This window comes from Candoia aspera, chromosome 2 (assembly GCF_035149785.1).
Source record: "Candoia aspera isolate rCanAsp1 chromosome 2, rCanAsp1.hap2, whole genome shotgun sequence".
Taxonomy (NCBI): Eukaryota; Metazoa; Chordata; class Lepidosauria; order Squamata; family Boidae; genus Candoia; species Candoia aspera.
The window spans coordinates 19,398,957-19,506,056 of NC_086154.1; the positions used below are offsets into that span (position 1 = coordinate 19,398,957).

Below are 107,100 nucleotides of genomic sequence, written 5' to 3' on the forward strand. Positions count from 1 at the left end.
TAGCACTGTTCATGAATAGCAGTAAACCATATCTAAAAAAAGAGCCTAGCTCACAAGTTGCCACACAGCAGAGGCCTCTGCCGCTTCATCCCACACTCCTTTGCCTGTCAGCTGGACTAGTTGTTGGACATAGGTTTAACGTAAGTTGAGAAATAGCCCAATGGACAGGTCACAGGTGTGGCGGAGGAGTTTGAAGAGTTTTGTCTTGCTTTAGCCTTTGCCCCAGCATGTACGTGCTCTGTCAGTCAAGTGTGGGGTGAATCGGGAAGGAGTTACTGATAAATGCTGCAAGGTGAAGTATTGGCAGCAAGTGGCTGGGGCTGGTAGCACCTGGAAATAATCCAGAGGGTACACCAAAAAGCACTGGCATAAGTAAAGTGGCATCTTCCCAAATAATAAATTCAAGTAGAAAGTACACCCACACAAAACTCCAAAGCAGCAAAAAACCTATGAAGTGTATTCGGAACAGAACCAGATGCAAAGATGCAAATTTGGCTCTTTTCCCAATTTAAATCAATTGACGCTCTTGTCCTTTTTTTAAAAAAAAGACAGGTCTAGTGTTCTTTCAAAAGACCACTGTACTCATGCTTAAAAACACATCTAGGGTCCTTTCAGAAGAGTGGTAAACCCATTTCTAAAAGTCTCCATAATGCCTGGTCAGGCATGTCCAGTCTCTCTGACAGCCCAGGTTAAAATGCCAATGAAGGGCAGTGCCAGTGACTGGAATGGCATACCTGTAGCACCACAAGTGGCCAGTACGAGGTGGGCAAATGCCAGCCCCTGACAACACCAGTGTGTCAGAAGAAGGGGGAAACGCGACTAAAACTGTAAAAGGATGGATTTAAACTGCCTTTGGGGTAGGTTGGCAATAAGACAAAGGTGATGTCATGAGACCATGTCCTCCTGTAGCAAGAGTTACTGACAAATCTTTATGCCATGGTTAGCAGGACATGAGGATGACCCAGGTGTTTTTTACAGTCTGCTAGAATTTCAGTGAAATATTGTATGTGCATTTTTCCCTTAATGGTCAAGTGGTAGGTAGGAATAGGTAGGTAGGAATAGGTAGGAGTGACAAGAATGACTGCATTGGAATAGTTATGTTTTTTGTGCTTAGGATTATCTGTCTGTCTGTCTGTCTCTCTATCATCTGTCTGTCTATCATCTGTCTGTCTATCACATATCTGTGTGTATAGACAATAAGAACATTGCACCTCTGCAATTTGGCCGTTTGCCTTGCAACTTTAGCAATACAATTTTCAGTGATACTGAGGACAGTAAAAAAGACATTCAGAAAAATAATGCAGGCCATAAATTGCTCATATATAGTTTAGGAAAGCAGCAGATTCTACATACTGTGAAGAAGAAGCACCTTACAATCAATTCTGGAACTTGTGAAATAATTGGGATATATTTTTCTAAAGGTCTGGTGTGATTCTAGTTCCATTCTCCCTTCATACATGGCAGAACAGCTGGCTGAGAGAATTGGATCCCTGCCAGCATTTTAATAGTTTGCCACAGCAGAGGCATCTGGTGGAAGTCACAGTGACATTAGGTATGTCATGATATCATCATGCAAATAAAACAAATTATTTGCATCAGTTGTTTTATGGTGCAAATTATGTATAATGTATGTAAGCTGCATCATTTGCACAATGTGGTCATGACTTGCAAGGTGTTATTCCCCACCTCCACCCCCCCAGATGACCATTTTTCACAGCAAGGAAAGAAGCAAAGTTTGGCAGGAAAGCACTTAAGTGCATTATCTGAGTGCAAGTGAGGAAAGAGAGGAATTATGTTTGTACAATCCAGGATAAAAGCCTTAATTCATTACTTGTCAAAATATGGCTACCTCTGCCCATCTTTCCAACCATCCAGACCCTAATCTGAATTGGATCACAAACAATTCTCAGTTGTTCACCCTCAGTTTTCCTCCATAGCTAAACCATGTGTCATACAACCTAATTAAAGCTTCTGAATCTACAAACTGAAAGAATTATTAGAGAATATTTGTATTATTATATATTGGAGAATATTTGTAGCTCAGGGATGAACTGTGGAGTCCTTGGTGCTCTCTGAGCTTGGTTGTTTTCTTGCAGACGTTTCATTGCCAGACTAGGCAACATCTTCAGCGCACTGAAAATGTTGCCTAGTCTGGTAATGGAATGTCTGCAAGAAAACTGAAAGAATTATAGCATAGCATATGTTATAATTTAAAGTATAGTAAGTTTCTGATGAGAAAATGCTTGTTAGGAAGTAAAATTTTGTTAATTATTTTCCTCTTGTTGCCTTAAAGGGCTCTTATAGTAAAAAGGAGAGTATAAATATATTCAGTATAAATGAATAATCAAATTCTAAAGGCATTAGGCTAAGGTTAGTGGAAATTCCCCTTCTTGCTGTTATCTGCTTATGAGATAGATAGCCAACTGATTGCAGGCAGCTCATTTCAACTTCAGATAAGACCTGATTAAAAAAAGCTAGTCTTTTATGAATCCTGCCTGCTGAGGTTTGAGGCAGTAGTTAATGTTGGCAGAGTGCCAGAAAGCCTTTGGCCCAGGAGAGATCAGAAAAGTCACACGCCAGGCATTTCTATAAAAATAATTTTATTTACAGAAAGCGAACATATTTACAGGCTCTTAGTGAGAGCTGCTTAACTCTCTACATGCCTACACAGAAGGGAAACTGAAACTAAAACAACTTCAGGCAAGTTCCTCCCTTAGGCAATGCAACCATTAACACGACAAAAAAATTCAACCTCTTCACCTGGCCAAAATGATTATAGTAACCTTAATCTGTAGTAGAAAACATATTAACAGTTAAGCTGTATTTCATTGCCTTAGCCCTCGTCTTACCCTGTATATTGTGAGTTAGATTCTTGCCACCACATTCTGGCACTAATAGTATTTGTCCCCAGTAGCTGATAATGGCAGCTGCCTCCTAATTCTCTTTTTCGACCCACAGCAGTTTTGACAACAGCTAAAGTCAGGGCTAATGCTTCTGGGGGCATGTCTCTCCCCTGTGCCTGGAATTCTGTCACCCTGTAGCAGAAGTGGAAAACAGAGCATTGGTATACCACAACTAGGAGTTAACATTTTCTGTATCTCTTTGCAACCAGCCTGTCGTTGTCTGGATTTTTGTGGTTCAGACCTGGTATGCCTAACTGAGCATCATATTGTGACAGCAGATTTAGCTCATGTGATTCTGCATCTGCCTTGGTTAGATAATCTCTGATCCTTTCAGTTTGCTAGAGAGATCTCACACTGCTGATATCCTATTCAAAACGTTAGTTCGCATTTATTTCATGCAGGGAAAAATGTTAAAGTCTGACATGTATCAGTGGAGTTCTAATGTAACTCTGGAGTTGGGGTCAGATGCAGCAGACTGGGATTCCAGCCCCTTAGTATTTGTGTTTATTTAAGTAGGTGATTCTTTTCTTACTCCTACAGCATTTTGGCATGTCAAATTGCATATGCTGAAAAATCCTGCTTTGACGGAATTAATTTTAAAAAATCACATACAAAAAAACCTGGCAGTATAAGAACAGATGTAAGTTGTAACCCCTGAAGCACTACATTGCTCGGTAGCTAGCCTGTTACACATTAATGCTGCTTAATACTGTAGAGTGCTTGTTATCATACAGAACATTCTTATTTCAAAATTCTAAGAAAATATTCCATCACTCTTTGGATTTAGAAGCCCATAGTACTTAATTATGGTGATTTATTTTTCAAATTAAATATACCTCTCCTATGAATTGTTGTATTCCTACATAGAAAATGGAATGGTATAGTTCTCTATTAGCGCATAAGCTCTATTTTCACACCCCCAACTTTTCTAATTCAGGTAACATGGCTCAGAAAAATCTTTGCAATTTTACAGAGCTGCTGTTACCCAAGGCATTTAACTGGCTGCATTCAGACTTTGCATTAAGCCATAATATGGTTTGTTTTTGATTTAGTGTACTTATGAATCCATCAATTGTGGTTTATAAACGACATTTATGGCTTAGCACAATGGGTTACCCAGCCGTTGTATCTTATCAAACAAACTTATTAAACAAATCATGACTCATTATGATGCACGAACATAGTATGCTTAAAATGTTTAACCAAAGTATGACATAGTGAGAATTCAGTCAGTACAGGATTGCTTCACAGATTCAGAAGCCGGTCATCTTTGCTATATTGTAGCTGCAGTGCAAACATCTCAGATTCAGTTCTTCACGTTGCATGTTGATTTGCTGAGAGAGTTTCCTATCAATTGCTGAGAAAGATTCTTATGTAAAACTGCTATAGACTAGGGTAGACAATAAACGGATTAAATGAATTGGTCCCATTATAAGGCAACTTCAAATGTTATTTAGACAAAGATGGATCCTTATTATTTATAGCATCCTTTAGGTTAGAGAGCAATACCATGAGGAGAGCTCTCTGGGCATCAACCAAGGCAAACCTCTCAGGTGGGGCCCCTTAATGGGGGCAGTTGAGGGCACATTTGATGAGGACATCATTTGTGGTTATTTTCTTCTTTTGTGATCTTGATTCCATCGAATGATTTGTTGATTATTTGATAAGGGTTTATCTAATTGTTCTTTTTTATTATGATGAAGGTAACTTATAAACAGTGTATGCCTATTTTGAATTGGATTAACAGAAGGACTGTATTTTCTAATCATTGCATTAATGTTTCTGCTGCAAATATTGAGAGGGGGGATCCCATTGGAGATCTCTGATCAGCTTGCAGATCCGGCGTTCAAATGGAAAGGATGTGGTGGAGCATAAAACAATGAGTTCTCTAAGTTTGGGCGTTTTGCTTTTTGTGTTTTCAGTTAAGCTGTGTGATTTGTGGGGAAGAGCATTACAATTGTCTCTTTAGCTAGTTTTATGTCAATCATTGTAAAGAGAGCAGTGACATCAAAAGGTATCACGATTTGCTCCTTTAGGTATTTTGCTACGGTTCAAGACCAGGAATATAAAAAGAGAGAACTTCATTAGAGAGAAGTTTACACCATTCAAATTTGAGACCACCAGAAGAAGTACCAGAGTTCTCACTTAAGAGGACAGAGAGAAAGGCCTAGATTTTTGTAATACTAAGCAGCTTTGTAGATTTTGCATATACCAGGAAGTTACACTTGAAAAGAAGGGCTGAGGCAATATAGGAGACTGTTCTTTCTCTGGTATATAGAATGACTCATACTGGGCCCAGATAGATCCCCTATGACATAGGTCAGGAAGGACTGTATGAATAGATGCCCATGGAATTATAGTGAGATTGATACACAAAATGTAGATAAAACAACATAAGAGAAGAATTTAGTCTGAATTTGCAAAACAGAAACATTTTCAATAGCCCTACCACCACACTTTGTGCTAAGTCAAGGTTGGCCTCCTTTTCAGATGGCAAACAGGCTCCAGGAACTTGCATAATTATAAAGGCACTAAAATAGATTTTTAAAAAATTTAATGGCTGAAATTTCTTGAGAGGTTTTGGTGGGGAGGCTTAGCAGTGCTGTTGGTGCCTTTTATACGCATTGTTTTGCTAATTCCTGCACTAAATCATAAAGTAGCTTGCTTGGCTTTTGTTACTATCAGGTGTGAACCCAACCATGGTATCCATAAATCTTGACTGATAGCTTGCGTGAGGACCCTGAAGACCTCGGCGCTTCATGTAGCTCTAAATTTGTTATAGGCCCCCCAGATCATCTCTGCTCAAAGTAGCTGAAATATTTTTCAACTGTAATATAATCTCTAAAACAGGCTTAACATTTTTTGAGCCTTCCAAAAATTATAAGTGTGCCCCCAATCATCAAAAAGTTGCACACCTATGGTTTGTGGCTTAGCATTATGTATGAAGTGGTTCACTATGGCTTGTCAACAAATCACATTTAAATGTAATTATACGTGACAAGTGAACACAGTGTATTTAGATAGACAGCAAATTGCTTTTAAAATACATTATTTATGAAGAATTCAAGACACTACACAGACAGCAACTTTTAACAACTAAAGCTGTTTACCAAAACATTTACTTAATTGAAACCAAAATGGAAGAAGTGCTATGATAAAGCCTTTTTCCCACCTGAAAAGAAAGAAAGAAAATCTACTGCTTATGTTCCACCTTGTTGACCCTACTGCCTCTTCAGCTCTATGTGCAGGAGTCAGATGGGAGTCTTTGCATACCCTGGGAGTACACCATAATCATGAACAGGAAAATGCAGGTCCAGTAAAATATAACTCTGATTTTTAGTTGTCAGTTGGCAAGTGCTTTCCAGGCATCAATCAATGGCATAATAAATACTCCCTTAGAATAATCATTTCTGGAGCAGGTTGATTAAATTCATCTGCCAACAGAGTATTCCTTGAAACTGACAGCTGCAAAGTGAATATGGAGGGTTTATCATTCAGGAGCTGAATGGCTTTGATCAACTAGGAGGAAAGGCTCTCAGCTCAGTGCTCTGCAGAATAGTACCCATTAACAGGATGCACTGATAATGTTGACTGAGAATAGACTTATTATTTTACTTTCTCTTTTCCCCCCTCTTTATACTAATTTTATTTTAAAACTATAGGAAACATTGCAACTAGATCACTAATTTTAAAAAAGGGAGAAATGGAAATGCATTAGTTTAATTTTTGTACATCATTGTGGGATTTATGTGGATAATTAGAATAAAATAACCATAGGGAGGTTCACTTGACACTGTTAAGAGAGTTTGGATTTATAAGTTATATTTATAACATGACTTATCTATATCATAATGAATTAAATCATGTTCATTTCTTGTTAAGTGCTGGGAAACCATGGGGAAAGAGCCAGGCATTTGTTCCTTTCTAGAATCATAATTCACAATGGATTTGGCATTTAAGAAAGTTGTATTAGAACAAAATTTGAAACAAAAAGTATACCACAAAGGACATGACTCTATGGCCTTGTCAGAATATTAGCAACTTCAGGGCACAAGATTGTTATATTTCTTTTATGTATTTTTTCCTATCCTTCCTCCAAGATTTCAGAAGAGCATAGGTATTTTAGATTCACAACATTTGGCTAGGTTCACACATCCTGTTAAGCTACAATGTGGCTTGTTTAGTTTTGAATTAGTGTGATGTGTGAATCCAGGCAACTGTGGAATAGTCAACAAACCATGGTTTAAAGTCTGTAATAGTTTGTAGTATGATGTACAAATCCAGCCTGAAACATACTAATAGTTGTTTGAAAACCAGCAACCTTGTCACTGATTTTGGATCTGAATCTAAATCTCCATAATCTGGCTAATCTTGTTTATACTGCCCTCCCACTCAGTAGAAAATATTGCAACCTTTCATTGTAATGTTTCTATTTGTTAGGCAAAGAAACCAAAATCTGTATGTAATGCCTGTCTTCTAACCAGCACTTGGAAATGTTTGTGTAGATCTGGATTTAGCTAGATTTCAGATAGGCCAATCAACTTCCTTAACTTTCAAAGAAAACTGGGATATCAAGGTCTGACACTTCCCCCCCTCTCCTGTTTATCATCTACAGAAACAGCTGGATAAGGTCATGCCCTGGTTCAGGGTTTGGTAGCATCAGTATGTTGATGATACCCAGCTTTATATCTCTACCGCGGGGGTGTGCAGATGAAGGTGCTGACATAGTGTCTGGAGGCTATTTTGGTCTGGATGGGGAGGAGCAGACTGGCTCAATCCTGACAAGACTGAGTGGCTGTGGCTGTTTGGCCCCCCTGGATCAGAGTCGCTGTTTGAGGAAGATGGGTGGTAACAAAATTCAAAATATAAATAAAAAATCAATTTCCACTGTTGCTTTTGGAGTCATGCTTCTGCATTCCAAACTTGTGTGCAACTTGGGGGTCTTCCTGGACTCACAGCTACTGCTCGAAGAGCAGGTGGTAGCTGTGGCCAGGAGGGCCTTTCTATAGCTACATCTTGTGCACCAATTTGTTTGTTTGTTTATGGATTTAATTTATATGGCCAATCAATTTGTACTACTATGAGTGGCTAATATTATATTAAAATAACAATCAGGAGAGAGAGAGAGAGAGAGAGAGAGAGAGAGAAACCCCTAAAAATTGCACTTAAGGCCACCAGTACATCTGCCTAATCACCCCTTAAAGACAGTCTCATATAATGCTCTGGCCTAATTCCCAAGGGAAAAGAAAGTTCTTCAGCACTTTTAAAAAGTCCAGTAGGGTTAGTATCATTAGGATCTCAGGGAGTATGCTGTTCCACAGGAAAATTAGCACAACAGAGAAGGCACATTTCCTGGTCCCATCAGATGACATTCTTTAATAAAAGGGACCTGAAGCATGCCTACCCTCTTGGATCTTGTGGGATAGGCCAAAACAATAGGAGATAGATGGTCTTACAAATAACCCAGCCCTGTGCCATGAAGGGCTTTATTGGTGGTAATTAGTATCTTGAATTGTTCAATACCCAGAAGTCTACCAGAAGACAGTGCAGCTTGCAAAGTAAAAGTGGTATATGGGCGCACCCCAGTGCACACATAACTACTTACACTGCTGCATTCTGGACCAGTTGCAGTTTGAGTGGTCTTAAAGGGCAGCTGCACGTAGAGCATGTTGCAGTAGTTCAAATGGGAGGGGACAAAGGCATGAGTAACTGTCAATAGAGTCTCACAATCCAGGGATGGCTGCAATGGTGCACAAGATGAATTTATGCAAAAGCCTGCCTAGTCATGGCTGTCTCCTGCTAGATAAACAGGAGCCAAGAGTCCAGGAGGACTTTGAAATGGCGTACCAGTTATATTTGGGAGACTGTTACCCCATCTAGTACTAATGATGAAAAGTCAACATATCTGGGAGGCTCTAGAACACATAGATACTTGGTCTTGCTAAAGATAAGCCTAACCCTATTCTTCCCCATCCAGTCTCCCATAGCCTCCACACTGAGAAAGAATCTTGAGATCATTATCTGGTTGCCCAAGAATGGAGATGTACGGTGGGGTATCATCAGCATAGTGAAGATACCTGACCCATGCCAGCAGATGACCTCATCCAGTAGCTTTATGAAGCTGTTAAATGGCAGTGTGGAGAGAATAGAACACTGATGAACCCCTCAAAGCAGGAGCTTAGAACTAGACCCCTCCCTCCCATCTACACCAGCTGGAAACAGCCCTGGAGAAAGGAGGAGAACCATCACAACACCATTCCTCTCACCAGGGCTGCAACTAGGGTCTGTGTAACCCGGGGCAAACACGGATTCCACATCCATTTTGGTGCGCCCCCCCCCCAGCGTGGCGCCCAGGGCACATGCTCCACTTGCCCCCCCCCCAGTTGCGGCCCTGCCTCTCACTCCCAACCCCCGAGCCAGCCCAGAAGAATACCTTGATAGATGGTATTGAAAGCTGTTGAGAGATCAAGGAAGGCAAGGATGGATGCACCTCTATCATCCTGGTCCCACCAGAGATCATCCTCACATGTGGTCAGTACTGTCTCAGTATTATAACCAGGTCTGAAGTATAGATGAAAGGGGTCAAATAATCTGCTTCCTCCAGAGCTTTCTGAAGCTGTAGTCCAACTACCTTCTCAACAAACATCCTAAAAAGGGAAGGTTGTAGACAGGACAAAAATTGTCCAGTACTGTTGGGTCCCGCAATACAGTAGTTTCTAAGGAGCAGACAGACTACTGCCTCCATAAATGCAAGCAGGACCACTCCTAAATTAATTTATCACTACCTGGATCCAACCGCACATCTCCCAGGAGACCTTGGTAACCAGGAGGAACATACAGGTAGTCCTTATTTAACAACCACAATTGGGACCAGCAACTCAAGTCATTAAGCAAAGCAGTTGCTTAATGAAACCGCAACTGTGCTTATGGTCTTACTTCCGCTTTGCTTTGCTTTACATACCCATGAAGGTTGTAAATGCGAGGATCGGACATAAAGTTGGCAATAAGATGATTATTTGATATGATCCGTGTGGGCTTCTTAAACGGTTTAAATGCTCTGAAAGGGAACAATCTCATCATTTTTCACATCCTGGAGCATAACAGTTAATTGACTTGGGAAAAAAATAAAGTTCACTATGGATATGCAATCAGCTAATCAAAAGATTGCCCATCGGATCAATTACATTAGTTTGATGCCTGCAGTTTGTTGAAAATGTACGAATTGGTACAAGGCTTGATCATTTATGGTGTTTATGAGCTATCTTGTTAAGCAGGATTTTCTGTGTGTGTATGTGTGGCCTTCTTACCAACAGAAGCTAGTTACTGTAGATATGTATCCTGTGTTATAGGAACGTAGTGATTTCAAAAATTCCAATGAATTGCAGCTGCTTAGAGAAAAGCATCATACTTGTAGCCTTGTTCCTGTTGTCTGCTTATCTTAAACACTTATAAAACAATCAGTTCATGAAAAAGGTACTATAAATATCTAGTAGTTTTTCCAAAAGGAAAGACTGAGGAAAGTTTTAGTCTTGTATTCACCATACCACACTCCAATGCTGTAGCCCAGTAGCATGCTATTATACAGGGGAGAAGAGAGCTGAGACATAGAACTTAGGGAGGGTACACCTATCTTGCATAGGCCAAACATGAACACATGGCTTCTTGGTTGCTAACCTGAATGTCTAATCTTTGCAGGTTCCAGCAGAATCCCATCCCCAAGCTACTGCAAATACTGTAGGCTGTGCATTTTGCAGGGTGCTAACCACGTCTGTGCTTTTTTTAAGGAAACCCCTTCAAAGCACATATTCTCCAAACATGACAACAGGCATGCCTTCCCAGGATCGGCTACATATTTTGAGCATGTGAGTATCCTACGGGAGCGAGAAGGGGAGATTCCAAATCTCTTGTTCCTCTCCTCTTACGCAGCCAAAGAGGAAGCAATGAAGTTAGACGAAGGAGTGCTCAGTTATTTTTTAAAAAAATTCTCATGTCACTAACCCTCCTTCAGCAGCTTCTTGAGTTCTCTCAGGAACTCCTATCCCTAGTTAGATGCCTTTGTAAAGCCAGTAGCTGAGCCATGTACCTAAGCCTCTTAATTGCTTGTAGCTTCAATTATATCTGGTGTATGCCTGAAACACTCCACCATTTGGGGCAGAAATCAGTAGCTTTGGGGCCAGGATGCTAGCAGAGCCCAGTCTGTGTGTTTTCCTCTGGGTTGGTTGAAGAGTTATTTTTCTTTAGTCTGGTGTCTTTTTTTTTTTATCGTGTATATGTATATGCATATGCATTATTCCTTGTTAGCCACCTAGAGTTATTTGATTAAGATGGGCAGGCATATATATTTGAAAAATATGTATAATATAGAAGAGACAGCTAGGGAGGAGGAAAGTCAGGACTGGATTCTCCTACACTATACTAAGCAAGTGTTCTGTAGGTCTGGTCCAGCATCAACTACAATAAAGAGAATGGGCTATACTTTTATTTTATTTGGGGAGGGTCCCTTCAAGGAAGTCTTGCCTCTTGGAGACTGCCTGGACAAGGACCTGCAGTTTTCTTGGCCAGGTTTTTCAGAAGTGGTTTGCCATTGCCTTCTTCCTAGGGCTGAGTGGGAGTGACTGGCCGAAGGTCACCCAGCTGGCTTTGTGCCTAAGGTGGGACTAGAACTCAGGGTCTCCCGGTTTCTAGCCTGATGCCTTAACCGCTACACCATATTGGCTCTGAGATAGGCACGTAGTATATCTTTAAAAACAAAAATAAATGGGGCAGTGGTTTAGTGGCGAGTGGTGGGACTCCCCCCACTCGCCACCCCATGGAGTTGCTTAAAATTAGCAGCATAATTTCTGGCAATTTTGAGGTGGAAAACACACAAAGGAAAATGTATTAGATAAATCCTCAAATAGGCTTAACAGTTTTTAAAAAGCAATCACCTGTCCAACCCCTGGGGAGCAGGAGGGAGGGAACCTGCCAAAAATCCTGATTTGCCCACATACATGATACAACCCCACACACTTTGCATTGCACCATTGCCTTGTCCACTGAGGCCTTTACCCTCACATATAGCCTGTGATCTCCAAAATGTACCTCTACATTTAACAGGTTTTATGGGGGACCCAGTGTGCTCATAAATACTTCCCTTGGTGTGTGCAACCCAACCTCCCTGCTCCACTGTACTTTTAAATGATTCTACATTGTTGTAATTACAAAAACTAAAAAGGAGCAGATGCTGAAGAAGCTGAAGTAGAGCAGTTCTATGAGGATCTGCAGCACCTACTGGACAACACGCCTAAAAGAGACATTTTCATCACAGGAGACTGGAATGCTAAGGTGGGCAGTCAAATGACACCTGGAATTACAGGTAAGCATGGCCTGGGAGAACAAAACGAAGCAGGACATAGGCTGATAGAATTTTGCCAAGACAACTCACTCTGCATAACAAACACTCTCTTCCAACAACCTAAGAGACGGCTTTATACATGGACTTCACCAGATGGACAACACCGAAATCAGATTGACTACATCCTTTGCAGACAAAGGTGACGGACATCTATACAGTCGGTAAAAACAAGACCTGAAGCTGACTGTAGTTCTGATCACGAACTTCTTCTTGCACAATTTAGGATCAGACTAAAGAGATTAGGGAAGACCCACAGATCAGCTAGATATGAGCTCACTAATATTCCTAAGGAATATGCAGTGGAGGTGAAGAATCGATTTAAGGAACTGGACTTAGTAGATAGGGTCCCGGAAGAACTATGGACAGAAGTTTGCAACATTGTTCAGGAGGCGGCAACAAAATACATCCCAAGGAAAGAGAAAACCAAGAAGGCAAAATGGCTGTCTGCTGAGACACTAGAAGTAGCCCAAGAAAGAAGGAAAGCAAAAGGCAACAGCGATAGGGGGAGATATGCCCAGTTAAATGCAAAATTCCAGAGGTTAGCCAGAAGAGATAAGGAATTATTTTTAAACAAGCAATGCGTGGAAGTGGAAGAAGACAATAGAATAGGAAGGACAAGAGACCTCTTCCAGAACATTAGAAACATCGGAGGTAAATTCCAGGCCAAAATGGGTATGATCAAAAACAAAGATGGCAAGGACCTAACAGAAGAAGAAGAGATCAAGAAGAGGTAGCTAGAATATACAGAAGACCTGTATAGGAAGGATAACAATATTGGGGATAGCTTTGATGGCGTGGTCAGTGAGCTAGAGCCAGACATCCTGAAGAGTGAGGTTGAATGGGCCTTAAGAAGCATTGCTAATAACAAGGCAGCAGGAGATGACGGCATCCCAGCTGAACTGTTCAAAATCTTGCAAGATGATGCTGTCAAGGTAATGCATGCTATATGCAGCAAATTTGGAAAACACAAGAATGGCCATCAGATTGGAAAAATTCAACTTATATCCCCATACTAAAAAAGGGAAACACTAAAGAATGTTCAAACTATCGAACAGTGGCACTCATTCCACATGCCAGTAAGGTAATGCTCAAGATCCTGCAAGGTAGACTTCAGCAATTCATGGAGTGAGAATTGCCAGATGTACAAGCTGGGTTTAGAAAAGGCAGAGGAACTAGGGACCAAATTGCCAATATCTGCTGGATAATGGAAAAAGCCAAGGAGTTTCAGAAAAACATCTATTTCTGTTTTATTGACTATTCTAAAGCCTTTGACTGTGTGGACCATAACAAATTGTGGCAAGTTCTTAGTGGTATGGGGATACCAAGTCATCTTGTCTGCCTCCTGAGGAATCCGTATAATGACCAAGTAGCTACAGTAAGAACAGGCCATGGAACAACGGACTGGTTTAAGATTGGGAAAGGAGTATGGCAGGGCTGTATACTCTCACCCTACCTATTCAACTTGTACGTAGAACACATCATGCGACATGCTGGGCTTGAGGAATCCAAGGCTGGAGTTAAAATCGCTGGAAGAAACATTAACAATCTCGGATATGCAGATGATACCACTTTGATGGCTGAAAGTGAAGAGGAACTGAGGAGCCTTATGATGAAGGTGAAAGAAGGAAGTGCAAAAGCTGGACTGCAGCTAAACCTCAAAAAAACCAAGATTATGGCAACCAGCTTGATTGATAACTGGCAAATAGAGGAAGAAAATGTAGAAGCAGTGTGTAATGATTGCCCCAGCCCAAATACTCAGACTCACAAGAGGCTGCTATATGAAATCTGATTTATTAAGGAACTAAAGGCAAATACAGAGAAAGCTGAGAATGAGCAAAAGCGCGCCAAATACAAACTTAAACCCTTGGTGCAAACGTATCCCGCCTCCCTCACAACAGCCCCGCCCGTCACAGGTGCTAGCAATCGTCAGAGCTGCTAGCCTGGGAAAGTAACCTTGAACGCAGTAGATAATGCAAATACATTCCAGAGTAAAGCCAAAAGATAAAGACTCCCATCCTCCCGAGAAAGATGAAACACGCATCCAGCTAATGACATGCGAAACGTTACGATGTATCAAAGACATTGAAACGGCGAACATGACATACCGCCCCCCTAAAAAAACCCCTAGGGACCCGGCTTAGTGGGATAAGCAGAGTGGAAACGGGCCACTAGGAGAGGGGAAGCCACATCTGGTGCAGCCACCCACTCCGGATGAGGGAAATGCTTCCAACGAACTAAGTATTGTAGAGTATTACGAAGGCGTCTAGAGTCCAAAATTTCTTTAACTTCAAAGTGTTGCTGACCGTCAATCATGATGGGGGTTGGAGGTGGAGGTTGGCGATGCCAGCGGTTAGAACGAATAGTCGGTTTGAGCAAACTGCAATGAAAAACAGGGTGTAAGCGTTTGAGGTTATGAGGCAAGTCAAGTTTAAAAGTCACAGGGTTAATTTGAGCGGTAATTGGGAAAGGACCCACAAATTTAGGAGCCAGTTTCTTGGAAGGTTGTGAGGACTTTATGAACTTGGTGGACAGGTAAACCGAGTCCCCGACTTGAAATGCTGGCTGAGGGGCACGCTTCCGATCAGCATACTGTTTATAATCCAATTGTGCATCCTCTAGTGCCTTTTGAATCATCGGCCAGGAGTCTGCCAGTTGCGTTGCCCAATCACCCGGAGTGGTTGATCCACCTGGAGGTTGCGGTAGATCCAGGATAGGTACAAAGTCTTTGCCTAGGGCAACACGAAATGGGGTTTGGCCGGTGCTTTGATGAACCGCATTGTTGTAAGCCACTTCAGCAAAAGGGAGGAGGTCTACCCAGTTGTCCTGCTGGTAATTTACAAAAGCTCAAAGGTACTGCTCCAGAGTAGAATTTAACGCCTCTGTGGCCCCGTCCGTCTGGGGATGCCACGCCGTGGACAGGGCTTGCTTCGTTCCTAACAATTTGAGGAACGCCCGCCAAAATTGTGAGGTAAATTGTGTGCCCCTGTCCGAAATCAAGCGGGAGGGACATCCGTGTAGCCTGTACACGTGTACCAGAAATAGGCGGGCCAATTGACGTGCCGACGGAATGGACACGCAAGGGATGAAGTGGGCTTGTTTTGAGAAATAGTCTTTGACCACCCAAATGACAGTTTTGCGTTGACTGGGTGGTAATTCAACAATAAAGTCCATGGAAATTTCATCCCAGGGGCAAGAAGGGGCAGCCACCGGCTGCAGCAGTCCCTGAGGCTTCCCCACCTTGCGCTTTGACATCGCACAAACAGTGCAGGATGCAATATAGTCTTTGACATCTTTGTGTAATGTGGGCCACCAGAACTGCCTCCTAACAAGGTGTAAGGTTTTTACAAACCCGAAGTGACCCGCTAGTTTGTCATCGTGGGAACGTAGTAACACCTCTTTTCTTAGGCTTTCAGGGACGTAGATGTGGTTAGATTTCCAAGCGAAGCCTCGGTCAAAAGTAACATTGTCTTTATTCACAAGCAACCAAGTATCCGTTTTCAGCTCTTTTAGAAACTTTTGTTGCAACTGGGAAGGAATTGACAAAGCGCTCAGCTGGGCGGCGTCTGCAGCGGGTGGCTGCTGTGCGCGCGTTTGGCTACGCGTCACAGCCTGCATGCCCAATTGGGGCGCCGTCCACAGGGTGCTAACCACTTCTGGTGCCGCCCCAGAGTCCTGAGGTTGCCTTGACAACGCATCAGCCAGGAAATTCTTTTTCCTCGGAATAAACTTCAATTGAAAATTGAACCGATTAAAAAATTGAGCCCAACGGACTTGTTTCAGGCTCAGTTTTCGAGGGGTGCTAAGAGCCTCCAAATTTTTATGGTCAGTCCACACCTCAAAGGGATGATTCGCCCCCTTTAACAGATGCCGCCAAGCTTCTAACGCAGCTTTTACTGCGAATGCCTCTTTCTCCCATACATGCCACCGTCGCTCAGTCTCGGAGAATTTGCGGGATAGGTAGGCACATGGCTTGAGGCATCCTGTCCCGTCTTGTTGCATCAACAATGCCCCAATAGAATAATCGGAGGCATCAGCCTGAACCACAAAAGGCTTTGAGGGATCAGGATGTTGCAAAATGGGCTCTTTGATAAAAGCTGCCTTGAGCTGCTCAAACGCCGTTTGACAAGCAGGCGTCCAGCGCAACAGCGCCCCTGGATTCTTTACTCTTCGAGTGTCTCCCAAACCCTTGGTTCGGAGCAATTCGGTTAGTGGCAAGGCAATTTCAGCGAATCCCCTTATGAATAATCTGTAGTAGTTACTGAACCCCAGGAAACTTTGAAGTTGCCTGCGGGTGCGGGGACTTTCCCAGTCCATGATAGCCTGCACCTTAGCAGGGTCCATCTCAATGCCTTTATCTGAAATTCTATACCCCAAATAGTCAATTTGTGTCTGGTGAAATGCACATTTAGATAGTTTGGCATACAATTCTGCTGATCTGAGTTTACTCAGCACCCTTTTCACCAGAGAGACATGCTCTTCCATGGTTTCAGTATAAATCAATACATCATCCAAATACACCAATACCCCTTTAAACAGATGCTCATGCAGTACTTCATTGATCAATTGCATAAATACCCCAGGGGCCCCGGCCAAACCAAAAGGTAACACCTTATACTGGAATGCACCCAATGGGCAATTGAAGGCAGTTTTCCACTCATCGCCCTCCTTGATTCGTACACGATAGTAGGTTTCTCTTAAATCGAGTTTAGAGAAGATTTTTCCCTTAGCCAGATGTGACAACATGTCCTTGATCAATGGCAGGGGATATTTATTGGAAACTGAGACGGCATTTAATCCGCGGAAATCGGTACAAAGTCTCAATGTCCCATCCTTCTTTGGGCGAAAGAGAACCGGCACCCCCACCGGTGAATTCGCTGGCTCAATGAATCCGCGCGCCAAATTTTTGTCCACAAAGTCTCTCAACAGAGTCAGTTCCTTTTGTGTCATGGAATAAATCTTTGGCTTGGGCAATTGGGTGTTGGGCACCAGTTCAATGGCACAATCCGTTTTACGATGAGGGGGCAATTGATCTGCTTCCTTTTCGCCAAACACATCAGCAAACATCCGTTACTCCGGCGGCAAGCCTTCCAGAGGAGGGGCCGGGAAATGCGGAGTCGCAGCTGCCGCAACCCCCACCATCTCCTCTGGGGCACCCTTCCCTTCTGTCGCTTGGTAAAACCCATCCCTAAACGTGATAGTCCGGTAGACCCAGTTAATTTGGGGATTTTGCTGAACCAACCAGGGCACCCCCAACACCACCAGGGGACCCCCTACTGGAGCCACGACAAAAGACAAACCTTCCTGATGGCTGCCCAGTTGTAAGGCTACCCGCCCTGTGAAATGGGTGACCGGTTTACCCCCTGCCATGGACCCATCCAGCTGTGTAAAGGCGATGGGTCGCTGTAAAGGGAAAGTAGGTAGCTCCAGAGCTGCTACCACATCGGGGTGCATTAGACACCGGGAACACCCCGAATCAATCATGGCCCATACTTCTACAGTCTTGGATCGGGAGCCCAACTTCAACTTCACCGTGAGAATGCGGTAACTGCCACTCACCGATGAAGGCTCGCGCCCTTCTTCCACCACCTGCCCTGCGGCGCCCTTTAAAGCAGGTGGCTGGCGTTTCCCGCCGGCTGCAGTAGTTCGGGCTCACCCTCATCCTCGTAGAACATCACGTCATCTCCCTCGCTTTCAGCCACCGCGGCTTTCTGCTTCCTCGGCAGGGCAGGGGACTTCGTCGGCGGCTTGCCGAGCCGTTCCTCTCCCTTTGCCTTCGGGCACACCGCCACTCGATGCCCCTCCTTACCACATCTCAGACACAGGCCTTTCGCATACCGCTTCTCTCACTCCTCATCCCAGGGTCGTTGTCCTGGTCGCCCCCCGGTGCTCGGTGGGCGGCTGGGCTTCACCTCCCGCCCCGATTTGGCGGTCTTTCGATGGGCGAAGATCTCATGGGCATGCTCAGCCCTTCCCGCCAGCTGGATCCATTCGTACAGCGTATATGGGTCGTCCCTCCCCAAGGACCAGCGCAGCACCTCTGTGTTCAGGCCGTCCTTGAATAACTCGATGATGGTGGCTTGGGACCAGTCATCCACCTTCCCAGCCAGCGCTTTAAACTCTAGCGCATAATCAGCCACGGATCTTGACCCCTGCTTAAGTTCTTTCAGAGCCCGCTTTGCCCTCTCTTTCGCCTCAAGTGAAACCTCAAAGTGTTGCCTCAATGCCCAGAGAAACTCGTTGAATTTCTCCAGCTCAGGCGCTTCCGACTGGCACATCTGGACATACCAGTCTGCCGCCCTCCCTTTCAGTTTGGTGGCAATGGTGATGATCTTTGCCTTTTCCGATTGAAAAAGCGACCCCCATTCTTCCATGTAGGCTTTAGCATTCGTCAGAAAAAATGAGAGTTTGGTCGGGTCCCCATCAAACTTGACAGGGAAGTCTCTCATCCCGCCCCCCGCTGGGCTGCGCCCCGCCACCGGGGCTACAGGGGTTTGTGCTTCCCGGGCTCGCGGCGGCGCAGGGCCCTGGGGCGGCCGCACCGGCGATGCTGCTATTTCCATCTGGACCATCTGGTCCCCCTCGCGCATCCGCGCCGGCCGTCGCCGCTCCGGGGACTGCCCATGGGACGAAGGGGTTGAATGCCGTTGGCTTGATCCTTCCCGGGTTTCTCTCAACGAGGTCACATCTAGACTCAGCTGCTTCAGTATAGTTTCTAACGAGTCCATTTTTGACTCCAGCACTCGGATACGATCCGGGGTGGGGGAGCCCTCCGTTGGCTGCACCTGAACCACGGTGGGGGATAATGGGTATCTCTGCCTCCAGGATGGGCCCCCCGCCACCGTGACATCCCCTTGGGTCTCATCCCAGGTGACCAGCTCACCCGGAGAAGTTACGGTAGTCTCCGGGGCAGTTTTCATGCCCCCAGCTTCACCCTCCGACTCGGAGCTCGCCTCTTCTAGGATGGCTGACAGCTCCCCCCCTTGGGACGGTCGGTCGGGTTGCCTCACGGTCGAGTCCGGTTCCCCTTCTTCCATTATCACGATGTCAGGTTCGGTCATCGCTGGCGCTCTCCCTCACAGGGTTAGACAACTTGCCTTTTCCTGGACAGGGGCCAGCGGAGTTGGGATCTTAGATTCTCAGCTTTATGTAATGATTGCCCCAGCCCAAATACTCAGACTCACAAGAGGCTGCTATATGAAATCTGATTTATTAAGGAACTAAAGGCAAATACAGAGAAAGCTGAGAATGAGCAAAAGCGCGCCAAATACAAACTTAAACCCTTGGTGCAAACGTATCCCGCCTCCCTCACAACAGCCCCGCCCGTCACAGGTGCTAGCAATCGTCAGAGCTGCTAGCCTGGGAAAGTAACCTTGAACGCAGTAGATAATGCAAATACATTCCAGAGTAAAGCCAAAAGATAAAGACTCCCATCCTCCCGAGAAAGATGAAACACGCATCCAGCTAATGACATGCGAAACGTTACGATGTATCAAAGACATTGAAACGGCGAACATGACACAGTGAAAGACTTCGTATTTCTAGGTGTGAAGATTACTGTAGATGCTGACTGCAGTCAGGAAATCAGAAGACGCTTAATCCTTGGGAGAGGAGCGATGACCAATCTCGATAAAATAGTTAAGAGCAGAGACATCACACTGACAACAAAGGTCCGCATAGTGTAATGATTGCCTACTCTAATAGACTCAGACTCACAAGCAGGAACTTAATGATATCTGATTTATTAAAGAATAGTATGCAAATACAGAGAAAGCTGAGAATGAGCAAAAGCGCGCCAAATACAAACTAAAAACCCTCGGCTCAAACATAATCCCTCCCCTCGCCCTGCTGTTGCAAACTCCCCCCCCCCCCCAGGTGCTGGTAACCGTTTCTGCTGATGTCCTGGGAAAGGAACCTTGAACACACGAGATAACCCAAACACATTCCAGTCCAGCTGCTAACATATAACAATCCCACGAGATGGAATCCTCCTCCCCTCCCAGACAAAACACGCATCAGCCAAATGACATGCGAAACATTACGATGTACCGGCAACATTGGAACGGTGAACATGACATACTGCCCCCGCAAAAACATTAAGGAGCAGGTTTGAGAGGATAAGCCAGATGAAAGCATCGAACTAAAAGAGGAGATTGTACATCACGGGCAGACACCCACTCAGGGTGGGGGAAGTGCTTCCACCGAATAAGGTACTGCAGGGTGCCACGTAGTCGGTGAGAATCAAGGACCTCCTTCACCTCAAAATGTTGCTGTCCGTCAATCATGATCGGAGCAGGAGGTGGGGGTTGTGGATGCCAATGATCTGAGTGGTTGACAGGCTTGAGTAAGCTGCAATGAAAAACAGGATGTAAATGTTTCAGATTGTGTGGCAAATCCAGTTTAAACGTGACAGGGTTAACAACTCCCACGATGGGAAAAGGTCCAACAAACTTAGGAGCCAACTTCTTTGAGGGCTGAGGGGACTTAATGAACTTAGTGGAAAGGTAGACCCTATCCCCAACTTTAAAAGCAGGTTGAAGGGCTCGTTGCTTATCAGCGTGCAGTTTATAGGCAGATTGGGCATCAGCCAATGCTTGCTGAATCACTGGCCAGGAATCTGCCAGTTGAGCCGCCCAATCAGAAGCAGAGCAGGGCTGTGTGGGGGGTTGAGGCAACTCAGGAATGGGAACAAAATCCCGGCCAAAAACAGTTTGGAAAGGGGTGTGCCCTGTGCTCTGATGGATGGCGTTGTTATAAGCCACCTCAGCAAAAGGTAGCAGATCAACCCAATTATCCTGCTGATAGTTGACAAATGCCCTCAAAAATTGCTCCAGGGTCGAATTAAGAGCCTCCGTAGATCCGTCAGTCTCCGGATGCGACGCAGCGGACGCCTGCTTGGTGCCCACCAGCTTCAAAAATGCCTTCCAAAATTGAGAAGTGAACTGTGTCCCGCAGTCCGTGATCAAGTGGGAGGGGCTCCCGTGAATCCGGTAGATGTGGATTAGAAAAAGGCAGGCCAATTGCTGAGCAGACGGAATAGAAGCACATGGAATGAAATGGGCTTGCTTAGAAAAGTAGTCCTTTACCACCCAAATCACAGTCTTTCTCTGACTAGGAGGCAAATCCACAATGAAGTCCATGGAAACCTCCTCCCAAGGACGGGAGGGGCTGGCCACCGGCTGCAGCAGCCCTTGCGGTTTACCCCCCTTCCGTTTTGACATGGCACAGACAGGACAAGAAGCAACATAACTTTTTACATCATGTCTCAATGTGGGCCACCAAAATTGGCGGCATACCAGATGCAAGGTTTTGACAAACCCGAAATGACCAGCCACTTTATCATCATGAGACCTAATCAAAATTTCCCTTTGCAAACTGTCAGGGACGTAGAGGCGGTTTTGCTTCCAAGCTAAGCCACTGTCAAATGTAACATTGTCTCTATTCGCTTGCAACCAAGTGTCAGATTTCAGCTCTAGCAGAAACTGTTGTTGCAATTGCGAGGGAATTGGCGTCCTTCCCCCAGCCGGTGAAACTGAAGCTGGGGGCAGCTGCGCACGAGTCTGACTGCGTGTGACAGCTTGCAACCCCAATTGGGGTGCTGTCCACACTGTACCCACGTCAGGTGCCTGGACCGAATCCTGGGGTAGACGGGAAAGCGCATCAGCTAGGAAGTTTTTCTTGCCCGGAATGAATTTTAACTTAAAGTCAAAGCGACTGAAAAATTGAGCCCAGCGGATCTGCTTAGGACTGAGCTTACGGGGCATGCTGAGCGCTTCCAAATTTTTATGGTCAGTCCAAACCTCAAAAGGACATTTAGCCCCCTCTAAGAGGTGGCGTCATGCCTCCAAAGCAGCCTTAACTGCAAAAGCTTCTTTCTCCCAAACATGCCACTGCCTTTCCGTCTCCGAACATTTTCGGGACAGATACGCACATGGCTTTAGGTGGTCATCAGCATCCGCTTGCAGCAAGAGCGCTCCAGTTGAGAAATCAGAAGCATCCACTTGAACCACAAAGGGTTTAGTGGGATCAGGGTGTTGAAGAATGGGTTCAGCAGTGAACAGGCTTTTAAGTTTGTCGAAAGCCAACTGGCATTCAGGTGTCCAATTAAGCAATGCCCCTGGGTTCTTTACCATACGTGTGTCCCCCAACCCCTTCGTACGTAACAAGTCAGTGAGAGGCAATTCAATTTCTGCAAACCCCTGGATAAATTGGTGGTAATAGTTGGAAAACCCAAGAAAACTTTGGAGCTGCCTGCGGGTACGCAGGTGCTCCTACCCCAAAATAGCTTGAATCTTCACAGGATCCATTTCAATGCCCTTGTCAGAGATCCTGTACCCCAGGTAGTCAAGCTGAGTCTGATGAAATTCACACTTAGAAAGCTTAGCATAGAGCTCAGCCTTTCTCAGTTTGCTAAGCACCTGTTTCACCAAGCGCTCATGTTCCTCCTCCGTTTCAGTATAAATCAAAACATCATCCAAATAGACCAGTACACCCTTGAACAAATGTTCATGTAACACTTCATTTATCAATTGCATGAACAGCCCTGGTGCCCCCGCCAACCCAAAAGGCAAAACTTTATACTGAAAAGAACCCAGTGGACAATTGAAAGCAGTCTTCCATTCATCCCCCTCCTGTATGCGGATATGGAAATAGGCTTCCCGCAAATCCAGCTTAGAGAAGATTTTCCCCTTAGCCAGATGTGCTAACATGTCTTTTATTAATGGCAGAGGATATTTGTTTAATATCGAGACTGCATTTAATCCACGGTAATCTGTACAAAGTCTCAGTGTCCCATCCTTCTTCGCTCGAAACAAGACGGGGGCACCCACTGGCGAATTTGCTGGTTCAATAAAACCCCTGGCCAAGTTTTTATCCACAAACTCCCTCAATGCCACCAGTTCCTTTTGCGTCATGGCATAGATTTTTGGTTTGGGCAGTTGAGCGTCGGGGACCAACTCTATCGCACAGTCAGACTTTCAATGGGGTGGAAGTTGGTCCGCTTCTTTCTCACCAAACACATCTGCAAAGCTTTGGTATTGCTCCGGCAAGCCCTCCAGTGGTGTGACAGCAAAATGCGGGGTTGCTGCCGCCACCCTCCCCACTGCAGCCTCCGGAGCGTCGTTCTCCCCAGGGGCTTGATAGAAACCATCCCCAAAAGTCAAAGACCTGTGCACCCAATTTATATATGGGTTTTGGACCAATCAAGGAATCTCCAGAATGACTAGGGGATGACCCACAGGCGCCACCACAAACTGCAGCCCCTCACGGTGGCTGCCCATTTGCAACACCATGCCCGTGAAATGGGTGACTGGTTTCCCCCCCGCCGTAGAACCATCCAGCTGGGTGAAAATCATGGGACGTTGCAGTGGAAAGCTGGGTAACTCCAAAGCAGCCACCATGTCAGGGTGCATCAAGCAATGCGAACACCCTGAATCGATCAATGCCCAAACTTCAACGGTTCTTGTGCGGGAGCCTAACTTCACTTTAACGGTCAGTGTGGGATAGTTGGCACTCACCGAAATATGTTCGTGCCCATCCTCCACCACCTGCCCACAGGCGCTCTTTAGAGCAGGTGGCTGGCGTTTCCCGCCGGCTGGTGTAGATCGAGCTCCCCCTTGCCCCCGAAGTAAGGAACCTCCTCCACTTCAGTTTCAGCCATGGCTGCCTTCATTTTCCTGGGTAGGGAGGGAGATTTCCCCGTCGGCTTCCCCGAATGATCATCGGTCTTGCCCTTCGGGCATGCCGCTGCTCGGTGACCTTCCTTCCCACATTGGAGGCATTGCCCTTTTGCATAGCGGCGCTCCCTCTCCTCCTCCCAGGCACGTTGACCGGACTTTCCAGTGGGCGCAGCAGTGCGGGAACCCTTGCTGAGCCCGGACTATCTCATCACCTTCCTGTGAGTGAAGGTTTCATGGGCATGCTCAGCCTTCCCTGCCAGCTGTATCCATTCATACAGGGTATCTGGGTCGTCCCTGCCGAGCGACCACCTCAGGACCTCCGTATTCAGACCATCCTTAAAAAGTTCTATTAATGTAGATTGGGACCAATTCTCAACCTTCCCAGCCAGAGCCTTAAATTCCAGAGCGTAGTCTGCCACCGATTGTGGCCCCTGGCAAAGCTCCCTCAGCACCCGTTTTGCTCTTTCTTTAGCTAACGGGTCTTCGAAGTGTAGTTTCAACGCCCACAGGAATTCTTCGAACTCCTCCAGCTCAGGGGCATCCGATTGACATAACTGTACATACCAATCGGCAGCCCGCCCCTTGAGCTTAGTGGCAATGGCATTAATATTGGCTCTTTCTGAACGAAAATACGGTTCCCATTCATCCATATAACTGCTTGCATTGGTGAGGAAGAACGATAGCTTAGTTGGATCTCCATCAAATTTCACAGTAAAGTCCTTAACCCCCACTCCAGGCGGTCCCTTCTCCACAGCTGGGTGGTCGGGCTTCCTTTTAGCTCCCAGGGATCTCCGCTCTCAAGGAGGGGACCTTGAAATTCTCACCCTCGGCGCCCTTGCTTCCTCTCTGCGCCGGGTCCTACTCCTTTCCTCTGGGGAAGGTGGGGGCAAAGAAGGAGTCGAATGCCTGTTACTAGACTCCTCTCTCCTCCTCTCCCGGGGACCCCAGTCCATGGACATTTTTTGAAACATAAATTCTAGTGACTCCAATTTGGCCTCCACCAGTTTTATACAGTCAGGGGTTTGGGAATCCTCCTTTCCCTCCTGCCTCACCACGGTTGGGGACATCGGGTATTGCTGCTTTCAAGACGTTTTGGACGTCCCTGGTAGGGATCCCTGTGTTTCATCCCAGGTGATCAGCTCGCCTGGCAACTCACCGGTCGGTTCAGGGGCTCTTTTACCTCCAACCTCCTCTTCTCCTAGGCTGGAGATCAACCCCTCTCAAACTTCCGAGAGCTCTCGAGGAGGGACTCTCTCTGTTCTTATCACCGTGGAGTTGGGTTCCCCCTCGCTCGATTCCTCGCTTTCCGTGGTTTGGGGATTTGGTTTGCTCATCGCTAGCACTTCTCCCTCACAAAATAAATCTGGAAAGGGGCTAACGGAAAATTTTTTGAGATTCTCAGCTTTACGTAAAAAAAAAAGCCGCTCCGGGGACTGCCCATGGGACGAAGGGGTTGAATGCCGTTGGCTTGATCCTTCCCGGGTTTCTCTCAACGAGGTCACATCTAGACTCAGCTGCTTCAGTATAGTTTCTAACGAGTCCATTTTTGACTCCAGCACTCGGATACGATCCGGGGTGGGGGAGCCCTCCGTTGGCTGCACCTGAACCACGGTGGGGGATAATGGGTATCTCTGCCTCCAGGATGGGCCCCCCGCCACCGTGACATCCCCTTGGGTCTCATCCCAGGTGACCAGCTCACCCGGAGAAGTTACGGTAGTCTCCGGGGCAGTTTTCATGCCCCCAGCTTCACCCTCCGACTCGGAGCTCGCCTCTTCTAGGATGGCTGACAGCTCCCCCCCTTGGGACGGTCGGTCGGGTTGCCTCACGGTCGAGTCCGGTTCCCCTTCTTCCATTATCACGATGTCAGGTTCGGTCATCGCTGGCGCTCTCCCTCACAGGGTTAGACAACTTGCCTTTTCCTGGACAGGGGCCAGCGGAGTTGGGATCTTAGATTCTCAGCTTTATGTAATGATTGCCCCAGCCCAAATACTCAGACTCACAAGAGGCTGCTATATGAAATCTGATTTATTAAGGAACTAAAGGCAAATACAGAGAAAGCTGAGAATGAGCAAAAGCGCGCCAAATACAAACTTAAACCCTTGGTGCAAACGTATCCCGCCTCCCTCACAACAGCCCCGCCCGTCACAGGTGCTAGCAATCGTCAGAGCTGCTAGCCTGGGAAAGTAACCTTGAACGCAGTAGATAATGCAAATACATTCCAGAGTAAAGCCAAAAGATAAAGACTCCCATCCTCCCGAGAAAGATGAAACACGCATCCAGCTAATGACATGCGAAACGTTACGATGTATCAAAGACATTGAAACGGCGAACATGACACAGTGAAAGACTTCGTATTTCTAGGTGTGAAGATTACTGTAGATGCTGACTGCAGTCAGGAAATCAGAAGACGCTTAATCCTTGGGAGAGGAGCGATGACCAATCTCGATAAAATAGTTAAGAGCAGAGACATCACACTGACAACAAAGGTCCGCATAGTGTAATGATTGCCTACTCTAATAGACTCAGACTCACAAGCAGGAACTTAATGATATCTGATTTATTAAAGAATAGTATGCAAATACAGAGAAAGCTGAGAATGAGCAAAAGCGCGCCAAATACAAACTAAAAACCCTCGGCTCAAACATAATCCCTCCCCTCGCCCTGCTGTTGCAAACTCCCCCCCCCCCCCAGGTGCTGGTAACCGTTTCTGCTGATGTCCTGGGAAAGGAACCTTGAACACACGAGATAACCCAAACACATTCCAGTCCAGCTGCTAACATATAACAATCCCACGAGATGGAATCCTCCTCCCCTCCCAGACAAAACACGCATCAGCCAAATGACATGCGAAACATTACGATGTACCGGCAACATTGGAACGGTGAACATGACATACTGCCCCCGCAAAAACATTAAGGAGCAGGTTTGAGAGGATAAGCCAGATGAAAGCATCGAACTAAAAGAGGAGATTGTACATCACGGGCAGACACCCACTCAGGGTGGGGGAAGTGCTTCCACCGAATAAGGTACTGCAGGGTGCCACGTAGTCGGTGAGAATCAAGGACCTCCTTCACCTCAAAATGTTGCTGTCCGTCAATCATGATCGGAGCAGGAGGTGGGGGTTGTGGATGCCAATGATCTGAGTGGTTGACAGGCTTGAGTAAGCTGCAATGAAAAACAGGATGTAAATGTTTCAGATTGTGTGGCAAATCCAGTTTAAACGTGACAGGGTTAACAACTCCCACGATGGGAAAAGGTCCAACAAACTTAGGAGCCAACTTCTTTGAGGGCTGAGGGGACTTAATGAACTTAGTGGAAAGGTAGACCCTATCCCCAACTTTAAAAGCAGGTTGAAGGGCTCGTTGCTTATCAGCGTGCAGTTTATAGGCAGATTGGGCATCAGCCAATGCTTGCTGAATCACTGGCCAGGAATCTGCCAGTTGAGCCGCCCAATCAGAAGCAGAGCAGGGCTGTGTGGGGGGTTGAGGCAACTCAGGAATGGGAACAAAATCCCGGCCAAAAACAGTTTGGAAAGGGGTGTGCCCTGTGCTCTGATGGATGGCGTTGTTATAAGCCACCTCAGCAAAAGGTAGCAGATCAACCCAATTATCCTGCTGATAGTTGACAAATGCCCTCAAAAATTGCTCCAGGGTCGAATTAAGAGCCTCCGTAGATCCGTCAGTCTCCGGATGCGACGCAGCGGACGCCTGCTTGGTGCCCACCAGCTTCAAAAATGCCTTCCAAAATTGAGAAGTGAACTGTGTCCCGCAGTCCGTGATCAAGTGGGAGGGGCTCCCGTGAATCCGGTAGATGTGGATTAGAAAAAGGCAGGCCAATTGCTGAGCAGACGGAATAGAAGCACATGGAATGAAATGGGCTTGCTTAGAAAAGTAGTCCTTTACCACCCAAATCACAGTCTTTCTCTGACTAGGAGGCAAATCCACAATGAAGTCCATGGAAACCTCCTCCCAAGGACGGGAGGGGCTGGCCACCGGCTGCAGCAGCCCTTGCGGTTTACCCCCCTTCCGTTTTGACATGGCACAGACAGGACAAGAAGCAACATAACTTTTTACATCATGTCTCAATGTGGGCCACCAAAATTGGCGGCATACCAGATGCAAGGTTTTGACAAACCCGAAATGACCAGCCACTTTATCATCATGAGACCTAATCAAAATTTCCCTTTGCAAACTGTCAGGGACGTAGAGGCGGTTTTGCTTCCAAGCTAAGCCACTGTCAAATGTAACATTGTCTCTATTCGCTTGCAACCAAGTGTCAGATTTCAGCTCTAGCAGAAACTGTTGTTGCAATTGCGAGGGAATTGGCGTCCTTCCCCCAGCCGGTGAAACTGAAGCTGGGGGCAGCTGCGCACGAGTCTGACTGCGTGTGACAGCTTGCAACCCCAATTGGGGTGCTGTCCACACTGTACCCACGTCAGGTGCCTGGACCGAATCCTGGGGTAGACGGGAAAGCGCATCAGCTAGGAAGTTTTTCTTGCCCGGAATGAATTTTAACTTAAAGTCAAAGCGACTGAAAAATTGAGCCCAGCGGATCTGCTTAGGACTGAGCTTACGGGGCATGCTGAGCGCTTCCAAATTTTTATGGTCAGTCCAAACCTCAAAAGGACATTTAGCCCCCTCTAAGAGGTGGCGTCATGCCTCCAAAGCAGCCTTAACTGCAAAAGCTTCTTTCTCCCAAACATGCCACTGCCTTTCCGTCTCCGAACATTTTCGGGACAGATACGCACATGGCTTTAGGTGGTCATCAGCATCCGCTTGCAGCAAGAGCGCTCCAGTTGAGAAATCAGAAGCATCCACTTGAACCACAAAGGGTTTAGTGGGATCAGGGTGTTGAAGAATGGGTTCAGCAGTGAACAGGCTTTTAAGTTTGTCGAAAGCCAACTGGCATTCAGGTGTCCAATTAAGCAATGCCCCTGGGTTCTTTACCATACGTGTGTCCCCCAACCCCTTCGTACGTAACAAGTCAGTGAGAGGCAATTCAATTTCTGCAAACCCCTGGATAAATTGGTGGTAATAGTTGGAAAACCCAAGAAAACTTTGGAGCTGCCTGCGGGTACGCAGGTGCTCCTACCCCAAAATAGCTTGAATCTTCACAGGATCCATTTCAATGCCCTTGTCAGAGATCCTGTACCCCAGGTAGTCAAGCTGAGTCTGATGAAATTCACACTTAGAAAGCTTAGCATAGAGCTCAGCCTTTCTCAGTTTGCTAAGCACCTGTTTCACCAAGCGCTCATGTTCCTCCTCCGTTTCAGTATAAATCAAAACATCATCCAAATAGACCAGTACACCCTTGAACAAATGTTCATGTAACACTTCATTTATCAATTGCATGAACAGCCCTGGTGCCCCCGCCAACCCAAAAGGCAAAACTTTATACTGAAAAGAACCCAGTGGACAATTGAAAGCAGTCTTCCATTCATCCCCCTCCTGTATGCGGATATGGAAATAGGCTTCCCGCAAATCCAGCTTAGAGAAGATTTTCCCCTTAGCCAGATGTGCTAACATGTCTTTTATTAATGGCAGAGGATATTTGTTTAATATCGAGACTGCATTTAATCCACGGTAATCTGTACAAAGTCTCAGTGTCCCATCCTTCTTCGCTCGAAACAAGACGGGGGCACCCACTGGCGAATTTGCTGGTTCAATAAAACCCCTGGCCAAGTTTTTATCCACAAACTCCCTCAATGCCACCAGTTCCTTTTGCGTCATGGCATAGATTTTTGGTTTGGGCAGTTGAGCGTCGGGGACCAACTCTATCGCACAGTCAGACTTTCAATGGGGTGGAAGTTGGTCCGCTTCTTTCTCACCAAACACATCTGCAAAGCTTTGGTATTGCTCCGGCAAGCCCTCCAGTGGTGTGACAGCAAAATGCGGGGTTGCTGCCGCCACCCTCCCCACTGCAGCCTCCGGAGCGTCGTTCTCCCCAGGGGCTTGATAGAAACCATCCCCAAAAGTCAAAGACCTGTGCACCCAATTTATATATGGGTTTTGGACCAATCAAGGAATCTCCAGAATGACTAGGGGATGACCCACAGGCGCCACCACAAACTGCAGCCCCTCACGGTGGCTGCCCATTTGCAACACCATGCCCGTGAAATGGGTGACTGGTTTCCCCCCCGCCGTAGAACCATCCAGCTGGGTGAAAATCATGGGACGTTGCAGTGGAAAGCTGGGTAACTCCAAAGCAGCCACCATGTCAGGGTGCATCAAGCAATGCGAACACCCTGAATCGATCAATGCCCAAACTTCAACGGTTCTTGTGCGGGAGCCTAACTTCACTTTAACGGTCAGTGTGGGATAGTTGGCACTCACCGAAATATGTTCGTGCCCATCCTCCACCACCTGCCCACAGGCGCTCTTTAGAGCAGGTGGCTGGCGTTTCCCGCCGGCTGGTGTAGATCGAGCTCCCCCTTGCCCCCGAAGTAAGGAACCTCCTCCACTTCAGTTTCAGCCATGGCTGCCTTCATTTTCCTGGGTAGGGAGGGAGATTTCCCCGTCGGCTTCCCCGAATGATCATCGGTCTTGCCCTTCGGGCATGCCGCTGCTCGGTGACCTTCCTTCCCACATTGGAGGCATTGCCCTTTTGCATAGCGGCGCTCCCTCTCCTCCTCCCAGGCACGTTGACCGGACTTTCCAGTGGGCGCAGCAGTGCGGGAACCCTTGCTGAGCCCGGACTATCTCATCACCTTCCTGTGAGTGAAGGTTTCATGGGCATGCTCAGCCTTCCCTGCCAGCTGTATCCATTCATACAGGGTATCTGGGTCGTCCCTGCCGAGCGACCACCTCAGGACCTCCGTATTCAGACCATCCTTAAAAAGTTCTATTAATGTAGATTGGGACCAATTCTCAACCTTCCCAGCCAGAGCCTTAAATTCCAGAGCGTAGTCTGCCACCGATTGTGGCCCCTGGCAAAGCTCCCTCAGCACCCGTTTTGCTCTTTCTTTAGCTAACGGGTCTTCGAAGTGTAGTTTCAACGCCCACAGGAATTCTTCGAACTCCTCCAGCTCAGGGGCATCCGATTGACATAACTGTACATACCAATCGGCAGCCCGCCCCTTGAGCTTAGTGGCAATGGCATTAATATTGGCTCTTTCTGAACGAAAATACGGTTCCCATTCATCCATATAACTGCTTGCATTGGTGAGGAAGAACGATAGCTTAGTTGGATCTCCATCAAATTTCACAGTAAAGTCCTTAACCCCCACTCCAGGCGGTCCCTTCTCCACAGCTGGGTGGTCGGGCTTCCTTTTAGCTCCCAGGGATCTCCGCTCTCAAGGAGGGGACCTTGAAATTCTCACCCTCGGCGCCCTTGCTTCCTCTCTGCGCCGGGTCCTACTCCTTTCCTCTGGGGAAGGTGGGGGCAAAGAAGGAGTCGAATGCCTGTTACTAGACTCCTCTCTCCTCCTCTCCCGGGGACCCCAGTCCATGGACATTTTTTGAAACATAAATTCTAGTGACTCCAATTTGGCCTCCACCAGTTTTATACAGTCAGGGGTTTGGGAATCCTCCTTTCCCTCCTGCCTCACCACGGTTGGGGACATCGGGTATTGCTGCTTTCAAGACGTTTTGGACGTCCCTGGTAGGGATCCCTGTGTTTCATCCCAGGTGATCAGCTCGCCTGGCAACTCACCGGTCGGTTCAGGGGCTCTTTTACCTCCAACCTCCTCTTCTCCTAGGCTGGAGATCAACCCCTCTCAAACTTCCGAGAGCTCTCGAGGAGGGACTCTCTCTGTTCTTATCACCGTGGAGTTGGGTTCCCCCTCGCTCGATTCCTCGCTTTCCGTGGTTTGGGGATTTGGTTTGCTCATCGCTAGCACTTCTCCCTCACAAAATAAATCTGGAAAGGGGCTAACGGAAAATTTTTTGAGATTCTCAGCTTTACGTAATGATTGCCTACTCTAATAGACTCAGACTCACAAGCAGGAACTTAATGATATCTGATTTATTAAAGAATAGTATGCAAATACAGAGAAAGCTGAGAATGAGCAAAAGGGCGCCAAATACAAACTAAAAACCCTTGGCTCAAACGTAATCCCTCCCCTCGCCCTGCCGTTGCAAACTCCCCCCCCAGGTGCTGGTAACCGTTTCTGCTGATGTCCTGGGAAAGGAACCTTGAACACACGAAATAACCCAAACACATTCCAATCCAGCTGCTAACATATAACAATCCCATGAGATGGAATCCTCCTCCCCTCCCAGACGAGACATGCATCAGCCAAATGACATGCGAAACATTACGATGTACCGGCAACATTGGAACGGTGAACATGACACAGTTAAAGCAATGGTGTTCCCCGTAGTAACATATGGCTGCGAGAGCTGGACCATAAGGAAGGCTGAGAGAAGGAAGATTGATGCTTTTGAACTGTGGTGTTGGAGGAAAATTCTAAGAGTGCCTTGGACTGCCAGAAGATCAAACCAGTCCATCCTCCAGGAAATAAAGCCAGATTGCTCACTTGAGGGAATGATATTCAAGGCAAAACTGAAATACTTTGGCCACATAATGAGAAGACAGGACACCCTGGAGAAGATGCTGATGCTAGGGAGAGTGGAGGGCAAAAGGAAGAGGGGCCGACCAAGGGCAAGGTGGATGGATGATGTTCTAGAGGTGACGGACTCGTCCCTGGGGGAGCTGGGGGAGTTGACGACCGACAGGAAGCTCTGGCGTGGGCTCGTCCATGAAGTCACAAAGAGTCGGAAGCGACTAAACAAATAAACAACAACAAAAGGGAGCAAAGCATTTGTCCTTAGATTTCTATTTGTTTCCAAAAATTGCATGTTTTCAGAAATAAAAATAATTAATTGGCTGCAAACCAGTGGTTTGTTTACAAAAGTTCCCTCCTGCAAGGAAAAAAAAACCAGTCTGAGGTTGATTGTGAGCATCCTGGGGGGAGGGATCAGAGAGACCGATCAGGAGTAATTCTCCCACAATCACTGACCATACTCATTGTGGCAGCCATTTTGTGACTGAGCCATCTCCTCTGGCTGCCTTCCATTCCTTTTCTACTTCTATCTGGCCACGCAGCTTCAGTGGGGAGAGGACACCTTGCTGGAGTCATTCTTCCCAGTAGCTGTAATTATGGCAGCAACACTTCTCAGGTGCCTAGAAGAGAGGGGTGCTAGGAGGCCTCCAAAAAGATTTCCTCTGCCTGCCACTATTGCCGTTGATAATTCTGTCCCCGGGCCAACAAAGGGAATCGGAGCCAGGACTCGTTCTACAGAGGCTGCCTTGAGATGCCCATCCCTGTCCAAGTGCCATCATGAGCAAGTTACAAGTTTGTTGAATTCACTATTAGGCTCAGGGAAAGGAGCTATTGTCCAACTTTGCGGGAACAAGTTGAGCCAGTCTAGTTCACCAGGTGGGTTCTCTTTTCAATGGCCCCCACAACCTTTAGAAGGTTCCATTGGTCTTCATCTTTGGTCAATTGTGTACTTTTTTGCTCTTGGATTAAACCGTTTGGCCAGCTGGTTCCTTTGCAGCGCAAGTCCTAACGGATTCTGTTTTACGGCAGGGCTTAGGGAGGAGGAGAATAGACGGGAGCCTTCCCAATACCCAGACCTTGATGGACTGGATCCCCTTGAAGGAGGAGCTAGAACGCGAGAGGCCCCTTCTCTCAAGTTACCAGTATGACTTCCACTCCAAAGGGAAGATTCCCCAGGTCTTAATCCGTCATCATCAACTGCAAGAGCAACCCATCCAACGCACGCCCAGCACCACCTATCAGCACACCTACCAGAGCTACTGCTTGCACGGACCCAACCTAAGGATGCTCAAAGAGCAGCAGGTGGCGAAGGAGCCCAACCTGAAAGAGCCCAACTCTGCTGTTCCTGCCTCCAGTGAGCCTCATGCTCTTCCCTCCAGTGACCCTCCAGCTCCAGCTGCTGACTCCAGCAAGGCCACTGCCACAGAGACCAGACCAGCTGCAGAAGCCGTCGCTCCAGCCCCCGTTTCTGGGCGTTCTGTGATTCTCCTGCCACCCCGACTGACAGTTTCCGACTGTTTGCACTGGCATAACTGTTGATCACGCCTCCGATAGTTCCTCTTTATTTGACTGAGAAAAATGAAATGCTCCTTTGTAAATGCTAAAAATGAGAGAAAATAAAATCTTGCTGGACTGCAGAGTATTTGCCATAGTGGAGAACGTTACGTCGCTCACAGTCCAATTGTCGGGTTCTGCCAAGGCAGGGTATCTGCTACGAATGGCAACAGAAAGGATCCTGTAGGTTTTATGTGCCTTTCTAACAAAATTATCCAAGGAAGGGGGCATTTTTTTCAGGAAAATCTTTCCATTAACGTCCCTTTAGAGATGTGTTCAGCTTGTTCAAGGTTATTTGTAGCAGATAACATCACTATCTTGTACTTCAAAATAAGTTGTCGAAATAAGGCAGTTAGTGGAGGGGAACTGGGTAAGGAAAGAGGAAGGATTATTAGGTATGTTTGTCACCTTGAGTTATTTATAAAAATAATCAAGGCAATAAATAAATAAATAAATAAATAAAGGTAAAGTAGCAAGCATGAAGCACGAGCATCAAAATTTGTGAAAGACAAAGCTACGGCTCCTTTCGATTCGTCATGAGTGACTTCAATAATGTGTTTATCTTTTCATATGACAACTGAATAGACGAGTAATAACCACAGTTGTCAGACCGGATTTTAACTCAGCAGCCGCTTGGTTAGAAAATGTCACATGTCCATAAACTTTGGTATGTATGAATGGACTACAGGACACCATTATTTTGAGGTATCTGGATTTTTCTCTCCTAACATTAGAGCTTGAAATTCGAAATTAAGTGGGTATTACGAAGCAAAACCTTCTGACATGATAGAAAGATACCCAATCCCAAGATCCACATTTATGGCATATTATTAACAGGTAATTTTGATATAGGTCTAATGATTGCTGGTAATAAGTTCATATGCTTGTTGTGTATGAATTGTGTATAGCCAACATTGTGCGATATTTTGAATTTGGTGTTTGGGTCCAAATCCAAATATCCTTAAAGAAGTGAAACCCAACATGTATAAAACAACATCAGTTTCAAGGCTGGCTTCAAGCCTGAGGTGGGGCTTGGTAGGCTGCTTTCTAATGCTTCCTGGTGGCCACATTTGCATTCCCAATCATAGGTTTCCTAAAATGCCGTTCTTGGAAGTTGTTACACGGTGCTGTGCATCTCTGCACTTTCAGCATGAAGATCTGAAGGGGGATTTTAAGGCCTTTGTCCTCTTGGACCTAGATACAAAACAAACATATCTCAATGACATCTCTTTTCTACTGTGTGCCTGTGACATTGCCTTTATCTCACTCCCAGCCTGCGTGTGAAGAAGGCTTTGGCTGTCCTTATTCTGACACCCTTAAGGGCAGCCTCAAAATTATCTTGGATTGAAATCAAGGGATTTCAGTAACTTGAAACCAAGGCAACGGAGGCAAGATTAATATCGGCAACAGAGATAGCAAATTTCACAACAGTAGTTTTCTGCCGATTCACGAAGATTGAGCACTTCATCTCAGTTAAGGGGAAGACCGTGACTTCAACACATTTAGAACTCGGTGATTTGGAATTCTGCTGATGTGGGATTTTAGGTTGAGGGATGTCTTCATTTGAACATCCTCCCCGTGGACTGTGCCCCACTTCTGACCTTGCTGAAGGCTCAAAAGTTAGAACTGGAGAAAGAACACATTGAGATGGGATCTGTGTACTTCTTCCAACTCTACAATCACATATACTCACCTGAACACATAAATAGGATTTTTGGCTAATTGCTTCATCTTTTGATGAGGACAGGCTGGTTCTTGGATAAAGATGAGCATAAACCTGAGTTGCAGACCAACCGGAGCAGTTATGAAGTATCGTGGGAGCTGCAATCCATCATCTAGAGGTCATAACTTGCCCCCCTCTGGTCTAGAGAAAGCAGCTGGGGATTTAATATTGTTAAAAAAGCATATAGGTATAGGTAGGTAATATCTAATCCAACATTGAATGAGGATATAACCCAACACTGAATGAGACAGAATGCCAGGAAAAAAAAATCCAGATTTTATTGGCGTGAGGTGCTACACCACCTCCTAGGCACTGAACTAGAGGGCACCTTATGTGCTACATGAGACACAGAGTTAGGAACATACCACACAGGGTGTAATGGCTACACCCGGAGTCCTAGAGTCAACTCAGCTATGCAGCAAGAGAGGTATCAGCACAAGGACAGCAATCACAACTTGAAGCAGAAATACTGGAGTCTCCTGCTCCCTTTACTCTCCCCCAGAACCAGCTGAAGAAACCCTGCCACCTTTCATAAATAAGGAACCATCTATGCAGCCAAACAGGCATGGCTAGAATCTGGGTGAAGCTGAGTCGCAAATGATGCGATTGCTTAACTGCAAACTGATCTCCCAAACTCAACTGGGGGTTATCGGGTCATCTCTCAAGCTTTTTCTTGGAAGATTAATAGTGGAATGCGAAATGTGAGTGTTACTAATGCAGCAACATTCATGTACATGACAATTTGCAGAGTAGCTGAGCCAAAGAAAAAGAAGGGAAGGAAGAGATCTTCAACAAAGCAAGAATTGTAGTATTGTTGTGGTCTATTGGCTTTATATTCTATTGCAGTGGAATACAAATAAATAACCAAAGGGAAGAGAGTTGAATTGAGAGTTTGCTTATGAGAAAGCAATCACACGGCCACTTCAATCAGAGTTCACCGAGGCCAGCCCACATTCCCAGCCCTGTTCCTTTGGAAAGTGATGTGGACTGAATAAATCACAGCTGCATATCAAAAAGATCAGCTCCATCAAACCTACTTTGCCTCAGCAGTCGGAGCAGCTTGAATGCTTGACCCTTGCCTTGCCTATGGAACAGACTGCTCTAGTCTCTGAGCTACTTTATGCTTTGCAGAGGTGAAATGAGTTATTTGCAGAGGAGCAGAAGGAAAAGTCACTGTGGCAGGCCTCCATGTTGGAAATAAAGCTCTGCTTGCTGCTCCCTCCTATGCCAATTCAGTCATCAACAGGCACTTGAGTCCTCTTGGTGTATGCTAGCAGAAAACCTTCCATAATAAAATTTGATCAGACCTCTTCCTGTAGGCGTAGGGCCTCCACTGCACTGCTGGGGCCCTGAGCCACCCCTCCGATCACAAACAGCAGGTTGGGAGCCTCCAAGCTAGAACAAGAACAGCGCCCAGTAGGCATGGAAGGCAAAGGCTCCCATTTCTTCTTGGCCAGATTAAATCCTTCCACAGATTCCAGAGGACTTGACTGGTTCCCTAGAAGAAAGAGGAAGATGTGTGAGCTGAACAGCAGTTGCCTTACCCGACTGAGATTCTGTTGGCATCTCTCTCTAACTGCAATGCCGCATACCAAAGGCATCGAGATGGCACACGGTTAATTACAAGAGAACTGTACAATTGAACTCTACCAAGCCAAACACCTCCCAGGATCTATGGCCTGGCCTGGCTTGCTGCTGAAACAAAGGATTTGACAGGATGTGTGATGCTTCTGAAAGTGAGAGACTTCTGAAAGCTAGAAACCTGGAGCCAAAATTAGAGCCAGAAACGGTGCAGATAGATCTTGGCACACTTCCTCACAGTAGATCACATTGCCAACACCATTGGCACTGCCTGCTGCAATTCTGCATGAAAGCCAGCGAGACAGTGCCAAAGGATTCAGACGGCATATTTTCTAAGAGTCCCCAGCTTCCATTTAAAAGCAGATCTTTCTCGATTTATTTATTTTATATACAGAGTGTTTATATTTTATATTTACATGTTAAGCCATCTAATAGACTTTTTTTTTACAGATCAAGGAAGCTGGACAAAAATATAAAGTTTGGTGTTATTTTTAGCGAGGGCAGAGGTCACCTAAAGCAATTCTATGACGCTAAGTTTCCACATTCTACAGTAGACATTTACACTGTGGAAATGACAGACAAAACTCATCTATGCTTCCTTCAATCTACCTAAGAAGAGAAGAGGGGAGGACTGCAACACAGGATTGCAGCAGGGAATGAGCTACAGATTCAGGGCCAAAGGAAGACACAGAGGTATCCATCACACCACAGCCAGACGAAGTACAGTACCATTGGCAAACTCTACAACAGAAGCTATGGTACTGGTCTGACAAAGGTGCAGCTGTAACTCAACTGCACTCAGGTGAAGACATCAAGAGGGGAGCAGAGGTGACAGGTGGAGGCACTGTCCATTTCAGAGGAAAGATAAGCAAGAACTGATCGTTGCTTGGGCTCATCATACGATCTGTTTGCCCAAAATATTAAATGCTCTTCTCCTCACCAACTCTAAAACAGGATAGATGATACCACAGAAGATGGTAAAAAGACACAAAGTAAGCTCTGCCACCACCTCAATCCTTTTTCTGTTGGAGAGAAAGGGAAAGCAGACTAACAGAGAGAGTAGTCACATTAACTCAAATTGATTTGAATTTAACTTAATATAAATGTAAGTTAAATTACATCAATTTTAGTGATCGTCCTGGTCTCACCTACAGTTTTGAAATACGGGCCCCAGCATACCTTCATGTGTGAAGTGTGGCCTTCAGACTGAAAAAAGGACTGCCCCTCCCCTTCTCCCAAATAAAGCAGATAAAGCTTTAAGAGGTTCAGGAAAATCATTCGTAATCCAATCAGACTTACCCTTTTGCAAGAGGTATAAGCCCATGTAGCATACTCCTGAAAATATTCCAAATATTATATTCCGTAAAACAACAAATACCATAAGGCATGCTTGCAAGGTTGGTAGCAGGCAGAAGATGTTATCTATCTCACTAATTCTATTTATTACCTGAAAGGGGGCTAAAGTGTAGTAAAATACTCAGACTTTGTTTATCCCTATTTATTTATTTTAGTCCTGAAATAGTATATAAATCAGTGTTTCTCAACCTTGGTCCCCAGATGCGTGGACTTCAACTTTTCTGGGAGTTGAAGTCCAGGAATCGTAAAGTTCCCAAGGTTGAGAAACGCTGATATAGATCCATGTCTTATGTTCCTCATGAATGTTCTGGTGAACTCCCACATGAGCCAGCCCTACCACTGCTACTGCCTGCTATTCTGACAGCTCCCTTGGCCTAGCACTAGACAAGATGCTTGAGCTCAATTCATTGAATGTGCCAGGACCTAATATGGGACTTTTTGTCTGTACAGCATGTCTTTCACCACTAACAGGAGCCCTTACCAGGCAACATTCAGCCAGGCACATATTCCAAATCTGTTTTATCTCACTGCTTAAGTAATTCAGAAAAATGCTGCTCACAGAACACCAGGAGAGACAAGACTCTCTTACTTGTATCAAATGCAGTAAGGTTGTGGTGAAAGGTCCCCTGTGCAAGCACTGCGTCATGCCTGAGCCTTTGGGGGGACGCCGCTTTCACAACGTTTTCTTGGCAGACTCTAGCGGGGTGGTTTGCCATTGCCTTCCCCAGTCGTCACCTTCCCCAGCAAGCTTGGAAGGATGGAGGGCTGAGTCGACCTGAGCCGGCTACCTGAGAATCCAGCTTCTGCTGGGATTGAACTCTGGTTATGGGGAGAGTTTTGGTTGCAATACTGCCGCCTGCCACTCTGCGCCACACGAGGCTCACACGCAGCAAGGTTAATGGATACTAAATCCATATGAAGACTAGGACTAAGATGGCATGGCTATGTCTTTGCTGCATCATATCATTGTGATAGTCGGCATTAGCAGAGTCAAAATAATGGTTTTACTCCCAATCTGCTTGTTCTTCCCTGAAACCACCTACTGCCTCAGCCCCTTGCTTGTAAGGGTTGAGTCTGAGTCAGACTCGGAAAACGAAACCTATGCAGAGTCAGGAAGGGAAAACAAAACTTATCGGGAAGCTTTTGGGGAATAGAAACCAGGAGTGACTCAGCAGAGCGGGAAGATTTGGAACGGCTGATTGGGCAGAATCCAGAGGAAGGTTTGAATCCTCCAATCAATGCTCGAGAGAGGACAGCAGAGAAGCGCACCAGGCAGAAGGCAGCCCGATTAGCTACAAACGGCGTGAAAAGGATGGGATAAAAAGGCACCAGCACAAGAGCAAGTTGCCGGAGACAACCGATCCCTCGAGCTGCTAGTGTCTGCGGAAGAGTCCTTGCCAGGAAACGGAGCCTTGCCTGTAGCTGATACAGAATCAGTGCCAGCTTCTCCTGCCTCTGAGGATCCTCCTTCCTCATACTCTGATTCAGCCAAGTTGTGCCTTGCTCCCAGCTCCGAGCCTCATCTTGCTGCTTTAGCCAGATCCATCCCTGCCTCCAGACCTCCGCTGTGTCTTGCCGCCCCAGCCAAGTTCCGTCCTGCCTCCAGCTCCAAGCCTCTGTCACTCCAGCCAGATCTAGCCCTGCCTCCAGATCCCAGCCGTGTCTTGTCGGTCCGTCCAAGTCCAGCCTTGTTCCCAGCTCTAAGCGGCTTCTTGCTGCTCCTGCTGTGCCTAGCTGTGCCTCCAGTTTCAAGTCTCACCGCGCCGCTCCAGCCCCGCTTCGTCTTGCCTCTAGTTCTGAGTTGAGTCCTGCTGATCCAGCCGCACTGAGTCTTGCCTCCAGTTCTGAGTCTTGTCTTGTCGCTCCAGCCACATCTAGACTTGTCTCCAGTTCCGAGCCTCGTCCTGCTGCTCCAGTCATGCCTAGTCTCGCCTCCAGTTCCGAGCTTTGTCTGGTCGCTCCAACCGTGCCTAGCCTTGCCTCCAGCTCCGAGTCTTGCCTCGTTGCTCCAGCCGCGCCAAGCCTTGCTGCTTCTGCCAAACTTATTCTCGCCTCCAGTCCAGAGCCTTGTCCTGCTGCATTGCCAAGAACTGGTTCTGCCTTCGATCCTGCAGACTTACCTTATTGCCTTTCACTGCCTGGGTGGACTTGATTATTTAACTTACTAAGGACTTTCTTCTGATGTAAACCGTTGTTGAAAATAAAGAATTCTTTTTGTAATTCTGTCCGGCCGCCTCTTAGTCTGAACAGGACATGCTAGCTATTTGCCCATCCCATCAAATTTCTTTATAGTTTCTCCCAGGGAAAAAGCTGTCATGAAGAATGGACTGCAGAAAGTAAGTGGTGGGCAGGAGAAAGGATGAAGCATCTGTTCTTCCTATTCCAAGGCCTGGCCCCACATCCACGTTGAGTAACAACATCCTTTCTCGTCCTTCCAAATGAGTTTGTATCGAGATTTTGTACCACATTTGCCGAGTGACCTAGTTTTCACCTAACTGATTCTGGCGTAGTGTTCACCGACAGAGCTGAAAACAATTCTTTTTTCCCCCTGCTTTGAATCCACATAAAAACACCGCCAAGCCGTTTCAGGACAACTGTTTATACAATTCTCGTGATTACTGGAGAAGAGCACTTGCAAATCCCCTGAACATCAAAGAAACTGTGTGAGGAACGACTGCATTAGCCTCTGTGTTCATAGGTATACTACTCCGCTGCTTGTCAGGCAGCAGGGCCAACAACAGAAGGAGCTCTTGGTTATTATCTTGTGTGACAAACCCAGCACTTTTCATCTCTCGTAGAACATGTCCCTGAACAAAAAAGTCCAGATGTATCGAAAACAAAATTTGCACCACCACACATCCAAGTGTGACTTGCCCCTATGACTCAACCTCAACTTCATGTTAGCTATGTAGAGGAATCAACTGGAATATACACAGACCACATCTGGACATTCTCCTTGCTTGATGCAAGGGAGACCCTCCAACCATTTCCAGAATATATGTCCTCATGCCACCACTTCTATGTCAAGGTCAGCCTACTGCTCAGGCAGCCCAAACATTTTATTTTATTTTTTATTTATTTAATTTGTCCCTGCCCATCTCTTCCCATCAGGAGACTCTGGGCGGTTTACAATAAAATAATTGATTAAAACAACAAATATACAATATAAATACAATATATAAATATAGAATTGCTCTTAATAAATAAATATAAAAATAAGAGTAAAAGAGTAAATAAGTACAAGTGGCAGAAGAATCTGATACAGCCCGTATGTGGGAGGAGTGGTTTAAGATACCAGCCATCCCCATGTAGAACTATTCCACTCTCTGCCCCAAGTGAGGTGGCAGAGCCAAGTCTTCAGGCTCCTCCAGAAGGCCAGGAGTGATGGGGCCAACCTTACCTCAGGGGGCAGCGTGTTCCACAGGGTGGGAGCTACCGCAGAGAAGGCCCGCTTCCTGGACCCCGCCAAACGAAGTTCTCTTACAGACGGGGTTTGTAACATGCCCTCTCTGCATGATCGGGTGAAACGGGCTGATGTGATTGGGGTGAGGTGGTCCCTCAGGTAAGGGCTTTAAAGGTGATAACCGACACCTTGAATTGGACCTGGAAGCAAACTGGTACCCAATGCAGCTCGCGCAGCAGCGGTGTTACGTGCCCTTCTAGGGGCACCAAAAACAGCCCACGCAGCTGCATTCTGGACCAGCTGAAGCTTCCAGATACTTTTCAAGGGTAGCCCCATGTAGAACGCATTGCAATAGTCTATATGAGAGATAACAATATGTCTTCCTGTCCTTCCTTCTGGAAGTATTTTCTCTCTCATTCAGGCTCAAGTTGCTCCAGACAGGCAACATGGGACACATTGCCCTACATCATTCCAATAATGATCAGTTAGTCTGAATTTTGCTCTTAGGGCATTATCTAACCATTCCCACTGAAATACATTTGCTCAATGAAATCTTCATTTATTCAAGGAATTAGCTAAGAGTCAAGATTATGGATTTGCTACACTGTGCAGTTCCAAGGGTCTTCTCCCTGCAAGCTCCTTTGATAAGGTAGTCTTAAAGATACTTTTAGTTGATCTTCTCTGACTTAAGTCCATAGAACAGTGTTTCTCAACCTTGGCAACTTTAAGCTGTGTGGACTTCAACTCCCAGAATTCCTGGCTGGCTGGGGAATTCTGGGAGTTGAAGTCCACACAGCTTAAAGTTGCCAAGGTTGAGAAACACTGCCACAGAAGCTCAGTTAAAAGTCTTAAAGATTTGGTTCCTGTTAAGTTTCAACCAGGTCTTTATTTTTAGAAGCAACTTCTTAAATTCTTTCTGCATAACTCCTTGATAAATATGCTCAGTTGGAGACTGGAGCTGATTTTATTCTTCTGCTTTGCTGGAGTCAGTCTTATTCACGTGCACAATAACTGGGAATTTTAAGAGTGTTAAAGAAGCACATGTATGAATCAAACTGGGTTCCTGCACAGGTAAGGTGACAATTATTGTTATTATACTTTTGTTATTAATATTATCATCACTGTGTTGAGATAATTATACAAAATATATAATCCAGAGGGTATGGCAGGGCTTTAAAAGCAGATGCTCATTTCTCACAGCTTAGTGATGTAACTTCTTTGGGAAGATACCGCACTGGTCTGATGAATGAGTAAAACCAGCTCTTCCAAAATAAACAGATGTGAAAAATACAGAATCACCTGAGTGTCACCAATTGTTCCATCTATCTTCTATCCTTTTTACCTAGACTAGCTCTGGTTCTTCAAATCCTTTCCTTCAAATTCCCTGAGACCCTTGAAACAGAGACATCAAATACTGAAATAGAGAGAGCGTCGAAGTGTAAAGCATGTGTTCCGCCACTAAAAGGGCACTTTCATTTTTTTACTTGCTGCAGAGACACCATTTGCTATGCCTAAGCTGTTATTCAGGCACCCAGCACAATAGCACATAAAAATTAAGAGACGTTGTTGTGACTAGAATAGAAAACAAGAGAGAGAAAAACAGCCAAATATCAAAGGGCTTTTTAAAAAAATAAAGGTTTTCAAAATTAGGTAAGAATCTCTTAAGACTAATAAAAAGTGAGTGATATACCTGAATGAAATAGGTAGGGTTTATTTATTTTAAGGAGCTACAATCCAGCCCAGAGATCTCAGCACTCAAACTGAAAGTCTAAAACAGTGTTTCTCAGTCTAAAACAGTGTTTCTCAACCTTGGCAACTTGAAGATGTGTGGACTTCAACTCCCAGAATTCCCCAGCCAGCTTGCTGGAGAATTCTGGAAGCTGAAGTCTATGCATCTTCAAGCTGCCAAGGTTGAGAAACACTGGTCTAAAATATTCCCCAGCTCAGAATAGTAACAGAAACCATCTCACATGTTGAACCAGGATTCCTAGATCTGCAACACTTACCAAGGCCACCAGCTATTACCACACGTCCACCAAGGTGGCCAGCTACGAAGTCAGCTCTTTTGTCTCTCATGCGGATGGCACGGCTCAGCCGACTCCAAGACCCTAATTGGAAAATTGGAGAGAGAGAGAGAATTTAGCTTGATCTAAAGGGAGAGAAGGTCAATAAAGGCTGTTTAGCTTTGACAGGTAGAAGCACCTAGATCTCCTTTTTCCTAAGCCTGGAAGCTAATCAGGGTTGGATCTGGTTAGTTCTTGAATGGGTCACCACCACAGAGGCAATGGGAAACCACTTGCATGTTTTGCCAATAGAATTTCATGGGCGGGTCACTGAAGGCACCAAGAATTGAACTTGACTTGCAGACAGCTACTTTTAAAAGGCATTTAGCATCACTAAGAAGCTTGAATTCAAGGATGGAATTTGACAGGATGGGGACTGCATGTTCTAATCTGGGTGTGTGAATCAATCAGCACAGTCAGGATAAGACAAATGATGGATTACTCAGTCATTATCTCTTTATCCTGCCTATTAATAAGCGGTAATAATAATCTTAGGATTCACAACTCTTCCATTTGACTTACACACACATATCTCTAGTTTACCTTCCTCTAAGTCAAACATCTCCACGGTGTTGACAAAGTGGGGCCGGGAGTAGAAGTTATGGGGGCCAGGCTGCTGCAGTCCTCCCAAGCTGAAGAAGCAACCATCAGCCATGGCACAGCTGGCAAAGGCACGCCGACTGGGCACACTGGGATAGCGTGTCCAGCTTCTCACTTCCAGATCAAATGCTTCGAAGGCTGTGACGGGCAGCTTGCCTTGTCTTCCTCCTACGGAACACAGAGACAGCATGACTGCAGGTCACTCATTCTACCTGCTTTGAATTATAGCAAAGTGTAGCAAACTGAAGAATCATACAATTTCTTCTGAATTCCAAAACCAGGTCGATCCAAAGATAAACACCTTTAATGGAGGCAGGCAAGTTAAGATCTTGTGAAAAATAAGACAAAAGCCACTAAACTCAGTTCAGCTTCAGAATGTTTTACGTGACCAGAAGATTCGCCTGACTGTATGCCCCACAGTTAATGAACATGTAAACACTACCAAAACTCTCATCTGTAATGGAAAAGTTCTCCGTTCCATAAAGAACCCCAATGCCTATGAATGACCCACGAAAATCAAGTAACAGTGCAGGGGTAAAACATTCCAGAGATTCCTTGCTGAAAGGTAATATGACCTACAGGTAGTCCTCAACTTATGACCACAATAGGGACTGCAAAATTCATCGTTAAGCAGTGCAGTCATTAAGCAAGGCATCACATGACTGCACCCAATGTGATGACATTTTTCGCAGCGGTCCTTAAGTGAATCACTGCAGTAATTAAGTGAATCATGTTCCCCCACTGATTTTGTTTGTCGAAAGCCAGCTGGGAAGGTTGCAAATGGTGATCATGTGACCCTGGGACATTGCAACTGTTGTAAATACATGTTGGTTGCCAAGTGCCCAGATTTTGATCACATGACTGTGGGGACGCTGCAATAGTCGTAAATGCGAGGATCAGTCATAAGTCACTTTTTCCAGCACCGTTGTAACTTTGAACAGTTGCTAAACGAATGGTAGTATTTCAAGGACTATCTGTATTAATTTAGGATATTGAAAACAACGACAGCCATGTTGGTTCATGAAAGAAAAAAAAATTGCAACTAAAATGATACAAAAGTATGTACAAGCTTTTGAGTTCTCCAGAACTCTTTCATCAGGCATGGTGTTACAAAAAGCAGAGGGTGGGGAAGAAGCAAGGAAGTCTCCCTTGCTTTTTTTTTTCCCTTCTCCTGCTTCTTGTAATACTTTCTGCTCTGAAAAGTTCCGGAGAATTGGAAAGCCTGCACTCTTGTGTCTCTCTGGTTGGTCTTAATAAAGGCATTACCTTATTATGGGTGCTGGATTTCTATCTCAGGATAACAAACTTTGGATCAAGCACCTATAAAACCATACTTGGGCATTTCTTGACATGTAATTGGAAGGTGGAGAGTGGATACCGTCATATCTCCACCAGCCCTGTGACTGGGAACCTTCTGTACCAGAGTCTGTAATTCAGTAATCCAACTAATCGACAGCCAGGTGTTGTTTGTTTGTTTGTTTATATTTATTTATTCGATTTCTATAGCCGCCCATCTCAGCAAGTGACTCTGGTTGCTGGCCTAATCCTTACCCATCACGTAGATCTTGTTCCCATGCAAGAAAGTGGAGGCTCCATAGCAGGGTGTGGGCATGGATGGTAAAGTCTGCCAATGATCCTTAGTTGGCTCATACATTCGCAAGAGAGCTTGTGGAGACGTGTCTGCGCCCATCCCGCCTAAAGCATAAACCACTCCATCTAGAGAAAGGAGAGATTGGCACATGTAAAAAGGTCAAGTGATGGAAATAAAAAAGCATCTTGAGGTGCCAGGTTTTTGCTTTTACTGTTTTATGGTGTTCTGGTTTTGTACCACTGTCGTGAGCCACACAGAGTTGCAGTCTCTTAAGACTGATGGCCACGGAAGCCTTTTATGTCAATCAATCAATCTTGCTTCCTCTCTATCCCCAACCCCCATGTTAAGGAGAATAATTGGTGGGGGTTTTCCTGCTAGCTGGTAATGTTTGCTTGGACAGCAGTAAAATGAAACCAGTCCTCCTATCCCCATGCTTAACACGTCTTGTTCAATGTATGTAAAGACAACTGGCCAGCATTTTGCCTGTGGCAGGATAGGGTTGCCACTAGAGGAATTTAACTCAGCCATGAGGTAGAATTCCACATATATTCTCTTCTATTGGTAGAATTCTGTTTAATAAAAAGGCTTTAAAAATAGGCACTGTTGGCTAGAATTGTGTTTTTAACACTAACCAAGGCAAGACACAGCCTTAAAAAAGGTGCAGGGGAAATGTCATTGCTCATCCCTTTCTAAACCAAGTTCAAGGGCTGGTTAACCCATACAAAAACCTAAAAAATTTGAGACCAAGGTATCTAAAGTAGTGTCTTGTACCAGCTTGCCGTTGCTCTTAGATCTGGAGGGAGAACCATCTTGTGGTCTCACAAACAGATAAAGAAGCTTAAGTGGTGCCATGAGGTAGTACCTTTCTGAAGCATCACCCTTGCTAAGAGAAAGGCACCTGGGGAAAATTGATTGACATGTTGGCACGTAAGATCCATTTAATAACTGTAGCAAATCTAGTTGGGAAATTAGATCCATAACCTCCTTGGGTTTTGCTGGTTGCCAAAAACGCAGCTCTTCCATGTCAGTATGTGGGGATCTGTTAGACACTGAGCTGTCTTTGTAGAATCCCTGTAGTGGTTTTCTCGTATTTCTGGCAATATAAAGTTATCCAGCTGACACAGACCAGGGCCAGAGCATCCTGCAGTGATACACCAGAAAAGGGATGAGTTATTTGTTTTAACCAACTGAGGAAGACAAGTCCATAACGCTTTCATGTCCTCCATTTTCTTTTGCCAAATTAATTGCTTGCAGCGTTGCTTCTGGATAAGTAGATCTTGTGCTGTAATTTTGCTATCATTTGCCTTATATGAATTGTAGCTAGCTAGTAATCTTTTCCTGGCTACTATACAGTCTGCTTGGAACCATGGTTTTGACGGACATGCAGGATGCTTGTAAGTCTTTGTGTTGTTTTTATTCTTACTGAAGTTATGATGGATGTTATCTGCTCTAAAGTAGCTCTTTGCAAAGGGTAGGATACACATTTTTTAAAAATGAAAAAATAACATCTGAAAAATAAACAGTTAATGATACATGAAGGAAAGACTCAAGAGTCTTTTAGGCCTAATGCATGTTGTGGTTCCACCAAAATTACTGAAGAAACTTAAAGCAGAGAAGTTGACAGGAGAAGCTATTCCTTCACAATGATAGGCAGATGCTACAGCATGGCATTGCAGCACCTTTACATAATCACTTTTTACCATATTTATAGGCAGATGCTACAGCATGGTATCATTATTCTAACTCTCTCACTGTAAGCCTCAAAATTTAGCTTCCTCATCCCGGTGCCTTCCTGTTCTGCTGGACCAGCTCTCAAAATCCTTAGCAAGCATAGCCATGGAGTAGAAAACCCACACGTGATTGATCAAAATGATTGGTGTGCTGTTGAATTCAGATGGAAATGAAATTCTGGATCTTTTTGAGATTAGGTGGGAAGGGATCAACATCTTTGCATGTAGAATTATAGGTGCTAGATTATAGATTGTCAAAATGAGCCCTTTCAGATGTTTCTCTAGCATTCAAAGGGCAGTCTCTAAATAGATGCTGAGTAGAAAAACATGGGATCCCCCCTGTGCATGAATTAGAATACTAATTGCTAGAATTAAATATTACCTTACTGGCTTGGATGTCTGCATAATTAAAAGCCCAAGCGATCCTTTTAAAGCACAAGGTGCACAGTTCATTGCGGCAATTTAATAGGGGAGTCAAAACATATAATCCTTTGGTCATCAGCCCATATTTTATCTTCTATCAAAACAACGCCTGGCTTGCCTTTCTTATAGTCTACGTTGCTGTAGGGCAGCATAAAGCTTTAGCACCTCCTCAACTTTAGGTTGCTTTTCTTAATGCAATTCGTATTTTTGAGCCCTCAATAGGAAAACTATTTCAATTTCTTGGTCTATTGGTCCGCTTTTTCTGATTCAAACCCCATCATTAGTCCCAACCTGGAGAGATATCGGACTATAATTTTCATCACTCAGAAAATATAATGGCTATGCTATCTTGAGATGATGAAAGTTGTAGCCCAACACAGCTGGAAACAAGCTGGAAAGACTGCTATGGGTACATTTTTCTCTCTTTAGGTTGGATATCTGGATAACTGCAGACACATTTAGATTCCAACTGCCATCAGGCCCAACCAGCTTGTCAGTAATATGGGCTAAATTCTAGAGGGCCACAGATTACATGCACAACATGTCCAGTTTTTTCCTCTCCCGTAGAGCATGATTTGGCTGCTCCAATTCCATAATCTAGGTAATTGTAAAGGAAATGGTGTCCTCTTTCTTTCCTCTTTGAACTGCACTTTTATGTGATTTTTATTAAATGATAAACATAGTCTCTTCCTTAGGCAAACAGTCATCTTGTTATCTGCGGGGGTTTACTGGACTTCTCATAACTCACATTCAACTCTTTGATAGAACAGTAGTAAAGGTAAAGGTTTCCCTTGACGTAAAGTCCAGTCGAATCCGACTCTAGGGGGCGGTGCTCATCTCCGTTTCTAAGCCTTGGAGCTGGCGTTGTCATAGACACTTCCGGGTCATGTGGCCAGCATGACGACTCGGAACGCCGTTACCTTCCCGCCGAAGCGGTACCTATTGATCTACTCACATTTTGCATGTTTTCGAACTGCTAGGTGAGCAGGAGCTGGGATTAACAACGGGAGCTCACCCCGCCGCGCTTTGGACATGCTGGGAAGCCAGAAATAAGATGCTCTCAGAATTCTAACATGGTCATCCAAAGGAATCTATAATCCAAATCAGCTATTGTTCATAAATACTATTCCCAGTTATCAACAACCATTCCTTCAAAACGAGCTGACAAATCAACATCTGAAAATAATGTCCTCCAGATCTTTGGGACTCCAGTTCCCATCAGCCTTAGCTAAATGTCAGAACTGATAGCAGATGTAGCCCAACACATCTAAAGATTGCCAGAATAAGATACAGAAGCAGTATCGTCCTCCATGATTGGCACAATCTGTTGAGAATAATGGGCCCAATAGTCTGCCCTTCCAGAAGACAACCTGTTGAGGAAGGCTTGCTTCGTTCCCTGTACAGCATGATGTCCTACTCTTCCCACAACCGCTTTAAGACCCCCAGCCCCAAGCTAGCCATGCTCTGGTAGACCCTAGCAACTGCCTCACGTGGTACCTGGTCCTTCTAACAAATGTAACATATGAACAACACTGGGATACCAGGCTATCACAACTAATTATATTCGCCACGTAGTATCCCTGGAGACACCATGGCAACCCAACCATGCTGCCAAGTTCTGCCTCCAGCACAGCCTGCCCACTGCTCTGCACACAGTAAGGGCGGGGGGGGGGGGGACAGCAAGGAAAAGGCTTCCACTCCGAATCTGAGATGAGGGCCGCAAAACTATTAGCTAACCAGGTCCCGAATTTCTTGCAGACACTGATTTATTTGTATCCTTTGTTAGCCCCCTTTTCGTTAAAAGCATTCTTGCAACTATTGTAAATCCATTGGCACGGGCTGGTCAAGTTGCCAAATATGACATCAAGAAGGTACAACAGGCTTCCTGTCTCAACAGTCACCTCTAGTTCCAGGCCTGGATGGAAACCCACGACTGTTATCTCAGACAACGGCTCACAAGCTCCTCTTTGCTCCACCAGGACAGCAGGGGCACATCAAGAAAAGTAGAATCCCTCAGGCACATATTCAAAGAAAATTCCCCATTTCTTGCCCAGATTAAAAATCAGATAATGATGCAGAGGCATAAGCAGCCAATCTTATTTTAGAGAGTTATGACAGAGATGTTTAAAAAGATGAAGTGCCCTGGGGGAAATCTCTGCAGCCAATTTCTGGGGATGATATGCTGCAATTAAATTCTGAGTAATTAAATCAAATAGATGAAATGAATCAGTTATATAACTGTTCATTTGAACCAGCCATTCAGGCAGCTTCATTCTCTTCTTGTTAAAGGCATGACAATAGGATCTATTGATACACACTATCTGGGCATAATATAAAAAGTACTGAATGGGGTGAAAAGAATCGATGACTCTGCTCAACTAGGACTGCCACAAATCAATGGCAGACGACCCACTTTGCATGCAGAAGAATGTACGTATGTATGTATGTATGTATTTATTTATTTAAACCATTTATATTGCTGCCCATCTCAGCAGCAGTGACTCCAGATGATCCACAGAGGATTAAAACATAATACAACCAAGAGAACTTTAAATCAATATCAATACTAGTAATATGTAAGTCCAGGCCTGAACAATCCAGTATCAATATGTAAAGACCAATCAAACAAATCCACCAACAGGGCTGGTTTAAACCCATGGTCCCAATGCTGGGGCGAACAGCCAGGTCTGTAAGGCCTTACGAAAAGCCAGGAGGGTCAGGGCTCTCCAGATCTCTGGGGCGGATGCTGTTCCATAGAGAAGGTGCTGCAACAGAGAAGACACAGCTCCTTGGTCCCACAAGATGACATAGTCCAAGTCTCAAAAAGACTGTGAATTAACTTAGCCAAACTTGCTTTGAGGGACAGGCTAAAGTGCCCCTCCTACATGATGGTTGAAGAGATCATAGCCATCTGGATTTTATGAGCTGGGGTAGTTAAGAAATGGTTTTAATGGGATTTTGTTGGAATTCTATCGTGTATTTATTTGAATTTTTATTGTATATTTATTCTGTGTTGTAAACCGCCCAGAGTCCCTCCAGTCGGAGGAGATGGGTGGTGACAAATTTGATAGATAGATAGATAGATAGATAGATAGATAGATAGATATCTAAAGTCAACTAAGGGAAGCTTAGTTTCCCCTGTAAAAGAAACAAAAACTGATTTCATGATGAATATTAACACTTCATTGTGTTCTTTTCTTCTCCCTCATCTTCTACACACAAGCTTGGAAGAAAGCTAACAGTTTTCTGTAGTGGTGTTTGTACACAGACGTAGCCCATGCCGGTTATTGAATTATCTCATTTTTTGTCTTTTAACCACAAACTACACCAAAAAAAGGATTCAGAACAATCTAGGGTGTGGGGAGGGGGGTTAAATGAATAGGATTCCCCTTGGTACCTTCCATTTCCTGCTTACAAGCACCTCAGACCACGTGGCTCACCCTGACAGAAACAAAATGATGACCTAAGATGGGCCTTGGCCTGATCCAGAAAGGCAATTCTAACGTCCTTATATTCTATTGCTCCCATCCATACACATACTATTTGCTAAAACATAAAAGGGTGAGGAGTATGATTGTGTAGACACTGGTTGTCTCATTTAGATGTAATCTAACAGACCCTTTAGCAAAATCCTGCAGGAACAATGTAGGATAAACATTCAGGATGCTGCCTCTTTTCCAACAGAAGAACATACTGCTCCTGAGAGCATCAAGCTCCTCAGAAGAGGCTGGTCGTGCCAGAAAAGCTTGGTTTTGTTTTTGCTTAGCAACCATCTTTTCCATGAAGTACAGAATAGCCATATTGTCTGTACCCAGTTTACGAAGTTACAATTTCTATCACCACTGCCTGCTTTACTCTGAAACTGGGAAACATGACCCAGCTCAGACAGTATCACAGAGGGGATGGATGAAACTCCTGCTTAACAAGGCTACTCCTGTTTTAAAATGTTAAATCTGTGACATGAGAGACCACCCAGCTTGGCTAGCCTTTCCAAAGGTGGTGCTATACAAAAATATTGTGCTACCACCCCCATTGTCCTCTACCACAAAGGGAATTATGCTGTCTTAAGCTGATGGACATTAAAGTCCTACATGCTGGGAGAACACGATGTTTGGGAAAGCTGTGTTTGGGAGTTGTGAGGTGATAAATATCAGCCTCCTCCCATCTTTTCTAAGTCTGGAGCTTAGAAAAGATGGGAAGGCAAACAAAGGTCTGCCTTGTTAAACTTCCTAAGCTTGGCACCCTCCAGATGTGTGGACTTTAATTAGGGCTGCCATATCTGGGCTCCATATCTCTTTGCTGCCATCTAGTGATAATTGAATTTCAGAGAGCCTCCAAAGCACAGTGCAGGTTGTAATGTCTGAACCACCCTTGAGATTCTTTGAGGGCCTCAGAAAGGCAGTGAAGCTGCTGCTTCTCATCTCCTGTTCTCCATCAACAAGCTTCAATCTATGAACTTGTGCTGAGAAAAGAGATGCAGTGAAAGATGGAAGAATCCTGTTGATAACAATACTCAATGACCACCAAACTTGCAATCTCCTGGTTTCTTTGTAGTTACTCTTTATCTGCCACAACCAAAGGCCCCAAAGCAGGGTATATGGTTTTTAACCTCCTACAAGGTTAACAACCTGAGAGATAGTGACTTATCCAGTGTTGGAATTATCAGGGGGTCAACTCAGCATTGTCTCCTAAGAATAAAAAGGGGGTTTCTCTAGTAAATGCATCTCTGTTGTGCTTGTGGGATGTCACATGGGTCACCTGATTTCCACTTCCTCCTCCTTCTTGGGCTTGGGGATTAACAATCTCCATTTACCTTTTGGCAGACCTGCAAGCAGGAGGTGCTGCAGAATGCAGCTCTCGTCCTTTCATCTTGCTTGCATGCAGCCATTTCTATTTCCATAGAAAATGTCTACAAAGAACCAGTGATGAGTAAGTGCTTTCTCCTACAAAGCTACTTGTATCCAGATCTATTGAATAAATGTAAGCTACCTTTTTTTTTTCTTTTCATCTAACTACTATGTGAAGACTGAACTCTTTCCTGAACACAATTAAGCTTAATGTGCAAGTTTCTTTTTTGGTTCACACTTCTACTTTACAAGATAGTTGTTAGCTGCTTGGAGTTCTTTTATTAACCTTTAAAAACTCCATCATTCAGAATCATCAAGTAAGCTTCACAGCTAGTAGAAATTTGAAAGCTGGTCTCCTCCACCATAGTCCAACACCCTAACTGCTACATGCTGGTTCTCCATTACTTATGCATTATTGATTTGCCCCTAATTGTAAAGGTTAATTGGTTGCTCTTTTCCCTATTCTTGAAGAACTCAGACAGCTTTTTCAAACCTAGTGCTCTCCATTAGAACTCTCAAAGTCCTAATTCTGGAGGGTACCAGATCAGAGAAGGCTGGTTTAAGCTTTTAAAAAGACGGCATGTTCTTTTGTTTGAATGTCATACCTAGCGTGCACATAATTGGCACATGGCTCAGCTGGCTCTGCTCTAGATGGTAGAATAAAGACATTCAGTTAAGGCTGCCTCAGACTATTTTGATCTGCTTTGAACAAAAGCATGGAAAAAAGGATGGAAGAGGCATCTTCTGCCAGATAACACCACCCAAATCAAGCAGTGAGGAAATGTTATCAGTCTCCATAAATCCCTATTTTGGTACATTTTCCCACTTCTCTTCTACAATAATGTATCGTAGGGTGCTTGCAATGATTAAAGGGGGATTCCAATTATAAATTTCACATTCCACTTAGATTCATGAAAATATTTCTAGCTCCCTGGAATGCAGAGGGGAACCTGAAAAAATTCTACTAAAAACCTGTGTCCTTCCAGGATTGGAGGCTTGCTTCACGATGCAGTGCCGCATTGTCAACTAAATTCCACACTTTTTGTAGATGCTTATGCACAGCATTCATACCAAATGGGCAGAGCTTGCATCACAATGGTATTATACTGCTTTCACCATAGATTATTCCATGATGCTTTTTAGATCTGCCTTCACTGTTTTATTTTACTATTTTATGAGCCCTGAAAAACTGGCTCTTCAGTCAGGTCTTCAGGGACCCTGCACTTCATCATACTTTCCATCTTTTATCTTTATTTGATTGTAAGTTCTTTGTTTGCTTGTTGTGAGCCATCAAGAGTTATTGAGAGTCGGGCAGCATACAAGTTTAATACATTATAGTTGTTATTATTATTTATAGTTATTATTATAAATTATGAACGTTATTAGTCTACAGCAGTGTTTCTCAACCTTGGTGAGTTTAAGATGGGTGGACTTCAACTCCCAGAATTCCCCAGCCAGCTGGCTGGGGAATTCTGGGAGTTGAAGTCCACCCATCTTAAATTCGCCAAGGTTGAGAAACACTGGTCTAAGGCCATAAGAAAGTTGCTACTACTGCCTAAAAACTGGGCTACAGCCATAAGGCTTCTACTTTCAACACAATTGACTCTCTTAAGTTTTCCATCTTTAAGAGCCAGAAGAAGATGGTTCTCATCCACTGTCTTCCTTGTTGTTCCTTGTTTATATTCTCTTGCAGACTTTCACCAAAATGACTTCAGTCTGCAGGATAAGAGTACAAACTCCACCTCCAGATAAGGATGAAGATGATGATAAGCAATGCAATCCAGAAGTTGATTTTTTTAATTAATATGTTGTACTAGATACCAGATTAATAATTTCTGTTTTGTTAATTTAGAATTAGATTATGTTGCCATTTAAATATTACTATCTATTGATAAGAAATATTATATGATAAACAGAGATTACAATTTTAAGAAATTTTGTTCATTCATGGTTCCATGACATCAAATTCTACATTTCACAACAGTTCCAGCAGTTAGAATACAAGCAATTAGAACCATGACTAAATTTGAGATTAAGCTAAATTCATCACCTAATTGGGTAAAAGGTGGGAATTTCAAAAATTTACAACATCCTGTTAGAAGACAAACTTTCTGGGTGAGTTGAAAACAGTACCAGAATTAGATGGAAAAGCTGCTATACAGTACATATGATCTGATGGTTATCTGACCAACATAGAAAACCACTGAAAACAAAATTGCCCCAAATTAGGGAAAACTCAGTGGATTTTATAGCTGGTATTTAACACAAAGCAAACTCAACATGATAAATTCTAGCCTAAGCTCCAAGTGTTGGAGAAAATAAAAAGAAATAGGTTCCTATTATATATAGTAGTCCCGTGAAGCTGTTCAGTTTGGGGGATGGAAATTTTTATTAAAACAGGACAAATCACAATTTGAACCAAATTACAACTCAGACCTTCAGCAAAGGATTGTTACCTTGTCGTGGTGCTGGAGCTTGAGCACCTCAGTGATGCCATGAGCTAAACCGTGAAGGGCCACCCAAGACGGGAAGGTCATGACAGAGAGGTCAGACTAAATGCGATCCCTGAGGAAGGTAATGGCAACCCACCTCAGTATTCTTGCCGTGAAAACTAAATGGATCAGTACAACCAGAGATATGTCGGTATACCATCGGAAGATGAGACCCCCAGGTCGGAAGATGGTGAAAATGCTACTGGGGAGGAACAGAGGATGAGTTCAACTAGCCCCAGACGTGATGACGCAGCTAGCTCAAAGCCGAACGGACGGCTAGCAGCCGACGGTGCTGGTGGTGAACGGCGAATCCGATGTTCTAAGGATCAACACACCATTGGAACCTGGAATGTAAGATCTATGAGCCAGGGCAAATTGTATGTGGTCATTGGTGAGATTTCAAGGTTAAAGATAGACATTTTGGGCGTCAGTGAACTGAAATGGACTGGAATGGGCCACTTCACATCAAATGACCACCAGATCTACTACTGTGGACAAGAGGACCACAGGAGAAATGGAGTAGCCTTCATAATTAATAGTAAAGTGGCTAAAGCAGTGCTTGGATACAACCCAAAAAATGATAGAATGATCTCAATTCGAACTCAGGGCAAGCCATCTAACATCACAGTGATCCAAATATACGCCCCAACCACAGATGCTGAAGAAGCTGAAGTAGAGCAGTTCTATGAGGATCTGCAGCACCTACTGGACAACACGCCTAAAAGAGACATAATTTTCATTACAGGAGACTGGAATGCTAAGGTGGGCAATCAAATGACACCTGGAATTACTGGTAAGCATGGCCTGGGAGAACAAAATGAAGCAGGACATAGGCTGATAGAATTTTGCCAAGACAACTCACTCTGCATAACAAACACTCTCTTCCAACAACCTAAGAGACGGCTTTATACATGGACTTCACCAGATGGACAACACCGAAATCGGATTGACTACATCCTTTGCAGACAAAGGTGGCGGACATCTATATAGTTGGTAAAAACAAGACCTGGAGCTGACTGTAGTTCCGATCATGAACTTCTTCTTGCACAATTTAGGATCAGACTAAAGAGATTAGGGAAGACCCACAGATCAGCTAGATATGAGCTCACTAATATTCCTAAGGAATATGCAGTGGAGGTGAAGAATAGATTTAAGGGATTGGACTTAGTAGATAGGGTCCTGGAAGAACTATGGACAGAAGTTTGCAACATTGTTCAGGAGGCGGCAACAAAATACATCCCGAAGAAAGAGAAAACCAAGAAGGCAAAATGGCTGTCTGCTGAGACACTAGAAGTAGCCCAAGAAAGAAGGAAAGCAAAAGGCAACAGTGATAGGGGGAGATATGCCCAATTAAATGCAAAATTCCAGAGGTTAGCCAGAAGAGATAAGGAATTATTTTTAAACAAGCAATGCGTGGAAGTGGAAGAAGACAATAGAATAGGAAGGACAAGAGACTTCTTCCAGAACATTAGAAACATCGGAGGTAAATTCCAGGCCAAAATGGGTATGATCAAAAACAAAGATGGCAAGGACCTAACAGAAGAAGAAGAGATCAAGAAAAGGTGGCAAGAATATACAGAAGACCTGTATAGGAAGGATAACAATATCGGGGATAGCTTTGACAGTGTGGTCAGTGAGCTAGAGCCAGACATCCTGAAGAGTGAGGTTGAATGGGCCTTAAGAAGCATTGCTAATAACAAGGCAGCAGGAGACGACGGCATCCCAGCTGAACTGTTCAAAATCTTGCAAGATGATGCTGTCAAGGTAATGCATGCTATATGCCAGCAAATTTGGAAAACACAAGAATGGCCATCAGATTGGAAAAAATCAACTTATATCCCCATACCAAAAAAGGGGAACACTAAAGAATGTTCAAACTATCGAACAGTGGCACTCGTTTCACATGCCAGTAAGGTAATGCTCAAGATCCTGCAAGGTAGACTTCAGCAATTCATGGAGCGAGAATTGCCATGTGTACAAGCTGGGTTTAGAAAAGGCAGAGGAACTAGGGACCAAATTGCCAATATCCGCTGGATAATGGAAAAAGCCAGGGAGTTTCAGAAAAACATCTATTTCTGTTTTATTGACTATTCTAAAGCCTTTGACTGTGTGGACCATAACAAATTGTGGCAAGTTCTTAGCGGTATGGGGATACCAACTCATCTTGTCTGCCTCCTGAGGAGTCCATATAACGACCAAGTAGCAACAGTAAGAACAGACCACGGAACAATGGACTGGTTTAAGATTGGGAAAGGAGTACGGCAGGGCTGTATACTCTCACCCTACCTATTCAACTTGTACGTAGAACACATCATGCGACATGCTGGGCTTGAGGAATCCAAGGCTGGAGTTAAAATCGTTGGAAGAAACATTAACAATCTCAGATATGCAGATGATACCACTTTGATGGCTGAAAGTGAAGAGGAACTGAGGAGCCTTATGATGAAGGTGAAAGAAGAAAGTGCAAAAGCTGGCTTGCAGCTAAACCTCAAAAAAACCAAGATTATGGCAACCAGCTTGATTGATAACTGGCAAATAGAGGAAGAAAATGTAGAAGCAGTGAAAGACTTTGTATTTCTAGGTGCGAAGATTACTGCAGATGCTGACTGCAGTCAGGAAATCAGAAGACGCTTAATCTTTGGGAGAAGAGCAATGACCAATCTCGATAAAATAGTTAAGAGCAGAGACATCACACTGACAACAAAGGTCCGCATAGTTAAAGCAATGGTGTTCCCCGTAGTAACATATGGCTGCGAGAGCTGGACCATAAGGAAGGCTGAGAGAAGGAAGATCGATGCTTTTGAACTGTGGTGTTGGAGGAAAATTCTGAGAGTGCCTTGGACTGCAAGAAGATCAAACCAGTCCATACTCCAGGAAATAAAGCCAGACTGCTCACTTGAGGGAATGATGTTAAAGGCAAAACTGAAATACTTTGGCCACCTAATGAGAAGACAGGACACCCTGGAGAAGATACTGATGCTAGGGAGAGTGGAGGGCAAAAGAAAGAGGGGCCGACCAAGGGCAAGGTGGATGGATGATATTCTAGAGGTGACGGACTCGTCCCTGGGGGAGCTGGGGGTGTTGACAACCGACAGGAAGCTCTGGCTTGGGCTGGTCCATGAAGTCACCAAGAGTTGGAAGCGACTAAACAAATAAACAACAACAACAACAACTCAGACAATTACACTGGATCCTAAGTTGGCCTTACTAAGTTTTTTTTGATAATCAGCAACACACTGAAGCCTAAAGAACTGATAGTTTTCTTACTGGTTGCAGCCCAGCAGGCAGTGGCAAGATCTTGGAAAACAGAAAAGAATTTGAAAATGTCTGTATGGTAGCAAATATGCTGGAAAATTGCTCTAATGAAAAATATTTACGAAAAAGAGACAACCACATTATGATAACACAATTTTTACTTTATCTTGCTTATTAGGCACAATAAAAGCATAATGATGGTTTACCACCCAGTTCCAGGTTCCCAGATAATGTAATTAAATAAGATTATATGCATTTTGCTTTACTGTATATATACTCCACAACTGTTAATAGCTAATACATTTAAATTTTTAAAATATTAACTATTTGGGAAAAAATATTTGCATTAATATTTGATGAAGCAAAATAAAACGTTATTTTTAAACCCAAGCCCAACTTCACGAATTTGAGTGAATTGTAGATTCCATTTGAATGGAAGAGAGTATGTTCCGAAGCCAATTTGAACATTTTAAATCTGATAATCTCTGCTGATTGCATGGAATGCCACCAACCAATGTTTGAATGTATTAAATGAATGTATTTGTTGTATTAAATAAATATAATCTGCTGGAAACGCTGGTAACATTCACACTGAAATTCTTCCTGCTCAAATTATTACCTTTGTGAATATCACACGGGGCTTTTGGATTGTCTCCAACTGACCTGAAACTCCAACAGGAAAAAGAGGAGGAACGGAATGAAATGGAACGGAAAAATGTGGAACTAAAGGAACTAAGGGATGCAGTGGCGCTGCGGGTTAAACCGCTGAGCTGTCAATCGGAAGGTCGGCGGTTCGAAACCGCGCGGCGGGGTGAGCTCCCGCTGTTAATCCCAGCTCCTGCTCACCTAGCAGTTCGAAAACATGCAAATGTGAGTAGATCAATAGGTACCGCTTCGGCGGGAAGGTAACGGCGTTCCGTGTCGTCATGCTGGCCACATGACCCAGAAGTGTCTATGGACAACGCCGGCTCTAAGGCTTAGAAACGGAGATGAGCACCGCCCCCTAGAGTCGGACACGACTGGACTTTACGTCAAGGGAAACCTTTACCTTTACTAAAGGACTGTAGCCAATTTCTGGGGGGGCACAGAGTGAAACGTAAGGAAGAGTTTACAAATGGAAAACAGTTAAGTCTTAGAAATTCCAAGTATGTTTCATTTTTTATAAATAATGTGCTCTCCTGCAGAAGGCAAGATCAGCCAAGGGCATACTATAGAGGGGCACTTATAAGCCATGTGACACATTCCATGGGCCATCTATAATCACATCGGCCTTTTGTGGAATTTCTCACTTTATTGCAGCTCCAAAGGGCTCCAGATTTTATCAGAGATTTTATTTTAAACCTTCCCTCTGCCACCATGCACAGCCCATTTCCCACTCTAAGTCACCCCTCCCAAAGAGGTGCTTGATCGTTAAGGGGAAAGGGGAAAATGGATTCCCTTGTGAGGTGAACAAAATCTTTGAGGGAACAACGAAAAAGCCCTCCCTGGCTCCACTTCTGCAGCTGAACCAGCAGCCTCCTGTGGCTGCTTTAAATTAAAAACAAAGATGTGGGCAGACTGGGGTACAGATTTCTAATGAAAAATGCCTCTTTGTGGCCAATCAGTTTGGTGCCTGCCAAAAGCACCTTTGGCATTACTTATTTGTAGTGACAAATACAAAAAGACAGAAACAGGATTGGCTAGGCTTTTTTTTTTTTGGCCTGGAGACAAGGAATGCTATACCAGGTGAGCAACAGCACACAGAAACCATGCTGGCTGGGTATTATGGAAGTTGTGGTCCCATCTTTCTGCAAGAGGTCTGGCTGAGAAAGGACGTTTTAGTGTTTCATTAAAAGCAGTTGTAGATCCAGTGCTGGTGCCCCAGGGTTTCATAGCTAAGACAGGAACTATGCTGACATGCCAGCCTTGCACACCCTGTGGCTGAGAGTATAGTTGCCATTACGAGTTTATTTCATCCATTTTCTCACCCCGTTTTCTTTTTGAGGCAGCTGGTACTTAAAACACACACACAAATGGAAGCAAAACATGACACATTTCCCATTACAAAGTAAAACCCACGATATTTCTTCAAACGCAGCAGGATCCGCTTTTCTGATAGAAGACACCAGGTGGTTGAAATGCCGGATTCCTTTGTGGCAGCCTAACTTTGCCTGAAAAGGCACCCTGACCATGTTAAGGGTACTTAATTAAGATACCTCTTCTGTATCATTTGGGTCCAGCCTTGTGGCTCTGTGACACCCCCCCCCCCCAAGACTTGGGTCACCCCCCAGCAACCTCCTAAAGTTTTATTACATTATAATTTGTAAGTTGACATGAAGGAAAAACTGCTAAATACATGACTTAAGGATAATTTGAAGCTTAACTTTAAATAAATGTAAATGCGACTGGAAGGAAAACCAATAGTCATGTCTTTGCCCTACCTGTTATTTTTTGGGATGTTCCCCCAAACCAAGCAAGCCTTTAAAAGCCAACTGTGGCCTATGGCCTGGGGAAAAATCTGCTATATTCCATGGGTGTGTAACCAGCACTGGAGCTCTACGCAACCCCTCCAACTTCTTTCTATGCTGCCCCCCCAACTCACTTCTCAGCTGCCACCCAATCTGAATTCAAAAATTAAAACTTGTGGTTGTAATCTCACATGACACTTTCCAGAAAACCCATGAGCACCCATCAATTCGCAAAAGACCGTGCACCCCAGCTAGCATACATTCTCCTACGGTGCAACTAAATTAGTTCTAATAATATATAAGAGCCAGATTATCAGCAAGGGGGTGGTGGTGGGGACAGGACTTGTTTTGCAAAAATGATAAACAGCAGAATCAGCATGGGGAAAACTGAGCATTCAGTGGGGAGGAAAATTGGCAACCTGGAACAGAATGGGATGTCTGCAAGGGGATATGCTTGGCTGTAACTTTGACTTGTCAAGGCAGAGCAACCAGCTTCACCAATGTCTGGAGCTCCAGTTGGGGAAATTTCCCACCATGAGGCCACCCAGCTGGAATAATTGGCCACCTACCTTTCTCAAGGGCTGAGATGCCCATTGAAGCCTGAGCCAGGTCTGCTCTTTTCTCCCATCTGCCTTCATCCGTGTGGTAGACTTCAACGGAGGCCAGGGATCTCTGTGTGGAGTCAACCCCACCAATCACCAGCACTTCCTTGCCAAGCATCACGGCTGCCGCCCCTGCCCGTGGGGTGGGCATAGAAGGTAACACTATCCACTTGTGGGAAACAACATCCAACATTTCCATGGTGTCCAGTGGCTGGCCCTGCTGGCTGCACCCCCCCACCACAAAGAGGTGTCCATCCTGATAGGTTGGGCTGCAGTACACCCGACAGGTAGGCAGTGGGGGGAACGTCTCCCAGAAGAAAGACTTGGTATTGGCTGCTTCCATTCTGCCCAAGGGCCTGGCATCTCAGGAGACTGGCATGGCAATTATCCCTGCAATGAGCTGGTGCCTCAGCATGGCAGCCTTCTGCGTTGGGTCCCCAAGACTGGGAAAGATTCCCCTGAAGCTTATTTCCTACACCATTGGAACTCCACATCCACAAAGACTCAGGAGGTTGGGAGGAAGATCTGACTGCGGGGAGAGGCCAGGGTCCCCCAAGGAAGCAGGCAAGGATTGCCGTGATGGCCAAGAGATGGTGTCTCCACAGGAAAAGGAACCATTCCTCCCCAGAATGGCTAGGAATAACTTGAAGGAAGGGCTAGCCCAAACACTCAGGGTGGTCTATAATGCTGGAGGTCGGCCTCTAACCTCAAGCAGTCAGCCACGCTCAGAAAGAAGGACAGGTTCAGCAGGCTCTTCTGAATGAAGTTGGCACTTCTGTGTCTCTCTATCGATGTCACGTTCTGCTGCAGAGAGAGAATGCACAGTGTGAGAAGGAAGCCAGTTTGAGAAATCTGATCATCACGAAAACCACTCACACTGGATTATAGGATAGCTCCCAAATAAAATCCCTCACGTTTCCATCTGTCCTTCACACTTAAGCAACAATCCCAGACCAAGCAGGCAGAAAAGGCTTCAGCAGCCTAGCTTTCAGTTTGGATTTCACAATAGCACTTCCACTCATCCCATGGGCTCCACTTGGCCTTCCACTGGTCTTCTCCTAGAAAAAATGTACCTCCCCATCTTTCCTCAGAATGAGTGGCCCAGCAAGAGCCTTCCTAAAAAGCCACATTTAAGATTATGAGGGCCAGGACTTGGACCAAGGAAATCCAGGGTCATCATCACTCAGCCAGGGACTCACTGGGTAACCCTAAGACAATGTTTCTTAACCTTGAGTAGTTTAAAATGTGTGGATTTCAATTCCCAGAATTCCCCAGCCAGCATGGCTGGCTGGGAAATTCTGGGAGTAGAAGTCCACATATCTTAAAGTTCTCAAGGCTGAGAAACACTGCTCTAGGCCAATTACTCTCCCGCCACTCAATCTATCTCACAGTTTATGACAAAGCTAAGTGAAATGTGAGCATCCTAATCTATGTTTGTGAAAGCAGAATCAGGATCAAATAGTTATTCTGGATTATTTAACATGCACCCACTTGCTGTCTTAGGGTCCTATGGTGCAATAAAAACTAAAACCAAAGCAAAAATGATATTGGGATATAACAGCCTTTTATTTATTACTAGTCTAAATTCCCAGTGACCTTATTCCCAGCAGCAGCAGCAGCAGCAGCAGCAGCAGCAGCCATCCTCCTACCCCAGGGAAAAGCAACCATGATGTCCTCATGACAACACGAGCCAACCTTAAGAAGGTCCTTGTCAAATGTATAACCAGACACTCCAAGAGGACAAAACACGGCCATGTGATACATTCATATTTTGGTGGAAGGACAACATGTACGGAAAAAGGCACACTTAAGTAAATGTGAAAGGTGGCTGCTGCCATTTGGACAGCTTCAAAGCAATTTCCTGCAAAATTACAACGGTGAGATGGGTCACAGAAGATGAGAGAATTAGGAAGCAGTGGAAAAAAAAGGAGGAAGCCAGCCAGGCTAAAAAACCCTTGCTCCCTTTCCTTTATCCTATCTGCTATAGCCTTAACTCAGGAATGTGACTGCGAATGGATAATTGGGTTTCAATGGACCTCTCTCCTGATTCTAATGTCAATTGTGAAATTATTCTATTCATTTAAGGTGACACATGTCCCAAGTATGCCTGGTCTTAAAAACATAGAAATCAGACAGGAGACAACTGACCATGGGCAATTGCTGAGGGCCTTCTCTTTCATTTACATTCAAGTCCATTGGTCTTGCAACAAAGACACGTCTTTAGCCTCAAAATTAAGGAAAAGAAAAAGTCTCATCTCCAGACAACTCATAAATAACTATACAGTGATAATCAATGCCTTTCTGTGCTTTCCAGCCACCTCCGATATAGCTTTCATCAAGCTGCACTGATTGAGAGTGGACATATCATTCTTCTGAAGAGTCTGAAATTGCTTCTGAAACAGTATGAAAAACAATGATCCCTATGCGGTAAAACCGAAAAGATGCCTTAGATGCAATTTAAAAGCAGGACTGTTTGATACATGTGTGAATTACACACACACACACAGATCTCTATCTACCCTTTAAAATCTTCAGCTGAGGGACTCTTGAAGAGACATTTGCTGGTCCAAGAAATGAAAGAGGTGGCTACCAAAGAGTGTCTTCTGGTGGTGGGGTATAAGAAAGTTCTTGCCAGCTTGGAATCAACTTTACAGCATTGCCCTTTTTGGCCCCAGGCAGAGACTTATTTACCCCAAGGTTGGGAGTACCACTGGAACTCTGGGGACTGCTTTTACGCTGTTGTGGATTTCACATGTACTTACCTGTCACACTCTTCCCATTCAGGGTAAGCAAGTTTATGTAAAGCACAGACAAGGAGTAAGAAATAATAAGCCAAATAAATTAAAGGCAGGAGAGAAGAGAAGAGGAAACATACCTAACTTAAACCAGTATTATTCCCTATACCAGTGCTTCTCAATCTCAGCAGCTTTAAGATGTGTGAACTGGCTGGGGGATTCTGGGAATTGGGAGTCCACACACCTTAACATTTGCTGAGGTTGACAAACACTGCCCTAAACCTCTCCATACATACAGTATCTTTCTATTTTTGCAAGACATCCTGGCCTCCAGTTTGTCCATTCACCACTTCAGACCGTGGTTTTGTTCTTTAAGCTTCTCACCTGGGTCTTTTTGAGGAATTCATCAATTCCATCCCACCATGATCTTCTTGGTTTTTTCCTTCCTCTCCACCGACTCTTTCTTTACCTATCTGCTATGCAATCCCATCCTCATTTGTTCTGTCTGACCAGCCCTCGCCCCCCACACCTCAGTCTACTGCTTTCACACTGGTCACTTGTCTATTCAAGCCACCTTCATTCATCACCTATAATTTATGATCAATTCTTGTTTTACTTCACACACTTCCTCCGTATTGCATTCCCACTTACATCCAACCCACCTTTACGTTTCATACCCAATTCTCTGTATAATGTACAGCAGCACACTCTTACACACAACCATTTTTATTTCTTTTGGCAAAACATTGGTTCTTCAAAAAATGCCACAGACCCCCCACACCACTTCTCTCTTTCTCTCTCTCTCTAACACACTGTGACATTTCTCCATTGTCCCATTCTACCAAGATACACAAATTCATCTACTTCCACTGGTTAGTGACCATTTGTGTAAAACTTACTATTTTAATTCCTCACTCTTCTGGTAAACTCCTGGAGAACGTAACTAAAGGGCATTGCTAATATACCTAAAAGTAAAAAAATAATCATTTAAAAATAGTGAACATAGTGAATTATTGCGTCTTAGTCCTGCTCGGAAGAAAGAAGAAATCAATTAAATGAAAATCTGAGTGCTCCCAAGAGCTGCATTTTTGTGTATAGTTGTCAACTTTGCATGCCACTGATTCTGGACCTTCTGACCCCCAGACGATAGCCAGCAATCGTGATTATATCATCTAAAAGTTTTCCTTGCTGATTTCAGGAAATCAAGGGGCTGCTAAAGTACAGGACAAGCAAAGTCATTTGGCGAGCTTATCTGTCCACCCCAAGGGACAGTAACTTCCCTTTGGTTGCAAATATTAATGACATTCAACTCTTTGATGACAGAATACCATGAAGTAAGGGAAGGGAGTAGAGACACAGCAGCTCTGTGTAGGAAGCCGGGTGTTCAGCCAGCTTGCTACCTTTTTTCACGCGCAATTCCAAGGTCTCAGCAATGGAGACCTGATCCCTAATTGTCCCCTCCAAGCTCCATCTGCAGCTTTTAATTTGTGGCTGGCCCCCTGAGTATCATAAATTCCCTCATTTTAAATCTCACCATCTATGAGGACTCCATGACTCATTTATTTTCAACTCACAAAATTAGGCACTTTAGTAGCTTAATAACAGACAGCTGCAGAATTTAGTAACACAGACATAAATACTGATTATGTGTCCCCCCATTCAGAAATAGTTGTTGCCTAAGGGGACTTTCCAGTGTGCTCTCCTCTCAGAAGAAGGGGGGAAAAAGGCATTTTTGCTTTTGTTATCTTCTGCACCTATGGGAACTAGGAAGTACCGAGTTCGGAGGCTTATAAAAAAATTTAAAAATACAAGTCAAATCTATGGGCAAGGTAATTCTCTTGTGGCATAAGAACTATATAGTTCCTAATAGCATCACTGACTGGGCTTTGGTCCCAAAGGTTCTGTGGATGCAATCTGTAATAAACTAGAGCTCGACGTGAGATGTGGCAGATGCTAAAAAAATTAAAGGAATTCTTGTATCAGTAAGACTCTTAGGAAAAGAATATTGATTCATCAGCTAACCTATACACAGTCAAAGGCATTTTCTGCATGCCCTGTGTTTGACTACAGAAGCAAAGAGCATAGCTGCTCTATCCGTCTTTTCAGTAGCATGATTCTGCTACCATAAGGACTAGAAACTAATTGTTAAATAAAAACTCAGCAGGGCAGAATGAGGTACCATTCAAGGCCTTAAAAGCAACAACTTCATGATTAACAAACTGACAAGGGAGGGGCTGTTGTCATTAGGAATAAGGCGGACTATTTATTTATTTATTTGATTTTTATCCCACCTTTATTATTTTTATAACTAACTCAAGGTGGGGAACATGCCTAATACTCCTTCCTCCTCTTCCTATTTTCCCCACAACAACCACCCTGTGAGGTGAGTTGGGCTGAGAGAGAGGGACTGGGCCTGAGGTCAGCCAAGCTGACATACTTGCAATCTGTCACATGTAACCTGCACCCGCATAGCCACCCTGTCTTTCCCTCCCTTCTCCCCCACCTCATCCCAATTTAAATCCTTTGTTAGCTACTTCATGCGCCTGAATTTGTTAGTCTGAAAAGATGCTACCAGACTCCACCTGATTTTGGGGCACCACAGACTAACACAACTTTCCTCCTAAAATACCTCTACGGTATCTCTGAAGAGCTCCAAACTTGCAATAGGGAGCAAACAAGGAGTTGGCAGAGGAGTTAAGGGACTATCCCTAAGAAATTTTTCCTCTGAATCAAGAGCTGGTACCCAGCTAACCTCAGAAGGAAACACACAGAGAAATGACAAACCTTGCTACCTTGGTGAAGCTGAACAAACAGCAACCTCCAATTGTGACCAAGAATAGCTGGTTCCTGTCCAAGAATACTCAGTCACATATTTATGACAGGCCTTGAAGAAAAATCAAAGAATTGGAGCAGCGAGTAGCCACACCTCAGCTGATGAAAGAAGAAGACAGATCGAGTCCAAGAAAGGAGCTACCACAAAAAGTTATACTGGAAGCCACTCTTCATAAGGAAGATGGTAAACAGGGAGCAAACTTAGTGGACAAGAGTGACAATCAAAAGAAAGAGACATAGAAGAGTTCAGCATCACTGAGAACTCAGTTCTCAGGCCTTGATCCTTCAGGGGAAGAGGGAAAGACATTGTGGAAGAGGAGACAAGGCAATGGAAGAGATGTAACTGCAAGAAGGTGAAGAGAATTATTCTGGTAGTTGGTGACTCACTATCGAAGCAAGGGTGTGCCCACTACAGGTAGTCCCCACCTAGCGACCACAATTGGGACCAGAATTTCAGTCGCTAAGCGAATCTGACCTGATATTACGACCTTTCTTGCGGTGGTCATTAAGCGAATCACTGGGGTGTTAAGCGAATCACACAGTTCCCCATTGATTTTGCTTGCCAGAGCTGGCTGGGAAGGTCACAAATGGTGATCATGTGATTACAGGATGCTGCAAAGGTCATAAAATGCGAACCAACTGCCAAGGGCCCAAATCATGATCACGTGACTGTGGGGACGCTGCAATGGCTATAAGTGTGAGGACCAGTTGTAAGTAGGTTTTTTCAGCACCGTCGTAAGTTTGAACCATCACTAAATGAATGGTAGTTAACTGAGGACTACCTGTAGCCACAATACCTCATGAAGTAGGCTTCTCTATTGGGAGTAAAGTTCAGAGATGTGACAAAACTACTTCCAAGACTGATCAAGACCATTGAGAATAGACCCCTGAGATAAGTTGGTTGCATCTCACAAGGACAGGTAAAATGTGTTTCTTCGAAGCAGGGAGAGTTTGAAAACTCTGAAGAACGTCAGAAAAGAACTTGTACACTGTAGAAAGACGCAGGAGTGCTGCTCTAATGGGCCTATTAAAGCACTCAATAAAAATCAGGGAAAAAAGGGGCTCATAAAATTCATGGCTTTCATTGTCCATACACTAATGTTCAGAGTACTGGAAAAACATTAGACAAGCCTCATTAGGAAAGCAAACACCATTTAACAGATAGGAGGAGGACCTGGTGATGGCAGTTGAAAGATACAGTATGTTCAAAAAGAACTGAAGTGGCAGAAAAAGGGGATCTGCACTGTATGTTAAAACTATTCACTCCTGCTCTACTGGTGCAGGAGGCAGCAATGTCAAGAGCATCTGGATTAAAAGAAGTGCAGGAAGTAACAGTAATACTGTGTGGTTGGGGTATGAGGGATCAGCTGGGCTGTCACAAAGTCCTGGACCCCAATTCATCGTTATTTTATTAATAACGTAGAAGAAGAGAATGTTTATGAAATCTGTGCGCGACACAAAACTGGGTAGAATAGCTGAGAACAGAAATACAATTAAAAGAGTCCCCTTTTCGGGAGAGATGGGCAGTGATAGAAATCAGATAGATAGATAGATAGATAGATAGATAGATAGATAGATAGATAGATAGATAGATAGATAGATCTTCGTAGTCTAAAACAGCGCTTAAATTTTTTTCTCTCAGGACCCTTTCCCACTTTTAAAAATTATGGAGAACCCCAAAAGAACTTTTGTTTGTATGGGTTATATTTATTGATATTTACCGTATTAAAAATTAAGATTGATGCATCTGCTGCCGCTATTACTTCTTACGACTGTTGGATGGGATTTTAATATTGTATTATTTTTCAACGTAGGCTGGCAAATCATTTTGATTTTGTGGACCCCTGAGAGGGTCTTGGGGGACCCCCAGGAGTCCTAAGATCACACTTTAAGAAACACTGGCCTAGAGAAATGAGCTGAAAGTAGCAAAGTGAAATAGAGACAAAAGCAAAGTTGTTCCCTTAGGAAACAAGAATCAAATGCAGAGCTATGGTATGAGGGCTTGGGAAACAGGGTCATCCACTGGGGCAGTCAAAAAAGTCAAGGTGCTGGTCATAACCAAGCAATTGAAGCCTGCCCCTTTTTTTACATGACACATGAAACACGTGGTTACAGCCACCATCTTGATTTTTTTGACATCCCTCTTGCAGATGCCCCCATTGATAACGGTACTCATGAAAAGGATTGTTGACTATTAGTTGACTACAAATAAAGTATGCCATCAGTGTAAAGTACCTCTAAGAAGGCAAATGTAAATTTTAGGTTAGGGTTAGTTTTCAAATAAGGAGCACTAATAATTCTACTTTATTCTATAATGGTCAGACCTTACAAAGAGTACTGTATCCAATTCTGGGCACTACGGTTTTAAGAAAGATTCAGGAAAACGAACAAGTTCCTAGAATGGCAGTGAGGATCAGCAGTCTAGAAACTAGGTCCTATGAAGAGATACAGAAGGAACTGACCACATTTAGCACCAAGAAGACTTAGCATAGATATGACTACACTCTTGAAGTGCCAGAACGGATGATATAAAAAAGAAAGTCAAAACATCTTCTCTATTGTTCCAGGGCATAGGGCACAAAATAATGGAATAATACAAGAATGCAGTTTTGGATTGCACATTAGAAAAAACTTCCCAACAGAAAGATAATTTTGACAGTGCAATAAATATCTCCGAGAGGGTGGGCTTCCCTTCCTTGGATTTGTTCAAGCAGAAACTGGACAATTTCTTGCCAGAAATACTTTTAATTTGGATTTCTGAACTACACAGAGGTTTAGACTCAGTATGGCCTAAATGATCCCTCCAATTCTATGATTCAATAATATTTATAGGGAATCCGCTCATGTCCCCAAATCATTTCCTTTATGTTTTTTCCCATGCGCTTTTTATAGTAACACCTCATCATTTTTAGCAGATGTTAATAGAAGTGCAGACTTTAGTTTAAAAGGGACCACAGTGCACAGGTCTCCAGGCGATCTGCATAAATCGCAAAGGTTCTTGATTTCTAATTATTCAGTAACAGCTAAAAAAGGAAATCTTGATGGAATCGGAAACAGATTATGTATTCTTTCTTCCATTTTAATATTCCAAATGAATATGTACAGAATTCTTTCATGGTAAACATGCACATCTGGCTTCAGCTGGTAGATTTCAAGATTTTTATGAGGGAAAGATAGTTTCCATAAGGCTGAATTTAGCTCTCCTAGGCCTCTCCTCCCCTATTATAAATACATTCCATAGGTAATAGATTATAGGTCACTGAGAGATGTAAAAAATAATTATGAGAAGGTGTATCTTGCCTCTAAATACCAGTTTCTAAGGAACAACAGTGGGAGAAAATTATTGCCATTCTGTCCAGCTTCTAGACATCCGAGAAACAAGTAACTGGCTGGCCATTTCAGGAAAAGGATGGTTGGTGAAAGTTGTATTATTTGCACATCCTCTGAAATAACAAATTGAATTATCATGTGCTGATAAACCGATAGAAATTGATTAAAAATGAGTTTAACAGAACAACATAAATTGCTTCAGGGCACCTCAGAGAACGTTTAATAAGATCTGGTTACAATTGCCTTGGTATTGGAGTTGCAATCCTGGAGTCGAAACATGAACTCATGTGTTTTGGTCTTGTGCTATTACTGTCACATTTGGTGCCAATATCAACAGGATTGTTAATATGGCTTCAGTGTGACTGCTGCATGCTAAAAGCACTTCTGTTGACTCTTCACTATATATTGACTACATTTTATTTGGAATCTATCAGATCAAGAACTGTGGACTTTTCAAGCATAAGGGTTGGCTAAAAGAGCTATACCACTGGAAAGAGACATCTACACCTGATTTATAGCAAGGATTACTGATATTTATAATGGGTAGTCCTTGCTTAACGAATGCCCTGTTTAGCAACTGTTCGAAGTTACAATGACACTGAAAAAGTAACTTTATGACCAGTCTGCACGCTTAAGACTGTCACGTCATCCGTGTAGTCACGTGATCTGAGATTCGGGCACTTCACAGCTGGATTCTGAAACTGGCAGTAAAATCACAAGTTGTGGTCACATGATGTCTCACTCAACAACTGTGGGGTGATTCACTTAATAATCATGGCAGAAGTGAGGTTGTAAGTCCATCATGGTCATGTGACGTCTTTCTTAATGACTGCATTGCTTAGTGATGGAGTTGTTGGTTCCAATTGTAGTCGTTAAGTGAGCACTACCTGTGTTTGTCAAAATTTCAATTAGTTTTTTTCAACATGGGGCAAGGAAGACTTTCAAGCACTAAGATCACAGTTGCTGAAATTATTTTGTTTATATCATAATATTTCAGGCTGTATTCGCTGTATTTATAAATACTTGTAAAATATATGTTTTTCTCCAGACCTAAAAATAGGAAGCTTCTAAACGAGAGAGACTCATCTGGATACCTTGCTGGAAATAATGTGATTTCCAGATTCCCCTGAGCAAGACTACTACAGAGTGAACTGATGTAATCCTATTAAGAAAAATCAGTAGCCATAGTATTTTTTGAAGTGTCATTGGGTAATGGATGCCTGAAAGGCCAGTTCTGAGTCATTATGTTGCACGTACGAGCTATCTAGTTAGAAGACAGGTCAGATAGATATTTTTAAGTGAATCCCCTGGGTACGAACATTCTAACTCCTGCTGAAACAACCAAGCTGGAGAAAGAATTTCAGATGGGGACGATATTCACAAATACTCCCCATCATTTCTCATCCCCATCATTTCTCATCACTTTCACTCTGTCCAAAAAAGAATGGAGAGTCTTCAAGGAATTTGCAAAAATATACGTCCTGTTCCTTTCAGCGATGATCTTTTGGCAGCTTTCCACCTTGAAACTGAGGTAGTTCTCTCTATGGAGCAGCTTTATCCCAGTGAGTTCAGTACAGGTAGTCCTCGCTTACTGACCACCTTGTTTAGCAACCATTCGAAGTTACAACGGCACTGAAAAAGTACCTTTACTACTGGTCCTTGCATTTACGACCTGCGTGTCTCATGATTCACATGATTGCCATTTGTGTGCTTTGCAACTGGCTTGCAACAAGCAGAGTCAACGGAGAAGGTGGCAGTAAAATTGGAAGCCGCAGTCACGTGATGTTTTACTTAGCAACCGTGGTGCTTAGTGACAGAGTTGCTGGTCCCAATTGTGGATGTTAAGTAAGGACTACCTATGACAACTATGGAAATGAAAGGAATCAACTGCCCGGTAGCTCTGGCTACCCACGCAGTTCAGTGGAAGCAACTAAAAATTAAAAAAACTTTTTTTTAGCAGTACTTTCACAAAGCAATATGCATAGGCCAGCTAGGTTTAATTCTGTTGCTGCCACCTTTACCGTCTTATACCTCTACAAACGGCTTCAGAGTTCAGCCTTAAGCCATCAGAAAATTCCTTTTTTATTAAGTTGAGTTCAATAAGCCCGAATTCATTTGAAGGATCATGCTTACAGCACGTAAAAGAAAGTTAGAGAGTCGCTTCTGTTCTATATTCTGAAAGGAACGTGCCTGCTTTGCTACCACATGCGATAATTCTGCAAATTAAGTTGGGTGAAGGTATTGACTTGGTGTAATATTCTATTTTCAAGGCGAGGGTAGCAAATAATTTGGAATATTAGAGCAAGAACTACGAAAACAAAAGGTTAGGAGAAAGTGGGATGAGAAGCAAGAGAAAGGCACTGGAAAGAGCTATGGATCACTACTGTACAGGTAGTCCTCACTTAGTGACCACAATTGGGACCAGAATTTTGGTTGCTAAGTGAATCGGTCACTAAGTGAATCTGACCTGATTTTATGACCTTTCCGCGGTGGTTTTTAAGCGAACCACGTGGTTGTTAAGCGAATCATGCAGTTCCTCCATTGATTTTGCTTCCCAAAAACCAGCCAGGAAGGTCGAAAGTGGCAATCACGTGACCACAGGAGGCTGCGACAGTCATAAACGTGAACTGATTGCCAAGCACCCAAATCACAATCACATGACTGTGGGGACGCTGTGATGGTCGTAAGTGTGGTCACAACTCAGTTTTTTCTGCGCCATCGTAAGTCCGAACCATCACTAAACAAATGGTTGTTAAGTAAGGACTACCTGTAAAAGGAAGGCAAGCCTATCCTCAAGACCTTTCCAAAAAGGAAGATACACACAAAAATTCTGCACAATGCCCAGCTTCCCCACTTTGTCAAGCTAGGGAAACCAATCCTGAGTTTTCCTGCCCTGTCTAATAAATGTGTGCATGTGGCACACATGCAGTGTATGCATAGACGTGTTGGTTTGTACATACCTATCAGAGATTACCTTCCCCGCAAAAAGGGCAGGGCAAAGCAATGAGACTAACTTGACTCGTAGCAATTATCAATTGAATTAGTTGAATTAGACAACAAATTATAAAACCAACTGAGCCCTGCATATACCGACCATTCTCTTCTCTCACAATACACACACGTGCATGACTCACACTTACACATTCTCCTCCTTCCTTCCAACAAAAACAGTAGAGCAGTTAAATAAAAAAGAGAAAGCCAAGTTAGGAGAGGTTGCATTTACCAGGCAAACCATCTCAAACAATAGCTAACCCTCAAAGATGTCCAGGCTTTGTAGAAGGAAAGAATCTTCTCATTCTTTTCAACAATTTCTATTCTTATTAGGTGACGCCGGGTGGAACAAACCCCACCCACCATTTCGCAGTTAAAAACACCTTCCTCCTGCGCATCTATTCTGTGGACCTTGGGACCTGGCCTACCAGCGTGAAAGGATGCTGAAGCCTGCCACAACTTTTGCCTATTCCTCACACCTCTGAAGCAATCACAGGTAGTCCTCGCTTAAGAACCATTCATTTAGTGACGTTTCAGACTTACAATGGTGCTGGGAAAAAACAGACTGGTCATCACACTCAGATCGTCGTAGCATCCCCACTGTCATGTGATCACAATTTGGGTGCCTGGAAACTGGTTCACATTTATGACTGTCATAGTGTCCCATGGTCAGGTGATCACCATTTTTGACCTTCCCAGCAAAATCAGTGGGGAAACCGCGTGATTCCCTTAACAACCACAGGGTTTGCTTAATACCTGCGGTGATTCACTTAACGCCACCGCAAAAAAGGTTGTAAAAGTGGATTGGATTTGCTTAATGACCACTTCGCTTAGCAACCAAAATTCCATCCCAGTTGTGGCCATTAAGCAAGGACTACCTGCATGCCAGATACCAAGCATCAGTCATTCTTCATAACCATAAGAGTGAGAAACTTAAAACCAAGATACTCAGAACACAGATAGGCGATTCCAAACGTGTGCAGTAAAGACAAAGAATCATAGATGCCTGAAAAAAGAAGAGGAAATCTGGAGAACGTTTCAGCACCAGATTTAGCAAGAAAGCAGAAAAAAAGGAAAAAGCACCAGCAGCCCTTTTGAGAAGCCGGATTTATCAGGTTTCACCTCTTCCCCAACCATAAGCCTTCTATCAGACTGCAGGGGAAGTGATTAATATTGTTATAATATTAAACACTGACATCTAAATATTACTGATTTCTTTTTCCCACTTTTCTACCTTGTATGGTGTTTTTCTACATTAAAGCACAAGCAGGGACTGTTCCTTACATTCACACACATATACACGTTGCATTAGGAACCTTTCAGATGAAACGCAAAATAAAAGCATTTTAAAAATTCCATTTTTCACTGCCCTCGCCAATTAGCCCACCCTGTGCCTCTCTCCTGCAGCTAAATTCATTGTCTGGCTTGATATCCCCCCGAATTCCCAAAGGTGAGGCAGGAAACAGACGTGCAGAGGAAAATCACTGTACAAAGAAGAGGTTTAGCAACTGTCACCTGCCTGTCACCCCTCTGAAAATCTCTCCTCCCTCATTTACTCCTGCTCTTATTTATCTATGGGGAGCTTCCTTAAATACGAAAGAGGAAGAGCCATTGGAAGGAGGAACCGAGCCCTAGGAAATGAAGCTTAGCTGCAGAGCTCTTCCCGACATAATACACTCTGCTGAACTCACTCTTCTTGAGCCTGGCCCTGGCCCAGCTTCAGCCAAGTTTTAAGTCAGCCAAGCACTGCCAAGTAGGCACGGCCTCTGCCCCTGGGCGGTGTTTTAAAGACAAGTAAGGTACAATCAGAAATCAAATCCACAGGCAAAACACGGGAGGATACATAAAGAGGACCATCCTACTTTCGGGATACTTTCAGGATACTGTGCGGTGCTTCTAAAGTTCTCTGATTTGCTCACTATTCTTAATTTGGAAGTTCATCAACGTGAAGAACTACATCTTATCTTAAATGTATTACTTGGAAGGAAGCTCCAATGATTTCAAGGAAATGTGTCCACACAGAGATGACATCAAGGGTGCTTGCTTAGAAATAGGACATGTTTTAAAAGATCCAGATATTATTCAGGCTTCATTCCCTTCCCATCTGCTCTGCCATTCACCTCCTGCACCTTGTTGCTTTTGGTAACATGCCAACCATCTTCAATTAACTAGTCTTCTACCATAACATAACTGACCTTTAGTATGGAGCCATCACATCAAACAGCCCTTAATCTTTATCAAAAATCCTGAGGTCTCACCCTTGCCTAGAACACTATGGACTTTCTCCAAAAAGTTGTTAAATATGTGTTTATTTTGGTTACATGTGCTTGGTCAGAATCAGCCATTCCTCTCTTTCTTTCATTACTTTCTAGGGGCAGGTTCTGGACCTTGAAACATATTCAGAGTCTTCTTCTACCTGATGCTGGATGAGGATTACGAGGGCATCAAGGTAGGGAAGGTTGGGCCAAGTCAGTCTCTGGATCTAAAACAATCTACCAGGGAGAGGAGCCATGTCTTCATCTCAGCGGTGCTCCTTTTGAGATTCTTTCTCCAACACGTATCTGTCATAAACACAAATAAATGTTTGGGGGAACTGAAACCAATCAGCTTCCAGAGAAACAGCTCTGCCTTGCCACCCTTCTCCCAAATCTTCACTCTATGCTTCCCAAGATGTTAAGAATCCACAAGTCAAAGCTTAGAAATCTCTACAAAGAGCTGGGATTCAAGCAGTGCTAGTAACCATCCATTTCTACACTACTTAGAAGGCATGCTATCAGTTCTAGATCTCACATCTTCTCTGAAGAACCAGTATTGCAATTTTCCAGTCCTCACTGTCACCTTGTTTGGCTCAAGTGACAGATTCCTGTTGTCCACTGTCACAGAGCTCTGATTTAATATTTTCCAACCAAGAGTGCTGGATGGCTGAATATATCACAGGCATAAAGCTAATGAGAAACTGCAAGTAAGTAAGTCTACCAGCCTGATGCCCCTACTAAGCTTCTGAGCTTACCTTGCGGGGTGGGGGTGGGGAGGCTAGAAAAATTTAGCCACTTAATACAGTGTAATTATTTATTCCCATCAAATTGCTTATTAGAAGAAGGTAAGCCCATTCATCGGCTCAGACAAAGAGAGGTCTGGAGGAACTCACCCTTGGAAAAAAGGCTTAGAGATTTGGGGCAGATTTAATTTGGGGGTGTAAAGAGGTAAGGAAGGGGGTGTGGTATATGTGGATAGGAAAATGGTTATTCTCCCTTTTTCTAAATGTGAGAACCTGGGTCCAGCAATTTTTTTAGGATGGGACATTTAGAAAAAATAAATATATTTCATGTAAGTAGAAAAAGGCCATCGATGGGTACTCATCATGATGGCTGAGTTCCAAAACTAAATTTGTAGGAGTATGTCTGAAAAAAACAATCCTGGGAATCTCACAGCTTCTTGGGTCCTACTGGAGCAGCTTCTTGGGTCCTATTGGAGCTTTCTGTCTGATCCAAGAGGCTTTCTCCTCCTGGGGGGGAACAAGCCAGCAGTGCATAGTCATGTCAAAAACAAAAAAACAAAAAAAAACCTCTCCCTGCTGGGGAAGAGCTTTCTGGTCTTCACTAACTGCTTGGAGCAGAGGCCCAGGTCCAAAGTGGGGGCCGTGGGGGTACTAGAGCAGCGGCCTACGATCTTCCTAATGAAAATGGAGAAAAAAAGGACCCCGCCCTTGATGTTTTAGGTGCCACAAAGAAAATGTGGGGCAGCAACTGTTTTGCCTAGGGGAAGGGGCAAAAACATGGGGAAGAAATTAGTTTCTCCCTGGCTTCAATCAAAAAGGCAGCTGACTTTGCTAAAAATTACCAATTTTTCTCCAGTCTTTTTCTCTCTATAATGTTTCTGAGTAGTAGGAATTACTTTCTAATAAAAATACACAGGGTAAATTCATTTGTACTACTAGGACTGTTAGGGAGGTGGGGAATGGAACACGAAGGAGAAAAACACTCTGCACAGGCTTAGAGTTACTCTTTGCAAGACACTGAAAGCAAGCAATGAGGATGAACCCCGGCTCAAAACGCTCTCCGAAACACTTATTTCTGAATGCATGCCTTGGGGAAGGGGATAGCCGCGAAAGGAAGGAATTAAACAAAGCGGAAGGATCACAACACACGGCGTCGATTCCCGGATCCTTCCTGAGATTTATCGGATATTTATATTTCTAGCAAGCGAGGAGTTTGGAAAGCCTCGCTTTACGAGGGCCGGGAGAGCGTTTCTTTTTCGGCAGCCGGTGCAACCCAGCACTCCCGCTCCAGATGGCCGCAGAGGGAGGCGCGGAGCTCGCGGCGCGCTGCGCAGCCCCCCGCCCGCCTGCCGAGAGCTGCGCCCCTGCCCCTCTCGGATCGCCCCAGGACCCGGCGAGCGTGGAAGACGCCGCCCCTCCTCCGGCTCCCCGCGGCCTCGCCCGCTCCTCCCTCCTTCCCGTCGGGAGAAACTTTGGCGCTAAGGAGCGGCCCCCTCCCCCAGGGCTCCGCCGCGCCGTCGGAAGGACAGGAGAGTCCGGGGACCCGAGTTCCCCAGCAACCTCCAGAGGAGCGCCCGATCCCCTCGCCCGGGCGGCGTGGCGCGCGACGCTCACCTCTCCGGTCTGCACGGTCCCCCACCCCGGGCAAAGTCAGCGTCTCGGTGCGGCGGGAGGCGCCCCGTTCTGCCCGGGAGCTTCTGGCTTTCCTGTTCCAATCCCGCTTCTCCTCCGCTCTCGGCGAGTCTCTCAGAATCACAGAGCGGCAGGGGAGGAATAAAAACCGCACAAACACACACACACGCACGCACACAAATCGGTGCTTAACTCTTCCTCCTCCAGGCGCAGCGCGCTCGGGACAGCGACTGGGTTGCAAAGTCGGAGGCCCCGAGAATGGCCTGCGCGCGGCTCCCTGCCCACCCCGTTTTAGCAAACCGGGGGGCCGCTGCGGATCTGCTCTAGTGGCCGCTTTCCGGAAAGTTCGGACTTGGTCAAGGCTTGAATGTTTCATTCCTGGTGCAACTAAGTCATTTCTGCGTTTTTAGCGGGGGAGGGGGGATACTGACGCCCAATGAATAGAGCAACCCTAAACTCCGAATTCGGGAGCAGCCAGGCAATCCAGGTAGGTGAGATAATCTGTGCTATTGGTTAGGAGAGTTCAGTTCACCTAAGACGTTAAGCCACGCGGTGGCATGTCGTTTGCTTTTTAGTCTGTTGTGTGAACTTGGCGGTTATGATTTCTAAACCATGGTTTATGGCTTGGTGTGAAGTGCCAACTCAGCTATGAATGATTTATTCACAGAGTTTAATTATGGCTCAGCAGATAAATGTTAGGATAATTAAAACACATTGAAATACTTTGAAAATAAAATAAATACTTTGAAAATAATTGCAGGCACATATTGAGTCTAGAACGGGTTTTATTAGATGTTTGGTCTGGGTCCCTGGCTTTTTGGCTTGGCTTTTGAGGGTGCAAATTTCAGCAAAGAGAGGGGAAGGGTCCATGAGAGGGGGGGTCCAAAAAGTCAAGAAGGCAGTGTCAACCCTCAATTGAAGCAACACACCAAAAATGGGCAGGGTTTCAGTTATGGTTGTGGCCGCCGTCTTGACGTTTTTGACTCCCTCCCCCATGGACACTCCTGCAAAGGGGGCCTTCGTTCTCAATAGGCATGTGGTTCAAGAACAGGCAGGCAAGTTGTTCAGGGCCCAATGCAGTGCCATCTGCCAAGGGCTGGCTACCTTCCTGATTGAGAATGCCACCCCTGGCCAGGTGCAGGACCATGGCTCAGAGGAATGTCCTCAAGCCAGAATGATGCCCTCCAGATCTCCCAACTGTAAGCCAGCACACCTCTGTTCCCCCCCATCCGCAAAGAAACAATTTTGGAGGATGGCAATTCTGTTTCCATTAATGGCATTTGGTACCAGTGGCTGTAAGGTTCCCATGCCTCCTTGGAAATGACCCTCTCCAATGGAAAAATGCAGTTTTCTGAAGACCTGTTTACTTCACTCAAATCATTTTAAACTATTAAGCATTCTTCTTCCCATGGTAGTACCTGATACGATGGCAGATGCATGTAAAACACACCCATTATCCTGCTTCAAGTATTCCACCGCAGAGCTGAACAGGGTCTGCATACAGTACAATATAAGCTTGCTTTGGGTTTCCTTAAATGTCCGTTTGATTCATGCAGGCGATGGGAAGACCAGACCAGACAAGCCAGAATTCGCTCTAGGGCAAGGGAATCGATGACTTTTCTTTGGGGATAATAAATAGGCTTTGTTGATACTGTACAGCGGCGTTTCTCAGCCTTGGCAACTTTAAGATGTGTGGACTTCAACACCCAGCATGCTGGCTGGGGAATTCTGGGAGTTGAAGTCCACATATCTTAAAGCTGCCAAGGTGGAGAAACACTGCTGTACAGTATTCACTGGACAAATGCTACTACTGTGTGCCAATTTCCCCAGAGAGAACATTTCACAGAATTTTAAAACTTGCATGTTTAGCATATAGCATCAACGTTTTACTTGGGCCAACACTCCCAATCTATTTATTCTCTGGACATCTTAGACTACAGCCCTCGTCGTCTCCTCCTGCTAGGGAACTTGGGCTACAAATGCAGCAGCTGTTGGCTCAGGATAGTGGGCAACATATTGCTGAACATCTGGAGAAGGCCAGGAGTGAAGTTGATTGAAGCTGTATCTGCATACTTTCAGTCAGAAAATGGACTCCCACACCACTACATAATTCTACATGTTCCGACAATTGATTTTTATCTAAGGCACCATCTAAAATTCATCTCCACGTGCGTGCATACACACAGAAGGAATCCACATCCTACCCAAAGCAGAGAGGCAGATTTGAGACGCAGCAGCTTATTTTGTTTGCTTCCAGAACTGTCGGGGGTTAATCATTTGTCTTGTGCCCATAATGCTAGATCTAATTTTATAGCCATAATACTCAGCTATGAGTAATTCATTCACTCTGCTAGATGCTTCTAACCTGAATTTAAGCTGCAGACCTCTTGGCTACAACATCTGACCCAATTTTGAGGCTTTACCATTTCTCTCCCTCATTTTCCACCATGTTATTGTATTTTATAGTAAGATTACAATAAACAAACAAAATGCAAAAAATACAAGAGGTAAACAATGATACACTATAGTTAATAAACTACAAAAAAAAACCCCACCCTAAACCAAGTTCCTGAGAACTTTTACACTCTTTGAATGCCCTGAATAAAATGATTACCTGACTATAGTATTGGAAGATCTAACATATTTTCTATGTCTCGTCAGGGCAATTATTGTGATTGCGGTGGTGCAGTCTTTTCAACAATCCTGGTGCCATGTGTGGCCAGAACTAGAGTTTATATTAATTTTATTTTTTATATTTTTATATTTTAATTCTAGATGAGGCAAAAGGTCTCCAGCAGCAAATGCTGGATGGTGGTGTTATTTAGCTTTATTTTTTCTTGAGGACTAGTCTCATATGGACTAGGCAGCTCCTCAAGAGTGGTGGTGAATGCTAGCATGCTATCAAACAATCAAGCTGGCACTTCAATCAGGTTCTATATGTGGAATGGGAGAGAGGCTTCATCCTGCCTTTCCCCTCAGCCAGTCAACCATCTTGGGACCAATTCTGATGGATAGCAAAGCATGTCTCCTTAGTGCACCAACCTCTCCAATTACCTTCACACAAATTCCTGTTCTCCCTCAAATTCTGCCTCTTCACGCACCATATATAGTTGGTTGGGACAACCCATCACTAGGCATATGTTTTTGTCTGTCCTGATCCTGCTTAGCCATCACAGAGGAAGACAATCAATCAAGTATTAAAAAGTCCATTACTTTCTAGCTTTCCAGCTCTCCAGTGGCGGACTGGCTCCATCTGTCACAACTTGACCGGTTGGCAGAGATGAGCAACTGGCTGGGAACTAAATCACACTGGAGATGCACACTGAATTCAAAGCTATCACTGACCACCGTACCTGAAGGGTAGCGAATGAAGCCATTCCGAGCACCCTTTGTCCGAGCAGGAAGTACTCCGTATTAGCTGCATCAGGCGAAGAAAACCTGCAGCTTGGCCACAAAAGGGAATACATGGAAACACAACACCCACCTCAGCAAAACACTTTATTTCTAGGCTCTTTCCTCTATTTTTTGAACAGAAACATGAAATACCACAACAAATCTTACAAACATAATAGTAATAGAGAACAAAAATAATGCTCTTTCAACAGTGTCCAAATAAGCTAAGACATCCTTTACTCAGACAGTGCAAAGTTCAAGTACCTGGTCAAAAGTCTTTAAAAAATCAGAAGGACAGCCCCCTGCAGGTCTCTGGAAGAAAAAACTTCCAATTACAACCTTGAAAACATTCTCTAGTTAATCCTTAATTTATCCTCTCCACAGTGGCCATAATCCCCTATTCCTTTTAATAGGTGTATTGTTTATGCCTGAAAAGTAATTAAAATAGGTTACACAGCAGCCCATTTCACTACCAATGAAATGCAGATGGCTGGCCTCATCTGGAAAAATTGTTTCTTTTATTCCACAGCATTGCAAAGTCGAGCATCACTCCTGGGGCTTGCAATCCATGCAGACTTCTTTGCCACCTTGGAAAAGCAGATAGCTTGCTGCCGCCTTTTCTTCTCCAACTTCCCAGCCGACAGCTCGACTCTAGCCCCACAGCGGCAGGAGCATTTAAAATCAAAGCAGCCTTTAAAAAGGACGGTGGGGAAGCCAACTCTTACTGTACCTTTGGTGAATGTAAAACAGTGGCTGAAAGATGCAAGGGACTAATAGAGTTCTCATTCACAGAACTCGAGTACTGTATCCCACAGCGGGGATTCCAGAACCAGGGAGTGGGATTTCTTTCCGATTACTCAACCTTTCAGCAACGTCAAATCTTGGCACAGGCCTTCATATCGGGCAGTTGGAAGTTTAGAAACAGCAGCACCACAAAGCCTGCAATCTCCTTGTGCTCGAGAGCTGGAGGAGCAGCAGCAGCAGCAGGCCCAGGCAGGGCCGGTTTCTATGGCAGGTGCAAAACGGGAGGCGCCGGGTGCCTTAATCCCTCGGTATCGATGGCAACTGAATCTGTAATTAAAGAGGAGGGACTTCGGGGAGAGCCGCTGCCACTCACTTCTCAAGAGGCAGAAGAGGGGAGAGGAGGGGGCCGGGTGGGAACAGCCGCTGAAGGGCTCAGATGGGGAGGGTCTCCAGAGAGGGGACTCTTGTTTTGCAAAGGCGAGAGAGCCCCCTTACCTTAGGCCTCCGCCCACAATCCGCAGAGGGCAGGGAGCTCTGCTTTTAAACCACTTCCAACCCTCCAGAGTAGCCCAGCTGAGAACCTTTTGCTACCAGCTCTTGGGACTGATCCTAAGCTGAAATCAGGAAGCATCTGGGAGCAGCCTGTCCAACCAACCCGTTTTATTAAAAGGCAGCAGCTTTCAGCAGCCCCAGCTCCCTTTGTCAGAGGCCACCAAAGACTAACGCAGCTCTCCTCCTGCAATGCCTAAGCTGGCTTGTTTTAGGTGACATCTCAGGTGTCTTACCAAGAAGTTAAAATATGAATGTACTAAATCAATTATGAATGAAAACCCAGCCACTGGATCCTGCCAAAGAGATGGGTGCTAAAAATGGATAGTTGAGTGCTTGAGGCCGATTGTCAAGGAAGGGAGAGGAAACAGTGAAATAAAAATGCTCCAGTCGATCAGTTACTAAGCATCACGAATTGATCTCCAACAATCTCAGTCTGTAAGGCAGATGCTTATAGTCCCTTAGTAGAGCTGAGGTCTGGGTCAAAGGGGCCTGATTCACAAGACTCTGTAAATGTAAGCAAACTTCAGCCTCTGGAAAAGCAGGTTTGGGTGAAGTTATGGGATGTCCACCAAATTCCACTTTATTCTGTAATAAACCTCTTTGTTTATAAAATTGATCAATATAGCCCACTATATTTTTTAACTGCACCTGGGGTATGGAGGGCCAGATGAGAAATACTCCTAATCTTCAACATTTGTCACTGGTCATGGTACAGTATTGCCAGCTAGCTTGGTACTCACCTCATATTCACCATACTGGCACTGAAGCAGCGTACAAATGACACAGTAGACGTGCATACAGCAATGATGTGAAAATGCACTACAGCATCCTAGAACAAACTCTGCAAAGATCCACCCAAGCTGTATTTTCCAACTGGATGAGTAGGGAATTTGAGGCCAGGCCTCTGAAGACTGAGTCTGCACCAAATTCCTTAGTGCTTCTCCATTTGCATTTTTTTTTCCTCCAAAGGTACATTGCACTCCCTGTCTACACAGATGCCACTATCAAGCACATATCTGAAGACCGCCATGTGGTTAAGTTCTCTAAGTTTAAAAAGAGTCTCCTATCTCTGCCTCATTCTCAATTTGATTGCTCTCCACAGACTTGATATGAACAGAAAAAATGTACAGAAATGTATTTAATAGCTGCTCCTGAGACTCTGGAATAGAGAGCGACTTACATCCCCTCAGCCTCACATATCAAACCACGGATCCATTTAATTCTGCATCCAGCTATGGCTGAACAAACATTTTTGGGAAATACACAAATGAAACGGGAAAGCAACCATCTTCTTACGCTGTACTTACTCCAGTATTTGGTATTCAGAAATATACAGTTATGTATATACAGTTATGAACAGAGGGCCGACTTTGCTAAAATGAATAATAGCTGGTGCTTAAAACTGTCTTTATATTTAGGCCTTTTTGAAAGATGCGAAAAGCTTTCTAACTACCTGGAATTCAAGGGACAAGAGAAATTATGTAACACAATAAAGGTGCAGGTTACACAGTCTGTGCAAATCGATGAGATTATTCGACTTTGTCAGCAGGACAACAGAACATTGAGCTATAGATACTGCAAAAAGGTGCTTTTAACAATTTGATTTTTAAAAATTGTAACAATTCAGGATCTTCCTACTTTCTGCTACATTGGACCAGGTGTTCCCCAAGAACGAAATACCACTTAAAAAGGCCAGGAACAGACAAGGAGAGTCAATTTGCAAAAAAAAAAAACCAGCTTGCTTTTTGCTGAGCTCCAGCAAAAGACTCCCTCTGCCTCCCACTGCCGGGGAGTCAAAGCTATTCTCTCAAGCGATGCCTAAAACTCTGGGCTCATATCCAAAGCAACAAACCAAATCTTGCTCTCTTGCTTTGGGGAGAAGGATCCTGTGAGCAAAACTATTCTCCACATAGCAACAACGGAGTGAACTGGCAGAAGAATCAGGGGAGGGGGGCTGGTTTTAAGGGAAAAAACGGCCTTTTGCCATATAATAGGGAACCGGAAGGGGCTGGTTGTCAAGCATATCCTAGGGCACCTTTCTCCAGCCAGTAAAATTAGTCTCCATTTCCTTCAAAAGAGCTGGGTTCTTTCTGTGTGCAGGTCAGTGCTGACAGACAGCAAAAGCCACTTAGATCAAATACTGGGAATCCGGCAGAGTCATAGATAAGTGTGGAAGTGATGCAATGGAAAACTGAATAAACTCACAAAAATCTGCGGCTTATTGAACTGTGTTTGGCTGCCCTAGAAGCAAATGTTAAATCTTCACAGCCTATCCCACAAGGGCTTACTTAGCACAGGCTGTATGTTTCAGGGTTAGAAGCCATCAGAGACAGGGCACCAACAAGAACAGTTGGAAATGATTTTAATGTTTGCAAAGAAAGGCTGGTAACAGAATAGTCATTTCTCCTCTGCATTACGGCTGAGCCCAGTGCAGTCTGCAAGTTGGTTATGCGCTTCTTGGAGATCACTCATCTGTAGGGCAAGAAAATCCCCCCACTAAGTGCTAAATAAATATTATAAATAAAAGGCCACCGCCTCTGCTTAGATGCTCTGATTCAGGCAGCAACCGAGGAAATGGGCAGCATGCTTCCTTGCTTGGAGGGCCCACTGTCTTCAGGGAGCTTCCTCACCAGGAAGTTAAAACAAGAATACTGACTGCATTGGGATGCATACAAGCAACAGCCGCTGGGAGTTCTCCCTTGGCAAGTAGCACAAAGGGCCTTGGGACCACTCACCAGCCCCACTAGGTGCAGGCCCCAACTCTGGACAAGTAGTTCTCATAGTTCTCTTCACAGCGTCTTACGCAGTGGCAGAAATAGCTCACATCAGCAATAGCCTCCAGGAGGTCTGTTTGAACCAGGCAGATGTCATAGAGCTCCGAAGTAGGAGTTGTCCGGGGACAGTCACTTCCTTGCCCTAAGAAGACCTGCTGGGCCAAGAAAAGAAAGGTTCTTCACAGAGGTCAAAATCCTTTAATGCACAAAGCAGAGGGGCCCAGGTGGAAAGGGCAAAAGAGCAAACCGCCACCCCTTTTTCAATACTACTTGATTTGTCAAAAGAGATACCAAATTTTAAGCCCATTTGGGAGGCTTCCTTCTTTAGAACTTAACAGCCCAAACCTTCTAAGCAAGTTGGAGCATTTGCTTTCCAGATGGTTTGCACCTCACAACTTCCTTCTCAGCAACCAACCACGGTGACTAACCACTCAAGCTATAGAGGCAGGCAACCTCATTGTTGTCATTAATATGCTCAAAGGGACATGGGCTATATAGTGAGGACATCACTGGACAAGCTAGGGTTGAAAATTTCAGCTTGGTTTGGTGGTGGGGGTTGTTCTTTCATGTATATAAAAACTGAACAATCATACCACAATTCTCAATGGTACAGGGGCCTCTCAGGGTTGCAGAAATGAGGCCTTGCATGCAGGGTATCAGTGTCTCACCCCTCTTGACAACAAAGGACTGGAGTTCCCACACACCATTTCTTTCAGTGGGCATGGAGTTAGAAAGGGAAGCATTCCAGCAGAGAGCGTGGGTGGCTGAAGTTTTGGGAGCCCAGACTATTCTGGGGAGTGACTATGTAGGGCTGATGCTGCAATGCCTGGCAATAGATGTTGGAGGACATGAGACTTCCTCTTCCCATTTTCTCTAGCTGGAAAAGCCCACTGCAAAGGGTCCTTGCTGAAGAAGAGGTGCATGGGGAAACTGGGCCAAACTCTCCATTTATGGCACAGTCCTGTCCTCACCTGTCCCAGTGTGCACATGACTTCAAGGATCATACAAGCAGCAATATTGCTCTCTCTGTACCCTTCCAGGCTGAGATGTAGCCTTCGTCTGCCTTATACAGAGGGCTCAGCAGAGAAAACGCATTGGCAAAGAATGCTCCTCCTCTTCGCAGCACCAAAACATCCCCCTCCTGCCCTGAATCTAACGAACAGCACACTCTCAAGGCAGCTTTGAAACTCACTCACGAGCTGAATTAGAGCGAGAGGACAGCACTTGGGAGCGTACCCAGATCTACCCACTAACAGGGAAGAGCCGAGCTTCAGACTTAAGGGGATGGTGCAAGGTCTTGTCAGAGAGATCAAGGCTGGCTTGGAGCTGGCAAAATCTTTCTGGCCTCTGAAACCACAAGATCTGACCTGGAGTCAGGAGGAGGAAAAAAGGGGGCATGGAATCACCAGGGGTCATCTCTGCCCCCTTGCTTTCTAAACATAATTTGATCTGAGCTGGGAAAGGATGAATAACATCTCCCCCTCCCCATTCTGCAAAAGAGACTCAAGCTGTTCTGTAGGGCACGATAGGACAAAAAGCTCCAGGCAGAGCTTTTAGCCCCCTCCACCAAGACCTGAGCATCACTGATCAGCTTGAAGGACCATTGTCAGGAAATGAAACAGCCCCAGCCTCCAGCAACCACTAGCAATTTTCCCTCTACCATGAGGGGCACTGAGCCTCAAGGAACTATTGTGGTGGCTTGAATCCAGCAACAGCCAATTAACCTCACCGGCCCAGCTTCTCCTCCGTCCCGATTCAGCCAGCACGCGCCCTCCCCCAGCTGCCTCCTTTCCTAAGCAAAAGCTTTTAGGCCAACATAAAGAGCAGATATGACAGCCAGAGCCCTTCTCCTTCGCTCTCCCAACTTCTATGCTCCAGCACAAAAGCTGCCCTTTAAGCACACAGGGCTGGGAATAAGCTTTGGGCTGCTAAGAAGCAGGTTGCTGGGCTCGGGTGGGAGGAGCAGGTGGGAATGACTCACGCTGAGGACGGAAGGAGCCGTGCCGCAAGGACAGGCATCCAGCGCCCGCTGTTCCGTGCCAGCCAACCCTTCTCTGCTAATCACCTGTGGCTGTGACAGGTGGCTCATTTAACAATTCCTGCCACCTTTGGGACAGCCTAGAAGGGGAACAATGCTCTCCGTGCCAGCGAGGCCGAGGTGTTCCAAAGGTAGCCAAGGCGACGGGCTTTTCTGCTTAAGGACAAAATAAGTGGGTTTGGATGGAGGGGTCACAGTTGCAAGTCTCTACTCAGTGCACAAAGGCTCAGGGGTATAGTCTCTGAAAGCATAGCTTATTTGCTAGGATTGCCAAGAGGTCTGCCGAATCATTATGATTATAATTATGAACTGTGAATTGCCAACAAAAGAATCTTACATTGAAAAAGGATTGGAGCAGTGCTTCTCCCTAACAATACCTGAGGATGGACAATGGTGTCGGAATCAGTCAGCCGAATATTGTCATCTATACAGATATGCTGGACTCCCGGGTCCTGAGGATCAATCCAAACGGGCTTTCCACCTTGGCTGGAATAATTATTCTTGGCCCACCTGCAGCACACAAAGACACGCAACCTATAGCAATCAGCTGAGACATGCATTCGTTTTGCTCCTTGGACTTCCAGAGAAAAAGAGCACAGAAAGGAGGAGGGGAGGCAAGGAATTAATGCACAGGATCGTAAGGGCTGGTCCCTCTTTAATTAAAGTATCTGAACCTGTCTACAATTTATTCTGTTCCCAAGATTCAGGGTTCCAAAGGATTTTGATTATCATCTCTTTATTACTTACCAAAACATAAACAGGAAAATGATGCCCAGTAGACTGAGGGGACAGGAAGTTAAAATGAAATGTGCTGAGCACATATGGTCTAAATTTTGGTCACTGGTTTCGGAACCCTTTTGCAAGAACATAGACAAATTCCCAAGTTTCTGTGTCAAATAACAAGGACTAAGGAACTTGAGCTTTGTTTTCAGAAATAAGCAAAAGTATCAGGATGCCAGATGTACAAGCTGGGTTTAGAAGAGGCAGAGGAACTCGGGACCAAGTTGCCAATATCCGCTGGATAATGGAAAAAGCCAGGGAGTTTCAGAAAAACATCTATTTCTGTTTTATTGACTATTCTAAAGCCTTTGACTGTGTGGACCATAACAAATTGTGGCAAGTTCTTAGCGGTATGGGGATACCAAGTCATCTTGTCTGCCTCCTGAAGAATCTGTATAACGACCAAGTAGCAACAGTAAGAACAGACCACAGAACAATGGACTGGTTTAAGATTGGGAAAGGAGTACGGCAGGGCTGTATACTCTCACCCTACCTATTCAACTTGTACACAGAACACATCATGCGACAAGCTGGGCTTGAGGAATCCAAGGCTGGAGTTAAAATCGCTGGAAGAAACATTAACAATCTCAGATATGCAGATGATACCACTTTGATGGCTGAAAGCGAAGAGGAACTGAGGAGCCTTATGATGGTGAAAGAAGGACGTGCAAAAGCTGGCCTGCAGCTAAACCTCAAAAAAACCAAGATTATGGCAACCAGCTTGATTGATAACTGGCAAATAGAGGGAGAAAACATAGAGGCAGTGAAAGACTTTGTATTTCTAGGTGCGAAGATTACTGCAGATGCTGACTGCAGTCAGGAAATCAGAAGACGCTTAATCCTTGGGAGAAGAGCAATGACCAATCTCGATAAAATAGTTAAGAGCAGAGACATCACACTGACAACAAAGGTCCGCATAGTTAAAGCAATGGTGTTCCCCGTAGTAACGTATGGCTGCGAGAGCTGGACCATAAGGAAAGCTGAGAGAAGGAAGGTCGATGCTCTGGAACTGTGGTGTTGGAGGAAAATCCTGAGAGTGCCTTGGACTGCGAGAAGATCAAACCAGTCCATACTCCAGGAAATAAAGCCAGACTGCTCACTTGAGGGAATGATATTAAAGGCAAAACTGAAATACTTTGGCCACATAATGAGAAGACAGGACACCCTGGAGAAGATGCTGATGCTAGGGAGAGTGGAGGGCAAAAGGAAGAGGGGCCAACCAAGGGCAAGGTGGATGATATTCTAGAGGTGACGGACTCGTCCCTGGGGGAGCTGGGGGTGTTGACGACCGACAGGAAGCTCTGGGGTGGACTGGTCCATGAAGTCACCAAGAGTTGGAAGCGACTGAACGAATAAACAACAAAATCAGGATAATGTATGATTGGGGAAAAAAGAACTCTGCATTTGGGAGATGAAACCAAATACATGAAATATGCATAACCTCACCTGCAGACCTCAGTGCATCTAATCAGAGTTCTTTGTGCCCTGCTAATTCACGGAAAGAGCATGCAAGATGAGAATTTTTCTTCTACAGAAAAATGGAGTCGCAGCATCAGCTGAAGTCTCAGGCTGGTTTCAAAGGAACCCAGGAAATTCACCTAGTTCAGGGCAGGAGTTGCTCACAGTAGGATCCACAAAGGGATGCAGGATCCCTGATATCCAGCCTCTGCTTAAGTACTCTTAGCAAATATAGTCCACAATCTTTGGAGACAATCTGTACGTTCTGTTGAACACATCAAAAAACTCCCTCAAATGTTCAGCTGAAATCTGCTTCCCTATCATTTCTATCCGTTGCTTCTGCCCTTTGAAATATCAGAAGATGTCTATTTCACGCTTTATATGATAGACATTCAGACATCTGGAAACAAAATATGATTTTTTTCTTCTCCAGACAGAGCATAAGCAACTATTCCTCATAAAGTTTGGTTTCTAGAACTCTCTCAACTTTGCAGTCATTGTTCCCTGAGCACCATGCAAATGCAACCTTTTAAAATACCTTTGACATTTTCAGAGTACGTTGAGTACGCTCACAAAATGGGTCCCACAATGAGCATGGCCAGTCATCGAACACCCTTTACTATAAGGCAAAAAGTCAAGGCTGCTCCCTGTCACCCCTTCTAGTCCCTGGGATGCCAGCACCCCCAGCTTTCGGTTGTCTTTTGGTCCAAACTGATAAGAACAGTTTCCAAGCATTGAGCTATGGCCATTCAACATGATTACCTTCTATGCATACATAAAGCATCTGTGGGGGGCTGAGAGGTCTTGTTGTAATTCAGGATTGTAACTGAGGCTGGCACTTTGCAACATCCCAGTTTCCCATATATTTATTTATTCATTAATTTTAAATCTAGACAAATATTTTAAAAGTTAGGCGTGAGAAGGGGCCTGGTGGACACAAAAGAAATTGCAAGTGGACAGATTGATGCTCACAAATACCATACAGTACTGGAGATCCTAGAAATAGTGCATTGCATACTGATACTAAGCTAGGCTCAGATGGTTCAAAAGCTAGTTTTTCCTAATGAGCAATCAAAGCTGCAAATGAGTTAGGCAGCATGAAAAAGGAGCAAAAGGCAGGTGAATTACTCTTTAAGAGACTAGTGGGCAAGATTAACTCAGAGAGACCCTCTAAATTTCCCCAACTCAGTGCCCTGCAGACTAGCATAGTCAGTGAAAAGAAAATGTAAAACATATCTAGAGGCTGCCAGGTCGAGAAGACCACTTCCTAGGCCAAACTCAGCAGCCCAAAGCCCCCCTACTCCTAACTCCAGATATCTTGGCAGAGGCAGGTCCACTAAATACAAGGGAAAAAAGATGCAAATCAATCTGTCAGCAAAAATGTGCAACTGGAGGTAGGAAATAAAAAGATAATCATTTTAGTATCAACATCTTCCTCAAGGCTGAAAAGAATACACCAGTAGAAGTCTTTTTTTTAGTGTGATACAAGAAGACTATTAAAAAAAATCTCACTGGATTGTAATCTGATCATACGGGTAGTCCTCACTTAGCAACAATTGGGACTGGCAACTCCATTGCTAAGCGCTGTGGTTGCTAAGTGGAAAAATCACATGACCATGACGGACTAATGACATCACTTCCCATTCCATCATTAAGCAAATCACCATGGCCATCAGGCAAATCATGCGACTGTGACTTAACATTTTACTTCTGCATTCTCCATTAACTCTGCTTGTCACAAGCCAGTTGGCAAGCATGCAGGCGGTGATCATGTGACTGCAGGAGCTGCAATGGTTGTAAATGCAAGGATTGGTTACAAAGCTGTTTTTTTACACCATTGTAACTTCAAATGGTTGCTAAACGAGGCAGTCAGTAAGCGAGGACTATCTGTATTCGTTATTAAAAAGCCAATCACTGTAAATAAAAGTATGTAGGTCAGCCACCCCAGAACAAGAAAATGCATATCTCACCATTCAAAGTGATCCTGGAAACCACAGAGGCCTTCCCTGGAGCTGAAGTAGGCATACATTTTCCTGCACCCATCATCGCTGGAGAGCTGCTCAGCCCCATGGGTCAACACCACCTTTTTCTTGCTGCAACGTATCCTTCCAGATCTGAGGTCTACAGGCAACTGCCATAAGAATAATGAGGGAGACAGAAAAAGCATTATTCAAAGCACCAACCCCAGACTGCCTCAAACAGTCTGAGATGATCAAAGTTGTTTAAGAAAAGGGATCAGAAGGAACAGAAAAGAGACCATCTCCCTAAGTGGGCAAAGGCTAAGGCTGCTGATACAGGAAAAGAGCTCATCCTACAGAAAAGGAGGAGGAAGATACTAGCTGTTTCATCAACCAGCCTACAGGATTCACCCATGCTGTGCTGGCTGGGGAATTCTGGGAGTTGAAGTCCAAGCCTCTTAGAGTTGCTAAGTTTGAGAAACACTGATTTACATAGTCAAGGGGCACTGGAGGCTGGCTCTTCCCAGTCCAAGTCTCACTTCTTAACCGCTATATTATCAAGGTTAACACATATTTTAGTTTTAAAAAGGTCAACTTGATAACAATTGCCACGGGTGCACTGTTGGAAGATCGGAAGGGCCAGTTGGGGACAGATCATCCTAGAGAAGGTCTATCTATGTGGCTGCCAAGAGTCAATACCGACTCAATGGGACGTCATCCATCCAACAATTTAAAAACCCCAACAGGAAAAAAGGATTGATAATTCCATCCTTAACCCCCACGTGACATTTATGTACCCTGAGGTCTTTGAAAAACATTAAATGGGCATATAAAGTTCAGAGTGCTTTTTGCAAGTAAAGAGAAGAAACACATGCAAGTCAACCATGGGCTGGACCTTGAAGCCTCGAGAGCAACAAGAAGTCCTACAAGCCATACGCATAGGAACCCCCAGCCAGTGAAGTTCCGAGCAGCTTTTCTTTGCATTTTTAACAAACCGTGACCTTTATTTTGGAGGTTTTCTCCACGGTGCTACAGACCAGAATCTTTCTGTAGCAAAATCAAAAGCCAGGTTTCTAAACAAATCCACCAAAGTCAGCAGACGTCCTCCCTTCAGGACAGGATCCCTTAACAATAGGTAATGTGGCCTTTTGGCCCTTCTAACATAATGGAGTCAATACTGATCTGATGGCACATAATCAGTCAGTCAATCAACATAATGGAAGGCCTTCACAGCTTCTGAATTCAGAGCACCCCATCTCTAGCATTGGGGATTTAATTTTGCCTGTTCATCTCCCCCAAAAAAGGAAGGATCTGTCTGCCAGTGAGGTAGGATTTCTCTTTGCATAGTATCAGATCCACAATCTCAAATAAAGGAAACCCAACAGAGAGCTTTTCAATCCTACTGGGAGGTTACTTTGCAGAAAGAACCCAGTCATACATCTATTGAAACAATTAAATTATTTCTGTGGAGTCCTTGGTGCTCTCTGAGCCTTGTTATTTTCTTGCAGATGTTTCGTTGCCAGACTAGGCAACATCTTCAGTGCAACTTGCACTGAAGATGTTGGCTAGTCTGGCAACGAAACATCTGCAAGAAAACAACAAGGCTCAGAGAGCACCGAGGACTCCACAGTTCAACCCTAAGCTACAAATATTCTCTTTGACTGGTAAATTATTTATATGCTGCTCTCCATTTAAAAAAACAAACTTGAAGCAACAAGCCATTTCCAGAAAAGACTAAAAAAAGAGAGAATAAATTGGAGAGAAAATGCTACCCTCCTAGAACACTCTCTTCTAGAGGATCTCAGCTAAGGGAGCTGAAACATCTGCTGGGTTGGCCAAAAAAGCCAGCATCACTCAAGCGGGATCAAGCAAAGGGGAGATTCCATGTGCTTTTTGCCCACTCACCGAGATTCCTCCCAGGGCGGGGAAGCTGGGGTGCTGCCTCTCCAGGGCGCAGTTCACCGCCTGCAGGACACGAGGCAGGTCTGTGCCAAAGGTTCGGAAGATGACTGCAAACTCCCTCCCTTCTCGATGCAAGCTCTCCAGGAGGTAGAAGAAGGAAGGCAGCACTAAGTGGTAGTGCCTGGCCTGCTCACCTTTGATGGAGAGCCAAGGGTGAGGCTGACCCTCCCATTCTAGCAGCTTCAAGTGGTGCCTGTGAAGGTCCCGGAACTGCCTCCCCAAGGGTGTCTCCGTGAATCTGGTGTTGCGGCCATACTGGGAATAGAAACTCACAGCGCCTTGGCAGGGAGGATGCAAAGAGGGGGACTCACTGACCCACTGCCACTCACCTGAAAGAGAAAGGAATGGAACAGAGGAAGCGCTACTTCAAAACAAGTGTGTTTCCCACTTTTAAGATCAATTATTTCAAGCCTGCTTTTGTCATGCGCTGCCTACCTCTGAATAATTCTCAGACACTGGTTCTGTGGAACAGGCTCTGATTTATTCACAGCGTAGATACAGATTGGAAAAAAAGCTGAGAGTGACAGGAGCGCGCCGGTGCGGGGTTTAAATACCCCGCGCCGGTCAGCGCCCCCTCACTCGCGGTTACGTCACCCCCCTTTGTCCAACACGTTGTCCTGCCGGTAGGTGAGGGGTTGCGAGGCCCCGCTGGCGTTCCGGGATCGCCCATCATCGGTTTCTCTATTCCTCCGGTGATTGCTGTCAGCTGGGCGATCTCCGTTGCGTTAGCGCTAACAGCTTGGGTGTGCCTCGCGATCCGTTTAGCCATTGTTTCTTGACCTTCAGTCTTTGTGAGTTGATGGCTACTTATCTTGAGCCCCTTCCCCTGTTTCCTTTCTATTGTCATGTGTGCCATTGCTCTGATGTCTTCAGCTCAACGGCACTCATGACAGCTTTACAGTATGACATTGGTGCAAATGCGAATCTCGCCTTCTTTAACCATTTACCTTTATGTGATGGTTCAACTTACAATGATGTTGAAAAAGCGACATATGACCAGTTCTCACACTTATGACCGTCACAGCATCCCCATGGTCACATGATCATGATCTGGGAACTTGGCAACACATTTATGACCATCACAGCATCCCATGGCCACGTGATCGCCATTTTCAACTTTCGTGGCCGGCTTCTGGCAAGCAAAATCAATGGCGAACTGCGTGATTCGCTTAGCGACCACCATAACAAAGGCTGTAAAATTGGATCAGATTTGCTTAATGACCACTTCGCTTAGCAACCAAAATTCCGGCCCTAATTGTGGTGGTGAAGTGAGGACTACTTGTATTTGCATCCTGCAGTGACCTCTCAGAACCAATTTTGAACTTGATCAACCTTTGTGTTCTTCTGAATTACATTCTTACCAGGGAACTCTCAGCTGGACAACAGAAATGGATCGTGATGGTCCTTACCATCCTTCAAACTCCTGTACTTCAACCAAAGAAAGACCAATGGCTGCTGGCAATTATAAAATGGGCTGAGAACTTCAAGGCTTTTTCCATATTTAAGCACACAGCTTATTATAGACAGCAACCCCACATGGATGACATAAACCAATTTAGCCACTCATCCCTGGACATTCTTTGCTAATTTTTAAGCTGCAAACTGTTAACCCTTTGTTATCCCAATAGGTATCATTCTTCATTCCCATATCTAACGGTTTCTATGTTACATCTAAATACAAAATGCATCGCAGAAGTCTAAATTAAAAGTATACACTGGTTTTATTTTTAATATAATTTGAACAAGGGTGCAAAAATGCAGGTTGAGACTGGATGCAACCAAATTAACACTCACTTTGTGACTCTAAAAGGATCACCCCACCAGAGTGAGGCAACAGATTTTGGCCTTTTTGTGCATGAGTTTGTGTGGGTTGCATGATTAAGGAGCCAAATGTGTGCGAAGACTTAAGGCACCCATTTTGCTTCTTAAAACTCCCCTCAACACCCACTCACCCACCCCAGTCCTGGCTCTGCTCACTTTTGAAATGTAGGTACTAATTTATTGTACAAGGCTTTGCTTAAAGCTCCATGCAGATAAAAGTTGCACACGCCTGATTAGACTGTCAGCCTAAAACTAGGAAGTTTTAGCAGTGAAGGTCCTAAGGCTCAAATCAACTTCCATCACCTAGCCCAGTGTTTTTCAACCTTGGCAACTTTAAGATGGGTGGACTTCAACTCCCAGAATTCCCCAGCCAGCATGCTGGCTGGGGAATTCTGGGAGCTGAAGTCCACCCATCTTAATGTTGCCAAGATTGAAAAACACTGACCTAGCCTATTTCACCTGGAAACTGTGAAAGTTAGAACCAGAGGAAATAAAGCCTACAAGCCAACAGTGGATTAAAAGTGGAATGAATATTATACTGTATATCTGCTTTTGTCTCACATGCCATTGGTCCTATCACGGTGATGCTTCTGTTTTAAGCAGCCTTCCAGGTAGCCCCAGAGTAGCTTCTTGACTCAGCTTTTAAAAAGACAAATCAGAAACTCAGCAGTCAAGCTCTTTAAGGCCTTTCCTTGACAAGAAGCCGAACGTCCCTTCAATGATTCAGCCACCGGTGCAATCATTTAAACTTCTTAACAAGTTCCACTCCTTCCCTTACAACACTCAGTTAACACAAAACTGCTCCCAGTGTGCTACAATGCATCCCAAAATCCTGTCTGCTGATAGCCCTCACCTGTCCAGGAACAGGACTCCAAGCAGGTGTCCTCCAGCCTCTTTCCTATCCTGCTTCCTTCTCATTTACTCCGCTGCAACTCGTTATTTATAACGTGTTTAACATGCACTTGACTCTGTTAATAATTTGTCTAACATTGTGCTAGACACTATTAAAAAAAAAATCAAACAAATGCCTACCAACTGCTCATCGTCGAGCAGAATTAAATTGTTTTCAACCGATCTGTCATCCAAAGGCAGGATGTTTTAATGTTAAAGAGCGAGCCCACATAATGTTAGGATCCAAACGAGAGATGAACGTGCAAGAGAACTGTGAGGAGGGGAAATGCGCACGCAACTCATCTTTGTTACAGCAGCTGGAAATGGCAAGCCATTTCCAAGATACTGAATTATTATTATAATCTATTTCCTCAGAAGCAGTTAAATGCAACCATGGTTCTCTCCCCTACATTCACAGTCCTTCTTGAGATCAAGTTCAAGAGCTTTCTACCTACTTCACAACTCAGGAGCATGAAATATATCCCTTTTCCTACAGGACAAATTCTGCAAGAAAAAAAAAAAAGACCCAAAGTCTATTATGGAGGAGAGAAAGGACAGGCTTAACTCTTCTTTTGCCAGTTAGTGCGCCGGGCCATGTGTGGCCCATTCTGGCTAGGATCTTAGCCCAGGAACACATGTGACTGCAAAGAAAATAGCTTGAGAGGGGAAGATTTTAAATGGATTTGCCCACCAAAGCTACCATAACAACTTTTTCTTCCATGTGTCATAGAATTTAGGACAACAGTGCAGGAATTCAAATTAAAGCCTCCCAGAAAAATGGCTGCCGAACCTCCACTTGAACAAGCAGGTAAAGGAAAATCACCACTTCTCCGTATAATCAGTTCTACTATTGAACTGCTCTTATATTGGGAAGATTTTTCTAACAGTCAGTTTAAATCTAATACATGAAGAAATCTGCCTTTCTATAGCTTAGGTCACTGGAATAATGGAAAAGGAGAACAGATCTTGGCCTCCTTCGAGGGAACCTTCATGGTGGGATCGGAAGATCCTGAAGGATGCTAGGACATTCTCCTCCTACCCACCCCTTTTTTCCCCAGGCTAAACATTCCCAGTTCCATTAGTCTCCCACCACCCACAGGATTTAAATCAGTGGAGGGATATGGGTGCAGGAATTTGAGAAGCTCCTAGGGAAATGAGCATCATGGGGCTACCTATGTTGGAATACCAAATAACTTTTGTTAAAGCTGCCATCAGATTTTTTTTAAAAAAGCTTAATCAATGCTCTCCTCTATGATGCTTTTGCTGTGCTTAAGAAAGCTGTGAGGATCCAGGTGATCTTCTTTGCTATTTAATACCTACATGAAACTGGGGAGGGTCATTTAAGATGAGACTCCCAACAATCAATTAATAAATGAATGCATGTATGTAAGACACTGCTCTTTTTTACCCTGATTCAGGTTAGGTGAATAAGCAGCACGGAAGAACTACTGATCTCTCATGCAAGATTTTCTCAGCATGGCTGAGATAATATGCCCCAAATGGTGAAAATACTAAAAATAATACCACATATTATTTATTCATGACCAAAGCATGTCCCAACCATCAGCTCTCCCCAAAAAGCACACACACCACTGCAGGCAGGCTACAGGGAAGAAATAAGCTTCTTAAAACTGCTATTAGTGTAAAGCCCATAGCCAGATATATGCTTTCTTAAGATAAACCAAACTAAAAGAGGGAAAAAAGGCATTTATGCTTTCCAGAACTTTTTATAAGCAACATGGCAGTACAGGCAAGTTCTGGGTCTATAAACATTGTCGGTTTGAGCTCCCAGGTTTCTAGATTAAAATCAGACTCAAAATGGGTACTGCAGGCTGGCTGCTGTTGTAAGTATCACATTACATTACCATCCTGGGACAAAGTAATCATGAAGCTGTGAAGCCGATGTACACAATCCTTCACAGAGCAATTCTCTGCAGAGCTACTCAGCTCCAAGGCTCGCTGAGTTCAAAAGCTTCCTTCCAAGCAGGTGCAGGTAAAACTGCAGCTTTAACCTGTCTAGGTATGTAATAATGATGATGATGCTGATGATGCTAAAGTGCTCTGGGACATTAGAATTCAAACAGACAAGCACCTGCCACACAGCACCCCAGACTTAACAATTGTTGGTGAGAAAAAAAAAAGTCTGGATAGTGGACCTTGCAATACGTGGAGACAGCAGAAGAGAAGAGAAAGAACTGGAGAAAATCACAAAATACAAAGACCTGCAAACAGAAGTAGAACGACTGTGGCAAAAGAAAGCAAAGTAGTACCAAAGTAATAGGTGCCTTGGGTGCAATCCCAGAACAACTGGAGCACCGCTTGAACACCATCAGCACTGACAAAATCACTATCAGACAATTGCAAAAGGCAGCTTTACTTGGAACAGCTTACATCCTGCAATGATACCTTTAACACCATCAAACAACAACATCTGCCTATCCCACATCCTTGGGAAGGAATTGATAGGTGGACAAAAATGCCAAATCCAGTCTAAACATCTGGCTGACTGTGCAACCAACCATAATAATGTTGCCACCCAACTCTCAACAATCAAATTAGAGTCAAATCAATTAAACATAAAAGATAAAAATAAAAGATGGCAAGCACCAAAATGGCTTGAGCTTGAAGAAAAAAAGCTTTTCAATTCCAGGTTTTAAAAGTCCTGAAGAGGCAAACTTGACATGCTGCAAAACAGAGTATTATTTGTGAAAATAATCAAGTTTTCTATGATGCCCTATAGCTTTTAACATCTCTCCTAAAAAGCAAAGAAACTGTTCTTTCAGGAGAGAAGAAATGATCATTGCTTTTGATGAAGAGCAAAATGCATTTGGCATAGAACTGTACAAAACATTCTGAACTCAAAGCAATTCAAGCTTGAAATAGATTAAGTGGGTTATTCTGACCTCACTGGAAAGTATTGCAAGCTTTAAATGGCCTTGTTTCAAGCTCAAAATATTTTCAGTAAGGCTGATGTGTATTTATTACTCTTGAACATACAGTATACAATTATAGGCAAAAGCCTAACAGGTGTGCTAATTAGAACTGGAGATTTTGGAGAGAAAAAATCCAAATGTATTACATATAGTCCTCATGACACCTGTGAACAGAATCTGGAAAAGCTGAAATCAAGGAAACAGTATGCAAGCAATTCCCACGGACAATGAGCAAAATTTCAGCACACTGGAGAATATTCCTATCTTTTTCTTTTATCTTTCCCCACAAACTATTTGACCCCATAATGCCCTGTGAAATCTATCCATTTTCACCTCCACCCCCACAACACAAGTTATTTTTCAGAAAACAAAGAACGGAGGACATACAAGTTCTTTCTTGCCTAGTGCTATCCAGCGCTGAAACTCTTGCTCCATAATTGCAATACTTGATTTTTTCATCTATCCCAGGCCCCAAATCGGAGAGGTGAGTTATCAAATGTACCAAATGGTCTTACCTCTATGGCTAAGTTTTCCCCAGGTCACAGTACTCAGGTAATAGTTTAAGGCAGCACTGGGGCCCTGCTTGGTAACTGAATCGGAGACCAGGATGGTGTTGTTCAAGTCAATATGCAAAACCAACTTTCGTTTCTTAGGACTCAGGACTGCCCCAGAAAGAGGTCGAGAGAGAGGAGTGGTTCCCAAGGACTCAGAAGCCATTTCTTCCTCGTCCATCCTTTGGGGAGACTGGCTGTGCTGCCCTTCTGCACCGCCAACCATCTTAACTTGCTTCCCAGGACTTCTGAAGCTGTGCTCACAGCCATCCTTCTCAGAAAGAGAACCTCTTCTTTTCTTCATGCTAGTATTGTTGGAGATAGGTTCTGCATCTACCAGTCCAATTGTCACCTCAGCACGTAACAGCATCTGCCCGGGTTCTAAAGTACCTGTGCCTCTGTTGGAAAAATTACCTCCTGCCATCCAACAGTCAGAGGTATTTCTCTCCCTCGAGTCCAGTGGGTCACTCTGGTCTGGGATGAATTAGAAAAGAGCTGTTGCTTCTGGCTCAACTGTGGATGAAAATTATTAACACGCAATCACAGCATCCTTATCTTATACAATGTAGTGATTTACAGTAAGAGCATGCAGGAGTTTGGATTCAAAAAGAAAAGGGTATGGAGATGCTCACACAGCATCTGTTGGTATCTCCTTAAAGCAGCTGCCTCTTTCCTTGGAGCAGCATGGCTCCGTCAGCAACAGTAGCATGAACTTGGGAAAGCATTTATTTAATATAAGGAGTTGCTGAAAGAGGTTATACCCACACCTACGTGCCCCCCCCCAAACACTTTCAAATCCAAATTGGGTCTTGAAAATCTAGACTCACTCAGTAGTGATAGTTATCACATTGGCTTTTGGAAAACCGTAACTTCTCCACACAGTTGAAATTTGGTCCATGAATAAAAACAGGGCTCAGTACTTAGACATAAGCAAAGACACTGCATAACAAACTGATCCATAGCAGTGCCAATACCCTCCACAATTATCCATGCTGGAGACTGAAGGTGCAATCTCCCACAAGCTCTACCACCCAGCTACTATTCCTTTTCTTTTATCTACACACTTACTACTGGTTCTATCACCATTCTCGTGAGATTAATCTGAAACACTACCCTTAATTTAGCCAAGGCAGAATGTAGGGGTCCAGATCCTGACATAACTTACTAATCAGAACTAGGAATTTCCATAAAGACCAATCTTCACCAAACAGATGCGCTCCAGCTGTGTTAGACTTCAGATCCTATTATCCCCACCCTATGTAAGTCACTGCTGTAAATATAGTGTAAGCCACTAACAGGGTGTGTATGTGAGTGGTGTTTTAAAGAGGATTAGTCATTGCTAAATGCATGGAAATTGGAATCAGCTCTTTTACTCATGACAATTTAATATGGAAGCTCAGCATTCAAAGGACATCCTACCAACATCACAGTCACTCCTCACATGTATTTTTCATCACTGCCTACATCATCCTGCTTCTCCTCCCCCCAAAGGAAAACCAAGTTAGCTGTAACTGAAGAACAAATCCTAGAATCAGTGGATCTCAAAAGGTAATACCTGTGAGGTTTTTAACTTAAAACTGACACAATAGATAATGATTGATATATTCATCATTAAAAGTGAGATGGGACCTCCCAACTATGTGCCAAAGATACACAAAATTCTGCAGTCAGTAAAGTGGTAAATAGCCTACCCAGTGGCACCAGTATAATCCAATCTTATACCAATTTGCCTTATTTACCAAAAAAAATTACAGCCTAAGCATACGCAGAGAGCCAGTTGGGTGTAGTGGTTAAGGCATCAGGCTAGAAACCGGGAGGCTGTGAGTCCTAGTCCCACTGTAGGCACGAAGCCAGCTGCGTGACCTTGGGCCAGTCCCTCTCTCTCAGCGCTAGGAAGACGACGGCCAGGGCAAACCACTTCCAAACATCTTGTCAAGGAAACTAGAGATTTGTCCAGGCACTCGCCAAGAGTCAACACTGACTCGAAAGCACCCCCCAAAAAAACACCATACGCTTATCCTAAGGTAACAACCACAAGCAATGCTCCCTGAACGCAGCGCGCGCATATCTTGCATAAGGAGCATCACGCTGCGCTGTTCCAGCGCGGCTCACAAGGCAAAAATGTATTATGATTCCGCACGTGAGCCCCACGCACTGCCGAAAACAGTCCCTTCCTCTCGTTTTCCACTGGCCGATCTTAGCAACGGACCTCGCCGTCATTAACTTCTCTGGATTTCTCACCTGACCTGCTCCCTCCTTTTACAGCACGAAACCTGTTCGCTCGGCGTCTCCCCGCACAAAGCGGCAGGGCCAACCTAATAGTTGTGTCTGCGTAAGACGCACGCACCGCTTGTTATTTAAAACTAAGCTCGGCGGGTGGTGCAAACGCAACCTCTCCCCCCACCCCAAAAAAAACCACGCGGGGAGGAAAAGGCGACCTCTACATGATCCCCGGTACCCACGACTTCTCGCGGGCTCCTTCCAGTTACGCGGGGAGGATCCTTGGGGTTCAGATTCTGCTTTTGCTTGTTCCCTCTCTTTCCTACCCCAAAAGGAGCTGAGACCCAGCTCGCCCTCTGACCGGAGAAAGCGAGGCCCTTTTCCCGCATTTAACGTTACCAAATTCCCGGCACCCGGCATCCAACTTCCTCTCCAGAGCTTTCTCACTGCAACCGAGTGGTTTTTCCACCAACGCCTAGAAAGCCCTCTGGCTTTAGGCTTCCTATTTCAATGCCGGCGAACGTTGCGCCCTCTGGTGGCGGGAGAATGTTTGCTCCAGTCAGTTTCTCTTCCGCATGTGATGGCAAAAGACAAATGCCATCCATGGCCTTCGTTTTCTCGTCCCTTTAGCAGGAGTGGGGTTTGAGATGTCGCTGCACTGCCTTGACAGCCGAAAATGCAAAGGATCTGCAAGCTCTAGTCATAAAAGTCAAGGAGCACAGGAAAAAAATGGGACTAAAATTAAATATAAATAAGATTAAATTATGTACTAAAATTATAAGACTAAAATTAAATAAAAATATAAATACAACAGGTACAACAATTCAAGCCTTAGAATTGACAGTGAAGATATCAAAGTGGTGGATAGATTCTGCCTTTTAGGACTGAGCATCAACAGTAATGGAACAAGCAGTCAAGATATATGCCACACACTAGTACTTGACAGAGCAGCCATAAAGGCCTTGGCAAAGATATTCAAATACCATGATGTGTCTATACCTAGAAAGATCAGAATCGTGCAAGCCATAGTATTCCCTGTGACGCACTATGGAAGCAAAAGTTGGACTTTGATGACGCAGGATAGGAAGAGTGTTGACACCTTTGAACTTTGGTGTTGGAGAAGACTCCTGAGAATATTGTGGACAGCCAAGAAAACAAATTGACAGATCATCGAACAAATCAACCCAGAGTTCTCACTCGAGGCACAAATGACCAGGCTCAAATTATCCTACTTCAGACACATGACGCGAAGACCCAGCTCTTTGGAGAAGGCACTAATGCTGGGAGAGGTGGAAAGAAAGAGAAGAGGAGGAAGACCAGCAGCAAGGGGGATGGACTCAGTTACAGTGGCGATGAGTGCACTGTTGGGAGACCTGAAAGGCCGGGTTAGGGATAGATTGTCTTGGAGAAAATCTATCTATTGCTAAGAGTCAATGCCAACTTGATGCCACATAATAAATCAATCAGAGAAGGGTAAAGCAGTACAGTGGGCTGCTTCTTTTCAGAAGGAAGGCATTACATAAACCAGTCCTGCAAAAGCTGAAACCCACCAGAAATTTTCTGAGCAAAATCTCTTTTAGCTCCTAGAGCAGTGTTTTTCAAACTTGGCAATTTAAAATGTGTGGACTTCAACAGGACTTCATGCTGGTTGGGGAATTCTGGGAGTTGAAGTCCACACATCCTAAAGTTGCCAAGGTTGAAAATCACCATCTTAGAGTAATTATTCCCATCATGGCTGCTATCAGTCTTTCCTCGCACCTGATCCAAATAAGACCCAGTACTTCTAGTTATGAACAGACCATACATTTTTATTTTTTGCCTTCAGAACCAGAGATTGAGAACAGCTCTACAGTATCCTCCTATTTGCAGTAAAACAGGAACCTTCCAGGTCCATCCAGATCTCATGCAACCAGACTTACATATATCCAAGAATAATTTTACATAATACAGTAGTAGCTACTAAACTCAATGGGAACAAATCCCCCCCAGATTTTTAAAGAATGTAATTTCTCTCTATGCAGGCCTGCAACTAGGGTCTGTCACCCGGGGCAAACATGGATTCCGTGCCCACTTTGGCGCCCCCCCAGCGCTCATTTTGGCACCCCCCAGCACAGTGCCTGGGGCACATGCCCTGCTTGCCCCCCCCAGTTGCGGCCCTGTCTCTATGTGTCAGCCAGGTGAGCTGTTTTTAAACCCAGCACCTTTTAAACCCCAATCACATTCACTCAGTGCAGTAACCTTAGTTGTGTCACAAATGTCTGTCCCTATTGCTTCACTGGCCCCCCATCCAAATCCAGATTGGCTGCTCCTCACTTCTTCCAGGCACAGTTCGCTCCAGCATCTGCAGGAGTGTCCGCAGCTCATGGTCCAAAAGATCAGGATGACAGCCACAACATGCAATCAAAGCTCTGCCTATTTCTATGGATGTGGCATCACCCATTAAAAACAGGCAGAGCTTCATTTGCGCCATCACAGCCGCCATCTTGACCGAGGACATCGCTGAGTCCAGCCGTCAGACATCAACTGGACACGCTTTTCAATCCCTTGGCTTTGGTCCTCCCTCCTGGTGACAACTGGGTTGGGTCCCTTGGTGGGTGAAATTTGCCCACCCTTTATCCACCATCTTTGAACCCAAATTGTAGGCAGGGAGAGAGCAGGGAAAAAACTTGTATCTCTCTCTCTCTCAACTCCCTTTTGGCTTCTGAAACTGACTGGCTCACCATAAATCAAACTCTACCTCCTTTCTCTCAAGACATCTTTATGTCTCACTTTAAAACCTTCAGCTCCTTTTTACTTCTCAGGTCTGTACTCACAGCTCCACACCTTTTAATAACTTTTCCAGACTCCAAGATTTGTTTCTCCCCCCCACTCTATGGCTGACACCCCCCAACACACACACACACAGAAGGCCCTGGTCAGATTTCCTTGCAGGCTCCCTGCTGTTTGGAGAGAATCCCTTTATGTCAACCCATGATCTTTTCCCCTCTTTGCTCTGATCTGCCCTGGATAATTACCATCCCTGCACGAGATTCCTAGCACCAAACGTATTTCCTTGTTTTTTGTAGCACCTACCTGTTTGCACCAACATTGCCCATTTCCTCAACTTGATTACAACCCTTGGGTTATACAAATACACTTTGGTTCCAAGAGCTCCTTGCACCTTGAAAACAAATATGTCATGGATAAAATTCTAGCATAAGTTGTATCTTGGTATACTAACTTTCTCTTTTAGGAAAAAAACCCTGGTGGGAAGAAGAATCTAAGTAACAAACAAACATAAGGGTCAATTCAAAAAACTATTTCCCCTTTTACAGTCTGATGAGGTATGGTTTGTTCTACACCTTTACAATTTTCCTACCTCGTTCTGTTTACACCAGCCCTGAGACACGCTAAAAAGCAAAGACTTGCACCTCGCTGTAGTGCATCAGATTTGCAGAATTCCATGATACTGATGGAATTGCAATGCATCCTGAAGGCACCAGTTAAGGAACAGTAGCTTAGATCTAACATCGCTCAGAGGTGGGAAGAAAGCATTGTTCCTTACTATCGGAGTAAGAAGCTGCACTACTGCAAGCTTGTTATGACAAAACAATCAGTTGGTGCAGTATAATTTACATAACACACACATCAATATTTAACATGCAAACTAAGTGTGCTTTCTCAGCAACATGCTCTATTTGGATAATTTCTGACAAGTACTACATTCCTGCTTTCACCAACCAATCATCTGAAACATAAAGGAAAAAGAAGGAATTGTGAGTTTATACTACCTTACCGAAAAAGGCTCCCTGGTTTCTGTAAGCCTTTATTTAAAACCTGCCCATCACGTGAGTTTTCAGATGTCCAGTAAGGGAATTAATATAAAAGCTTCATAAAAAGTATAACCAAATCAATAAAATGAAGTAGACGAAAACAGCACCCGGGGAGAGGCTGCAGCAGAGTGATGGTTTTGCACACCAAAGGAACCAATAGGAAGGCCTATTTCATTTGGGCTATAAAACTTTCTTTTCTGCCATTCAGTCATGCCCGATTCTCAGGGACTGCCTGGACCAGTCCCTGCAGTGTTCTTGGCCAGGTTTTTCAAAGTGGTTTGCCATTGCCTCCTTCCCAGGGCTGAGAGAAAGTGACGGGGCCAAGATCACGCAGCTGGCTTCATGCCTAAGGTGGGACTAGAACTCACGGTCTCCTGGTTTCCAGCCTGATGCCTTAACCACTACACCAAACTGGCTCTATAAAACTATTAAATGGCAGCAAAAAGTTAGCATTTTCTTTCTCTCTCTCCTGCCATCTAACGGGCATCCAGACTTATACAGTCCAGTGGTAGTCTTCAGCCCCCAAAACCCTGAAAGGAATCCACCAACAGAC

At 44.6% G+C, this 107,100-nt stretch overlaps 2 protein-coding genes across 4 annotated transcripts; both read right to left on the bottom strand.

Annotated features, from left to right (window-relative positions):
• Nucleotides 1–36,012: 36,012 nt before the first annotated feature.
• Nucleotides 36,013–80,195, bottom strand: KLHDC8B (kelch domain containing 8B). 2 transcript variants are annotated; one of them, XM_063291441.1, is made up of 6 exons: nucleotides 80,079–80,195; nucleotides 62,110–62,946; nucleotides 46,307–46,471; nucleotides 44,699–44,923; nucleotides 44,099–44,200; nucleotides 36,013–37,250 (listed from the first exon to the last, which is right to left on the bottom strand). In XM_063291441.1, exons 2-6 carry the CDS (start codon nucleotides 62,483–62,485, stop codon nucleotides 37,054–37,056), a joined length of 1,065 nt encoding a protein of 354 aa, XP_063147511.1. In that variant the 5' UTR covers nucleotides 62,486–62,946; nucleotides 80,079–80,195; the 3' UTR covers nucleotides 36,013–37,053. The 2 variants fall into 2 exon arrangements, with proteins under 2 accessions (XP_063147511.1, XP_063147510.1); XM_063291440.1 differs by lacking the exon at nucleotides 80,079–80,195 and adding an exon at nucleotides 78,643–78,911.
• A 5,374-nt stretch (nucleotides 80,196–85,569) lies between these two features.
• On the bottom strand, nucleotides 85,570–103,169 carry LOC134489036 (uncharacterized). 2 transcript variants are annotated; one of them, XM_063291449.1, is made up of 6 exons: nucleotides 103,097–103,169; nucleotides 100,480–100,989; nucleotides 94,263–94,648; nucleotides 92,370–92,530; nucleotides 88,539–88,671; nucleotides 85,570–86,275 (listed from the first exon to the last, which is right to left on the bottom strand). In XM_063291449.1, the coding sequence occupies exons 1-6, from the start codon at nucleotides 103,122–103,124 to the stop codon at nucleotides 86,093–86,095; spliced, it is 1,401 nt and encodes a 466-aa protein (XP_063147519.1). In that variant the 5' UTR covers nucleotides 103,125–103,169; the 3' UTR covers nucleotides 85,570–86,092. The 2 variants fall into 2 exon arrangements, with proteins under 2 accessions (XP_063147519.1, XP_063147520.1); XM_063291450.1 differs by lacking the exon at nucleotides 85,570–86,275 and adding an exon at nucleotides 88,118–88,314.
• Between the last annotated feature and the right edge of the window lie 3,931 nt (nucleotides 103,170–107,100).

Coding starts and splice junctions, on each gene's coding strand:
- KLHDC8B (XM_063291441.1), bottom strand. CDS start 62,485: ATGGAAGCAGCCAATACCAAGTCTTTCTTCTGGGAGACGTTCCCCCCA. Junction 46,472..62,109: donor CATCTCAGCCCTTGAGAAAG/GTAGGTGGCCAA, acceptor TCCTTTCTCTAG/ATGGAGTGGTTTATGCTTTA. Junction 44,201..44,698: donor GATGTTTGACTTAGAGGAAG/GTAAACTAGAGA, acceptor TTTTCCAATTAG/GGTCTTGGAGTCGGCTGAGC.
- LOC134489036 (XM_063291449.1), bottom strand. CDS start 103,124: ATGCGGGAAAAGGGCCTCGCTTTCTCCG. Junction 100,990..103,096: donor AAAGGGCCTCGCTTTCTCCG/GTCAGAGGGCGA, acceptor AATTCATCCCAG/ACCAGAGTGACCCACTGGAC. Junction 86,276..88,538: donor ACACCATTGTCCATCCTCAG/GTATTGTTAGGG, acceptor TTGGCCCAGCAG/GTCTTCTTAGGGCAAGGAAG.